Here is a 144179-nt window from a genome sequence, read left to right as displayed (position 1 = left end):
GGTAAGCATTATTTTGTGTTTGATACTTTTCGAATTTTGGTTTCTCATATTGATTTTAAAATGACCTTTTTCATGTTTGAAATGTACTATCTCGTTTTTTCCTTACAGCAGGTCAACGTGGGTGTGGTTGCAACATTATGGTCCGATTGAGTACATTTTTGGAGAGAGGGACATCAGTTGCACCACAGGGCGGGAGGAGGGTGCCTAGCACGATACATTTTCTTTATTCGGTAAGCATTTTTTTGTGTTTGTTACTTTTGGAATTTTGGTTTTTCATTTTGATTTTAAAATGACCTTTTTCATGTTTGGAATTTCCTAACTCGTTATTTCCTCACAGCAGGTCAACGTGTGTGTGGTTGCAACATTACGGTCCCATTGAGTACATTTTTGGAGAGAGGGACATCACTTGCACCACAGGGCGGGAGGAGGGTGCCTCGCACCATACATTTTCTTTATTCAGTAAGCATTGTTTTGTGTTTGACACTTTTGGAATTTTGGTTTTTCATTTTGATTTTAAAATGACCTTTTTCATGTTTGGAATGTACTAACTCGTTTTCATCCTCACTGCAGGTCAACATGTGTGTGGTTGCAACATTATGGTCACATTGAGTACATTTTTGGAGAGAGGGACATCAGTTGCACCAGAGGGCGGGAGGAGGGTGCCTAGCACGATACTTTTCCTTTCTTCGGTAAGCATTTATTTGTGTTTGATACTTTTGGAATTTTGGTTTTTCATGTTTATTTTAAAATGACCTTTTTCATGTTTGAAATGTACTAACTCGTTTTTTCCTCACAGCAGGTCAACGTGTGTGTGGTTGCAACATTACGGTCCCATTGAGTACATTTTTGGAGAGAGGGACATCACTCTCACCACAGTGCGGGAGGAGGGTGCCTAGCACGATACATTTTCTTTCTTCGGGAAGCATTATTTTGTGTTTGATACTTTTGGAATTTATTTTTTCATGTTGATTTTAAAATGACCCTTTTCATGTTTGAAATGTACTAACCCATTTTTTCCTGACAGCAGGTCAACGTCTGTGTGGTTGCAACATTATGATCACATGGAGTACATTTTTGGAGAGAGGGACATCACTTGCACCGCAGGGCGGGAGGAGGGTGCCTAGAACGATACATTTTCTTTCTTCGGTAAGCATTATTTTGTGTTTGATACTTTTCGAATTTTGGTTTTTCATATTGATTTTAAAATGACCTTTTTCATGTTTGAAATGTACTATCTCGTTTTTTCCTTACAGCAGGTCAACGTGGGTGTGGTTGCAACATTATGGTCCCATTGAGTACATTTTTGGAGAGAGGGACATCAGTTGCACCAGAGGGCGGGAGGAGGGTGCCTAGCACGATACTTTTCCTTTCTTCGGTAAGCATTTATTTGTGTTTGATACTTTTGGAATTTTGGTTTTTCATGTTTATTTTAAAATGACCTTTTTCATGTTTGAAATGTACTAACTCGTTTTTTCCTCACAGCAGGTCAACGTGTGTGTGGTTGCAACATTACGGTCCCATTGAGTACATTTTTGGAGAGAGGGACATCACTTGCGCCACAGGGCGGGAGGAGGGTGCCTCGCACCATACATTTTCTTTATTCAGTAAGCATTGTTTTGTGTTTGACACTTTTGGAATTTTGGTTTTTCATTTTGATTTTAAAATGTCCTTTTTCATGTTTGGAATGTACTAACTCGTTTTTATCCTCACTGCAGGTCAACATGTGTGTGGTTGCAACATTATGGTCACATTGAGTACATTTTTGGAGAGAGGGACATCAGTTGCACCAGAGGTCGGGAGGAGGGTGCCTAGCACGATACTTTTCCTTTCTTCGGTAAGCATTTTTTTGTGTTTGATACTTTTGGAATTTTGGTTTTTCATGTTGATTTTAAAATGACCTTTTTCATGTTTGGAATGTACTAACTCGTTATTTCCTCACAGCAGGTCAACGTGTGTGTGGTTGCAACATTATGGTCCCATTGAGTACATTTTTGGAGAGAGGGACATCAGTTGCACCACAGGGCAGGAGGAGGGTGCCTAGCACGATACATATCCTTTCTTCGGTAAGCATTTTTTTGTGTTTGATACTTTTGGAATTTTGGTTTTTCATGATGATTTTAAAATGACCTTTTTCGTGTTTGGAATGTACTAGCTCGTTTTTTCTTCACAGCAGGACAACGTGTGTGTGGTTGCACCATTATGGTCCCATTGAGTACATTTTTGGAGAGAGGGACATCAGTTGCACCACAGGGCGGGAGGAGGGTGCCTAGAACGATACATTTTCTTTCTTCGGTAAGCATTTTTTTGTGTTTGATACTTTTGAAATTTTGGTTTTTCATGTTGATTTTAAAATGACCTTTTTCATGTTTTTAATGTACTAACTCGTTTTTTCTTCACAGCAGGTCAACGTGTGTGTGGTTGCAACCCTATGGTCCCATTGAGTACATTTTTGGGGAGAGGGACATCAGTTGCACCACAGGGCGGTAGGAGGGTGACTAGCACGATACATTTTCTTTCTTCGGTAAGCATATTTTTGTGTTTGATTCTTTTGGAATTTTGGTTTATCAAGTTGACTTTAAAATGACCTTTTTCATGTTTGGAATTTCCTAACTCGTTTTTTCCTCACAGCAGGTCAACGTGTGTGTGGTTGCAACATTACGGTCCCATTGAGTACATTTTTGGAGAGAGGGACATCACTTGCACCACAGGGCGGGAGGAGGGTGCCTCGCACCATACATTATCTTTCTTCGGTAAGCATTGTTTTGTGTTTGCTACTTTTGTTATTTTGGTTTTTTATGTTGATTTTAAAATGACCTATTTCATGTTTGGAATGTACTAACTGGTTTTTTCCTCACAGCAGGTCAACGTGTGTGTGGTTGCAACATTATGGTCCCATTGAGTACATTTTTGGAGAGAGGGACATCAGTTGCACCACAGGGCGGGAGGAGGGTGCCTTGCACGATACATTGTTTTCTTCGGTAAGCATTTTTTTGTGTTTGATATTTTTGGAATTTTGGTTTTTCATGTTGATTTTAACATGACCTTTTTCAAGTTTGGAATGTACTAACTCGTTTTTTCCTCACAGCAGGTCAACGTGTGTGTGGTTGCAACATTATGGTCCCATTGAGTACATTTTTGGAGCGAGGGACATCAGTTGTACCAGAGGGCGGGAGGAGGGTGCCTAGCACGATACATTTCCTTTCTTCGGTAAGCATTATTTTGAGTTTGATACCTATGGAATTTTGGTTTTTCATGTTGATTTTAAAATGACCTATTTCATGTTTGGAATGTACTAACTCGTTTTTTTCTCACAGCAGGTCAACATGTGTGTGGTTGCAACATTATGGTCCCATTGAGTACATTTTTGGAGAGAGGGACATCAGTTGCACCACCGGGCGGTAGGTGGGTGCCTAGCACGATAGATTTTCTTTCTTCGGTAAGCATTATTTTGTGTTTGATACTTTTGGAATTTTGGTTTTTCATGTTGATTTTAAAATGACCTATTTCATGTTTGAAATGTACTAACTCGTTTTTTTCCTCACAGCAGGTCAACGTGTGTGTGGTTGCAACATTACGGTCCCATTGAGTACATTTTTGGAGAGAGGGACATCAGTTGCACCACAGGGCGGGAGGAGGGTGCCTATCACGATACATTTTCTTTCTTCGGTAAGCATTATTTTGTGTTTGATACTTTTGGAATTTATTTTTTCATGTTGATTTTAAAATGACCTTTTTTAATGTTTGAAATGTACTAACTCGTTATTTCCTCAAAGCAGGTCAACATGTGTGTGGTTGCAACATTATGGTCCCATTGAGTACATTTTTGGAGAGAGGGACATCCGTTGCACCACAGGGCAGGAGGAGGGTGCCTAGCACGATACATTTTCTTTCTTCGGTAAGTATTATTTTGAGTTTGATACTTTTGGAATTTTGGTTTTTCTTGTTGATTTTAAAATGACCTTTTTCATGTTTGAAATGTACTAACTCGTTTTTTTCCTCACAGCAGGTCAACGTGTGTGTGGTTGTAACATTACGGTCCCATTGAGTACATTTTTGGAGAGAGGGACATCAGTTGCACCACAGGGTGGGAGGGAGGTGCCTAGCATGATACATTTTCTTTCTTTGGTAAGCATTATTTTGTGTTTGATACTTTTGGAATTTTGGTTTTTCATGTTGATTTTAAAATGACCTTTTTCATGTTTGGAATGTACTAACTCGTTTTTTCCTCACAGCAGGTCAACGTGTGTGTGGTTGCAACATTATGGTCCCATTGAGTACATTTTTGGAGAGAGGGACATCAGTTGCACCACAGGGCGGGAGGAGGGTGCCTAGCACGATACATTTTCTTTCTTCGTTAAGCATTATTTTGTGTTTGATACTTTTGGAAATTTGGTTCTTCATATTGATTTTAAAATGACCTTTTTCATGTTTGAAATGTACTATCTCGTTTTTTCCTAACAGCAGGTCAACGTGGGTGTTGTTGCAACGTTATGGTCCCATTGAGTACATTTTTGGAGAGAGGGACATCAGTTGCACCACAGGGCGGGAGGAGGGCGCCTAGCATTATACATTTTCTTTCTTCGGTAAGCATTATTTTGTGTTTGATACTTTTGGAATTTTGGTTATTCATGTTGATTTTAAAATGTCCTTTTTCATGTTTGAAATGTACTATCTCGTTTTTTCCTCACAGCAGGTCAACGTGGGTGTGGTTGCAACATTATGGTCCCATTGAGTACATTTTTGGAGAGAGGGACATCAGTTGCACCACAGGGCGGGAAGAGGGTGCCTAGCACGATACATTTTCTTTCTTCGGTAAGCATTTTTTTGTGTTTGATACTTTTGGAATTTTGGTTTTTCACTTTGATTTTAAAATGACCTTTTTCATGTTTGAAATGTACTAACTCATTTTCTCCTCACAGCAGGTCAACGTGTGTGTGGTTGCAACATTATGGTCCCTTTGAGTACATTTTTGGAGAGAGGGACATCACTTGCACCACAGGGCGGGAGGAGGGTGCCTAGCACGATACATTTTCTTTCTTCGGTAAGCATTTTTTTGTGTTGGATACTTTTGGAATTTTGGTTTTTCATGTTGATTTTAAAATGACCTTTTTCATGTTTGAAATGTACTATCTCGTTTTTTCCTTACAGCAGGTCAACGTGGGTGTGGTTTCAACATTATGGTCCCATTGAGTACATTTTTCGAGAGAGGGACATCACTTGCACCACAGGGCGGGAGGAGGGTGCCTCGCATCATACATTTTCTTTATTCAGTAAGCATTGTTTTGTGTTTGACACTTTTGGAATTTTGGTTTTTCATGTTGATTTTAAAATGTCCTTTTTCATGTTTGGAATGTACTAACTCGTTTTTATCCTCACTGCAGGTCAACATGTGTGTGGTTGCAACATTATGGTCACATTGAGTACAATTTTGGAGAGAGGGACATCAGTTGCACCAGAGGGCGGGAGGAGGGTGCCTAGCACGATACTTTTCCTTTCTTCGGTAAGCATTTTTTTGTGTTTGATACTTTTGGAATTTTGGTTTTTCATGTTGATTTTAAAATGACCTTTTTCATGTTTGGAATGTACTAACTCGTTATTTCCTCACAGCTGGTCAACGTGTGTGTGGTTGCAACATTATGGTCCCATTGAGTACATTTTTGGAGAGAGGGACATCAGTTGCACCACAGGGCAGGAGGAGGGTGCCTAGCACGATACATATCCTTTCTTCGGTAAGCATTTTTTTGTGTTTGATACTTTTGGAATTTTGGTTTTTCATGATGATTTTAAAATGACCTTTTTCATGTTTGAAATGTACTAACTCGTTTTTTTCCTCACAGCAGGTCAACGTGTGTGTGGTTGCAACATTACGGTCCCATTGAGTACATTTTTGGAGAGAGGGACATCAGTTGCACCACAGGGTGGGAGGGAGGTGCCTAGCATGATACATTTTCTTTCTTTGGTAAGCATTATTTTGTGTTTGATACTTTTGGAATTTTGGTTTTTCATGTTGATTTTAAAATGACCTTTTTCATGTTTGGAATGTACTAACTCGTTTTTTCCTCACAGCAGGTCAACGTGTGTGTGGTTGCAACATTATGGTCCAATTGAGTACATTTTTGGAGAGAGGGGACATCAGTTGCACCACAGGGCGGGAGGAGGGTGCCTAGCACGATACATTTTCTTTCTTCGTTAAGCATTATTTTGTGTTTGATACTTTTGGAAATTTGGTTCTTCATATTGATTTTAAAATGACCTTTTTCATGTTTGAAATGTACTATCTCCTTTTTTCCTTACAGCAGGTCAACGTGGGTGTTGTTGCAACATTATGGTCCCATTGAGTACATTTTTGGAGAGAGGGACATCAGTTGCACCACAGGGCGGGAGGAGGGCGCCTAGCATTATACATTTTCTTTCTTCGGTAAGCATAATTTTGTGTTTGATACTTTTGGAATTTTGGTTATTCATGTTGATTTTAAAATGTCCTTTTTCATGTTTGAAATGTACTATCTCGTTTTTTCCTCACAGCAGGTCAACGTGGGTGTGGATGCAACATTATGGTCCCATTGAGTACATTTTTGGAGAGAGGGACATCAGTTGCACCACAGGGCGGGAAGAGGGTGCCTAGCACGATACATTTTCTTTCTTCGGTAAGCATTTTTTTGTGTTTGATACTTTTGGAATTTTGGTTTTTCATTTTGATTTTAAAATGACCTTTTTCATGTTTGAAATGTACTAACTCATTTTCTCCTCACAGCAGGTCAACGTGTGTGTGGTTGCAACATTATGGTCCCTTTGAGTACATTTTTGGAGAGAGGGACATCACTTGCACCACAGGGCGGGAGGAGGGTGCCTAGCACGATACATTTTCTTTCTTCGGTAAGCATTTTTTTGTGTTGGATACTTTTGGAATTTTGGTTTTTCATGTTGATTTTAAAATGACGTTTTTCATGTTTGAAATGTACTATCTCGTTTTTTCCTTACAGCAGGTCAACGTGGGTGTGGTTGCAACATTATGGTCCCATTGAGTACATTTTTGGAGAGAGGGAGATCACTTCCACCACAGGGCGGGAGGAGGGTGCCTCGCACCATACATTTTCTTTATTCAGTAAGCATTGTTTTGTGTTTGACACTTTTGGAATTTTGGTTTTTCATGTTGATTTTAAAATATCCTTTTTCATGTTTGGAATGTACTAACTCGTTTTTATCCTCACTGCAGGTCAACATGTGTGTGGTTGCAACATTATGGTCACATTGAGTACATTTTTGGAGAGAGGGACATCAGTTGCACCAGAGGGCAGGAGGAGGGTGCCTAGCACGATACTTTTCCTTTCTTCGGTAAGCATTTTTTTGTGTTTGATACTTTTGGAATTTTGGTTTTTCATGTTGATTTTAAAATGACCTTTTTCATGTTTGGAATGTACTAACTCGTTATTTCCTCACAGCAGGTAAATGTGTGTGTGGTTGCAACATTATGGTCCCATTGAGTACATTTTTGGAGAGAGGGACATCAGTTGCACCACAGGGCAGGAGGAGGGTGCCTAGCACGATACATATCCTTTCTTCGGTAAGCATTTTTTTGTGTTTGATACTTTTGGAATTTTGGTTTTTCATGATGATTTTAAAATGACCTTTTTCGTGTTTGGAATGTACTAGCTCGTTTTTTCTTCACAGCAGGTCAACGTGTGTGTGGTTGCACCATTATGGTCCCATTGAGTACATTTTTGGAGAGAGGGACATCAGTTGCACCACAGGGCGGGAGGATGGTGCCTAGAACGATACATTTTCTTTCTTCGGTAAGCATTTTTTTGTGTTTGATACTTTTGAAATTTTGGTTTTTCATGTTGATTTTAAAATGACCTTTTTCAAGTTTTTAATGTACTAACTCGTTTTTTCTTCACAGCAGGTCAACATGTGTGTGGTTGCAACATTATGGTCCCATTGAGTACATTTTTGGAGAGAGGGACATCAGTTGCACCACAGTGCGGGAGGAGGGTGACTAGCACGATACATTTTCTTTCTTCGGTAAGCATATTTTTGTGTTTGATTCTTTTGGAATTTTGGTTTTTCAAGATGACTTTAAAATGACCTTTTTCATGTTTGGAATTTCCTAACTCGTTTTTTCCTCACAGCAGGTCAACGTGTGTGTGGTTGCAACATTACGGTCCCATTGAGTACATTTTTGGAGAGAGGGACATCACTTGCACCACAGGGCGGGAGGAGGGTGCCTCGCACCATACATTTTCTTTCTTCGGTAAGCATTGTTTTGTGTTTGCTACTTTTGTTATTTTGGTTTTTTATGTTGATTTTAAAATGACCTATTTCATGTTTGGAATGTACTAACTCGTTTTTTCCTCACAGCAGGTCAACGTGTGTGTGGTTGCAACATTATGGTCCCATTGAGTACATTTTTGGAGAGAGGGACATCAGTTGCACCACAGGGCGGGAGGAGGGTGCCTTGCACGATACATTGTTTTCTTCGGTAAGCATTTTTTTGTGTTTGATATTTTTGGAATTTTGGTTTTTCATGTTGATTTTAAAATGACCTTTTTCATGTTTGGAATGTACTAACTCGTTTTTTCCTCACAGCAGGTTAACGTGTGTGTGGTTGCAACATTATGGTCCCATTAAGTACATTTTTGGAGCGAGGGACATCAGTTGCACCAGAGGGCGGGAGGAGGGTGCCTAGCACGATACATTTCCTTTCTTCGGTAAGCATTATTTTGAGTTTGATACCTATGGAATTTTGGTTTTTCATGTTGATTTTAAAATGACCTATTTCATGTTTGGAATGTACTAATTCGTTTTTTTTCTCACAGCAGGTCAACATGTGTGTGGTTGCAACATTATGGTCTCATTGAGTACATTTTTGGAGAGAGGGACATCAGTTGCACCACAGGGCGGTAGGTGGGTGCCTAGCACGATAGATTTTCTTTCTTTGGTAAGCATTATTTTGTGTTTGATACTTTTGGAATTTTGGTTTTTCATGTTGATTTTAAAATGACCTATTTCATGTTTGAAATGTACTAACTCGTTTTTTCCTCACAGCAGGTCAACGTGTGTGTGGTTGCAACATTACGGTCCCATTGAGTACATTTTTGGAGAGAGGGACATCAGTTGCACCACAGGGCGGGAGGAGGGTGCCTAGCACGATACATTTTCTTTCTTCAGTAAGCATTATTTTGTGTTTGATACTTTTGGAATTTATTTTTTCATGTTGATTTTAAAATGACCTTTTTCATGTATGAAATGTACTAACTGGTTTTTTCCTCAAAGCAGGTCAACGTGTGTGTGGTTGCAACATTATGGTCCCATTGAGTACATTTTTGAAGAGAGGGACATTAGTTGCACCACAGGGCGGGAGGAGGGTACCTAGCACGATACATTTTCTTTCTTCGGTAAGTATTATTTTGAGTTTGATACTTTTGGAATTTTGGTTTTTCTTGTTGATTTTAAAATGACCTTTTTCATGTTTGAAATGTACTAACTCGTTTTTTTCCTCACAGCAGGTCAACGTGTGTGTGGTTGCAACATTACGGTCCCATTGAGTACATTTTTGGAGAGAGGGACATCAGTTGCACCACAGGGTGGGAGGGAGGTGCCTAGCATGATACATTTTCTTTCTTTGGTAAGCATTATTTTGTGTTTGATACTTTTGGAATTTTGGTTTTTCATGTTGATTTTAAAATGACCTTTTTCATGTTTGGAATGTACTAACTCGTTTTTTCCTCACAGCAGGTCAACGTGTGTGTGGTTGCAACATTATGGTCCCATTGAGTACATTTTTGGAGAGAGGGACATCAGTTGCACCACAGGGCGGGAGGAGGGTGCCTAGCACGATACATTTTCTTTCTTCGTTAAGCATTATTTTGTGTTTGATACTTTTGGAAATTTGGTTCTTCATATTGATTTTAAAATGACCTTTTTCATGTTTGAAATGTACTATCTCGTTTTTTCCTTACAGCAGGTCAACGTGGGTGTTGTTGCAACATTATGGTCCCATTGAGTACATTTTTGGAGAGAGGGACATCAGTTGCACCACAGGGCGGGAGGAGCGCGCCTAGCATTATACATTTTCTTTCTTCGGTAAGCATTATTTTGTGTTTGATACTTTTGGAATTTTGGTTATTCATGTTGATTTTAAAAAGACCTTTTTCATGTTTGGAATGTACTAACTCGTTTTTTCTTCACAGCAGGTCAACGTGTGTGTGGTTGCAACATTATGGTCCCATTGAGTACATTTTTGGAGAGAGGGACATCCGTTGCACCACAGGGCGGGAGGAGGGTGCCTAGCACGAGACATTTTCTTTCTTTGGTAAGCATTATTTTGTGTTTGATATTTTTGGAATTTTGTTTTTTCATGTTGATTTTAAAATGTCCTTTTTCATGTTTGATATGTACTATCTCGTTTTTTCCTCACAGCAGGTCAACGTGGGTGTGGTTGCAACATTATGGTCCCATTGAGTACATTTTTGGAGAGAGGGACATCAGTTGCACCACAGGGCGGGAAGAGGGTGCCTAGCACGATACATTTTCTTTCTTCGGTAAGCATTTTTTTGTGTTTGATACTTTTGGAATTTTGGTTTTTCATTTTGATTTTAAAATGACCTTTTTCATGTTTGAAATGTACTAACTCATTTTCTCCTCACAGCAGGTCAACGTGTGTGTGGTTGCAACATTATGGTCCCTTTGAGTACATTTTTGGAGAGAGGGACATCACTTGCACCACAGGGCGGGAGGAGGGTGCCTAGCACGATACATTTTCTTTCTTCGGTAAGCATTTTTTTGTGTTTGATACTTTTGGAATTTTGGTTTTTCATTTTGATTTTAAAATGACCTTTTTCATGTTTGAAATGTACTAACTCATTTTCTCCTCACAGCAGGTCAACGTGTGTGTGGTTGCAACATTATGGTCCCTTTGAGTACATTTTTGGAGAGAGGGACATCACTTGCACCACAGGGCGGGAGGAGGGTGCCTAGCACGATACATTTTCTTTCTTCGGTAAGCATTTTTTTGTGTTGGATACTTTTGGAATTTTGGTTTTTCATGTTGATTTTAAAATGACCTTTTTCATGTTTGAAATGTACTATCTCGTTTTTTCCATACAGCAGGTCAACGTGGGTGTGGTTTCAACATTATGGTCCCATTGAGTACATTTTTGGAGAGAGGGACATCACTTGCACCACAGGGCGGGAGGAGGGTGCCTCGCACCATACATTTTCTTTATTCAGTAAGCATTGTTTTGTGTTTGACACTTTTGGAATTTTGGTTTTTCATGTTGATTTTAAAATGTCCTTTTTCATGTTTGGAATGTACTAACTCGTTTTTATCCTCACTGCAGGTCAACATGTGTGTGGTTGCAACATTATGGTCACATTGAGTACAATTTTGGAGAGAGGGACATCAGTTGCACCAGAGGGCGGGAGGAGGGTGCCTAGCACGATACTTTTCCTTTCTTCGGTAAGCATTTTTTTGTGTTTGATACTTTTGGAATTTTGGTTTTTCATGTTGATTTTAAAATGACCTTTTTCATGTTTGGAATGTACTAACTCGTTATTTCCTCACAGCAGGTCAACGTGTGTGTGGTTGCAACATTATGGTCCCATTGAGTACATTTTTGGAGAGAGGGACATCAGTTGCACCACAGGGCAGGAGGAGGGTGCCTAGCACGATACATATCCTTTCTTCGGTAAGCATTTTTTTGTGTTTGATACTTTTGGAATTTTGGTTTTTCATGTTGATTTTAAAATGACCTTTTTCATGTTTGAAATGTACTAACTCGTTTTTTTCCTCACAGCAGGTCAACGTGTGTGTGGTTACAACATTACGGTCCCATTGAGTACATTTTTGGAGAGAGGGACATCAGTTGCACCACAGGGTGGGAGGGAGGTGCCTAGCATGATACATTTTCTTTCTTTGGTAAGCATTATTTTGTGTTTGATACTTTTGGAATTTTGGTTTTTCATGTTGATTTTAAAATGACCTTTTTCATGTTTGGAATGTACTAACTCGTTTTTTCCTCACAGCAGGTCAACGTGTGTGTGGTTGCAACATTATGGTCCCATTGAGTACATTTTTGGAGAGAGGGGACATCAGTTGCACCACAGGGCGGGAGGAGGGTGCCTAGCACGATACATTTTCTTTCTTCGTTAAGCATTATTTTGTGTTTGATACTTTTGGAAATTTGGTTCTTCATATTGATTTTAAAATGACCTTTTTCATGTTTGAAATGTACTATCTCGTTTTTTCCTTACAGCAGGTCAACGTGGGTGTTGTTGCAACATTATGGTCCCATTGAGTACATTTTTGGAGAGAGGGACATCAGTTGCACCACAGGGCGGGAGGAGGGCGCCTAGCATTATACATTTTCTTTCTTCGGTAAGCATTATTTTGTGTTTGATACTTTTGGAATTTTGGTTATTCATTTTGATTTTAAAATGTCCTTTTTCATGTTTGAAATGTACTATCTCGTTTTTTCCTCACAGCAGGTCAACGTGGGTGTGGTTGCAACATTATGGTCCCATTGAGTACATTTTTGGAGAGAGGGACATCAGTTGCACCACAGGGCGGGAAGAGGGTGCCTAGCACGATACATTTTCTTTCTTCGGTAAGCATTTTTTTGTGTTTGATACTTTTGGAATTTTGGTTTTTCATTTTGATTTTAAAATGACCTTTTTCATGTTTGAAATGTACTAACTCATTTTCTCCTCACAGCAGGTCAACGTGTGTGTGGTTGCAACATTATGGTCCCTTTGAGTACATTTTTGGAGAGAGGGACATCACTTGCACCACAGGGCGGGAGGAGGGTGCCTAGAACGATACATTTTCTTTCTTCGGTAAGCATTTTTTTGTGTTGGATACTTTTGGAATTTTGGTTTTTCATGTTGATTTTAAAATGACGTTTTTCATGTTTGAAATGTACTATCTCGTTTTTTCCTTACAGCAGGTCAACGTGGGTGTGGTTGCAACATTATGGTCCCATTGAGTACATTTTTGGAGAGAGGGACATCACTTCCACCACAGGGCGGGAGGAGGGTGCCTCGCACCATACATTTTCTTTATTCAGTAAGCATTGTTTTGTGTTTGACACTTTTGGAATTTTGGTTTTTCATGTTGATTTTAAAATGTCCTTTTTCATGTTTGGAATGTACTAACTCGTTTTTATCCTCACTGCAGGTCAACATGTGTGTGGTTGCAACATTATGGTCACATTGAGTACATTTTTGGAGAGAGGGACATCAGTTGCACCAGAGGGCGGGAGGAGGGTGCCTAGCACGATACTTTTCCTTTCTTCGGTAAGCATTTTTTTGTGTTTGATACTTTTGGAATTTTGGTTTTTCATGTTGATTTTAAAATGTCCTTTTTCATGTTTGGAATGTACTAACTCGTTTTTATCCTCACTGCAGGTCAACATGTGTGTGGTTGCAACATTATGGTCCCATTGAGTACATTTTTGGAGAGAGGGACATCAGTTGCACCACAGGGCAGGAGGAGGGTGCCTAGCACGATACATATCCTTTCTTCGGTAAGCATTTTTTTGTGTTTGATACTTTTGGAATTTTGGTTTTTCATAATGATTTTAAAATGACCTTTTTCGTGTTTGGAATGTACTAGCTCGTTTTTTCTTCACAGCAGGTCAACGTGTGTGTGGTTGCACCATTATGGTCCCATTGAGTACGTTTTTGGAGAGAGGGACATCAGTTGCACCACAGGGCGGGAGGAGGGTGCCTAGAACGATACATTTTCTTTCTTCGGTAAGCATTTTTTTGTGTTTGATACTTTTGAAATTTTGGTTTTTCATGTTGATTTTAAAATGACCTTTTTCATGTTTTTAATGTACTAACTCGTTTTTTCTTCACAGCAGGTCAACGTGTGTGTGGTTGCAACATTATGGTTCCATTGAGTACATTTTTGGAGAGAGGGACATCAGTTGCACCACAGGGCGGGAGGAGGGTGACTAGCACGATACATTTTCTTTCTTCGGTAAGCATATTTTTGTGTTTGATTCTTTTGGAATTTTGGTTTTTCAAGATGACTTTAAAATGACCATTTTCATGTTTGGAATTTCCTAACTCGTTTTTTCCTCACAGCAGGTCAACGTGTGTATGGTTGCAACATTACGGTCCCATTGAGTACATTTTTGGAGAGAGGGACATCACTTGCACCACAGGGCGGGAGGAGGGTGCCTCGCACCATACATTTTCTTTCTTCGGTAAGCATTGTTTTGTGTTTGCTACTTTTGTTATTTTGGTTTTTTATGTTGATTTTAAAATGACCTATTTCATGTTAGGAATGTACTAACTCGTTTTTTCCTCACAGCAGGTCAACGTGTGTGTGGTTGCAACATTATGGTCCCATTGAGTACATTTTTGGAGAGAGGGACATCAGTTGCACCACAGGGCGGGAGGAGGGTGCCTTGCACGATACATTGTTTTCTTCGGTAAGCATTTTTTTGTGTTTGATATTTTTGGAATTTTGGTTTTTCATGTTGATTTTAAAATGACCTTTTTCATGTTTGGAATGTACTAACTCGTTTTTTCCTCACAGCAGGTCAATGTGTGTGTGGTTGCAACATTATGGTCCCATTGAGTACATTTTTGGAGCGAGGGACATCAGTTGCACCAGAGGGCGGGAGGAGGGTGCCTAGCACGATACATTTCCTTTCTTCGGTAAGCATTATTTTGAGTTTGATACCTATGGAATTTTGGTTTTTCATGTTGATTTTAAAATGACCTATTTCATGTTTGGAATGTACTAACTCGTTTTTTTCTCACAGCAGGTCAACATGTGTGTGGTTGCAACATTATGGTCCCATTGAGTACATTTTTGGAGAGAGGGACATCAGTTGCACCACAGAGCGGTAGGTGGGTGTCTAGCACGATAGATTTTCTTTCTTCGGTAAGCATTATTTTGTGTTTGATACTTTTGAAATTTTGGTTTTTCATGTTGATTTTAAAATGACCTATTTCATGTTTGAAATGTACTAACTCGTTTTTTCCTCACAGCAGGTCAACGTGTGTGTGGTTCCAACATTACGGTCCCATTGAGTACATTTTTGGAGAGAGGGACATCAGTTGCACCACAGGGCGGGAGGAGGGTGCCTAGCACGATACATTTTCTTTCTTCGGTAAGCATTATTTTGTGTTTGATACTTTTGGAATTTATTTTTTCATGTTGATTTTAAAATGACCTTTTTCATGTATGAAATGTACTAACTCGTTTTTCCCTCAAAGCAGGTCAACGTGTGTGTGGTTGCAACATTATGGTCCCTTTGAGTACATTTTTGAAGAGAGGGACATTAGTTGCACCACAGGGCGGGAGGAGGGTGCCTAGCACGATACATTTTCTTTCTTCGGTAAGTATTATTTTGAGTTTGATACTTTTGGAATTTTGGTTTTTCTTGTTGATTTTAAAATGACCTTTTTCATGTTTGAAATGTACTAACTCGTTTTTTTCCTCACAGCAGGTCAACGTGTGTGTGGTTGCAACATTACGGTCCCATTGAGTACATTTTTGGAGAGAGGGACATCAGTTGCACCACAGGGTGGGAGGTAGGTGCCTAGCATGATACATTTTCTTTCTTTGGTAAGCATTATTTTGTGTTTGATACTTTTGGAATTTTGGTTTTTCATGTTGATTTTAAAATGACCTTTTTCATGTTTGGAATGTACTAACTCGTTTTTTCCTCACAGCAGGTCAACGTGTGTGTGGTTGCAACATTATGGTCCCATTGAGTACATTTTTGGAGAGAGGGACATCAGTTGCACCACAGGGCGGGAGGAGGGTGCCTAGCACGATACATTTTCTTTCTTCGTTAAGCATTATTTTGTGTTTGATACTTTTGGAAATTTGGTTCTTCATATTGATTTTAAAATGACCTTTTTCATGTTTGAAATGTACTATCTCGTTTTTTCCTTACAGCAGGTCAACGTGGGTGCTGTTGCAACATTATGGTCCCATTGAGTACATTTTTGGAGAGAGGGACATCAGTTGCACCACAGGGCGGGAGGAGGGCGCCTAGCATTATACATTTTCTTTCTTCGGTAAGCATTATTTTGTGTTTGATACTTTTGGAATTTTGGTTATTCATGTTGATTTTAAAAAGACCTTTTTCATGTTTGGAATGTAGTAACTCGTTTTTTCTTCACAGCAGGTCAACGTGTGTGTGGTTGCAACATTATGGTCCCATTGAGTACATTTTTGGAGAGAGGGACATCCGTTGCACCACAGGGCGAGAGGAGGGTGCCTAGCACGAGACATTTTCTTTCTTTGGTAAGCATTATTTTGTGTTTGATACTTTTGGAATTTTGTTTTTTCATGTTGATTTTAAAATGTCCTTTTTCATGTTTGATATGTACTATCTCGTTTTTTCCTCACAGCAGGTCAACGTGGGTGTGGTTGCAACATTATGGTCCCATTGAGTACATTTTTGGAGAGAGGGACATCAGTTGCACCACAGGGCGGGAAGAGGGTGCCTAGCACGATACATTTTCTTTCTTCGGTAAGCATTTTTTTGTGTTTGATACTTTTGGAATTTTGGTTTTTCATTTTGATTTTAAAATGACCTTTTTCATGTTTGAAATGTACTAACTCATTTTCTCCTCACAGCAGGTCAACGTGTGTGTGGTTGCAACATTATGGTCCCTTTGAGTACATTTTTGGAGAGAGGGACATCACTTGCACCACAGGGCGGGAGGAGGGTGCCTAGCACGATACATTTTCTTTCTTCGGTAAGCATTTTTTTGTGTTGGATACTTTTGGAATTTTGGTTTTTCATGTTGATTTTAAAATGACCTTTTTCATGTTTGAAATGTACTAACTCGTTTTTTCTCACAGCATGTCAATGTGTGCGTTGTTGCAACATTATGGTCCCATTGAGTACATTTTTGGAGAGAGGGACATCAGTTGCACCACAGGGCGGGAGGAGGGTGCCTAGCACGATACATTTTCTTTCTTCGGTAAGCATTATTTTGTGTTTGATACTTTTGGAATTTTGGTTTTTCATGTTGATTTTAAAATGACCTTTTTCATGTTTGGAATGTACTAACTCGTTTTTTCCTCACAGCAGTTCAACGTGTGTGTGGTTGCAACATTATGGTCCCATTGAGTACATTTTTGGCGAGAGGGACATCAGTTGTATCACAGGACGGGAGGAGGGTGCCTAGCACGATACATTTTCTTTCTTCGGTAAGCATTATTTTGTGTTTGATACTTTTGGAATTTTGGTTTTTCATGTTGATTTTAAAATGTCCTTTTTCATGTTTGAAATGTACTATCTCGTTTTTTCCTCACAGGAGGTCAACGTGGGTGTGGTAGCAACATTATGGTCCCATTGAGTACATTTTTGGAGAGAGAGACATCAGTTGCACCACAGGGCGGGAAGAGGGTGCTTAGCACGATACACTTTCTTTCTTCGTTAGGCATTTTTTTGTGTTTGATACTTTTGGAATTTTGGTTTTTCATTTTGACTTTAAAATGACCTTTTTCATGTTTGAAATGTACTAACTCGTTTTTTCCTCACAGCATGTCAATGTGTGTGTGGTTGCATTATTATGGTCCCTTTGAGTACATTTTTGGAGAGAGGGACATCAGTTGAACCACACGGCAGGAAGAGGGTGCCTAGCATTATACATTTTCTTTCTTCGGTAAGCATTATTTTGTGTTTGATACTTTTGGAATCTTGGTTTTTCATGTTGATATTAAAATGACCTTCTCATGTTTGGAATGCACTCACTCGTTTTTTCCTCTTAGCAGGTCAACGTGTGTGTGGTTGCAACATTATGGTCAAATTGAGTACATTTTTGGAGAGAGGGACATCAGTTGCACCACAGGGTGGGAGGAGGGTGCCTAGCACGATACATTTCCTTTCTTCGGTAAGCTTTTTTTTGTGTTTGATACCTTTGAAATTTCGGATTTTCATTTTGATTTTAAAATGACCTTATCCATGTTTGAAATGTACTAACTCGTCTTTTCCTCACAGCATGTCAACGTGTGTGTGGTTGCAACATTATGGTCCCATTAAGTACATTTTTGGAGAGAGGGACATCAGTTGCACCACAGAGCGGGAGGAGGGTGCCTAGCACTGTACATTTTCTTTCTTCGGTAAGCATTATTTTGTGTTTGATACTTTTGGAATTTTGGTTCTTCATGTTGATTTTAAAATGACCTTTTTCTTGTTTGAAATGTACTAACTCGTTTTTTCCTCACAGAAAATCAACGTGTGTGTGGTTGCAACTTTACGGTCCCATTGAGTACATTTTTGGAGAGAGGGACATCAGTTGCACCACAGGGCGGGAGGAGGGTGCCTAGCACGATACATTTTCTTTCTTCGGTAAGGATTATTTTGTGTTTGATACTTTTGGAATTTATTTTTTCATGTTGATTTTAAAGTGTCCTTTTTCATGTTTGAAATGTACTATCTCGTTTTTTCCTCAAAGCAGGTCAACGTGTGTGTTTTTCTTCGTTAAGCATTATTTTGTGTTTGATACTTTTGGAAATTTGGTTCTTCATATTGATTTTAAAATGACCTTTTTCATGTTTGAAATGTACTATCTCGTTTTTTCCTTACAGCAGGTCAACGTGGGTGTGGTTGCAACACTATGGTCCCATTGAGTACATTTTTGGAGAGAGGGACATCAGTTGCACCACAGGGCGGGAGGAGGGCGCCTAGCATTATACATTTTCTTTCTTCGGTAAGCATTATTTTGTGTTTGATACTTTTGGAATTTTGGTTTTTCATGTTGATTTTAAAAAGACCTTTTTCATGTTTGGAATGTACTAACTCGTTTTTTCCTCACAGCAGGTCAACGTGTGTGTGGTTGCAACATTATGGTCCCATTGAGTACATTTTTGGAGAGAGGGACATCCGTTGGACCACAGGGCGGGAGGAGGGTGCCTAGCACGATACATTTTCTTTCTTCGGTAAGCATTTTTTTGTGTTGGATACTTTTGGAATTTTGGTTTTTCATGTTGATTTTAAAATGACCTTTTTCATGTTTGAAATGTACTAACTCGTTTTTTCTCACAGCAGGTCAACGTGTGTGTTGTTGCAACATTATGGTCCCATTGAGTACATTTTTGGAGAGAGGGACATCAGTTGCACCACAGGGCGGGAGGAGGGTGCCTAGCACGATACATTTTCTTTCTTCGGTAAGCATATTTTTGTGTTTGATACTTTTGGAATTTTGTTTTTTCATGTTGATTTTAAAATGTCCTTTTTCATGTTTGAAATGTACTATCTCGTTTTTTCCTCACAGCAGGTCAACGTGGGTGTGGTTGCAACATTATGGTCCCATTGAGTACATTTTTGGAGAGAGGGACATCAGTTGCACCACAGGGCTGGAAGAGGGTGCCTAGCACGATACATTTTCTTTCTTCGGTAAGCATTTTTTTGTGTTTGATACTTTTGGAATTTTGGTTTTTCATTTTGATTTTAAAATGACCTTTTTCATGTTTGAAATGTACTAACTCATTTTCTCCTCACAGCAGGTAAACGTGTGTGTGGTTGCAACATTATGGTCCCATTGAGTACATTTTTGGAGAGAGGGACATCACTTGCACCACAGGGCGGGAGGAGGGTGCCTAGCACGATACATTTTCTTTCTTCGGTAAGCATTTTTTTGTGTTGGATACTTTTGGAATTTTGGTTTTTCATGTTGATTTTAAAATGACCTTTTTCATGTTTGAAATGTACTAACTCGTTTTTTCTCACAGCAGGTCAACGTGTGTGTTGTTGCAACATTATGGTCCCATTGAGTACATTTTTGGAGAGAGGGACATCAGTTGCACCACAGGGCGGGAGGAGGGTGCCTAGCACGATACATTTTCTTTCTTCGGTAAGCATATTTTTGTGTTTGATACTTTTGGAGTTTTGGTTTTTCATGTTGATTTTAAAATGACCTTTTTCATGTTTGGAATGTACTATCTCGTTTTTTCCTCACAGCAGTTCAACGTGTGTGTGGTTGCAACATTATGGTCCCATTGAGTACATTTTTGGCGAGAGGGACATCAGTTGTACCACAGGACGGGAGGTGGGTGCCTAGCACGATACATTTTCTTTCTTCGGTAAGCATTATTTTGTGATTGATACTTTTGGAATTTTGGTTTTTCATGTTGATTTTAAAATGTCCTTTTTCATGTTTGAAATGTACTACCTCGTTTTTTCCTCACAGCAGGTCAACGTGGGTGTGGTAGCAACATTGTGGTCCCATTGAGTACATTTTTGGAGAGAGAGACATCAGTTGCACCACAGGGCGGGAAGAGGGTTCCTAGCACGATACACTTTCTTTCTTCGTTAGGCATTTTTTTGTGTTTGATACTTTTGGAATTTTGGTTTTTCAGTTTGACTTTAAAATGACCTTTTTCATGTTTGAAATGTACTAACTCGTTTTTTCCTCACAGCATGTCAACGTGTGTGTGGTTGCAACATTATGGTCCCTTTGAGTACATTTTTGGAGAGAGGGACATCAGTTGAACCACACGGCAGGAAGAAGGTGCCTAGCATTATACATTTTCTTTCTACGGTAAGCACTATTTTGTGTTTGATACTTTTGGAATCTTGGTTTTTCATGTTGATATTAAATTGACCTTTTTCATGTTTGGAATGCACTAACTCGTTTTTTCCTCATAGCAGGTCAACGTGTGTGTGGTTGCAACATTATGGTCCCATTGAGTACATTTTTGGAGAGAGGGACATCAGTTGCACCACAGGGTGGGAGGAGGGTGCCTAGCACGATACATTTCCTTTCTTCGGTAAGCATTTTTTTGTGTTTGAAACTTTTGAAATTTTGGATTTTCATTACGATTTTAAAATGACCTTATCCATGTTTGAAATGTACTAACTCGTCTTTTCCTCACAGCATGTCAACGTGTGTGTGGTTGCAACATTATGGTCCCATTGAGTACATTTTTGGAGAGAGGGACATCAGTCAAACCACAGGGCAGGAGGAGGGTGCCTAGCACGATACATTTTCTTTCTTTGGTAAGCATTATTTTGTGTTTGATACTTTTGGAATTTTGGTTTTTCATGTTGATTTTAAAATGTCCTTTTTCATGTTTGAAGTGTACTATATCGTTTTTTCCTCACAGCAATTCAACGTGGGTGTGGTTGCAACATTATGGTCCCATTGAGTACATTTTTGGAGAGAGGGACATCAGTTGCACCACAGGGCGGGCAGAGGGTGCCTAGCACGATGCATTTTATTTCTTCGGTAAGCATTTTTTTGTGTTTGATACATTTGGAATTTTGGTTTTTCATGTTGATTTTAAAATGTCCTTTTTCATGTTTGAAATGTACTATATCGTTTTTTCCTCACAGCAGGTCAACGTGGGTGTGGTTGCAACATTATGGTCCCATTGAGTACATTTTTGGAGAGAGGGACATCAGTTGCACCACAGGGCGGGAAGAGGGTGCCTAGCACTGTACATTTTCTTTCTTCGGTAAGCATTATTTTGTGTTTGATACTTTTGGAATTTTGGTTCTTCATGTTGATTTTAAAATGACCTTTTTCATGTTTGAAATGTACTAACTCGTTTTTTCCTCACAGCAGGTCAACGTGGGTGTGGTTGCAACATTATGGTCCCATTGAGTACATTTTTGGAGAGAGGGACATCAGTTGTACCACAGGACGGGAGGAGGGTGCCTAGCACGATAAATTTTCTTTCTTCGGTAAGCATTATTTTGTGTTTGATACTTTTGGAATTTTGGTTTTTCATGTTGATTTTAAAATGTCCTTTTTCCTGTTTGAAATGTACTATATCGTTTTTTCCTCACAGCAGGTCAACGTGGGTGTGGTTGCAACATTATGGTCCCATTGAGTACATTTTTGGAGAGAGGGACATCAGTTGTACCACAGGACGGGAGGAGGGTGCCTAGCACGATAAATTTTCTTTCTTCGGTAAGCATTATTTTGTGTTTGATACTTTTGGAATTTTGGTTTTTCATGTTGATTTTAAAATGTCCTTTATCATGTTTGAAATGTACTATATCGTTTTTTGCTCACAGCAGGTCAACGTGGGTGTGGTTGCAACATTATGGTCCGATGGAGTACATTTTTGGAGAGAGGGACATCAGTTGCACCACAGGGCGGGAAGAGGGTGCCTAGCACGATACATTTTCTTTCTTCGGTAAGCATTTTTTTGTGTTTGATACTTTTGGAATTTTGGTTTTTCATGTTGATTTTAAAATGACCTTTTTCATGTTTGAAATGTACTAAATCGTTTTTTCCTCACAGCAGGTCAACGTGGGTGTGGTTGCAACACTATGGTCCCATTGAGTACATTTTTGGAGAGAGGGACATCAGTTGTACCACAGGACGGGAGGAGGGTGCCTAGCACGATAAATTTTCTTTCTTCGGAAGCATTTTTTTGTGTTTGATACTTTTGGAATTTTGGTTTTTCATGTTGATTTTAAAATGTCCTTTTTCATGTTTGAAATGTACTATATCGTTTTTTCCTCACAGCAGGTCAACGTGGGTGTGGTAGCAACATTATGGTCCCATTGAGTACATTTTTGGAGAGAGGGACATCAGTTGCACCACAGGGCGGGAAGAGGGTGCCTAGCACTGTACATTTTCTTTCTTCGGTAAGCATTATTTTGTGTTTGATACTTTTGGAATTTTGGTTCTTCATGTTGATTTTAAAATGACTTTTTTCTTGTTTGAAATGTACTAACTCGTTTTTTCCTCACAGAAGATCAACGTGTGTGTGGTTGCAACATTACGGTCCCATTGAGTACATTTTTGGAGAGAGGGACATCAGTTGCACCACAGGGCGGGAGGAGGGTGCCTAGCACGATACATTTTATTTCTTCGGTAAGCATTATTTTGTGTTTGATACTTTTGGAATTTATTTTTTCATGTTGATTTTAAAATGACATTTTTCATGTTTGAAATGTACTCTCTGGTTTTTTTTCAAAGCAAGTCAACCTGTGTGTGGTTGCAACATTATGGTCCCATTGAGTACATTTTTGGATAGAGGGACATCAGTTGCACCACAGGGAGGGAAGAGGGTGCCTAGCAGATACATTTTCTTTCTTCGGTAAGCATTTTTTTGTGTTTGATACTTTTGGAATTTTGGTTTTTCATGTTGATTTTAAAATGACCTTTTTCATGTTTGAAATGTACTAACTCGTTTTTTCCTCACAGCAGGTCAACGTGGGTGTGGTTGCAACATTATGGTCCCATTGAGTACATTTTTGGAGAGTGGGACATCAGTTGTACCACAGGACGGGAGGAGGGTGCCTAGCACGATAAATTTTCTTTCTTCGGTAAGCATTATTTTGTGTTTGATACTTTTGGAATTTTGGTTTTTCATGTTCATTTTAAAATGTCCTTTTTCATGTTTGAAATGTACTATATCGTTTTTTCCTCACAGCAGGTCAACGTGTGTGTGGTTGCAACATTATGGTCCCATTGAGTACATTTTTGGAGAGAGGGACATCAGTTGCACCACAGGGCGGGAAGAGGGTGCCTAGCACTGTACATTTTCTTTCTTCGGTAAGCATTATTTTGTGTTTGACACTTTTGGAATTTTGGTTCTTCATGTTGATTTTAAAATGACCTTTTTCATGTTTGAAATGTACTAACTCGTTTTTTCCTCACAGCAGGTCAACGTGGGTGTGGTTGCAACATTATGGTCCCATTAAGTACATTTTTGGAGAGAGGGACATCAGTTGTACCACAGGACGGGAGGAGGGTGCCTAGCACGATAAATTTTCTTTCTTCGGTAAGCATTATTTTGTGTTTGATACTTTTGGAATTTTGGTTCTTCATGTTGATTTTAAAATGTCCTTTTTCCTGTTTGAAATGTACTATATCGTTTTTTCCTCACAGCAGGTCAACGTGGGTGTGGTTGCAACATTATGGTCCCATTGAGTACATTTTTGGAGAGAGGGACATCAGTTGTACCACAGGACGGGAGGAGGGTGCCTAGCACGATAAATTTTCTTTCTTCGGTAAGCATTATTTTGTGTTTGATACTTTTGGAATTTTGGTTTTTCATGTTGATTTTAAAATGTCCTTTTTCATGTTTGAAATGTACTATATCGTTTTTTCCTCACAGCAGGTCAACGTGGGTGTGGTTGCAACATTATGGTCCAATTGAGTACATTTTTGGAGAGAGGGACATCAGTTGCACCACAGGGCGGGAAGAGGGTGCCTAGCACGATACATTTTCTTTCTTCGGTAAGCATTTTTTTGTGTTTGATACTTTTGGAATTTTGGTTTTTCATGTTGATTTTAAAATGACCTTTTTCATGTTTGAAATGTACTAACTTGTTTTTTCCTCACAGCAGTTCAACGTGGGTGTGGTTGCAACATTATGGTCCCATTGAGTACATTTTTGGAGAGAGGGACATCAGTTGTACCACAGGACGGGAGGAGGGTGCCTAGCACGATAAATTTTCTTTCTTCGGAAGCATTTTTTTGTGTTTGATACTTTTGGAATTTTGGTTTTTCATGTTGATTTTAAAATGTCCTTTTTCATGTTTGAAATGCACTATATCGTTTTTTCCTCACAGCAGGTCAACGTGGGTGTGGTAGCAACATTATGGTCCCATTGAGTACATTTTTGGAGAGAGGGACATCAGTTGCACCACAGGGCGGGAAGAGGGTGCCTAGCACTGTACATTTTCTTTCTTCGGTAAGCATTATTTTGTGTTTGATACTTTTGGAATTTTGGTTCTTCATGTTGATTTTAAAATGACCTTTTTCTTGTTTGAAATGTACTAACTCGTTTTTTCCTCACAGAAGATCAACGTGTGTGTGGTTGCAACATTACGGTCCCATTGAGTACATTTTTGGAGAGAGGGACATCAGTTGCACCACAGGGCGGGAGGAGGGTGCCTAGCACGATACATCTTATTTCTTCGGTAAGCATTATTTTGTGTTTGATACTTTTGGAATTTATTTTTTCATGTTGATTTTAAAATGACATTTTTCATGTTTGAAATGTACTCTCTGGTTTTTTTTCAAAGCAAGTCAACCTGTGTGTGGTTGCAACATTATGGTCCCATTGAGTACATTTTTGGATAGAGGGACATCAGTTGCACCACAGGGAGGGAAGAGGGTGCCTAGCAGATACATTTTCTTTCTTCGGTAAGCATTTTTTTGTGTTTGATACTTTTGGAATTTTGGTTTTTCATGTTGATTTTAAAATGTCCTTTTTCATGTTTGAAATGTACTAACTCGTTTTTTCCTCACAGCAGGTCAACGTGGGTGTGGTTGCAACATTATGGTCCCATTGAGTACATTTTTGGAGAGTGGGACATCAGTTGTACCACAGGACGGGAGGAGGGTGCCTAGCACGATAAATTTTCTTTCTTCGGTAAGCATTATTTTGTGTTTGATACTTTTGGAATTTTGGTTTTTCATGTTCATTTTAAAATGTCCTTTTTCATGTTTGAAATGTACTATATCGTTTTTTCCTCACAGCAGGTCAACGTGTGTGTGGTTGCAACATTATGGTCCCATTGAGTACATTTTTGGAGAGAGGGACATCAGTTGCACCACAGGGCGGGAAGAGGGTGCCTAGCACTGTACATTTTCTTTCTTCGGTAAGCATTATTTTGTGTTTGACACTTTTGGAATTTTGGTTCTTCATGTTGATTTTAAAATGACCTTTTTCATGTTTGAAATGTACTAACTCGTTTTTTCCTCACAGCAGGTCAACGTGGGTGTGGTTGCAACATTATGGTCCCATTAAGTACATTTTTGGAGAGAGGGACATCAGTTGTACCACAGGACGGGAGGAGGGTGCCTAGCACGATAAATTTTCTTTCTTCGGTAAGCATTATTTTGTGTTTGATACTTTTGGAATTTTGGTTCTTCATGTTGATTTTAAAATGTCCTTTTTCCTGTTTGAAATGTACTATATCGTTTTTTCCTCACAGCAGGTCAACGTGGGTGTGGTTGCAACATTATGGTCCCATTGAGTACATTTTTGGAGAGAGGGACATCAGTTGTACCACAGGACGGGAGGAGGGTGCCTAGCACGATAAATTTTCTTTCTTCGGTAAGCATTATTTTGTGTTTGATACTTTTGGAATTTTGGTTTTTCATGTTGATTTTAAAATGTCCTTTTTCATGTTTGAAATGTACTATATCGTTTTTTCCTCACAGCAGGTCAACGTGGGTGTGGTTGCAACATTATGGTCCAATTGAGTACATTTTTGGAGAGAGGGACATCAGTTGCACCACAGGGCGGGAAGAGGGTGCCTAGCACGATACATTTTCTTTCTTCGGTAAGCATTTTTTTGTGTTTGATACTTTTGGAATTTTGGTTTTTCATGTTGATTTTAAAATGACCTTTTTCATGTTTGAAATGTACTAACTTGTTTTTTCCTCACAGCAGTTCAACGTGGGTGTGGTTGCAACATTATGGTCCCATTGAGTACATTTTTGGAGAGAGGGACATCAGTTGTACCACAGGACGGGAGGAGGGTGCCTAGCACGATAAATTTTCTTTCTTCGGAAGCATTTTTTTGTGTTTCATACTTTTGAAATTTTGGTTTTTCATGTTGATTTTAAAATGTCCTTTTTCATGTTTGAAATGCACTATATCGTTTTTTCCTCACAGCAGGTCAACGTGGGTGTGGTAGCAACATTATGGTCCCATTGAGTACATTTTTGGAGAGAGGGACATCAGTTGCACCACAGGGCGGGAAGAGGGTGCCTAGCACTGTACATTTTCTTTCTTCGGTAAGCATTATTTTGTGTTTGATACTTTTGGAATTTTGGTTCTTCATGTTGATTTTAAAATGACCTTTTTCTTGTTTGAAATGTACTAACTCGTTTTTTCCTCACAGAAGATCAACGTGTGTGTGGTTGCAACATTACGGTCCCATTGAGTACATTTTTGGAGAGAGGGACATCAGTTGCACCACAGGGCGGGAGGAGGGTGCCTAGCACGATACATCTTATTTCTTCGGTAAGCATTATTTTGTGTTTGATACTTTTGGAATTTATTTTTTCATGTTGATTTTAAAATGACATTTTTCATGTTTGAAATGTACTCTCTGGTTTTTTTTCAAAGCAAGTCAACCTGTGTGTGGTTGCAACATTATGGTCCCATTGAGTACATTTTTGGATAGAGGGACATCAGTTGCACCACAGGGAGGGAAGAGGGTGCCTAGCAGACACATTTTCTTTCTTCGGTAAGCATTTTTTTGTGTTTGATACTTTTGGAATTTTGGTTTTTCATGTTGATTTTAAAATGACCTTTTTCATGTTTGAAATGTACTAACTCGTTTTTTCCTCACAGCAGGTCAACGTGGGTGTGGTTGCAACATTATGGTCCCATTGAGTACATTTTTGGAGAGTGGGACATCAGTTGTACCACAGGACGGGAGGAGGGTGCCTAGCACGATAAATTTTCTTTCTTCGGTAAGCATTATTTTGTGTTTGATACTTTTGGAATTTTGGTTTTTCATGTTCATTTTAAAATGTCCTTTTTCATGTTTGAAATGTACTATCTCGTTTTTTCCTCACAGCAGGTCAACGTGTGTGTGGTTGCAACATTATGGTCCCATTGAGTACATTTTTGGAGAGAGGGACATCAGTTGCACCACAGGGCGGGAAGAGGGTGCCTAGCACTGTACATTTTCTTTCTTCGGTAAGCATTATTTTGTGTTTGATACTTTTGGAATTTTGGTTCTTCATGTTGATTTTAAAATGACCTTTTTCATGTTTGAAATGTACTAACTCGTTTTTTCCTCACAGCAGGTCAACGTGGGTGTGGTTGCAACATTATGGTCCCATTGAGTACATTTTTGGAGAGAGGGACATCAGTTGTACCACAGGACGGGAGGAGGGTGCCTAGCACGATAAATTTTCTTTCTTCGGTAAGCATTATTTTGTGTTTGATACTTTTGGAATTTTGGTTTTTCATGTTGATTTTAAAATGTCCTTTTTCCTGTTTGAAATGTACTATATCGTTTTTTCCTCACAGCAGGTCAACGTGGGTGTGGTTGCAACATTATGGTCCCATTGAGTACATTTTTGGAGAGAGGGACATCAGTTGTACCACAGGACGGGAGGAGGGTGCCTAGCACGATAAATTTTCTTTCTTCGGTAAGCATTATTTTGCGTTTGATACTTTTGGAATTTTGGTTTTTCATGTTGATTTTAAAATGTCCTTTTTCATGTTTGAAATGTACTATATCGTTTTTTCCTCACAGCAGGTCAACGTGGGTGTGGTTGCAACATTATGGTCCAATTGAGTACATTTTTGAAGAGAGGGACATCAGTTGCACCACAGGGCGGGAAGGGGGTGCCTAGCACGATACATTTTCTTTCTTCGGTAAGCATTTTTTTGTGTTTGATACTTTTGGAATTTTGGTTTTTCATGTTGATTTTAAAATGACCTTTTTCATGTTTGAAATGTACTAACTCGTTTTTTCCTCACAGCAGGTCAACGTGGGTGTGGTTGCAACATTATGGTCCCATTGAGTACATTTTTGGAGAGAGGGACATCAGTTGCATCACAGGGCGGGAACAGGGTGCCTAGCACGATACATTTTCTTTCTTCGGTAAGCATTATTTTGTGTTTGATACTTTTGGAATTTTGGTTTTTCATGTTGATTTTAAAATGTCCTTTTTCATGTTTGAAATGTACTAACTCGTTTTTTCCTCACAGCAGGTCAACGTGGGTGTGGTAGCAACATTATGGTCCCATTGAGTACATTTTTGGAGAGAGGGACATCAGTTGCACCACAGGGCGGGAAGAGGGTGTCTAGCACTGTACATTTTCTTTCTTCGGTAAGCATTATTTTGTGTTTGATACTTTTGGAATTTTGGTTCTTCATGTTGATTTTAAAATGACCTTTTTCTTGTTTGAAATATACTAACTCGTTTTTTCCTCACAGAAGATCAACGTGTGTGTGGTTGCAACATTACGGTCCCATTGAGTACATTTTTGGAGAGAGGGACATCAGTTGCACCACAGGGCGGGAGGAGGGTGCCTAGCACGATACATTTTATTTCTTCGGTAAGCATTATTTTGTGTTTGATAGTTTTGGAATTTATTTTTTCATGTTGATTTTAAAATGACATTTTTCATGTTTGAAATGTACTCTCTCGTTTTTTCCTCAAAGCAAGTCAACCTGTGTGTGGTTGGAACATTATGGTCCCATTGAGTACATTTTTGGATAGAGGGACATCAGTTGCACCACAGGGAGGGAAGAGGGTGCCTAGCAGATACATTTTCTTTCTTCGGTAAGCATTTTTTTGTGTTTGATACTTTTGGAATTTTGGTTTTTCATGTTGATTTTAAAATGACCTTTTTCATGTTTGAAATGTACTAACCCATTTTTTCCTCACGGCAGGTCAACGTGGGTGTGGTTGCAACATTATGGTCCCATTGAGTACATTTTTGGAGAGAGGGACATCAGTTGCAACACAGGGCGGGAGGTGGGTGCCTTGCACGATACATTTTCTTTCTTCGGTAAGCATTATTTTGTGTTTGATACTTTTGGAATTTTGGTTCTTCATGTTGATTTTAAAATGACCTTTTTCTTGTTTGAAATGTACTAACTCGTTTTTTCCTCACAGAAGATAAACGTGTGTGTGGTTGCAAAATTACGGTCCCATTGAGTACATTTTTGGAGAGAGGGACATCAGTTGCACCACAGGGCGGGAAGAGGGTGCCTAGCACGATACATTTTCTTTCTTCGGTAAGCATTATTTTGTGTTTGATACTTTTGGAATTTATTTTTTCATGTTGATTTTAAAATGACCTTTTTCATGTTTGAAATGTACTATCTCGTTTTTTCCTCAAAGCAGGTCAACCTGTGTGTGGTTGCAACATTATGGTCCCATTGAGTACATTTTTGGAGAGAGGGACATCAGTTGCACCACAGGGCAGGAGGAGGGTGCCTAGCACGAGACATTTTCTTTCTTCGGTAAGCATCATTTTGTGTTTGATACTTTTGGAATTTTGGTTTTTCATGTTGATTTTAAAATGACCTTTTTCATGTTTGGAATGTACTAACTCGTTTTTTCCTCACAGCAGTTCAACGTGTGTGTGGTTGCAACATTATGGTCCCATTGAGTACATTTTTGGAGAGAGGGACGTCAGTTGTACCACAGGACGGGAGGAGGGTGCCCAGCATGATACATTTTCTTTCTTCGGTAAGCATTATTTTGTGTTTGATACTTTTGGAATTTTGATTTTTCATGTTGATTTTAAAATGTCCTTTTTCATGTTTGAAATGTACTATCTCGTTTTTTCCTCACAGCAGGTCAACGTGGGTGTGGTTGCAACATTATGGTCCCATTGAGTACATTTTTGGAGAGAGGGACATCAGTTGCACCACAGGGCGGGAAGAGGGTGCCTAGAACGATACATTTTCTTTCTTCAGTAAGCTTTATTTTGTGTTTGATACTTTTGGAATTTATTTTTTCATGTTGATTTTAAAATGTCCTTTTTCATGTTTGAAATGTACTATCTCGTTTTTTCCTCACAGCAGGTCAACGTGGGTGTGGTAGCAACATTATGGTCCCATTGAGTACATTTCAGGAGAGAGGGACATCAGTTGCACCACAGGGCGGGAAGAGGGTGCATGTCACGATACATTTTCTTTCTTCGGTAAGCATTATTTTGTGTTTGATACTTTTGGAATTTTGGTTTTTCATGTTGATTTTAAAATGTCCTTTTTCATGTTTGAAATGTACTATCTCGTTTTTTCCTCACAGCAGGTCAACGTGGGTGTGGTTGCAACATTATGGTCCCATTGAGTACATTTTTGGAGAGAGGGACATCAGTTGCATCACAGGGCGGGAACAGGGTGCCTAGCACGATACATTTTCTTTCTTCGGTAAGCATTATTTTGTGTTTGATACTTTTGGAATTTTGGTTTTTCATGTTGATTTTAAAATGACCATTTTCATGTTTGGAATGTACTAACTCGTTTTTTCCTCACAGCAGTTCAACGTGTGTGTGGTTGCAACATTATGGTCCCATTGAGTACATTTTTGGAGAGAGGGACATCAGTTGTACCACAGGACGGGAGGAGGGTGCCTAGCATGATACATTTTCTTTCTTCGGTAAGCATTATTTTGTGTTTGATACTTTTGGAATTTTGGTTTTTCATGTTGATTTTAAAATGACCTTTTTCATGTTTGGGATGTACTAACTCGTTTTTTCCTCACAGCAGTTCAACGTGTGTGTGGTTGCAACATTATGGTCCCATTGAGTACATTTTTGGAGAGAGGGACATCAGTTGTACCACAGGACGGGAGGAGGGTGCCTAGCACGATACATTTTCTTTCTTCGGTAAGCATTATTTTGTGTTTGATACTTTTGGAATTTTGGTTTTTCATGTTGATTTTAAAATGTCCTTTTTCATGTTTGAAATGTACTATCTCGTTTTTTCCTCACAGCAGGTCAACGTGGGTGTGGTTGAAACATTATGGTCCCACTGAGTACATTTTTGGAGAGAGGGACATCAGTTGCACCACAGGGCGGTAAGAGGGTGCCTAGCACTGTACATTTTCTTTCTTCGGTAAGCATTATTTTGTGTTTGATACTTTTGGAATTTTGGTTCTTCATGTTGAATTTAAAATGACCTTTTTCTTGTTTGAAATGTTCTAACTCGTTTTTTCCTCACAGCAGGTCAACGTGGGTGTGGTTGCAACATTATGGTCCCATTGAGTACATTTTTGGAGAGAGGGACATCAGTTGTACCACAGGACGGGAAGAGGGTGCCTAGCACGATCCTTTTTCTTTCTTCGGTAAGCATTATTTTGTGTTTGATACTTTTGGAATTTTGGTTTTTCATGTTGATTTTAAAATGACCTTTTTCATGTTTGGAATGTACTAACTCGTTTTTTCCTCACAGCAGTTCAACGTGTGTGTGCTTGCAACATTATGGTCCCATTGAGTACATTTTTGGAGAGAGGGACGTCAGTTGTACCACAGGACGGGAGGAGGGTGCCTAGCATGATACATTTTCTTTCTTCGGTAAGCATTTTTTTGTGTTTGATACTTTTGGAATATTGGTTTTTCATGTTGATTTTAAAATGACCTTTTTCATGTTTGGGATGTACTAACTCGTTTCTTTCTCACAGCAGTTCAACGTTTGTGTGGTTGCAACATTATGGTCCCATTGAGTACATTTTTGGAGAGAGGGACATCAGTTGCACCACAAGGCGGTAAGAGGGTGCCTAGCACTGTACATTTTCTTTCTTCGGTAAGCATTATTTTGTGTTTGATACTTTTGGAATTTTGGTTCTTCATGTTGATTTTAAAATGACCTTTTTCTTGTTTGAAATGTTCTAACTAGTTTTTTCCTCACAGAAGATAAACGTGTGTGTGGTTGCAACATTAAGGTCCCATTGAGTACATTTTTGGAGAGAGGGACATCAGTTGCACCACAGGGCGGGAAGAGGGTGCCTAGCACGATACATTTTCTTTCTTCGGTAAGCATTATTTTGTGTTTGATACTTTTGGAATTTATTTTGTCATGTTGATTTTAAAATGACCTTTTTCATGTTTGGAATGTACTAACTCGTTTTTTCCTCACAGCAGTTCAACGTGTGTGTGGTTGCAACATTATGGTCCCATTGAGTACATTTTTGGAGAGAGGGACGTCAGTTGTACCACAGGACGGGAGGAGGGTGCCTAGCATGATACATTTTCTTTCTTCGGTAAGCATTATTTTGTGTTTGATACTTTTGGAATTTTGGTTTTTCATGTTGATTTTAAAATGTCCTTTTTCCTGTTTGAAATGTACTATATCGTTTTTTCCTCACAGCAGGTCAACGTGGGTGTGGTTGCAACATTATGGTCCCATTGAGTACATTTTTGGAGAGAGGGACATCAGTTGTACCACAGGACGGGAGGAGGGTGCCTAGCACGATAAATTTTCTTTCTTCGGTAAGCATTATTTTGCGTTTGATACTTTTGGAATTTTGGTTTTTCATGTTGATTTTAAAATGTCCTTTTTCATGTTTGAAATGTACTATATCGTTTTTTCCTCACAGCAGGTCAACGTGGGTGTGGTTGCAACATTATGGTCCAATTGAGTACATTTTTGAAGAGAGGGACATCAGTTGCACCACAGGGCGGGAAGGGGGTGCCTAGCACGATACATTTTCTTTCTTCGGTAAGCATTTTTTTGTGTTTGATACTTTTGGAATTTTGGTTTTTCATGTTGATTTTAAAATGACCTTTTTCATGTTTGAAATGTACTAACTCGAATTTTCCTCACAGCAGGTCAACGTGGGTGTGGTTGCAACATTATGGTCCCATTGAGTACATTTTTGGAGAGAGGGACATCAGTTGTACCACAGGACGGGAGGAGGGTGCCTAGCACGATACATTTTCTTTCTTCGGTAAGCATTATTTTGTGTTTGATACTTTTGGAATTTTGGTTTTTCATGTTGATTTTAAAATGTCCTTTTTCATGTTTGAAATGTACTAACTCGTTTTTTCCTCACAGCAGGTCAACGTGGGTGTGGTAGCAACATTATGGTCCCATTGAGTACATTTTTGGAGAGAGGGACATCAGTTGCACCACAGGGCGGGAAGAGGGTGTCTAGCACTGTACATTTTCTTTCTTCGGTAAGCATTATTTTGTGTTTGATACTTTTGGAATTTTGGTTCTTCATGTTGATTTTAAAATGACCTTTTTCTTGTTTGAAATATACTAACTCGTTTTTTCCTCACAGAAGATCAGCGTGTGTGTGGTTGCAACATTACGGTCCCATTGAGTACATTTTTGGAGAGAGGGACATCAGTTGCACCACAGGGCGGGAGGAGGGTGCCTAGCACGATACATTTTATTTCTTCGGTAAGCATTATTTTGTGTTTGATAGTTTTGGAATTTATTTTTTCATGTTGATTTTAAAATGACATTTTTCATGTTTGAAATGTACTCTCTCGTTTTTTCCTCAAAGCAAGTCAACCTGTGTGTGGTTGGAACATTATGGTCCCATTGAGTACATTTTTGGATAGAGGGACATCAGTTGCACCACAGGGAGGGAAGAGGGTGCCTAGCAGATACATTTTCTTTCTTCGGTAAGCATTTTTTTGTGTTTGATACTTTTGGAATTTTGGTTTTTCATGTTGATTTTAAAATGACCTTTTTCATGTTTGAAATGTACTAACCCATTTTTTCCTCACGGCAGGTCAACGTGGGTGTGGTTGCAACATTATGGTCCCATTGAGTACATTTTTGGAGAGAGGGACATCAGTTGCAACACAGGGCGGGAGGTGGGTGCCTTGCACGATACATTTTCTTTCTTCGGTAAATATTATTTTGTGTTTGATACTTTTGGAATTTTGGTTCTTCATGTTGATTTTAAAATGACCTTTTTCTTGTTTGAAATGTACTAACTCGTTTTTTCCTCACAGAAGATAAACGTGTGTGTGGTTGCAAAATTACGGTCCCATTGAGTACATTTTTGGAGAGAGGGACATCAGTTGCACCACAGGGCGGGAAGAGGGTGCCTAGCACGATACATTTTCTTTCTTCGGTAAGCATTATTTTGTGTTTGATACTTTTGGAATTTATTTTTTCATGTTGATTTTAAAATGACCTTTTTCATGTTTGAAATGTACTATCTCGTTTTTTCCTCAAAGCAGGTCAACCTGTGTGTGGTTGCAACATTATGGTCCCATTGAGTACATTTTTGGAGAGAGGGACATCAGTTGCACCACAGGACGGGAGGAGGGTGCCTAGCACTGTACATTTTCTTTCTTCGGTAAGCATTATTTTGTGTTTGATACTTTTGGAATTTTGGTTCTTCATGTTGATTTTAAAATGACCTTTTTCTTGTTTGAAATATACTAACTCGTTTTTTCCTCACAGAAGATCAACGTGTGTGTGGTTGCAACATTACGGTCCCATTGAGTACATTTTTGGAGAGAGGGACATCAGTTGCACCACAGGGCGGGAAGAGGGTGTCTAGCACTGTACATTTTCTTTCTTCGGTAAGCATTATTTTGTGTTTGATACTTTTGGAATTTTGGTTCTTCATGTTGATTTTAAAATGACCTTTTTCTTGTTTGAAATATACTAACTCGTTTTTTCCTCACAGAAGATCAACGTGTGTGTGGTTGCAACATTACGCTCCCATTGAGTACATTTTTGGAGAGAGGGACATCAGTTGCACCACAGGGCGGGAGGAGGGTGCCTAGCACGATACATTTTATTTCTTCGGTAAGCATTATTTTGTGTTTGATAGTTTTGGAATTTATTTTTTCATGTTGATTTTAAAATGACATTTTTCATGTTTGAAATGTACTCTCTCGTTTTTTCCTCAAAGCAAGTCAACCTGTGTGTGGTTGGAACATTATGGTCCCATTGAGTACATTTTTGGATAGAGGGACATCAGTTGCACCACAGGGAGGGAAGAGGGTGCCTAGCAGATACATTTTCTTTCTTCGGTAAGCATTTTTTTGTGTTTGATACTTTTGGAATTTTGGTTTTTCATGTTGATTTTAAAATGACCTTTTTCATGTTTGAAATGTACTAACCCATTTTTTCCTCACGGCAGGTCAATGTGGGTGTGGTTGCAACATTATGGTCCCATTGAGTACATTTTTGGAGAGAGGGACATCAGTTGCAACACAGGGCGGGAGGTGGGTGCCTTGCACGATACATTTTCTTTCTTCGGTAAGCATTATTTTGTGTTTGATACTTTTGGAATTTTGGTTCTTCATGTTGATTTTAAAATGACCTTTTTCTTGTTTGAAATGTACTAACTCGTTTTTTCCTCACAGAAGATAAACGTGTGTGTGGTTGCAAAATTACGGTCCCATTGAGTACATTTTTGGAGAGAGGGACATCAGTTGCACCACAGGGCGGGAAGAGGGTGCCTAGCACGATACATTTTCTTTCTTCGGTAAGCATTATTTTGTGTTTGATACTTTTGGAATTTATTTTTTCATGTTGATTTTAAAATGACCTTTTTCATGTTTGAAATGTACTATCTCGTTTTTTCCTCAAAGCAGGTCAACCTGTGTGTGGTTGCAACATTATGGTCCCATTGAGTACATTTTTGGAGAGAGGGACATCAGTTGCACCACAGGGCAGGAGGAGGGTGCCTAGCACGAGACATTTTCTTTCTTCGGTAAGCATTATTTTGTGTTTGATACTTTTGGAATTTTGGTTTTTCATGTTGATTTTAAAATGACCTTTTTCATGTTTGGAATGTACTAACTCGTTTTTTCCTCACAGCAGTTCAACGTGTGTGTGGTTGCAACATTATGGTCCCATTGAGTACATTTTTGGAGAGAGGGACGTCAGTTGTACCACAGGACGGGAGGAGGGTGCCCAGCATGATACATTTTCTTTCTTCGGTAAGCATTATTTTGTGTTTGATACTTTTGGAATTTTGATTTTTCATGTTGATTTTAAAATGTCCTTTTTCATGTTTGAAATGTACTATCTCGTTTTTTCCTCACAGCAGGTCAACGTGGGTGTGGTTGCAACATTATGGTCCCATTGAGTACATTTTTGGAGAGAGGGACATCAGTTGCGCCACAGGGCGGGAAGAGGGTGCCTAGAACGATACATTTTCTTTCTTCAGTAAGCTTTATTTTGTGTTTGATACTTTTGGAATTTATTTTTTCATGTTGATTTTAAAATGTCCTTTTTCATGTTTGAAATGTACTATCTCGTTTTTTCCTCACAGCAGGTCAACGTGGGTGTGGTAGCAACATTATGGTCCCATTGAGTACATTTCAGGAGAGAGGGACATCAGTTGCACCACAGGGCGGGAAGAGGGTGCATGTCACGATACATTTTCTTTCTTCGGTAAGCATTATTTTGTGTTTGATACTTTTGGAATTTTGGTTTTTCATGTTGATTTTAAAATGTCCTTTTTCATGTTTGAAATGTACTATCTCGTTTTTTCCTCACAGCAGGTCAACGTGGGTGTGGTTGCAACATTATGGTCCCATTGAGTACATTTTTGGAGAGAGGGACATCAGTTGCATCACAGGGCGGGAACAGGGTGCCTAGCACGATACATTTTCTTTCTTCGGTAAGCATTATTTTGTGTTTGATACTTTTGGAATTTTGGTTTTTCATGTTGATTTTAAAATGACCATTTTCATGTTTGGAATGTACTAACTCGTTTTTTCCTCACAGCAGTTCAACGTGTGTGTGGTTGCAACATTATGGTCCCATTGAGTACATTTTTGGAGAGAGGGACGTCAGTTGTACCACAGGACGGGAGGAGGGTGCCTAGCATGATACATTTTCTTTCTTCGGTAAGCATTATTTTGTGTTTGATACTTTTGGAATTTTGGTTTTTCATGTTGATTTTAAAATGACCTTTTTCATGTTTGGGATGTACTAACTCGTTTTTTCCTCACAGCAGTTCAACGTGTGTGTGGTTGCAACATTATGGTCCCATTGAGTACATTTTTGGAGAGAGGGACATCAGTTGTACCACAGGACGGGAGGAGGGTGCCTAGCACGATACATTTTCTTTCTTCGGTAAGCATTATTTTGTGTTTGATACTTTTGGAATTTTGGTTTTTCATGTTGATTTTAAAATGTCCTTTTTCATGTTTGAAATGTACTATCTCGTTTTTTCCTCACAGCAGGTCAACGTGGGTGTGGTTGAAACATTATGGTCCCACTGAGTACATTTTTGGAGAGAGGGACATCAGTTGCACCACAGGGCGGTAAGAGGGTGCCTAGCACTGTACATTTTCTTTCTTCGGTAAGCATTATTTTGTGTTTGATACTTTTGGAATTTTGGTTCTTCATGTTGATTTTAAAATGACCTTTTTCTTGTTTGAAATGTTCTAACTCGTTTTTTCCTCACAGCAGGTCAACGTGGGTGTGGTTGCAACATTATGGTCCCATTGAGTACATTTTTGGAGAGAGGGACATCAGTTGTACCACAGGACGGGAAGAGGGTGCCTAGCACGATCCTTTTTCTTTCTTCGGTAAGCATTATTTTGTGTTTGATACTTTTGGAATTTTGGTTTTTCATGTTGATTTTAAAATGACCTTTTTCATGTTTGGAATGTACTAACTCGTTTTTTCCTCACAGCAGTTCAACGTGTGTGTGCTTGCAACATTATGGTCCCATTGAGTACATTTTTGGAGAGAGGGACGTCAGTTGTACCACAGGACGGGAGGAGGGTGCCTAGCATGATACATTTTCTTTCTTCGGTAAGCATTTTTTTGTGTTTGATACTTTTGGAATATTGGTTTTTCATGTTGATTTTAAAATGACCTTTTTCATGTTTGGGATGTACTAACTCGTTTCTTTCTCACAGCAGTTCAACGTTTGTGTGGTTGCAACATTATGGTCCCATTGAGTACATTTTTGGAGAGAGGGACATCAGTTGCACCACAAGGCGGTAAGAGGGTGCCTAGCACTGTACATTTTCTTTCTTCGGTAAGCCTTATTTTGTGTTTGATACTTTTGGAATTTTGGTTCTTCATGTTGATTTTAAAATGACCTTTTTCTTGTTTGAAATGTTCTAACTAGTTTTTTCCTCACAGAAGATAAACGTGTGTGTGGTTGCAACATTAAGGTCCCATTGAGTACATTTTTGGAGAGAGGGACATCAGTTGCACCACAGGGCGGGAAGAGGGTGCCTAGCACGATACATTTTCTTTCTTCGGTAAGCATTATTTTGTGTTTGATACTTTTGGAATTTATTTTGTCATGTTGATTTTAAAATGACCTTTTTCATGTTTGGAATGTACTAACTCGTTTTTTCCTCACAGCAGTTCAACGTGTGTGTGGTTGCAACATTATGGTCCCATTGAGTACATTTTTGGAGAGAGGGACGTCAGTTGTACCACAGGACGGGAGGAGGGTGCCTAGCATGATACATTTTCTTTCTTCGGTAAGCATTATTTTGTGTTTGATACTTTTGGAATTTTGGTTTTTCATGTTGATTTTAAAATGTCCTTTTTCATGTTTGAAATGTACTATGTCGTTTTTTCCTCACAGCAGGTCAACGTGGGTGTGGTTGCAACATTATGGTCCCATTGAGTACATTTTTGGAGAGAGGGACATCAGTTGCACCACAGTGCGGGCGGAGGGTGCCTAGCACGATACATTTTCTTTCTTCGGTAATTATTATTTTGTGTTTGATACTTTCGGAGATTTTGTTTTTCATGTTGATTTTAAAATGACCTTTTTCATGTTTGAAATGTACTAACGCGTTTTTTCCTCACAGCAGGTCAACGTGTGTGTGGTTGCAACATTATGGTCCCATTGAGTACATTTTTGGAGAGAGGGACATCAGTTGCACCACAGTGAGGGAGGAGGGTGCCTAGCACGATACATTTCCTTTCTTCGGTAAGCATTATTTTGTGTTTGATACTTTTGGAATTTTGGTTTTTCATGTTGATTTTAAAATGTCCTTTTTCATGTTTGAAATTTACTATCTCGTTATTTCCTCACAGCGGGTCAACGTGGGTGTGGTTGCAACATTATGGTCCCATTGAGTACATCTTTGGAGAGAGGGACATCAGTTGCACCACAGGGCGGGAAGAGGGTGCCTAGCACGATACATTTTCTTTCTTCGGTAAGCATATTTTTGTGTTTGATACTTTTGGAATTTTGGTTTTTCATGTTGATTTTAAAATGACCTTTTTCATGTTTGAAATGTACTAACTCGTTTTTTCCTCACAGCAGGTCAACGTGTGTGTGGTTGCAACATTATGGTCCCATTGAGTACATTTTTGGAGAGAGGGACAGCAGTTGCACCACAGGGTGGGAGGAGGGTGCCTAGCACGATACATTTTCTTTCTTCTGTAAGCATTATTTTGTGTTTGATACTTTTGGAATTTTGGTTTTTCATGTTGTTTTTAAATTGTCCTTTTTCATGTTTGAAATGTACTATCTCGTTTTTTCCTCACAGCAGGTCAACGTGGGTGTGGTTGCAACATTATGGTCCCATTGAGTACATTTTTGGAGAGAGGGACATCAGTTGCACCACAGGGCGGTAAGAGGGTGCCTAGCACGATAAATTTTCTTTCTTCGGTAAGCATTTTTTTGTGTTTGATACTTTTGGAATTTTGGTTCTTCATGTTGATTTTAAAATGACCTTTTTCATGTTTGAAATGTACTAACTCGTTTTTTCCTCACAGCAGGTCAACGTGGGTGTGGTTGCAACATTATGGTCCCATTGAGTACATTTTTGAAGAGAGGGACAAAAGTTGCACCACAGGGTGGGAGGAGGGTGCCTAGAACGATACATTTTCTTTCTTCGGTAAGCATTATTTTGTGTTTGATAATTCTGGAATTTTGGTTTTTCATGTTGACTTTAAAATGACCTTTTTCTTGTTTGAAAAGTTCTAACTCGTTTTTTCCTCACAGCAGGTCAACGTGGGTGTGGTTGCAAAATTATGGTCCCATTGAGTACATTTTTGGAGAGAGGGACATCAGTTGTACCACAGGACGGGAAGAGGGTGCCTAGCACGATACATTTTCTTTCTTCGGTAAGCATTATTTTGTGTTTGATACTTTTGGAATTTTGGTTTTTCATGTTGATTTTAAAATGACCTTTTTCATGTTTGGAATGTACTAACTCGTTTTTTCATCACAGCAGTTCAACGTGTGTGTGGTTGCAACATTATGGTCCCATTGAGTACATTTTTGGAGAGAGGGACTTCAGTTGTACCACAGGACGGGAGGAGGGTGCCTAGCATGATACATTTTCTTTCTTCGGTAAGCATTATTTTGTGTTTGATACTTTTGGAATTTTGGTTTTTCATGTTGATTTTAAAATGACCTTTTTCATGTTTGGGATGTACTAACTCGTTTTTTCCTCACAGCAGTTCAACGTGTGTGTGGTTGCAACATTATGGTCCCATTGAGTACATTTTTGGAGAGAGGGACATCAGTTCTACCACAGGACGGGAGGAGGGTGCCTAGCACGATACATTTTCTTTCTTCGGTAAGCATTATTTTGTGTTTGATACTTTTGGAATTTTGGTTTTTCATGTTGATTTTAAAATGTCCTTTTTCATGTTTGAAATGTACTATCTCGTTTTTTCCTCACAGCAGGTCAACGTGGGTGTGGTTGCAACATTATGGTCCCATTGAGTACATTTTTGGAGAGAGGGACATCAGTTGCACTACAGGGCAGTAAGAGGGTGCCTAGCACTGTACATTTTCTTTCTTCGGTAAGCATTATTTTGTGTTTGATACTTTTGGAATTTTGGTTCTTCATGTTGATGTTAAAATGACCTTTTTCTTGTTTCAAATGTACTAACTCGTTTTTTCCTCACAGAAGATAAACGTGTGTGTGGTTGCAACATTACAGTCCCATTGAGTACATTTTTGGAGAGAGGGACATCAGTTGCACCACAGGGCGGGAAGAGGGTGCCTAGCACGATACATTTTCTTTCTTCGGTAAGCATTATTTTGTGTTTGATACTTTTGGAATTTATTTTTTCATGTTGATTTTAAAATGACCTTTTTCATGTTTGAAATGTACTATCTCGTTATTTCATCAAAGCAGGTCAACCTGTGTGTGGTTGCAACATTATGGTCCCATTAAGTACATTTTTGGAGAGAGGGACATCACTTGCACCACAGGGTGGGAGGAGGGTGCCTAGCACGATACATTTTCTTTCTTCGGTAAGCATTATTTTGTGTTTGATACTTTCGGAATTTTTGTTTTTCATGTTGAATTTAAAATGACATTTTTCATGTTTGAAATGTACTAACTCGTATTTTCCTCACAGCAGGTCAACGTGGGTGTGGTTGCAACATTATGGTCCCATTGAGTACATTTTTGGAGAGAGGGACATCAGTTGCACAACAGGGCGGGAGAAGGGTGCCTAGCACGATACATTTTCTTTCTTCGGTAAGCATTTTTTTGTGTTTGATACTTTTGGAATTTTTGTTTTTCATGTTGATTTTAAAATGACCTTTTTCTTGTTTGAAATGTACTAACTCGTTTTTTCCTCACAGCAGGTCAACGTGTGTGTGGTTGAAACATTATGGTCCCATTGAGTACATTTTTGGAGAAAGGGACATCAGTTGCACCACAGTGCGGGAGGAGGGTGCCTAGCACGATACATTTTCTTTCTTCGGTAAGCATTATTTTGTGTTTGATACTTTTGGAAATTTGGTTTTTCATGTTGTTTTTAAAATGTCCTTTTTCATGTTTGAAATGTACTATCTCGTTTTTTCCTCACAGCAGGTCAACGTGGGTGTGGTTGCAACATTATGGTCCCATTGAGTACATTTTTGGAGAGAGGGACATCAGTTGCACCACAGGGCGGTAAGAGGGTGCCTAGCACGATAAATTTTCTTTCTTCGGTAAGCATTTTTTTGTGTTTGATACTTTTGGAATTTTGGTTTTTCATGTTGATTTTAAAATGACCTTTTTCATGTTTGAAATGTACTAACTCGTTTTTTCCTCACAGCAGGTCAACGTGGGTGTGGTTGCAACATTATGGTCCCATTGAGTACATTTTTGGAGAGAGGGACAAAAGTTGCACCACAGGGTGGGAGGAGGGTGCCTAGCACGATACATTTTCTTTCTTCGGTAAGCATTATTTTGTGTTTGATAAACCTGGAATTTTGGTTTTTCATGTTGATTTTAAAATGACCTTTTTCATGTTTGGAATGTACTAACTCGTTTTTTCCTCACAGCAGTTCAACGTGTGTGTGGTTGCAACATTATGGTCCCATTGAGTACATTTTTGGAGAGAGGGACATCAGTTGTACCACAGGATGGGAGGAGGGTGCCTAGCACGATACATTTTCTTTCTTCGGTTAGCATTATTTTGTGTTTGATACTTTTGGAATTTTGGTTTTTCATGTTGATTTTAAAATGTCCTTTTTCATGTTTGAAATGTACTATCTCGTTTTTTCCTCACAGCAGGTCAACGTGGGTGTGGTTGCAACATTATGGTCCCATTGAGTACATTTTTGGAGAGAGGGACATCAGTTGCAACACACGGCGGGAAGAGGGTGCCTAGCAAGATACATTTTCTTTCTTCGGTAGGCATTTTTTTGTGTTTGATACTTTTGGAATTTTGGTTTTTCATGTTGATTTTAAAATGACCTTTTTCATGTTTGAAATGTACTAACTCGTTTTTTCCTCACAGCATGTCAACGTGTGTGTGGTTGCAACATTATGGTCCCATTGAGTACATTTTTGGAGAGAGGGACATCAGTTGCAACACACGGCGGGAAGAGGGTGCCTAGCATTATACATTTTCTTTCTTCAGTAAGCATTATTTTGTGTTTGATACTTTTGGAATTTTGGTTTTCATGTTGATATTAAAGTGACCTTTTTCATGTTTGGAATGCACTAACTCGTTTTTTCCTCACAGCAGGTCAACGTGTGTGTGGTTGCAACATTATGGTCCCATGAGTACATTTTTGGAGAGAGGGACATCAGTTGCACCACAGGGTGGGAGGAGGGTGCCTAGCACGATACATTTCCTTTCTTCGGTAAGCATTTTTTTGTGTTTGATACTTTTGGAATTTTGGTTTTTCATTTTGATTTTAAAATGAGCTTTTTCATGTTTGAAATGTACTAACTCGTTTTTTCCTCACAGCATGTCAACGTGTGTGTGGTTGCAACATTATGGTCCCATTGAGTACATTTTTGGAGAGAGGGACATCAGTTGCACCACAGTGCGGGAGGAGGTTGCCTAGCACAATACATTTTCTTTCTTCGGTAAGCATTAGTTTGTGTTTGATACTTTCGGAATTTTTGTTTTTCATGTTGATTTAAAAATGACCTATTTCATGTTTGAAATGTACTAACTCGTATTTTCCTCACAGCAGGTCAACGTGGGTGTGGTTGCAACATTATGGTCCCATTGAGTACATTTTTGGAGAGAGGAACATCAGTTGCACCACAGGGCGGGAGGAGGGTGCCTAGCACGATACATTTTCTTTCTTCGGTAAGCATTTTTTTGTGTTTGATACTTTTGGAATTTTGGTTTTTCATGTTGATTTTAAAATGTCCTTTTTTATGTATGAAATGTACTATCTCGTTTTTTCCTCACAGCAGGTCAACGTGGGTGTGGTTGCAACATTATGGTCCCATTGAGTACATTTTTGGAGAGAGGGACATCAGTTGCGCCACAGGGCGGGAAGAGGGTGCCTAGCACGATACATTTTCATTCTTCGGTAAGCATTTTTTTTTTTTGATACTTTTGGAATTTTGGTTTTTCATGTTGATTTTAAAATGTCCTTTTTCATGTTTGACAAGTACTAACTCGTTTTTTCCTCACAGCATGTCAACGTGTTGGTGGTTGCAACATTATGGTCCCATTGAGTACATTTTTGGAGAGAGGGACATCAGTTGCACCACAGTGCGGGAAGAGGGTGCCTAGCACGATACATTTTCTTTCTTCGGTAAGCATTATTTTGTGTTTGATACTTTTGTAATTTTGGTTTTTCATGTTGATTTTAAAATGACCTTTTTCATGTTTGAAATGTACTAACTCGTATTTTCCTCACAGCAGGTCAACGTGGGTGTGGTTGCAACATTATGGTCCCATTGAGTACAGTTTTGGAGAGAGGGACACCAGTTGCACAACAGTGCGGGAGGAGGGTGCCTAGCACGATACATTTTCTTTCTTCGGTAAGCATTTTTTTGTGTTTGATACTTTTGGAATTTTGGTTTTTCATTTTGATTTTAAAATGAGCTTTTTCATGTTTGAAATGTACTAACTCGTTTTTTCCTCACAGCATGTCAACGTGTGTGTGGTTGCAACATTATGGTCCCATTGAGTACATTTTTGGAGAGAGGGACATCAGTTGCACCACAGTGCGGGAGGAGGTTGCCTAGCACAATACATTTTCTTTCTTCGGTAAGCATTAGTTTGTGTTTGATACTTTCGGAATTTTTGTTTTTCATGTTGATTTAAAAATGACCTATTTCATGTTTGAAATGTACTAACTCGTATTTTCCTCACAGCAGGTCAACGTGGGTGTGGTTGCAACATTATGGTCCCATTGAGTACATTTTTGGAGAGATGAACATCAGTTGCACCACAGGGCGGGAGGAGGGTGCCTAGCACGATACATTTTCTTTCTTCGGTAAGCATTTTTTTGTGTTTGATACTTTTGGAATTTTGGTTTTTCATGTTGATTTTAAAATGTCCTTTTTTATGTTTGAAATGTACTATCTCGTTTTTTCCTCACAGCAGGTCAACGTGGGTGTGGTTGCAACATTATGGTCCCATTGAGTACATTTTTGGAGAGAGGGACATCAGTTGCGCCACAGGGCGGGAAGAGGGTGCCTAGCACGATACATTTTCATTCTTCGGTAAGCATTTTTTTTTTTTGATACTTTTGGAATTTTGGTTTTTCATGTTGATTTTAAAATGTCCTTTTTCATGTTTGAAATGTACTAACTCGTTTTTTCCTCACAGCATGTCAACGTGTTGGTGGTTGCAACATTATGGTCCCATTGAGTACATTTTTGGAGAGAGGGACATCAGTTGCACCACAGTGCGGGAGGAGGGTGCCTAGCACGATACATTTTCTTTCTTCGGTAAGCATTATTTTGTGTTTGATACTTTTGTAATTTTGGTTTTTCATGTTGATTTTAAAATGACCTTTTTCATGTTTGAAATGTACTAACTCGTATTTTCCTCACAGCAGGTCAACGTGGGTGTGGTTGCAACATTATGGTCCCATTGAGTACAGTTTTGGAGAGAGGGACACCAGTTGCACAACAGTGCGGGAGGAGGGTGCCTAGCACGATACATTTTCTTTCTTCGGTAAGCATTATTTTGTGTTTGATACTTTTGGAATTTTGGTTCTTCATGTTGATTTTAAAATGTCCTTTTTCATGTTTGAAATGTACTATCTCGTTTTTTCCTCACAGCAGGTCAACGTGGGTGTGGTTGCAACATTATGATCCCATTGAGTACATTTTTGGAGAGAGGGACATCAGTTGCACCACAGGGCGGGAAGAGGGTGCCTAGCACGATACATTTTCATTCTTCGGTAAGCATTTTTTTGTGTTTGATACTTTTGGAATTTTGGTTTTTCATGTTGATTTTAAAATGTCCTTTTTCATGTTTGAAATGTACTATCTCGTTTTTTCCTCACAGCAGGTCAACTTGTGTGTGGTTGCAACATTATTGACCCATTGAGTACATTTTTTGAGAGAGGGACATCAGTTGCACCACAGGGTGGGAGGAGGGTGCCTAGCACGATACATTTCCTTTCTTCGGTAAGCATTTTTTTGTGTTTGATACTTTTGGAATTTTGGTTTTTCATTTTGATTTTAAAATGACCTTTTTCATGTTTGAAATGTACTAACTCGTTTTTTCCTCACAGCATGTCAACGTGTGTGTGGTTGCAACATTATGGTCCCATTGAGTACATTTCTGGAGAGAGGGACATCAGTTGCACCACAGTGCGGGAGGAGGGTGCCTAGCACGATACATTTCCTTTCTTCGGTAAGCATTATTTTGTGTTTGATATATTCGGAATTTTTGTTTTTCATGTTGATATTAAAATGACATTTTTCATGTTTGAAATGTACTAACTCGTATTTTCCTCACAGCAGGTCAACGTGGGTGTGGTTGCAACATTATGATCCCATTGAGTACATTTTTGGAGAGAGGGACATCAGTTGCACCACAGGGCGGGAAGAGGGTGCCTAGCACGATACATTTTCATTCTTCGGTAAGCATTTTTTTGTGTTTGATACTTTTGGAATTTTGGTTTTTCATGTTGATTTTAAAATGTCCTTTTTCATGTTTGAAATGTACTATCTCGTTTTTTCCTCACAGCAGGTCAACGTGGGTGTGGTTGCAACATTATGGTCCCATTGAGTACATTTTTGGAGAGAGGGACATCAGTTGCACCACAGTGCGGGAGGAGGGTGCCTAACACGATACATTTTCTTTCTTCGGTAAGCATTATTTTGTGTTTGATTCTTTCGGAATTTTTGTTTTTCATGTTGATTTTAAAACGACCTTTTTCATGTTTGAAATGTACTAACTCGTATTTTCCTCACAGCAGGTCAACGTGGGTGTGGTTGCAACGTTATGGTCCCACTGAGTACATTTTTGGAGAGAGGGACTTCAGGTGCACCACAGGGCGGGAGGAGGGTGCTTAGCACGATACATTTTCTTTCTTCGGTAAGCATTTTTTTGTGTTTGATACTTTTGGAATTTTGGTTTTTCATGTTGATTTTAAAATGAATTTTTTCATGTTTGGAATGTACTAACTCATTTTTTCCTCACAGCAAGTCAACGTGTGTGTGGTTGCAACATTATGGTCTCATTGAGTACATTTTTGGAGAGAGGGACATCAGTTGTACCACAGGGCGGGAGGAGGGTGCCTAGCACCATACATTTTCTTTCTTCGGTAAGCATTATTTTGTGTTTGATACTTTCAGAATTTTGGTTTTTCATGTTGATTTTAAAATGACCTTTTTCATGTTTGAAATGTACTAACTTGTTTTTTCCTCACAGCAGGTCAACGTGTGTTTGGTTGCAACATTATGGTCCCATTGAGTACATTTTTGGAGAAAGGGACATCACTTGCACCACATTGCGGGAGTAGGGTGCCTAGCATGATACATTTTCTTTCTTCGGTAAGCATTTTTTTGTGTTTGATACTTTTGGAATTTTGGTTTTTCATGTTGGTTTTAAAATGACCTTTTTCATGTTTGAAATGTACTAACTCGTTTTTTCCTCACAGCAGGTCAACGTGTGTGTGGTAGCAACGTTATGGTTCCATTGAGTACATTTTTGGAGAGAGGGACAGCAGTTGCACCACAGGGCTGGAAGAGGGTGCCTAGCACGATACATTTTCTTTCTTCGGTAAGCATTATTTTGTGTTTGATACTATCGGAATTTTGGTTTTTCAGGTAGATTATAAAAAAACCATTTTCATGTTTGAAATGTACTAACTCGTTTTTTCCTCACAGCAGGTCAACGTGTGTGTGGTAGCAACGTTATGGTCCCATTGAGTACATTTTTGGAGAGAGGGACATCAGTTGCACCACAGGGCGGGAGGAGGGTGCCTAGCACGATACATTTTCTTTCTTCGGTAAGCATTATTTTGTGTTTGATACTTTCGGAATTTTGGTTTTTCATGTTGATTTTAAAATGACCTTTTTCATGTTTGAAATGTACTAACTCGTTTTTTCCTCACAGCAGGTCAACGTGTGTGTGGTTGCAACATTATGGTCCCATTGAGTACATTTTTGGAGAAAGGGACATCACTTGCACCACAGGGCAGGAGGAGGGTGCCTAGCACGATACATTTTCTTTCTTCGGTAAGCATTTTTTTGTGTTTGATACTTTTGGAATTTTTTGTTTTTCATGTTGATTTTAAAGTGACCTTTTTCATGTTTTGAACGTACTAACTAGTTCTTTCCTCACAGCAGGTCAACGTGTGTGTGGTTGCAACATTATGGTCCCAAGGAGTACATTTTTGGAGAGAGGGACATCAGTTGCACCACAGGGTGGGAGGAGGGTGCCTAGCACGATACATTTTCTTTCTTCGGTAAGCATTATTTTGTGTTTGATACTTTTGGAATTTTGGTTTTTCATGTTGGTTTTAAAATGTCCTTTTTCATGTTTGGAATGTACTAACTCGTTTTTTCCTCACAGCAGTTCAACGTGTGTGTGGTTGCAACATTATGGTCCCATTGAGTACATTTTTGGAGAGAGGGACATCAGTTGTACCACAGGACGGGAGGAGGGTGCCTAGCACGATACATTTTCTTTCTTCGGTAAGCATTATTTTGTGTTTGATACTTTTGGAATTTTGGTTTTTCATGTTGATTTTAAAATGTCCTTTTTCATGTTTGAAATGTACTATCTCGTTTTTTCCTCACAGCAGGTCAACGTGGGTGTGGTTGCAACATTATGGTCCCATTGAGTACATTTTTGGAGAGAGGGACATCAGTTGCACCACAGGGCGGGAAGAGGGTGCCTAGCAAGATACATTTTCTTTCTTCAGTAGGCATTTTTTTGTGTTTGATACTTTTGGAATTTTGGTTTTTCATTTTGATTTTAAAATGACCTTTTTCATGTTTGAAATGTACTAACTCGTTTTTTCCTCACAGCATGTCAACGTGTGTGGTTGCAACATTATGGTCCCATTGAGTACATTTTTGGAGAGAGGGACATCAGTTGCACCACAGTGCGGGAGGAGGGTGCCTAGCACGATACATTTTCTTTCTTCGGTAAGCTTTATTTTGTGTTTGATACTTTCGGAATTTTTGTTTTTCATGTTGATTTTAAAATGACCTTTTTCTTGTTTGAAATGTACTAACTCGTATTTTCCTCACAGCAGGTCAACGTGGGTGTGGTTGCAACATTATGGCCCATTGAGTACATTTTTGGAGAGAAGGACATCAGTTGCACAACAGGGCGGGAGGAGGGTGCCTAGCACGATACATTTTCTTTCTTCGGTAAGCATTTTTTTGTGTTTGATACTTTTGGAATTTTGGTTCTTCATGTTGATTTTAAAATGACCTTTTTCTTGTTTGAAATGTACTAACTCGTTTTTTCCTCACAGCAGGTCAACGTGTAAGTGGTTGCAACATTATGGTCCCTTTGAGTACATTTTTTGAGAGAGGGACATCAGTTGCACCACAGTGTGGGAGGAGGGTGCCTAGCACGATACATTTTCTTTCTTCGGTATGCATTATTTTGTATTTGATACTTTCGGAATTTTGGTTTATCATGTTGATTTTAAAATGACCTTTTTCATGTTTGAAATGTACTAACTCGTTTTTTCCTCACAGCAGGTCAACGTGGCTGTGGTTGCAACATTATGGTCCCATTGAGTACATTTTTGGAGAGAGGGACATCAGTTGCACCACAGTGCGGGAGGAGGGTGCCCAGCACGATACATTTTCTTTCTTCGGTAAGCATTATTTTGTGTTTTATACTTTTGGAATTTTGGTTCTTCATGTTGATTTTAAAATGACCTTTTTCTTGTTTGAAAAGTACTAACTCGTTTTTTCCTCACAGCAGGTCAACGTGGGTGTGGTTGCAACATTATGGTCCCATTGAGTACAAATTTGGAGAGAGGGACATCAGTTGCACCACAGTGCGGGAGGAGGGTGCCTAGCATGATACATTTTCTTTCTTCGGTAAGCATTTTTTTGTGTTTGATACTGTTGGAATTTTGGTTTTTCATGTTGATTTTAAAATGACCTTTTTCATGTTTGAAATGTACTAACTCATTTTTCCTCACAGCATGTCAACGTGTGTGTGGTTGCAACATTATGGTCCCATTGAGTACATTTTTGGAGAGAGGGACATCAGTTGCACCACAGTGCGGGAGGAGGGTGCCTAGCACGATACATTTTCTTTCTTCGGTAAGCATTATTTTGTGTTTGATATATTTCGGAATTTGGTTTTTCATGTTGATTTTAAAATGACCTTTTTCATGTTTGAAATGTACTAACTCGTCTTTTCCTCACAGCAGGTCAACGTGGGTGTGGTTGCAACATTATGGTCCCATTGAGTACAATTTTGGAGAGAGGGACATCAGTTGCACCACTGGGCGGGAGGAGGGTGTCTGGCACTGTACATTTTCTTTCTTCAGTAAGCATTATTTTGTGTTTGATACTTTCGGAATTTTGGTTTTTCATGTTGATTTTAAAATGACCTTTTTCATGTTTGAAATGTACAAACTCGTTTTTTCCTCACAGCAGGTCAACGTGAGTGTGGTAGCAACGTTATGGTCCCATTGAGTACATTTTTGGAGAGAGGGACAGCAGTTGCACCACAGGGCGGGAGGTGGGTGCCTAGCACGATATATTTTCTTTCTTCGGTAATCATTATTTTGTGTTTGATACTTTCGGAATTTTGGTTTTTCATGTTGATTTTAAAATGACCTTTTTCATGTTTGAAATGTACTAACTCGTTTTTTCCTCGCAGCAGTTCAATGTGTGTGTGGTTGCAACATTATGGTTCCATTGAGTACATTTTTGGAGAGAGGGACATCAGTTGTACCACAGGGCGGGAGGAGGGTGCCTAGCACGATACATTTTCTTTCTTCGGTAAGCATTTATTTGTGTTTGATACTTTTGGAATTTTGGTTTTTCATGTTGATTTTAAAATGACCTTTTTCATGTTTGAAATGTACTAACTCGTTTTTTCCTCACAGCAGTTCAACGTGTGTGTGGTTGCAACGTTATGGTCCCACTGAGTACATTTTTGGAGAGAGGGACTTCAGGTGCACCACAGGGCGGGAGGAGGGTGCTTAGCACGATACATTTTCTTTCTTCGGTAAGCATTTTTTTGTGTTTGATACTTTTGGAATTTTGGTTTTTCATGTTGATTTTAAAATGACCTTTTTCATGTTTGGAATGTACTAACTCATTTTTTCCTCACAGCAAGTCAATGTGTGTGTGGTTGCAACATTATGGTCTCATTGAGTACATTTTTGGAGAGAGGGACATCAGTTGTACCACAGGGCGGGAGGAGGGTGCCTAGCACCATACATTTTCTTTCTTCGTTAAGCATTATTTTGTGTTTGATACTTTCGGAATTTTGGTTTTTCATGTTGATTTTAAAATGACCTTTTTCATGTTTGAAATGTACTAACTCGTTTTTTCCTCACAGCAGGTCAACGTGTGTTTGGTTGCAACATTATGGTCCCATTGAGTACATTTTTGGAGAAAGGGACATCACTTGCACCACATTGCGGGAGTGGGGTGCCTAGCATGATACATTTTCTTTCTTCGGTAAGCATTTTTTTGTGTTTGATACTTTTGGAATTTTGGTTTTTCATGTTGATTTTAAAATGACCTTTTTCATGTTTGAAATGTACTAACTCGTTTTTTCCTCACAGCAGGTCAACGTGTGTGTGGTAGCAACGTTATGGTCCCATTGAGTACATTTTTGGAGAGAGGGACAGCAGTTGCACCACAGGGCTGGAGGAGGGTGCCTAGCACGATACATTTTCTTTCTTCGGTAAGCATTATTTTGTGTTTGATACTTTCGGAATTTTGGTTTTTTAGGTAGATTATAAAAAAACCATTTTCATGTTTGAAATGTACTAACTCGTCTTTTCCTCACAGCAGGTCAACGTGTGTGTGGTAGCAACGTTATGGTCCCATTGAGTACATTTTTGGAGAGAGGGACATCAGTTGCACCACAGGGCGGGAGGAGGGTGCCTAGCACGATACATTTGCTTTCTTCGGTAAGCATTATTTTGTGTTTGATACTTTCGGAATTTTGGTTTTTCGTGTTGATTTTAAAATGACCTTTTTCATGTTTGAAATGTACTAACTCGTTTTTTCCTCACAGCAGGTCAACGTGTGTGTGGTTGCAACATTATGGTCCCATTGAGTACATTTTTGGAGAAAGGGACATCACTTGCACCACAGGGCGGGGGGAGGGTGCCTAGCACGATACATTTTCTTTCTTCGGTAAGCATTTTTTTGTGTTTGATACTTTTGGAATTTTTTGTTTTTCATGTTGATTTTAAAGTGACCTTTTTCATGTTTTGAACGTACTAACTAGTTCTTTCCTCACAGCAGGTCAACGTGTGTGTGGTTGCAACATTATGGTCCCAAGGAGTACATTTTTGGAGAGAGGGACATCAGTTGTACCACAGGGCGGGAGGAGGGTGCCTAGCACGATATATTTTCTTTCTTCGGTAAGCATTTTTTTGTTTTTGATACTTTTGGAATTTTGGTTTTTCATGTTGATTTTAAAATGACCTTTTTCATGTTTGGAATGTACCAACTCATTTTTTCCTCACAGCAAGTCAACGTGTGTGCGGTTGCAACATAATGGTCCCATTGAGTACATTTTTGGAGAGAGGGACATCAGTTGTACCACAGGGCGGGAGGAGGGTGCCTAGCACGATACATTTTCTTTCTTCGGTAAGCATTTTTTTGTGTTTGATACTTTTGGAATTTTGGTTTTTCATGTTGATTTTAAAATGACCTTTTTCATGTTTGAAATGTACTAACTCGTTTTTTCCTCACAGCATGTCAACGTGTGTGTGGTTGCAATGTTATGGTCCCACTGAGTACATTTTTGGAGAGAGGGACATCAGTTGCACCACAGGGCAAGAGGAGGGTGCCTAGCACAATAGATTTTCTTTCTTCGGTAAGCATTATTTTGTGTTTGATACCTTTGGAACTTTGGTTTTTCATGTTGATTTTAAAATGACCTTTTTCATGTTTGAAATGTACTAACTAATTTTTTCCTCACCGCAGGTCAACGTGTGTGTGGTTGCAACATTATGGTCCCATTGAGTACATTTTTGGAGAAAGGGACATCACTTGCACCACAGGGCGGGAGGAGGGTGCCTAGCTCGATACATTTTCTTTCTTCGTTAAGCATTTTTTTGTGTTTGATACTTTTGGAATTTTTTGTTTTTCATGTTGGTTTTGAAGTGACCTTTTTCATGTTTTGAATGTACTAACTCGTTTTTTCCTCACAGCAGGTCAACGTGTGTGTGGTTGCAACATTATTGTCTTAAGGAGTACATTTTTGGAGAGAGGGACATCAGTTGTACAACAGGGCGGGAGGAGGGTGCCTAGCACTATACATTTCCTTTCTTCGGTAAGCATTATTTTGTGTTTGATACTTTTGGAATTTTGGTTTTTCATGTTGATTTTAAAATGACCTTTTTCATGTTTGGAATGTACTAACTCATTTTTTCCTCACAGCAAGTCAACGTGTGTGTGGTTGCACAATTATGGTCCCATTGAGTACATTTTTGGAGAAAGGGACATCACTTGCACCACAGGGCGGGTGGAGGGTGTCTAGCACGATACATTTTCTTTCTTCGGTAAGCATTTTTTTGTGTTTGATACTTTTGGAATTTTGGTTTTTCATGTTGATTATAAAGTGACCTTTTTCATGTTTTGAATGTACTAACTCGTTTTTTCCTCACAGCAGGTCAACGTGTGTGTGGTTGCAACATTATGGTCCCATTGAGTACATTTTTGGAGAGAGGGACATCAGTTGCGCCACAGGTCGGGAGGAGGGTGCCTCGCACGTTACATTTCCTTTCTTCGGTAAGCATTATTTTGTGTTTTATAGTTTCGGAATTTTGGTTTTTCATGTTGATTTTAAAATGTTTTTTTTCATGTTTGAAATGTACTAACTCGTTTTTTCCTCACAGCAGGTCAACATGTGTGTGATTGCAACATTATGGTCCCATTGAGTACATTTTTGGAGAGAAGGACATCAGTTGCACCACAGGGCGGGAGGAGGGTGCCTAGCACGATACATTTTCTTTCTTCGGTAAGCATTTTTTTGTGTTTGATACTGTTGGAATTTTGGTTTTTCATGTTGATTATAAAATGACCTTTTTCATGTTTGGAATGTACTAACTCGTTTTATTCGTCACAGCAGGTCAACGTGTGTGTGGTTGCAACATTACGGTCCGATTGAGTACATTTTTGGAGAGAGGGACATCAGTTGCACCACAGGGCGGGAGGAGGGTGCCTAGCACGATACATTTCCTTTCTTCGATGAGCATTTTTTTGTGTTTGATACCTTTGGAATTTTGGTTTTTCATGTTGATTTTAAGGTGACCTTTTTCATGTTTGAAATGTACTAACTCGTTTTTTCCTCACAGCAGGTCAACGTGTGTGTGGTTGCTACGTTATGGTTCCACTGAGTACATTTTTGGAGAGAGGGACATCAGTTGCACCACAGGGCGGGAGGAGGGTGCCTAGCACGATACATTTTCTTTCTTCGGTAAGCATTATTTTGTGTTTTATAGTTTTGGAATTTTGGTTTTTCATGTTGATTTTAAAATGACCTTTTTCATGTTTGGAATGTAATTACTCATTTTTACCTCACAGCAGGTCAACGTGTGTGTGGTTGCAACATAATGGTCCCATTGAGTACATTTTTGGAGAGAGGGACATCAGTTGCACCACAGGGCGGGAGGAGGGTGCCTAGCATGATACATTTTCTTTCTTCGGTAAGCATTTTTTTGTGTTTGATACTTTTGGAATTTTGGTTTTTCATGTTGATTTTAAAATGACCTTTTTCATGTTTGGAATGTACTAACTCGTTTTTTCCTCACAGCAGGTCAACGTGTGTGTGGTTGCAACATTATGGTCCCATTGAGTACATTTTTGTAGAGAAGGACGTGAGTTGCACCACAGGGCGGGAGGAGGGTGCCTAGCACGATACATTTTCTTTCTTCGGTAAGCATTTTTCTGTGTTTGATACCTTTGGAATTTTGGTTTTTCATGTTGTTATTAAAATGACCTTTTTCATGTTTGAAATGTACTAACTCGTTTTTTCCTCACAGCAGGTCAACTTGTGTGTAGTTGCAACATTACGGTCCCATTGAGTACATTTTTGGAGAGACGGACATCAGTTGCACCACGGGGCTGGAGGAGGGTGCCTAGCATGATACATTTCCTTTCTTCGATGAGCATTTATTTGTGTTTGATACCTTCCGAATTTTGGTTTTTCATGTTGATTTTAAAATGACCTTTTTCATGTTTGAAATGTACTAACTCGTTTTTTCCTCACAGCAGGTCAACTTGTGTGTGGTTGCAACATTACGGTCCCATTGAGTACATTTTTGGAGAGAGGGACATCAGTTGCACCACAGGGCGGGAGGAGGGTGCCTAGCACGATACATTTTCTTTCTTCGGTAAGCATTTTTTTGTGTTTGATACTTTTGTAGTATTGGTTTTTCATGTTGCTTTTAAAATGGCCTTTTACATGTTTGAAACGCACTAACTCGTTTTTTCCTCACAGCAGGTCAACTTGTGTGTGGTTGGAACATTACGGTACAATTGAGTACATTTTTGGAGAGAGGGACATCAGTTGCACCACAGGGCGGGAGTAGGTTGCCTAGCATGATAGATTTTCTTTCTTCCGCAAGCATTTTTCTGTGTTTGATACCTTTTGAATTTTGGTTTTTCATGTTGATTTTAAAATGACGTTTTTCATGTTTGAAATGTACTAACTGGTTTTTTCCTCGCAGCAGGTCAACTTGTGTGTGGTTGCAACATTACGGTCCCATTGAGTACATTTTTGGAGAAAGGGACATGAGTTGCACCACAGGGCAGGAGGAAGGTGCCTAGCACGATACATTTTTTTTCTTCGGTAAGCATTTTTTTTGTTTGATACCTTTGGAATTTTGGTTTTTCATGTTGATTTTAAAATGACCTTTTTCATGTTTGAAATGTACTAACTCGTTTTTTCCTCACAGCAAATCCACTTGGGTGTGGTTACAACATTACGGTCCCATTGAGTACATTTTTGGAGAGAGGCAGGTCAACCTGTGTGTGGTTGCAACATTACGGTCCCATTGAGTACATTTTTGGAGATAGGGACATCTGTTGCACCACAGGGCATGGAGGATGGTGCGGACCACGATGCAGTTTCTTTCTTTGGGAAGCATTTTTTGAGCTTGATACTTTTGGAGTTTTTGTTAATCATGTTGATTTTAAAATGACCCTTTTCATGTTTGTAATGTACTAACTCGTTTTTTCCTCACAGCAGGTCAACTTGTGTGTGGTTGTACCATTACGGTCCCATTGAGTACATTTTTGGAGAGAGGGACATGAGTTGCACCACAGGGCGGGAGGATGGTTCCTAGCACGATACAATTTCTTTCTTCCGTAAGCATTTTTTGTGTTCGATACTTTTGGAATTTTGGTTTATCATGTTGATTTTAAAATGACCTTTTTCATGTTTGTAATGTACTAACTCTTATTTTCCTCACAGCAGGTCAACTTGTGTGTGATTGCAACATTACGGTCCCATTGAGTACATTTTTGGAGAGAGGGACATGAGTTGCACCATAGGGCGGGAGGAGGGTGCCAAGCACGATACATTTTCTTTCTTCGGTAAGCATTTTTTGTGTTTGATACTTTTGGAGTTTTGGTTTTTCATGTTGATTTTAAAATGGCCTTTTTCATGTTTGTAATGTATTAACTCGTTTTTTCCTCACAGCAGGTCAACTTGTGTGTGATTGCAACATTACGGTCCCATTGAGTACATTTTTGGAGAGAGGGACATGAGTTGCACCACAGGGCCGGAGGAGGGTGCGAAGCACGATACATTTTCTAACTTCGGTAAGCATTTTTTGTGTTTGATACTTTTGGAATTTTGGTTTTTCATGTTAATTTTAAATTCACCTTTTTCATGTTTGTAATGTATTAACTCGTTTTTTCCTCACAGCAGGTCAACTTGTGTGTGGTTGCAACATTATGGTCCCATTGAGTACATTTTTGGAGAGAGGGACATCAGTTGCACCACAGGGCGGGAGGATGGTTCCTAGCACGATACAATTTCTTTCTTCGGTAAGCATTTTTTTGTGTTTGACACTTTTCGAATTTTGGTTTTTCATGTTGATTTTAAAATGACCTTTTTCATGTTTGAAATGTACCAACTCATTTTTTCCTCACAGCAAGTCAACGTGTGTGCGGTTGCAACATTATGGTCCCATTGAGTACATTTTTGGAGAGAGGGGCATCAGTTGTACCACAGGGCGGGAGGAGGGTGCCTAGCACGATACATTTTCTTTCTTCGGTAAGCATTTTTTTGTGTTTGATACTTTAGGAATTTTGGTTTTTCATGTTGATTTTAAAGTGACCTTTTTCATGTTTTGAATGTACTAACTCGTTTTTTCCTCACAGCAGGTCAACGTGTGTGTGGTTGCAACATTATGGTCCCATTGAGTACATTTTTGGAGAGAGGGACATCAGTTATACCACAGGGCGGGAGGAGGGTGCCTAGCACGATACATTTTCATTCTTCGGTAAGCATTTTTTTGTGTTTGATACTTTTGGAATTTTGGTTTTTCATGTTGATTTTAAAATGACCTTTTTCATGTTTGAAATGTACTAACTAATTTTTTCCTCACAGCAGGTCAACGTGTGTGTGGTTGCAACATTATGGTCCCATTGAGTACATTTTTGGAGAAAGGGACATCACTTGCACCACAGGGCGGGAGGAGGGTGCCTAGCTCGATACATTTTCTTTCTTCGTTAAGCATTTTTTTGTGTTTGATACTTTTGGAATTTTTTGTTTTTCATGTTGGTTTTGAAGTGACCTTTTTCATGTTTTGAATGTACTAAGTCGTTTTTTGTACACAGCAGGTCAACGTGTGTATGGTTGCAACATTATGGTCCCAAGGAGTACATTTTTGGAGAGAGGGACATCAGTTGTACAACAGGGCGGGAGGAGGGTGCCTAGCACTATACATTTCCTTTCTTCGGTAAGCATTATTTTGTGTTTGATACTTTTGGAATTTTGGTTTTTCATGTTGATTTTAAAATGACGTTTTTCATGTTTGAAATGTACCAACTCATTTTTTCCTCACAGCAAGTCAACGTGTGTGCGGTTGCAACATTATGGTCCCATTGAGTACATTTTTGGAGAGAGGGGCATCAGTTGTACCACAGGGCGGGAGGAGGGTGCCTAGCACGATACATTTTCTTTCTTCGGTAAGCATTTTTTTGTGTTTGATACTTTAGGAATTTTGTTTTTTCATGTTGATTTTAAAGTGACCTTTTTCATGTTTTGAATGTACTAACTCGTTTTTTCCTCACAGCAGGTCAACGAGTGTGTGGTTGCAACATTATGGTCCCATTGAGTACATTTTTGGAGAGAGGGACATCAGTTGTACCACAGGGCGGGAGGAGGGTGCCAAGCACGATACATTTTCATTCTTCGGTAAGCATTTTTTTGTGTTTGATACTTTTGGAATTTTGGTTTTTCATGTTGATTTTAAAATGACCTTTTTCATGTTTGGAATGTACTAACTCATTTTTTCCTCACAGCAAGTCAACGTGTGTGTGGTTGCACAATTATGGTCCCATTGAGTACATTTTTGGAGAAAGGGACATCACTTGCACCACAGGGCGGGTGGAGGGTGTCTAGCACGATACATTTTCTTTCTTCGGTAAGCATTTTTTTGTGTTTGATACTTTTGGAATTTTGGTTTTTCATGTTGATTATAAAGTGACCTTTTTCATGTTTTGAATGTACTAACTCGTTTTTTCCTCACAGCAGGTCAACGTGTGTGTGGTTGCAACATTATGGTCCCATTGAGTACATTTTTGGAGAGAGGGACATCAGTTGCGCCACAGGTCGGGAGGAGGGTGCCTCGCACAATACATTTCCTTTCTTCGGTAAGCATTATTTTGTGTTTTATAGTTTTGGAATTTTGGTTTTTCATGTTGATTTTAAAATGTTTTTTTTCATGTTTGAAATGTACTAACTCGTTTTTTCCTCACAGCAGGTCAACATGTGTGTGGTTGCATCGTTATGGTCCCACTGAGTAAATTTTTGGAGAGAGAGACATCACTTGCACCACAGGGCTGGAGGAGGGTGCCTAGCACGATACATTTCCTTTCTTCGGTAAGCATTATTTTGTGTTTTATAGTTTTGGAATTTTGGTTTTTCATGTTGATTTTAAAATGACCTTTTTCATGGTTGGAATGTAATTACTCGTTTTTTCCTCACAGCAGGTCAACGTGTGTGTGGTTGCAACATTATGGTCCCATTGAGTACATTTTTGGAGAGAGGGACATCAGTTGCACCACAGGGCGGGAGGAGGGTGCCTAGCTCGATACATTTTCTTTCTTCGGTAAGCATTTTTTTGTGTTTGATACTGTTGGAATTTTGGTTTTTCATGTTGATTATAAAATGACCTTTTTCATGTTTGGAATGTACTAACTCGTTTTTTCCTCACAGCAGGTCAACGTGTGTGTGGTTGCAACATTACGGTCCCATTGAGTACATTTTTGGAGAGAGGGACATCAGTTGCACCACAGGGCGGGAGGAGGGTGCCTAGCACGATACATTTCCTTTCTTCGATGAGCATTTTTTTGTGTTTGATACCTTTGGAATTTTGGTTTTTCATGTTGATTTAAAGTGACCTTTTTCATGTTTGAAATGTACTAACTCGTTTTTTCCTCACAGCAGGTCAACGTGTGTGTGGTTGCAACATTATGGTCCCATTGAGTACATTTTTGTAGAGAAGGACGTGAGTTGCACCACAGGGCGGGAGGAGGGTGCCTAGCACGATACATTTTCTTTCTTCGGTAAGCATTTTTCTGTGTTTGATACCTTTTGAATTTTGGGTTTCATGTTGATTTTAAAATGATGTTTTTCATGTTTGAAATGTACTAACTCGTTTTTTCCTCACAGCAGGTCAACTTGTGTGTAGTTGCAACATTACGGTCCCATTGAGTACATTTTTGGAGAGACGGACATCAGTTGCACCACGGGGCTGGAGGAGGGTGCCTAGCATGATACATTTTCTTTCTTCGATGAGCATTTATTTGTGTATGATACCTTTCGCATTTTGGTTTTTCATGTTGATTTTAAAATGACCTTTTTCATGTTTGAAATGTACTAACTCGTTTTTTCCTCACAGCAGGTCAACTTGTGTGTGGTTGCAACATTACGGTGCCATTGAGTACATTTTTGGAGAGAGGGACATCAGTTGCACCACAGGGCGGGAGGAGGGTGCCTAGCACGATACATTCTCTTTCTTCGGTAAGCATTTTTTTGTGTTTGATACTTTTGTAGTATTGGTTTTTCATGTTGCTTTTAAAATGGCCTTTTACATGTTTGAAACGCACTAACTCGTTTTTTCCTCACAGCAGGTCAACTTGTGTGTGGTTGGAACATTACGGTACAATTGAGTACATTTTCGGAGAAAGGGACATCAGTTGCACCACAGGGCGGGAGTAGGTTGCCTAGCACGATAGATTTTCTTTCTTCCGCAAGCATTTTTCTGTGTTTGATACCTTTTGAATTTTGGTTTTTCATGTTGATTTTAAAATGACGTTTTTCATGTTTGAAATGTACTAACTGGTTTTTTCCTCGCAGCAGGTCAACTTGTGTGTGGTTGCAACATTACGGTCCCATTGAGTACATTTTTGGAGAAAGGGACATGAGTTGCACCACAGGGTGGGAGGAGGGAGCCAAGCATGATACAATTTCTTTTTTCGGTAAGCATTTTTTTGTGTCTGATACTTTTGGAATTTTGGTTTTTCATGTTGATTTTAAAATGACCTTTTTCATGTTTGAAATGTACTAACTCGTTTTTTCCTCACAGCAAATCAATTTGTGTGTGGTTACAACATTACGGTCCCATTGAGTACATTTTTGGAGAGAGGCGGGTCAACCTGTGTGTGGTTGGAAAATTACGGTCCCATTGAGTACATTTTTGGAGAAAGGGACATGAGTTGCACCACAGGGCAGGAGGAAGGTGCCTAGCACGATACATTTTTTTTATTCGGTAAGCATTTTTTTTGTTTGATACCTTTGGAATTTTGGTTTTTCATGTTGATTTTAAAATGACCTTTTTCATGTTTGAAATGTACTAACTCGTTTTTTCCTCACAGCAAATCAACTTGTGTGTGGTTACAACATTACGGTCCCATTGAGTACATTTTTGGAGAGAGGCAGGTCAACCTGTGTGTGGTTGCAACATTACGGTCCCATTGAGTACATTTTTGGAGATAGGGACATTTGTTGCACCACAGGGCATGGAGGATGGTGCGGACCATGATGCAGTTTCTTTCTTTGGGAAGCATTTTTTGAGCTTGATACTTTTGGAGTTTTCGTTAATCATGTTGATTTTAAAATGACCCTTTTCATGTTTGTAATGTACTAACTCGTTTTTTCCTCACAGCAGGTCAACTTGTGTGTGGTTGTACCATTACGGTCCCATTGAGTACATTTTTGGAGAGAGGGACATGAGTTGCACCACAGGGCGGGAGGATGGTTCCTAGCACGATACAATTTCTTTCTTCCGTAAGCATTTTTTGTGTTTGATACTTTTGGAATTTTGGTTTTTCATGTTGATTTTAAATTGACCTTTTTCATGTTTGTAATGTACTAACTCTTATTTTCCTCACAGCAGGTCAACTTGTGTGTGATTGCAACATTACGGTCCCATTGAGTACATTTTTGGAGAGAGGGACATGAGATACACCATAGGGCGGGAGGAGGGTGCCCAGCACGATACATTTTCTTTCTTCGGTAAGCATTTTTTGTGTTTGATACTTTTGGAATTTTGGTTTTTCATGTTGATTTTAAAATGGCCTTTTTCATGTTTGTAATGTATTAACTCGTTTTTTCCTCACAGCAGGTCAACTTGTGTGTGATTGCAACATTACGGTCCCATTGAGTACAATTTTGGAGAGAGGGACATGAGTTGCACCACAGGGCGGGAGGAGGGTGCGAAGCACGATACATTTTCTAACTTCGGTAAGCATTTTTTGTGTTTGATACTTTTGGAATTTTGGTTTTTCATGTTAATTTTAAATTCACCTTTTTCATGTTTGTAATGTATTAACTCGTTTTTTCCTCACAGCATGTCAACTTGTGTGTGGTTGCAACATTATGGTCCCATTGAGTACATTTTTGGAGAGAGGGGCATCAGTTGTACCACAGGGCGGGAGGAGGGTGCCTAGCACGATACATTTTCTTTCTTCGGTAAGCATTTTTTTGTGTTTGACACTTTTGGAATTTTGGTTTTTCATGTTGATTTTAAAATGACCTTTTTCATGTTTGAAATGTACCAACTCATTTTTTCCTCACAGCAAGTCAACGTGTGTGCGGTTGCAGCATTATGGTCCCATTGAGTACATTTTTGGAGAGAGGGGCATCAGTTGTACCACAGGGCGGGAGGAGGGTGCCTAGCACGATACATTTTCTTTCTTCGGTAAGCATTTTTTTGTGTTTGATACTTTAGGAATTTTGGTTTTTCATGTTGATTTTAAAGTGACCTTTTTCATGTTTTGAATGTACTAACTCGTTTTTTCCTCACAGCAGGTCAATGTGTGTGTGGTTGCAACATTATGGTCCCATTGAGTACATTTTTGGAGAGACGGACATCAGTTATACCACAGGGCGGGAGGAGGGTGCCTAGCACGATACATTTTCATTCTTCGGTAAGCATTTTTTTGTGTTTGATACTTTTGGAATTTTGGTTGTTCATGTTGATTTTAAAATGACCTTTTTCATGTTTGGAATGTACTAACTCATTTTTTCCTCACAGCAAGTCAACGTGTGTGTGGTTGCACAATTATGGTCCCATTGAGTACATTTTTGGAGAAAGGGACATCACTTGCACCACAGGGCGGGTCGAGGGTGTCTAGCACGATACATTTTCTTTCTTCGGTAAGCATTTTTTTGTGTTTGATACTTTTGGAATTTTGGTTTTTCGTGTTGATTATAAAGTGACCTTTTTCATGTTTTGAATGTACTAACTCGTTTTTCCTCACAGCAGGTCAACGTGTGTGTGGTTGCAACATTATGGTCCCATTGAGTATATTTTTGGAGAGAGGGACATCAGTTGTACCACAGGGCGGGAGGAGGGTGATTAGCACGATACATTTCCTTTCTTCGGTAAGCATTTTTTTGTGTTTGATACTTTCGGAATTTTGGTTTTTCATGTTCATTTTAAAATGACCTTTTTAATGTTTTGAATGTACTAACTCGTTTTTTCCTCACAGCAGGTCAACGAGTGTGTGGTTGCAACATTATGGACCCATTGAGTACATTTTTGGAGAGAGGGACATCACTTGCACCACAGGGCGGGAGGAGGGTGCCTAGCATGATACATTTTCTTTCTTCGGTAAGCATTTTTTTGTGTTTGATACTTATGGAATTTTGGATTATCATGTTGATTTTAAAATGACCTTTTTCACGTTTGGAATGTACTAACTCATTTTTTCCTCACAGCAAGTCAACGTGTGTGTGGTTGCAACATTATGGTCCCATTGAGTACATTTTTGGAGAGAGGGACATCAGTTGCGCCACAGGGCGGGAGGAGGGTGCCTCGAACGATACATTTTCTTTCTTCGGTAAACATTATTTTGTGTTTGATACTTTCGGAATTTTGGTTTTATCATTTTGATTTTAAAGTGACCTTTTTCATGTTTGGAATGTACTAACTCGTTTTTTCCTCACAGCAGGTCAACGTGTGTGTGGTTGCAACATTATGGTCCCACTGAGTACATTTTTGGAGAGAGAGATATCACTTGCACCACAGGGCTGGAGGAGGGTGCCTAGCACGATACATTTCCTTTCTTCGGTAAGCATTATATTGTGTTTTATAGTTTTGGAATTTTGGTTTTTCATGTTGATTTTAAAATGACCTTTTTCATGGTTGGAATGTAATTACTCGTTTTTTCCTCACAGCAGGTCAACGTGTGTGTGGTTGCAACATTACGGTCCCATTGAGTACATTTTTGGAGAGAGGGACATCAGTTGCACCACAGGGCGGGAGGAGGGTGCCTAGCACGATACATTTCCTTTCTTCGATGAGCATTTTTTTGTGTTTGATACCTTTGGAATTTTGGTTTTTCATGTTGATTTTAAAGTGACCTTTTTCATGTTTGAAATGTACTAACTCGTTTTTTCCTCACAGCAGGTCAACGTGTGTGTCGTTGCTACGTTATGGTTCCACTGAGTACATTTTTGGAGAGAGGGACATCAGTTGCACCACAGGGCGGGAGGAGGGTGCCTAGCACTATACATTTTCTTTCTTCGGTAAGCATTATTTTGTGTTTTATAGTTTTGGAATTTTGGTTTATCATGTTGATTTTAAAATGACCTTTTTCATGTTTGGAATGTAATTACTCATTTTTTCCTCACAGCAGGTCAACGTGTGTGTGGTTGCAACATAATGGTCCCATTGAGTACATTTTTGGAGAGAGGGACATCAGTTGCACCACAGGGCGGAAGGAGGGTGCCTAGCATGATACATTTTCTTTCTTCGGTAAGCATTTTTTTGTGTTTGATACTTTTGGAATTTTGGTTTTTCATGTTGATTTTAAAATGACCTTTTTCATGTTTGGAATGTTCTAACTCGTTTTTTCCTCACAGCAGGTCAACGTGTGTGTGGTTGCAACATTATGGTCCCATTGAGTACATTTTTGTAGAGAAGGACGTGAGTTGCACCACAGGGCGGGAGGAGGGTGCCTAACACGATACATTTTCTTTCTTCGGTAAGCATTTTTCTGTGTTTGATACCTTTGGAATTTTGGTTTTTCATGTTGTTATTAAAATGTCCTTTTTCATGTTTGAAATGTACTAACTCGTTTTTTCCTCACAGCAGGTCAACTTGTGTGTGGTTGCAACATTACGGTCCCATTGAGTACATTTTTGGAGAGAGGGACATCAGTTGCACCACAGGGCGGGAGGAGGGTGCCTAGCACGATACATTTTCTTTCTTCGGTAAGCATTTTTTGTGTTTGATACTTTTGTAGTATTGGTTTTTCATGTTGCTTTTAAAATGGCCTTTTACATGTTTGAAACACACTAACTCGTTTTTTCCTCACAGCAGGTCAACTTGTGTGTGGTTGGAACATTACGGTACAATTGAGTACATTTTCGGAGAAGGGGACATCAGTTGCACCACAGGGCGGGAGTAGGTTGCCTAGCACGATACATTTTCTTTCTTCCACAAGCATTTTTCTGTGTTTGATACCTTTTGAAATTTGGTTTTTCATGTTGATTTTAAAATGACGTTTTTCATGTTTGAAATGTACTAACTGGTTTTTTCCTCGCAGCAGGTCAACTTGTGTGTGGTTGCAACATTACGGTCCCATTGAGTACATTTTTGGAGAGAGGCAGGTCAACCTGTGTGTGGTTGCAACATTACGGTCCCATTGAGTACATTTTTGGAGAGAGGGACATGAGTTGCACCACAGGGCAGGAGGAAGGTGCCTAGCACGATACATTTTTTTTCTTCGGTAAGCATTTTTTTTGTCTGATACCTTTGGAATTTTGGTTTTTCATGTTGATTTTAAAATGACCTTTTTCATGTTTGAAATGTACTAACTCGTTTTTTCCTCACAGCAAATCAACTTGTGTGTGGTTACAACATTACGGTCCCATTGAGTACATTTTTGGAGAGAGGCAGGTCAACCTGTGTGTGGTTGCAACATTACGGTCCCATTGAGTACATTTTTGGAGATAGGGACATCTGTTGCACCACAGGGCTTGGAGGATGGTGCGGACCACGATGCAGTTTCTTTCTTTGGGAAGCATTTTTTGAGCTTGATACTTTTGGAGTTTTTTTTAATCATGTTGATTTTAAAATGACCCTTTTCATGTTTGTAATGTACTAACTCGTTTTTTCCTCACAGCAGGTCAACTTATGTGTGGTTGTAACATTACGGTCCCATTGAGTACATTTTTGGAGAGAGGGACATGAGTTGCACCACAGGGCGGGAGGATGGTTCCTAGCACGATACAATTTCTTTCTTCCGTAAGCATTTTTTGTGTTTGATACTTTTGGAATTTTGGTTTTTCATGTTGATTTTAAAATGACCTTTTTCATGTTTGTAATGTACTAACTCTTATTTTCCTCACAGCAGGTCAACTTGTGTGTGATTGCAACATTACGGTCCCATTGAGTACATTTTTGGAGAGAGGGACATGAGTTGCACCATAGGGCGGGAGGAGGGTGCCAAGCACGATACATTTTCTTTCTTCGGTAAGCATTTTTTGTGTTTGATACTTTTGGAATTTTGGTTTTTCATGTTGATTTTAAAATGGCCTTTTTCATGTTTGTAATGTATTAACTCGTTTTTTCCTCACAGCAGGTCAACTTGTGTGTGATTGCAACATTACGGTCCCATTGAGTACATTTTTGGAGAGAGGGACATGAGTTGCACCACAGGGCGGGAGGAGGGTGCGAAGCACGATACATTTTCTAACTTCGGTAAGCATTTTTTGTGTTTGATACTTTTGGAATTTTGGTTTTTCATGTTAATTTTAAATTTACCTTTTTCATGTTTGTAATGTATTAACTCGTTTTTTCCTCACAGCAGGTCAACTTGTGTGTGGTTGCAACATTATGGTCCCATTGAGTACATTTTTGGAGAGACGGACATCAGTTGCACCACGGGGCGGTAGGAGGGTGCCTAGCACGATACATTTTCTTTCTTCGATGAGCATTTTTTTGTGTTTGATACCTTTGGAATTTTGGTTTTTCATGTTGATTTTAAAATGACCTTTTTCATGTTTGAAATGTACTAACTCGTTTTTTCCTCACAGCAGGTCAACTTGTGTGTGGTTGCAACATTACGGTCACATTGAGTACATTTTTGGAGAGAGGGACATCAGTTGCACCACAGGGCGGGAGGAGGGTGCCTAGCACGATACATTTTCTTTCTTCGGTAAGCATTTTTTTGTGTTTGATACTTTTGTAGTATTGGTTTTTCATATTGCTTTTAAAATGACCTTTTACATGTTTGAAACGCACTAACTCGTTTTTTCCTCACAGCAGGTCAACTTGTGTGTGGTTGGAACATTACGGTACCATTGAGTACATTTTCGGAGAAAGGGACATCAGTTGCACCACAGGGCGGGAGTAGGTTGCCTAGCACGATACATTTTCTTTCTTCCGCAAGCATTTTTCTGTGTTTGATACTGTTGGAATTTTGGTTTTTCATGTTGATTATAAAACGACCTTTTTCATGTTTGGAATGTACTAACTCGTTTTATTCGTCACAGCAGGTCAACGTGTGTGTGGTTGCAACATTACGGTCCCATTGAGTACATTTTTGGAGAGAGGGACATCAGTTGCACCACAGGGCGAGAGGAGGGTGCCTAGCACGATACATTTCCTTTCTTCGATGAGCATTTTTTTGTGTTTGATACCTTTGGAATTTTGGTTTTTCATGTTGATTTTAAAGTGACCTTTTTCATGTTTGAAATGTACTAACTCGTTTTTTCCTCACAGCAGGTCAACGTGTGTGTGGTTGCTACGTTATGGTTCCACTGAGTACATTTTTGGAGAGAGGGACATCAGTTGCACCACAGGGCGGGAGGAGGGTGCCTAGCACGATACATTTTCTTTCTTCGGTAAGCATTATTTTGTGTTTTATATTTTGGAATTTTGGTTTTTCATGTTGATTTTAAAATGACCTTTTTCATGTTTGGAATGTAATTACTCATTTTTTCCTCACAGCAGGTCAACGTGTGTGTGGTTGCAACATAATGGTCCCATTGAGTACATTTTTGGAGAGAGGGACATCAGTTGCACCACAGGGCGGGAGGAGGGTGCCTAGCATGATACATTTTCTTTCTTCGGTAAGCATTTTTTTGTGTTTGATACTTTTGGAATTTTGGTTTTTCATGTTGATTTTAAAATGACCTTTTTCATGTTTTGAATGTACTAACTCGTTTTTTCCTCACAGCAGGTCAACGTGTGTGTGGTTGCAACATTATGGTCCCATTGAGTACATTTTTGTAGAGAAGGACGTGAGTTGCACCACAGGGCGGGAGGAGGGTGCCTAGCACGATACATTTTCTTTCTTCGGTATGCATTTTTCTGTGTTTGATACCTTTGGAATTTTGGTTTTTCATGTTGTTATTAAAATGACCTTTTTCATGTTTGAAATGTACTAACTCGTTTTTTCCTCACAGCAGGTCAACTTGTGTGTGGTTGCAACATTACGGTCCCATTGAGTACATTTTTGGAGAGACGGACATCAGTTGCACCACGGGGCTGGAGGAGGGTGCCTAGCACGATACATTTTCTTTCTTCGATGAGCATTTTTTTGTGTTTGATACCTTTGGAATTTTGGTTTTTCATGTTGATTTTAGAATGACCTTTTTCATGTTTGAAATGTACTAACTCGTTTTTTCCTCACAGCAGGTCAACTTGTGTGTGGTTGCAACATTACGGTCCCATAGAGTACATTTTTGGAGAGAGGGACATCAGTTGCACCACAGGGCGGGAGGAGGGTGCCTAGCACGATACATTTTCTTTCTTCGGTAAGCATTTTTTTGTGTTTGATACTTTTGTAGTATTGGTTTTTCATGTTGCTTTTAAAATGGCCTTTTACATATTTGAAACGCACTAACTCGTTTTTTCCTCACAGCAGGTCAACTTGTGTGTGGTTGCAACATTACGGTCCCATTGAGTACATTTTTGGAAAAAGGGACATGAGTTGCACCACAGGGCAGGAGGAAGGTGCCTAGCACGATACATTTTTTTTCTTCGGTAAGCATTTTTTTTGTTTGATACCTTTGGAATTTTGGTTTTTCATGTTGATTTTAAAATGACCTTTTTCATGTTTGAAATGTACTAACTCGTTTTTTCCTCACAGCAAATCAACTTGTGTGTGGTTACAACATTACGGTCCCATTGAGTACATTTTTGGAGAGAGGCAGGTCAACCTGTGTGTGGTTGCAACATTACGGTCCCATTGAGCACATTTTTGGAGATAGGGACATCTGTTGCACCACAGGGCATGGAGGATGGTGCGGACCACGATGCAGTTTCTTTCTGTGGGAAGCATTTTTTGAGCTTGATACTTTTGGAGTTTTTGTTAATCATGTTGATTTTAAAATGACCCTTTTCATGTTTGTAATGTACTAACTCGTTTTTTCCTCACAGCAGGTCAACTTGTGTGTGGTTGTAACATTACGGTCCCATTGAGTACATTTTTGGAGAGAGGGACATGAGTTGCACCACAGGGCGGGAGGATGGTTCCTAGCACGATACAATTTCTTTCTTCCGTAAGCATTTTTTGTGTTTGATACTTTTGGAATTTTGGTTTTTCATGTTGATTTTAAAATGACCTTTTTCATGTTTGTAATGTACTAACTCTTATTTTCCTCACAGCAGGTCAACTTGTGTGTGATTGCAACATTACGGTCCCATTGAGTACATTTATGGAGAGAGGGACATGAGTTGCACCATAGGGCGGGAGGAGGGTGCCAAGCACGATACATTTTCTTTCTTCGGTAAGCATTTTTTGTGTTTGATACTTTTGGAATTTTGGTTTTTCATGTTGATTTTAAAATGGCCTTTTTCATGTTTGTAATGTATTAACTCATTTTTTCCTCACAGCAGGTCAACTTGTGTGTGATTGCAACATTACGGTCCCATTGAGTACATTTTTGGAGAGAGGGACATGAGTTGCACCACAGGGCGGGAGGAGGGTGCGAAGCACGATACATTTTCTAACTTCGGTAAGCATTTTTTGTGTTTGATACTTTTGGAATTTTGGTTTTTCATGTTAATTTTAAATTCACCTTTTTCATGTTTGTAATGTATTAACTCATTTTTTCCTCACAGCAGGTCAACTTGTGTGTGGTTGCAACATTATGGTCCCATTGAGTACATTTTTGGAGAGAGGGACATCAGTTGCACCACAGGGCGGGAGGATGGTTCCTAGCACGATACAATTTCTTTCTTCGGTAAGCATTTTTTTGTGTTTGACACTTTTGGAATTTTGGTTTTTCATGTTGATTTTAAAATGACCTTTTTCATGTTTGTAATGTACTAACTCGTTTTTTCCTCACAGCAGCTCAACTTGTGTGTGGTTACAACATTACGGTCCCATTGAGTACATTTTTGGAGAGAGGCAGGTCAACCTGTGTGTGGTTGCAACATTACGGTCCCATTGAGTACATTTTTGGAGATAGGGACATCTGTTGCACCACAGGGCATGGAGGATGGTGCGGACCACGATGCAGTTTCTTTCTTTGGGAAGCATTTTTTGAGCTTGATACTTTTGGAGTTTTTTTTAATCATGTTGATTTTAAAATGACCCTTTTCATGTTTGTAATGTACTAACTCGTTTTTTCCTCACAGCAGGTCAACTTATGTGTGGTTGTAACATTACGGTCCCATTGAGTACATTTTTGGAGAGAGGGACATGAGTTGCACCACAGGGCGGGAGGATGGTTCCTAGCACGATACAATTTCTTTCTTCCGTAAGCATTTTTTGTGTTTGATACTTTTGGAATTTTGGTTTTTCATGTTGATTTTAAAATGACCTTTTTCATGTTTGTAATGTACTAACTCTTATTTTCCTCACAGCAGGTCAACTTGTGTGTGATTGCAACATTACGGTCCCATTGAGTACATTTTTGGAGAGAGGGACATGAGTTGCACCACAGGGCGGGAGGAGGGTGCGAAGCACGATACATTTTCTAACTTCGGTAAGCATTTTTTGTGTTTGATACTTTTGGAATTTTGGTTTTTCATGTTAATTTTAAATTTACCTTTTTCATGTTTGTAATGTATTAACTCGTTTTTTCCTCACAGCAGGTCAACTTGTGTGTGGTTGGAACATTACGGTACCATTGAGTACATTTTCGGAGAAAGGGACATCAGTTGCACCACAGGGCGGGAGTAGGTTGCCTAGCACGATACATTTTCTTTCTTCCGCAAGCATTTTTCTGTGTTTGATACTGTTGGAATTTTGGTTTTTCATGTTGATTATAAAACGACCTTTTTCATGTTTGGATGTACTAACTCGTTTTATTCGTCACAGCAGGTCAACGTGTGTGTGGTTGCAACATTACGGTCCCATTGAGTACATTTTTGGAGAGAGGGACATCAGTTGCACCACAGGGCGAGAGGAGGGTGCCTAGCACGATACATTTCCTTTCTTCGATGAGCATTTTTTTGTGTTTGATACCTTTGGAATTTTGGTTTTTCATGTTGATTTTAAAGTGACCTTTTTCATGTTTGAAATGTACTAACTCGTTTTTTCCTCACAGCAGGTCAACGTGTGTGTGGTTGCTAAGTTATGGTTCCACTGAGTACATTTTTGGAGAGAGGGACATCAGTTGCACCACAGGGCGGGAGGAGGGTGCCTAGCACGATACATTTTCTTTCTTCGGTAAGCATTATTTTGTGTTTTATATTTTGGAATTTTGGTTTTTCATGTTGATTTTAAAATGACCTTTTTCATGTTTGGAATGTAATTACTCATTTTTTCCTCACAGCAGGTCAACGTGTGTGTGGTTGCAACATAATGGTCCCATTGAGTACATTTTTGGAGAGAGGGACGTCAGTTGCACCACAGGGCGGGAGGAGGGTGCCTAGCATGATACATTTTCTTTCTTCGGTAAGCATTTTTTTGTGTTTGATACTTTTGGAATTTTGGTTTTTCATGTTGATTTTAAAATGACCTTTTTAATGTTTTGAATGTACTAACTCGTTTTTTCCTCACAGCAGGTCAACGTGTGTGTGGTTGCAACATTATGGTCCCATTGAGTACATTTTTGTAGAGAAGGACGTGAGTTGCACCACAGGGCGGGAGGAGGGTGCCTAGCACGATACATTTTCTTTCTTCGGTATGCATTTTTCTGTGTTTGATACCTTTGGAATTTTGGTTTTTCATGTTGTTATTAAAATGACCTTTTTCATGTTTGAAATGTACTAACTCGTTTTTTCCTCACAGCAGGTCAACTTGTGTGTGGTTGCAACATTACGGTCCCATTGAGTACATTTTTGGAGAGACGGACACCAGTTGCACCACGGGGCTGGAGGAGGGTGCCTAGCACGATACATTTTCTTTCTTCGATGAGCATTTTTTTGTGTTTGATACCTTTGGAATTTTGGTTTTTCATGTTGATTTTAGAATGACCTTTTTCATGTTTGAAATGTACTAACTCGTTTTTTCCTCACAGCAGGTCAACTTGTGTGTGGTTGCAACATTACGGTCCCATAGAGTACATTTTTGGAGAGAGGGACATCAGTTGCACCACAGGGCGGGAGGAGGGTGCCTAGCACGATACATTTTCTTTCTTCGGTAAGCATTTTTTTGTGTTTGATACTTTTGTAGTATTGGTTTTTCATGTTGCTTTTAAAATGGCCTTTTACATGTTTGAAACGCACTAACTCGTTTTTTCCTCACAGCAGGTCAACTTGTGTGTGGTTGGAACATTACGGTACAATTGAGTACATTTTCGGAGAAAGGGACATCAGTTGCACCACAGGGCGGGAGTAGGTTGCCTAGCACGATACATTTTCTTTCTTCCGCAAGCATTTTTCTGTGTTTGATACCTTTTGAATTTTGGTTTTTCATGTTGATTTTAAAATGACGTTTTTCATGTTTGAAATGTACTAACTGGTTTTTTCCTCGCAGCAGGTCAACTTGTGTGTGGTTGCAACATTACGGTCCCATTGAGTACATTTTTGGAGAAAGGGACATGAGTTGCACCACAGGGCAGGAGGAAGGTGCCTAGCACGATACATTTTTTTTCTTCGGTAAGCATTTTTTTTGTTTGATACCTTTGGAATTTTGGTTTTTCATGTTGATTTTAAAATGACCTTTTTCATGTTTGAAATGTACTAACTCGTTTTTTCCTCACAGCAAATCAACTTGTGTGTGGTTACAACATTACGGTCCCATTGAGTACATTTTTGGAGAGAGGCAGGTCAACCTGTGTGTGGTTGCAACATTACGGTCCCATTGAGCACATTTTTGGAGATAGGGACATCTGTTGCACCACAGGGCATGGAGGATGGTGCGGACCACGATGCAGTTTCTTTCTGTGGGAAGCACTTTTTGAGCTTGATACTTTTGGAGTTTTTGTTAATCATGTTGATTTTAAAATGACCCTTTTCATGTTTGTAATGTACTAACTCGTTTTTTCCTCACAGCAGGTCAACTTGTGTGTGGTTGTAACATTACGGTCCCATTGAGTACATTTTTGGAGAGAGGGACATGAGTTGCACCACAGGGCGGGAGGATGGTTCCTAGCACGATACAATTTCTTTCTTCCGTAAGCATTTTTTGTGTTTGATACTTTTGGAATTTTGGTTTTTCATGTTGATTTTAAAATGACCTTTTTCATGTTTGTAATGTACTAACTCTTATTTTCCTCACAGCAGGTCAACTTGTGTGTGATTGCAACATTACGGTCCCATTGAGTACATTTTTGGAGAGAGGGACATGAGTTGCACCATAGGGCGGGAGGAGGGTGCCAAGCACGATACATTTTCTTTCTTCGGTAAGCATTTTTTGTGTTTGATACTTTTGGAATTTTGGTTTTTCATGTTGATTTTAAAATGGCCTTTTTCATGTTTGTAATGTATTAACTCGTTTTTTCCTCACAGCAGGTCAACTTGTGTGTGATTGCAACATTACGGTCCCATTGAGTACATTTTTGGAGAGAGGGACATGAGTTGCACCACAGGGCGGGAGGAGGGTGCGAAGCACGATACATTTTCTAACTTCGGTAAGCATTTTTTGTGTTTGATACTTTTGGAATTTTGGTTTTTCATGTTAATTTTAAATTCACCTTTTTCATGTTTGTAATGTATTAACTCATTTTTTCCTCACAGCAGGTCAACTTGTGTGTGGTTGCAACATTATGGTCCCATTGAGTACATTTTTGGAGAGAGGGACATCAGTTGCACCACAGGGCGGGAGGATGGTTCCTAGCACGATACAATTTCTTTCTTCGGTAAGCATTTTTTTGTGTTTGACACTTTTGGAATTTTGGTTTTTCATGTTGATTTTAAAATGACCTTTTTCATGTTTGTAATGTACTAACTCGTTTTTTCCTCACAGCAGCTCAACTTGTGTGTGGTTGCAATATTACGGTCCCATTGAGTACATTTTTGGAGAGAGGGACATGAGTTGCACCACAGGGCGGGATGAGGGTGCCTAGCACGATACATTTTCTTTCTTCGGTAAGCATTTTTCTGTGTTTGATACCTTTGGAATTTTGGTTTTTCATGTTGATATTAAAATGACCTTTTTCATGTTTGAAATGTACTAACTCGTTTTTTCCTCACAGCAGGTGAACTTGTGTGTGGTTGCAACATTACGGTCCCATTGAGTACATTTTTGGAGAGACGGACATCAGTTGCACCACGGGGCGGTAGGAGGGTGCCTAGCACGATACATTTTCTTTCTTCGATGAGCATTTTTTTGTGTTTGATACCTTTGGAATTTTGGTTTTTCATGTTGATTTTAAAATGACGTTTTTCTGTTTGAAATGTACTAACTGGTTTTTTCCTCGCATCAGGTCAACTTGTGTGTGGTTGCAACATTACGATCCCATTGAGTACATTTTTGGAGAAAGGGACATGAGTTGCACCACAGGGTGGGAGGAGGGAGCCAAGAATGATACAATTTCTTTTTTCGGTAAGCATTTTTTTGTGTCTGATACTTTTGGAATTTTGGTTTTCATGTTGATTTTAAAATGACCTTTTTCATGTTTGAAATGTACTAACTCGTTTTTTCCTCACAGCAAATCAACTTGGGTGTGGTTACAACATTACGGTCCCATTGAGTACATTTTTGGAGAGAGGCAGGTCAACCTGTGTGTGGTTGCAACATTACGGTCCCATTGAGTACATTTTTGGAGAAAGGGACATGAGTTGCACCACAGGGCAGGAGGAAGGTGCCTAGCACGATACATTTTTTTTCTTCGGTAAGCATTTTTTTTGTTTGATACCTTTGGAATTTTGGTTTTTCATGTTGATTTTAAAATGACCCTTTTCATGTTTGTAATGTACTAACTCGTTTTTTCCTCACAGCAGGTCAACTTGTGTGAGGTTGCAACATTACGGTCCCATTGAGTACATTTTTGGAGAGAGGGACATGAGTTGCACCACAGGGCGGGAGGATAGTTCCTAGCACGATACAATTTCTTTCTTCCGTAAGCATTTTTTGTGTTTGATACTTTTGGAATTTTGGTTTTTCATGTTGATTTTAAAATGACCCTTTTCATGTTTGTAATGTACTAACTCTTATTTTCCTCACAGCAGGTCAACTTGTGTGTGATTGCAACATTACGGTCCCATTGAGTACATTTTTGGAGAGAGGGACATGAGTTGCACCATAGGGCGGGTGGAGGGTGTCAAGCACGATACATTTTCTTTCTTCGGTAAGCATTTTTTGTGTTTGATACTTTTGGAATTTTGGTTTTTCATGTTGATTTTAAAATGGCCTTTTTCATGTTTGTAATGTATTAACTCGTTTTTTCCTCACAGCAGGTCAACTTGTGTGTGATTGCAACATTATGGTCCCATTGAGTACATTTTTGGAGAGAGGGACATGAGTTGCACCACAGGGCGGGAGGATGGTTCCTAATACGATACAATTTCTTTCTTCGGTAAGCATTTTTTGTGTTTGATACTTTTGGAATTTTGGTTTTTCATGTTGATTTCAAAATGACCTTTTTCATGTTTGTAATGTACTAACTCGTTGTTTCCTCACAGCAGGTCAACTTGTGTGTGGTTGCAACATTACGGTCCCATTGAGTACATTTTTGGAGAGAGGGACATGAGTTGCACCACAGGGCGGGAGGCGGGTGCCAATCATGATACATTTTCTTTCTTCGGTAAGCATTTTTTTGTGTTTGATACTTTTGGAATTTTGGTTTTTCATGTTGATTTTAAAATGACCTTTTTCATGTTTGTAATGTACTAACTCGTTTTTTCCTCACAGCTGGTCAACTTGTGTGTGGTTGCAACATTACGGTCCCATTGAGTACATATTTGGAGAAAGGGACATCAGTTGCACCACAGGGCGGGAGGAGGGTGCCTAGCACGATACATTTTCTGTCTTCGGTAAGCATTCTTTGTATTTGATACTTTTGGAATTTTGGTTTTTCATGTTGATTTTAAAGTGACCTTTTTCATGTTTGTAATGTACTAACTCGTTTTCTCATCACAGCAGGTCAACTAGTGTGTGGTTGCAACATTACGGTCCCATTGAGTACATTTTTGGAGAGAGGGGCTTCAGTTGCACCACAGGGCGGGAGGAGGGTGCCTAGAACGATACATTATCTTTCTTCGGTAAGCATTTTTTTGTGTTTGATACCTTTGGAATTTTGGTTTTTCATGTTGATTTTAAAATGACCTTTTTCATGTTTGAAATGTACTAACTCGTTTTTAACTCACAGCAGGTCAACTTGTGTGTTGTTGCAACATTACAGTCCCATTGAGTACATTTTTGGAGAGAGGGACAACAGTTGCACCACAGGGCAGGAGGAGGGTGCCTAGCACGATACATTTTCTTTCTTCGGTAAGAATTTTTTTGTGTTTGATACTTTTGGAATTTTGGATTTATCATGTTGATTTTAAAATGACCTTTTTCATGTTTGAAATGCACTAACTTGTTTTTTCCTCACAGCAGGTCAACTTGTGTGTGGTTGCAACATTACGGTCCCATTGAGTACATTTTTGGAGAAAGGGACCTCAGTTGCACCACAGGGCGGGAGGAGGGTGCCAAGCACTATACATTTTCTTTCTTCGGTACGCATTTTTTTGTGTTTGATAGTTTTGGATTTTTGGTTTTTCATGTTGATTTTAAAATGACCTATTTCATATTTGAAATGTACTAACTAGTTTTTTCCTGACACCAAGCCAACTTGTGTGTGGTTGCAACATTACGGTCCCATTGAGTACATTTTCGGAGAGAGGGACATCAGTTGCACCACAGGGCGGGAGGAGGGTGCCTAGCACAACACATTTTCTTTCTTCAGGAATCATATCTTGTGTCTGATAAATTTGAAATTTTGTTTTTTCATGTTAACTTTACAATGACCTTTTTCATGTTTGAAATGTACTAACTCGTTTTTTCGTCACAGCAGCTCAACTTGTGTGTGGTTGCAATATTACACTCCCATTGAGTACATTTTTGGAGAGAGGGACATGAGTTGCACCACAGGGCGGGACGATGGTTCCTAGCACGATACAATTTCTTTCTTCGGTAAGCATTTTTTGTGTTTTATAGTTTTGGAATTTTGGTTTTTCATGTTGATTTTAAAATGACCTTTTTCATGTTTGTAATGTACTACCTTGGTTTTTCCTCACAGCAGGTCAACTTGTGTGTGGTTGCAACATTACAGTCCCATTGAGTACATTTTTGGAGAGAGGGACATTAGTAGCACCACAGGGTGGGAGGACGGTGCCTAGCACGATACATTTTCTTTCTTCGGTGAGCATTGTTTTGTGTTTGATACTTTTGCAATTTTGGTTTTTCATGTTGATTTTAAAATGACCTTTTTGATGTTTGAAATATATTAACTCGTTTTTTCCTCACAGCAGGTCAACTTGTGTGTGGTTGCAACATTACGGTCCCATTGAGTACATTTTGGGAGTGAGGGACATCAGTTGCACCACAGGGCGGGAGGAGGGTGGCTAGCAAGATACATTTTCTTTCTTCGGTAAGCTTTTCCTTGTGTTTGATACTTTTGGAATTTTGGTTTTTCATGTTGATTTTAAAATGACATTTTTCATGTTTGAACTGTACTAACTCGTTTTTTCCTCACAGCAGGTCAACTTGTGTGTGGTTGCAACATTACGGTCCCATTGAGTACATTTTTGGAGAGAGGGACATGAGTTGCGCCACAGGGCGGGAGGATGGTTCCTAGCACGATACAATTTCTTTCTTCGGTAATAATTTTTTGGGTTTGGTACTTTTGGATTTTTGGTTTTTCATGTTGATATTAAAATGACCTTTTTCATGTTTGTAATGTTTTAACTCGTTTTTTTCTCACAGCATGTCTACTTGTGTGTGGTTGCAACATTACGGTCCCATTGAGTACATTTTTGGAGAAGGGGACATCAGTTGCACCACAGGGCGGGAGGAGGGTTCCGAGCACGATACATTTTCTTTCTTCGGTAAGCAGTTTTTTGTGTTTGATGCTTTTGGAATTTTGGTTTTTCATGTTGATTTTAAATTTACTTTTTTCATGTTTGAAATGTACTAACTCGTTTTTTCCTCACAGCAGGTCAACTTGTGTGTGGTTGCAACATTACGGTCCCATTGAGTACATTTTTGGAGAGAGGGACATGAGTTGCACCACAGGGCGGGAGGATGGTTCCTAGCACGATACAATTTCTTTCTTCCGTAAGCATTTTTTGTGTTTGATACTTTTGGAATTTTGGTTTTTCATGTTGATTTTAAAATGACCCTTTTCAAGTTTGTAATGTACTAACTCTTATTTTCCTCACAGCAGGTCAACTTGTGTGTGATTGCAACATTACGGTCCCATTGAGTACATTTTTGGAGAGAGGGACATGAGTTGCACCATAGGGCGGGTGGACGGTGCCAAGCACGATACATTTTCTTTCTTCGGTAAGCATTTTTTGTGTTTGATACTTTTGGAATTTTGGTTTTTCATGTTGATTTTAAAATGGCCTTTTTCATGTTTGTAATGTATTAACTCGTTTTTTCCTCACAGCAGGTCAACTTGTGTGTGATTGCAACATTATGGTCCCATTGAGTACATTTTTGGAGAGAGGGACATGAGTTGCACCACAGGGCGGGAGGATGGTTCCTAATACGATACAATTTCTTTCTTCGGTAAGCATTTTTTGTGTTTGATACTTTTGGAATTTTGGTTTTTCATGTTGATTTCAAAATGACCTTTTTCATGTTTGTAATGTACTAACTCGTTGTTTCCTCACAGCAGGTCAACTTGTGTGTGGTTGCAACATTACGGTCCCATTGAGTACATTTTTGGAGAGAGGGACATGAGTTGCACCACAGGGCGGGAGGCGGGTGCCAAGCATGATACATTTTCTTTCTTCGGTAAGCATTTTTTTGTGTTTGATACTTTTGGAATTTTGGTTTTTCATGTTGATTTTAAAATGACCTTTTTCATGTTTGTAATGTACTAACTCGTTTTTTCCTCACAGCTGGTCAACTTGTGTGTGGTTGCAACATTACGGTCCCATTGAGTACATATTTGGAGAAAGGGACATCAGTTGCACCACAGGGCGGGAGGAGGGTGCCTAGCACCATACATTTTCTGTCTTCGGTAAGCATTCTTTGTATTTGATACTTTTGGAATTTTGGTTTTTCATGTTGATTTTAAAGTGACCTTTTCATGTTTGTAATGTACTAACTCGTTTTCTCATCACAGCAGGTCAACTAGTGTGTGGTTGCAACATTACGGTCCCATTGAGTACATTTTTGGAGAGAGGGACTTCAGTTGCATCACAGGGCGGGAGGAGGGTGCCTAGAACGATACATTTTCTTTCTTCGGTAAGCATTTTTTTGTGTTTGATACCTTTGGAATTTTGGTTTTTCATGTTGATTTTAAAATGACCTTTTTCATGTTTGAAATGTACTAACTCGTTTTTAACTCACAGCAGGTCAACTTGTGTGTTGTTGCAACATTACAGTCCCATTGAGTACATTTTTGGAGAGAGGGACAACAGTTGCACCACAGGGCAGGAGGAGGGTGCCTAGCACGATACATTTTCTTTCTTCGGTAAGAATTTTTTTGTGTTTGATACTTTTGGAATTTTGGATTTTCATGTTGATTTTAAAATGACCTTTTTCATGTTTGAAATGTACTAACTCGTTTTTTCCTCACAGCAGGTCAACTTGTGTGTGGTTGCAACATTACGGTCCCATTGAGTACATTTTTGGAGAAAGGGACATCAGTTGCACCACAGGGCGGAAAGAGGGTGCCAAGCACTATACATTTTCTTACTTCGGTACGCATTTTTTTGTGTTTGATAGTTTTGGATTTTTGGTTTTTCATGTTGATTTTAAAATGACCTATTTCATATTTGAAATGTACTAACTAGTTTTTTCCTCACACCAAGCCAACTTGTGTGTGGTTGCAACATTACGGTCCCATTGAGTACATTTTCGGAGAGAGGGACATCAGTTGCACCACAGGGCGGTAGGAGGGTGCCTAGCACAACACATTTTCTTTCTTCGGGAAGCATTTCTTGTGTTTGATAAATTTGAAATTTTGTTTTTTCATGTTAACTTTACAATGACCTTTTTCATGTTTGAAATGTACTAACTCGTTTTTTCGTCACAGCAGCTCAACTTGTGTGTGGTTGCAATATTACACTCCCATTGAGTACATTTTTGGAGAGAGGGACATGAGTTGCACCACAGGGCGGCACGATGGTTCCTAGCACGATACAATTTCTTTCTTCGGTAAGCATTTTTTGTGTTTTATAGTTTTGGAATTTTGGTTTTTCATGTTGATTTTAAAATGACCTTTTTCATGTTTGTAATGTACTAACTCGGTTTTTCCTCACAGCAGGTCAACTTGTGTGTGGTTGCAACATTACAGTCCCATTGAGTACATTTTTGGAGAGAGGGACATTAGTAGCACCACAGCGTGGGAGGACAGTGCCTAGCACGATACATTTTCTTTCTTCGGTGAGCATTGTTTTGTGTTTGATACTTTTGCAATTTTGGTTTTTCATGTTGATTTTAAAATGACCTTTTTGATGTTTGAAATATATTAACTCGTTTTTTCCTCACAGCAGGTCAACTTGTGTGTGGTTGCAACATTACGGTCCCATTGAGTACATTTTTGGAGTGAGGGACATCAGTTGCACCACAGGGCGGGAGGAGGGTGCCTAGCAAGATACATTTTCTTTCTTCGGTAAGCTTTTCCTTGTGTTTGATACTTTTGGAATTTTGGTTTTTCATGTTGATTTTAAAATGACATTTTTCATGTTTGAACTGTACTAACTCGTTTTTTCCTCACAGCAGGTCAACTTGTGTGTGGTTGCAACATTACGGTCCCATTGAGTACATTTTTGGAGAGAGGGACATGAGTTGCGCCACAGGGCGGGAGGATGGTTCCTAGCACGATACAATTTCTTTCTTCGGTAATAATTTTTTGGGTTTGGTACTTTTGGATTTTTGGTTTTTCATGTTGATATTAAAATGACCTTTTGCATGTTTGTAATGTTTTAACTCGTTTTTTTCTCACAGCATGTCTACTTGTGTGTGGTTGCAACATTACGGTCCCATTGAGTACATTTTTGGAGAAGGGGACATCAGTTGCACCACAGGGCGGGAGGAGGGTTCCGAGCACGATACATTTTCTTTCATCGGTAAGCAGTTTTTTGTGTTTGATGCTTTTGGAACTTTGGTTTTTCATGTTGATTTTAAATTTACTTTTTTCATGTTTGAAATGTACTAACTCGTTTTTTCCTCACAGCAGGTCAACTTGTGTGTGGTTGCAACATTACGGTCCCATTGAGTACATTTTTGGAGAGAGGGACATGAGTTGCACCACAGGGCGGGAGGATGGTTACTAGCACGATACAATTTCTTTCTTTGGTAAGCATTTTTTGTGTTTGATACGTTTGGAATTTTGGTTTTTCATGTTGATTTTAAAATGACATTTTTCATGTTTGAATTGTACTAATTCGTTTTTTCCTCACAGCAGGTCAACTCGTGTGGTTGCAACATTACACTCCCATTGAGTACATTTTTGAAGATAGGGACATCTGTTGCACCATAGGGCGGGAGGAGGGTGCCTAGCACGATACAGTTTCTTTCTTCGGTAAGCATTTTTTTGTGTCTGATACTTTTGGAATTTTGGTTTTTCATGTTGATTATAAAATGACCTTTATCATGTTTGTAATGTACTAACTCGTTTTTTCCCCACAGCAGGTCAACTTGTGTGTGGTTGCAACATTATGGTCCCATTGAGTACATTTTTGGAGAGAGGGACATGAGTTGCACCACAGGGCGGGAGGATGGTTCCTAGCACGATACAATTTCTTTCTTCGGTAATAATTTTTTGGGTTTGATACTATTCTAATTTTGGTTTTTCATGTTGATTTTAAAATGACCTTTTTCATGTTTGTAATGTACTAACTCTTATTTTCCTCACAGCAGTTCAACTTGTGTGTGATTGCAACATTACGGTCCCATTGAGTACATTTTTGGAGAGAGGGACATGAGTTGCACCACAGGGCGGGAGGAGGGTGCCAAGCACGATACATTTTCTTTCTTCGGTAAGCATTTTTTGTGTTTCATGCTTTTGGAATTTTGGTTTTTCATGTTGATCTTAAATTGACCTTTTTCATGTTTGTAATGTATTAACTCGTTTTTTCCTCACAGCAGGTCAACTTGTGTGTGGTTGCAACATTACGGTCCCATTGAGTACATTTTTGGAGGGAGGGACATGAGTTGCACCACAGGGCGGGAGGATGGTTCCCAGCACGATACCATTTCTTTCTTCGGTAAGCATTTTCTGTGTTTGATACTTTTGGAATTTTGGTTTTTCATGTTGATTTTAAAATGTCCTTTTTCATGTTTGTAATGTACTAACTCGTTTTTTCCTCACAGCTGTTCAATTTGTGTGTGGTTGCAACATTACGGTCCCATTGAGTACATTTTTGGAGAAAGGGACATCAGTTGCACCACAGGGCCTGAGGAGGGTGCCTAGCACCATACATTTTCTTTATTCGGTAAGAATTTTTTTGTATTTGATACTTTTGGAATTTTGGTTTTTCATGTTGATTTTAAAATGACCTTTTTCATGTTTGTAATGTACTAACTCGTTTTTTCCTCACAGCAGGTCAACTTGTGTGTGGTTGCAACATTACGGTCCCATTGAGTACATTTTTGGAGAGAGGGACATGAGTTGCGCCACAGGGCGGGACGATGGTTCCTAGCACGATACAATTTCTTTCTTCGGTAAGCATTTTTTGTGTTTTATAGTTTTGGAATTTTGGTTTTTCATGTTGATTTTAAAATGACCTTTTTCATGTTTGTAATGTACTACCTCGGTTTTTTCTCACAGCAGGTCAACTTGTGTGTGGTTGCAACATTACAGTCCCATTGAGTACATTTTTGGAGAGAGGGACATTAGTAGCACCACAGGGTGGGAGGACGGTGCCTAGCACGATACATTTTCTTTCTTCGGTGAGCATTGTTTTGTGTTTGATACTTTTGCAATTTTGGTTTTTCATGTTGATTTTAAAATGACCTTTTTGATGTTTGAAATATATTAACTCGTTTTTTCCTCACAGCAGGTCAACTTGTGTGTGGTTGCAACATTACGGTCCCATTGAGTACATTTATGGAGTGAGGGACATCAGTTGCACCACAGGGCGGGAGGAGGGTGCCTAGCAAGATACATTTTCTTTCTTCGGTAAGCTTTTCCTTGTGTTTGATACTTTTGGAATTTTGGTTTTTCATGTTGATTTTAAAATGACATTTTTCATGTTTGAACTGTACTAACTCGTTTTTTCCTCACAGCAGGTCAACTTGTGTGTGGTTGCAACATTACGGTCCCATTGAGTACATTTTTGGAGAGAGGGACATGAGTTGCGCCACAGGGCGAGAGGATGGTTCCTAGCACGATACAATTTCTTTCTTCGGTAATAATTTTTTGGGTTTGGTACTTTTGGATTTTTGGTTTTTCATGTTGCTATTAAAATGACCTTTTTCATGTTTGTAATGTTTTAACTCGTTTTTTTCTCACAGCATGTCTACTTGTGTGTGGTTGCAACATTACGGTCCCATTAAGTACATTTTTGGAGTAGGGGACATCAGTTGCACCACAGGGTGGGAGGAGGGTTCCGAGCACGATACATTTTCTTTCTTCGGTAAGCAGTTTTTTGTGTTTGATGCTTTTGGAATTTTGGTTTTTCATGTTGATTTTAAATTTACTTTTTTCATGTTTGAAATGTACTAACTCGTTTTTTCCTCACAGCAGGTAAACTTGTGTGTGGTTGCAACATTACGGTCCCATTGAGTACATTTTTGGAGAGAGGGACATGAGTTGCACCACAGGGCGGGAGGATGGTTCCTAGCACGATACAATTTCTTTCTTCCGTAAGCATTTTTTGTGTTTGATACTTTTGGAATTTTGGTTTTTCATGTTGATTTTAAAATGACCCTTTTCATGTTTGTAATGTACTAACTCTTATTTTCCTCACAGCAGGTCAACTTGTGTGTGATTGCAACATTACGGTCCCATTGAGTACATTTTTGGAGAGAGGGACATGAGTTGCACTATAGGGCGGGTGGAGGGTGCCAAGCACGATACATTTTCTTTCTTCGGTAAGCATTTTTTGTGTTTGATACTTTTGGAATTTTGGTTTTTCATGTTGATTTTAAAATGGCCTTTTTCATGTTTGTAATGTATTAACTCGTTTTTTCCTCACAGCAGGTCAACTTGTGTGTGATTGCAACATTATGGTCCCATTGAGTACATTTTTGGAGAGAGGGACATGAGTTGCACCACAGGGCGGGAGGATGGTTCCTAATACGATACAATTTCTTTCTTCGGTAAGCATTTTTTGTGTTTGATACTTTTGGAATTTTGGTTTTTCATGTTGATTTCAAAATGACCTTTTTCATGTTTGTAATGTACTAACTCGTTGTTTCCTCACAGCAGGTCAACTTGTGTGTGGTTGCAACATTACGGTCCCATTGAGTACATATTTGGAGAGAGGGACATGAGTTGCACCACAGGGCGGGAGGCGGGTGCCAAGCATGATACATTTTCTTTCTTCGGTAAGCATTTTTTTGTGTTTGATACTTTTGGAATTTTGGTTTTTCATGTTGATTTTAAAATGACCTTTTTCATGTTTGTAATGTACTAACTCGTTTTTTCCTCACAGCTGGTCAACTTGTGTGTGGTTGCAACATTACGGTCCCATTGAGTACATATTTGGAGAAAGGGACATCAGTTGCACCACAGGGCGGGAGGAGGGTGCCTAGCACCATGCATTTTCTGTCTTCGGTAAGCATTCTTTGTATTTGATACTTTTGGAATTTTGGTTTTTCATGTTGATTTTAAAGTGACCTTTTTCATGTTTGTAATGTACTAACTCGTTTTCTCATCACAGCAGGTCAACTAGTGTGTGGTTGCAACATTACGGTCCCATTGAGTACATTTTTGGAGAGAGGGACTTCAGTTGCATCACAGGGCGGGAGGAGGGTGCCTAGAACGATACATTTTCTTTCTTCGGTAAGCATTTTTTTGTGTTTGATACCTTTGGAATTTTGGTTTTTCATGTTGATTTTAAAATGACCTTTTTCATGTTTGAAATGTACTAAATCGTTTTTAACTCACAGCAGGTCAACTTGTGTGTTGTTGCAACATTACAGTCCCATTGAGTACATTTTTGGAGAGAGGGACAACAGTTGCACCACAGGGCAGGAGGAGGGTGCCTAGCACGATACATTTTCTTTCTTCGGTAAGAATTTTTTTGTGTTTGATACTTTTGGAATTTTGGATTTTCATGTTGATTTTAAAATGACCTTTTTCATGTTTGAAATGTACTAACTCGTTTTTTCCTCACAGCAGGTCAACTTGTGTGTGGTTGCAACATTACGGTCCCATTGAGTACATTTTTGGAGAAAGGGACATCAGTTGCACCACAGGGCGGAAGGAGGGTGCCAAGCACTATACATTTTCTTACTTCGGTACGCATTTTTTTGTGTTTGATAGTTTTGGATTTTTGGTTTTTCATGTTGATTTTAAAATGACCTATTTCATATTTGAAATGTACTAACTAGTTTTTTCCTCACACCAAGCCAACTTGTGTGTGGTTGCAACATTACGGTCCCATTGAGTACATTTTCGGAGAGAGGGACATCAGTTGCACCACAGGACGGGAGGAGGGTGCCTAGCACAACACATTTTCTTTCTTCGGGAAGCATTTCTTGTGTTTGATAAATTTGAAATTTTGTTTTTTCATGTTAACTTTACAATGACCTTTTTCATGTTTGAAATGTACTAACTCGTTTTTTCGTCACAGCAGCTCAACTTGTGTGTGGTTGCAATATTACACTCCCATTGAGTACATTTTTGGAGAGAGGGACATGAGTTGCACCACAGGGCGGGACGATGGTTCCTAGCACGATACAATTTCTTTCTTCGGTAAGCATTTTTTGTGTTTTATAGTTTTGGAATTTTGGTTTTTCATGTTGATTTTAAAATGACCTTTTTCATGTTTGTAATGTACTAACTCGGTTTTTCCTCACAGCAGGTCAACTTGTGTGTGGTTGCAACATTACAGTCCCATTGAGTACATTTTTGGAGAGAGGGACATTAGTAGCACCACAGCGTGGGAGGACAGTGCCTAGCACGATACATTTTCTTTCTTCGGTGAGCATTGTTTTGTGTTTGATACTTTTGCAATTTTGGTTTTTCATGTTGATTTTAAAATGACCTTTTTGATGTTTGAAATATATTAACTCATTTTTTCCTCACAGCAGGTCAACTTGTGTGTGGTTGCAACATTACGGTCCCATTGAGTACATTTTTGGAGTGAGGGACATCAGTTGCACCACAGGGCGGGAGGAGGGTGCCTAGCAAGATACATTTTCTTTCTTCGGTAAGCTTTTCCTTGTGTTTGATACTTTTGGAATTTTGGTTTTTCATGTTGATTTTAAAATGACATTTTTCATGTTGGAACTGTACTAACTCGTTTTTTCCTCACAGCAGGTCAACTTGTGTGTGGTTGCAACATTACGGTCCCATTGAGTACATTTTTGGAGAGAGAGACATGAGTTGCGCCACAGGGCGGGAGGATGGTTCCTAGCACGATACAATTTCTTTTTTCGGTAATAATTTTTTGGGTTTGGTACTTTTGGATTTTTGGTTTTTCATGTTGATATTAAAATGACCTTTTTCATGTTTGTAATGTTTTAACTCGTTTTTTTCTCACAGCAAGTCTACTTGTGTGTGGTTGCAACATTACGGTCCCATTGAGTACATTTTTGGAGAAGGGGACATCAGTTGCACCACAGGGCGGGAGGAGGGTTCCGAGCACGATACATTTTCTTTCATCGGTAAGCAGTTTTTTGTGTTTGATGCTTTTGGAACTTTGGTTTTTCATGTTGATTTTAAATTTACTTTTTTCATGTTTGAAATGTACTAACTCGTTTTTTCCTCACAGCAGGTCAACTTGTGTGTAATTGCAACATTACGGTCCCATTGAGTACATTTTTGGAGAGAGGGACATGAGTTGCACCACAGGGCGGGAGGATGGTTACTAGCACGATACAATTTCTTTCTTTGGTAAGCATTTTTTGTGTTTGATACGTTTGGAATTTTGGTTTTTCATGTTGATTTTAAAATGACATTTTTCATGTTTGAATTGTACTAATTCGTTTTTTCCTCACAGCAGGTCAACTCGTGTGGTTGCAACATTACACTCCCATTGAGTACATTTTTGAAGATAGGGACATCTGTTGCACCATAGGGCGGGAGGAGGGTGCCTAGCACGATACAGTTTCTTTCTTCGGTAAGCATTTTTTTGTGTCTGATACTTTTGGAATTTTGGTTTTTCATGTTGATTTTAAAACGACCTTTATCATGTTTGTAATGTACTAACTCGTTTTTTCCCCACAGCAGGTCAACTTGTGTGTGGTTGCAACATTATGGTCCCATTGAGTACATTTTTGGAGAGAGGGACATGAGTTGCACCACAGGGCGGGAGGATGGTTCCTAGCACGATACAATTTCTTTCTTCGGTAATAATTTTTTGGGTTTGATACTATTCTAATTTTGGTTTTTCATGTTGATTTTAAAATGACCTTTTTCATGTTTGTAATGTACTAACTCTTATTTTCCTCACAGCAGTTCAACTTGTGTGTGATTGCAACATTACGGTCCCATTGAGTACATTTTTGGAGAGAGGGACATGAGTTGCACCACAGGGCGGGAGGAGGGTGCCAAGCACGATACATTTTCTTTCTTCGGTAAGCATTTTTTGTGTTTCATGCTTTTGGAATTTTGGTTTTTCATGTTGATTTTAAATTGACCTTTTTCATGTTTGTAATGTATTAACTCGTTTTTTCCTCACAGCAGGTCAACTTGTGTGTGGTTGCAACATTACGGTCCCATTGAGTACATTTTTGGAGGGAGGGACATGAGTTGCACCACAGGGCGGGAGGATGGTTCCCAGCACGATACCATTTCTTTCTTCGGTAAGCATTTTCTGTGTTTGATACTTTTGGAATTTTGGTTTTTCATGTTGATTTTAAAATGTCCTTTTTCATGTTTGTAATGTACTAACTCGTTTTTTCCTCACAGCTGTTCAATTTGTGTGTGGTTGCAACATTACGGTCCCATTGAGTACATTTTTGGAGAAAGGGACATCAGTTGCACCACAGGGCCTGAGGAGGGTGCCTAGCACCATACATTTTCTTTATTCGGTAAGAATTTTTTTGTATTTGATACTTTTGGAATTTTGGTTTTTCATGTTGATTTTAAAATGACCTTTTTCATGTTTGTAATGTACTAACTCGTTTTCTCATCACAGCAGGTCTACTTGTGTGTGGTTGCAACATTACGGTCCCATTGAGTACATTTTTGTAGAGAGGGACTTCAGTTGCACCACAGGGCGGGAGGAGGGTGCCTAGCACGATACATTTTCTTTCTTTAGTAAGCATTTTTTTGTGTTTGATACCTTTGAAATTTTGGTATTTCATGTTGATTTTAAAATGACCTTTTTCATGTTTTAAATGTACTAACTCGTTTTTAACTCACAGCAGGTCAACTTGTGTGTTGTTGCAACATTACAGTCCCATTGAGTACATTTTTGGAGAGAGGGACATCAGTTGCACCACAGGGCAGGAGGAGGGTGCCTAGCACGATACATTTTCTTTCTTCGGTAAGCATTTTTTGTGTTTGATACTTTTGGAATTTTGGATTTTCATGTTGATTTTAAAATGACCTTTTTCATGTTTGAAATGTACTAACTCGTTTTTTCCTCACAGCAGGTCAACTTGTGTGTGGTCGCAACATTACGGTCCCATTGAGTACATTTTTGGAGAAAGGGACATCAGTTGCACCACAGGGCGGGAGGAGGGTGCCAAGCACTATACATTTTCTTTCTTCGATACGCATTTTTTTGTGTTTGATACTTTTGGATTTTTGGTTTTTCATGTTGATTTTAAAATAACCTATTTCATAATTGAAATGTACTAAGTAGTTTTTTCCTGACACCAACTCAACTTGTGTGTGGTTGCAACATTACGGTCCCATTGAGTACATTTTCGGAGAGAGGGACATCAGTTGCACCACAGGGCGGGAGGAGGGTGCCTAGCACAATACATTTTCTTTCTTCGGGAAGCATTTTTTTGTGTTTGATAAATTTGAAATTTTGTTTTTTCATGTTAACTTGAAAATGACCTTTGTCATGTTTGAAATGTACTAACTCGTTTTTTCGTCACAGCAGGTCAACTTGTGTGTGGTTGCAACATTACACTCCCATTGAGTACATTTTTGGAGAGAGGGACATGAGTTGCACCACAGGGCGGGACGATGGTTCCTAGCTCGATACAATTTCTTTCTTCGGTAAGCATTTTTTGTGTTTTATAGTTTTGGAATTTTGGTTTTTCATGTTGATTTTAAAATGACCTTTTTCATGTTTGTAAAGTACTAACTCGTTTTTTCCTCACAGCAGGTCAACTTATGTGTGGTTGCAACATTACGGTCCCATTGAGTACATTTTTGGAGAGAGGGACATCAGTTGCACCATAGGGCGGGAGGAGGGTGCCTAGCAAGATACGTTTTCTTTCTTCGGTAAGCTTTTTCTTGTGTTTGATACTTTTGGAATTTTGGTTTTTCATGTTGATTTTAAAAATGACCCTTTTCATGTTTGAAATGTACTAACTCGTTTTTTCCTCACAGTAGGTCAACTTGTGTGTGATTGCAACATTACGGTCCCATTGAGTACATTTTTGGAGAGAGGGACATCAGTTGCACCACAGGGTGGGGGAGGGTGCCTAGCACGATACATTTTCTTTCTTCGGTAAGCATTGTTTTGTGTTTGATACTTTTGCAATTTTGGTTTTTCATGTTGATTTTAAAATGACCTTTTTCATGTTTGTAATGTACTAACTCGTTATTTCCTCACAGCAGGTCAACTTGTGTGTGGTTGCAACATTACGGTCCCATTGAGTACATTTTTGGAGAGAGGGACATCAGTTGCACCATAGGGCGGCAGGAGGGTGCCTAGCACGATACATTTTCTTTGTTCGGTAAGCATTTTCTTGTGTTTGATACTTTTGGAATTTTGGTTTTTCATGTTGATTTTAAAATGACCTTTTGCATGTTTGAACTGTACTACCTCGTTTCTTCCTAACAGCAGGTCAACTTGTGTGTGGTTGCAACATTACGGTCCCATTGAGTACATTTTTGGAGAGAGGGACATGAGTTGCGCCACATGGCGGGAGGATGGTTCCTAGCACGATACAATTTCTTTCTTAGGTAATAATTTTATGGGTTTGATACTTTTGGAATTTTGGTTTTTCATGTTGATTTTAAAATGACCTTTTTCATGTTTGAACTGTACTAACTCGTTTTTTCCTCACAGTAGGTCATCTTGTGTGTGATTGGAACATTACGGTCCCATTGAGTACATTTTTGGAGAGAGGGACATCAGTTGCACCACAGGGTGGGAAGACGGTGCCTAGCACGATACATTTTCTTTCTTCGGTGAGCATTGTTTTGTGTTTGATACTTTTGCAATTTTGGTTTTTCATGTTGATTTTAAAATGACCTTTTTGATGTTTGAAATGTATTAACTCGTTTTTTCCTCACAGCAGGTCAACTTGTGTGTGGTTGCAACATTACGGTCCCATTGAGTACATTTTTGGAGAGAGGGACATCAGTTGCACCATAGGGCGGGAGGAGGGGGCCTAGCAAGATACGTTTTCTTTCTTCGGTAAGCAGTTTTTTGTGTTTGATGCTTTTGGAATTTTGGTTTTTCATGTTGATTTTAAATTGACTTTTTTCATGTTTGAAATGTAATAACTCGTTTTTTCCTCACAGCAGGTCAACTTGTGTGTGGTTGCAACATTACGGTCCCATTGAGTACATTTTTGGAGAGAGGGACATGAGTTGCACCACAGGGCGGGAGGATGGTTCCTAGCACGATACAATTTCTTTCTTCGGTAAGCATTTTTTGTGTTTGATACTTTTGGAATTTTGGTTTTTCATGATGATTTTAAAATGACATTTTTCATGTTTGAATTGTACTAATTCGTTTTTTCCTCACAGCAGGTCAACTCGTGTGGTTGCAACATTACACTCCCATTGAGTACATTTTTGGAGATAGGGACATCTGTTGCACCATAGGGCGGGAGGAGGGTGCCTAGCACGATACAATTTCTTTCTTCGGTAAGCATTTTTTTGTGTTTGATACTTTTGGAATATTGGTTTTACATGTTGATTTTAAAATGACCTTTTTCATGTTTGTAATGTACTAACTCTTTTTTTCCTCACAGCAGGTCAACTTGTGTGTGGTTGCAACATTACGGTCCCATTGAGTACATTTTTGGAGAGAGGGACATGAGTTGCACCACAGGGCCGGAGGAGGGTGCCAAGCACGATACATTTTCTTTCTTCGGTTAGCATTTTTTGTGTTGAATACTTTTGGAATTTTGGTTTTTCAAGTTGATTTTAAATTGACCTTTTTCATGTTTGTAATGTATTAACTCGTTTTTTCCTCACAGCAGGTCAACTTGTGTGTGGTTGCATCATTACGGTCCCATTGAGTACATTTTTGGAGAGAGGGACATGAGTTGCACCACAGGGCGGGAGGATGGTTCCTAGCACGATACAATTACTTTCTTCGGTAAGCATTTTTTTGTGTTTGACACTTTGGAATTTTGGTTTTTCATGTTGATTTTAAAATGACCTTTTTCATGATTGTAATGTACTAACTCGTTTTTTCCTCACAGCAGGTCAACTTGTGTGTGGTTGCAATATTACGGTCCCATTGAGTACATTTTTGGAGAGAGGGACATGAGTTGTACCACAGGGCGGGAGGAGGGTGCCAAGCACGATACATTTTCTTTCTTCGGTAAGCATTTTTTGTGTTTGATACTTTTGGAATTTTGGTTTTTCATATTGAGTTTATAATGACCATTTTCATGTTTGTAATGTACTAACTCGTCTTTTCCTCACAGCTGGTCAACTTGTGTGTGATTGCAACATTACGGTCCCACTGAGTACATTTTTGGAGAGAGGGACATGAGTTACACCACAGGGCGGGAGGATGGTTCCTAGCACGATACAATTTCTTTCTTCGGTAAGCATTTTCTGTGTTTGATACTTTTGGAATTTTGGTTTTTCATGTTGATTTTAAAATGACCTTTTTCATGTTTGTAATGTACTAACTCGTTTTTTCCTCACAGCAGGTCAACTTGTGTGTGGTTGCAACATTACGGTCCCATTGAGTACATTTTTGGAGAGAGGGACATGAGTTGCACCACAGGGCGGGAGGTGGGTGCCAAGCACGATACATTTTCTTTCTTCGGTAAGCATTTTTTTGTGTTTGATACTTTTGGAATTTTGTTTTTTCATGTTGATTTTAAAATGACCTTTTTGATGTTTGAAATTTATTAACACGTTTTCTCCTCACAGCAGGCAACTTGTGTGTGGTTGCAACATTACGGTCCCATTGAGTACATTTTTGGAGAGAGGGGCATCAGTTGCACCATAGAACGGGAGGAGGTTGCCTAACACGATACATTTTCTTTTTTCGGTAAGCATTTTCTTGTGTTTGATACTTTTGGAATTTAGGTTTTTCATGTTGATTTTAATATGACCTTTTTCATGTTTGAAACGCACTAACTCGTTTTTTCCTCACAGCAGGTCAACTTGTGTGTGATTGCAACATTACGGTCCCATTGAGTACATTTTTGGAGAGAGGGACATCATTTGCACCACAGGGCGGGAGGAGGGTGCCTAGCACGATACATTTTCTTTCTTCGGAAAGCATTTTTTTGTGTTTGATACTTTTGCAATTTTGGTTTTTCATGTTGATTTTAAAATGACCTTTTTATGTATGAAATGTATTAACTCGTTTTTTCCTCACAGCAGGTCAACTTGTGTGTGGTTGCAACATTACGGTCCTATTGAGTACATTTTTGGAGAGAGGGACAAGAGTTGCACCACAGGGCGGGAGGATGGTTTCTAGCAAGATACATTTTCTTTTTTCGGTAAGCATTTTATTGTGTTTTATACTTTTGGAATTTTAATTTTTCATGTTGACTTTTAAATGACCTTTTTCATATTTGAAATGAACTAACTCGTTTTTCCCTCACAGCCGGTCAACTTGTGTGTGTTTGCAACATTACGGTCCCATTGAGTACATTTTTGGAGAGAGGGACATGAGTTGCACCACGGGGCGGGAGGAGGGTTCCTAGCACGATACATTTTCTTTCTTCGGAAAGTATATTTTTGTGTTTGTTACTTTTGGAGTATTGGTTTTTCATGTTGCTTTTAAATGACCTTTTTCATGTATGAAACGCACTAACTCGTTTTTTCCTCACAGCAGGTCAACTTGTGTGTGGTTGCAACATTACGGTCTCATTGAGTACATTTTTGGAGAGAGGGACTTCAGTTGCACCACAGGGCGGGAGGATGGTGCCTAGCACGATACATTTTCTTGCTTCGGTAAGCATTTCTTGTGTTTGATACTTTTGGAATTTTGGTATTTCATGTTGATTTTAAAATGACCTTTTTCATGTTTGTAATGTACTAACTCGTTTTTTCCTCACAGCAGGTCAACTTGTGTGTGGTTGCAACAGTACGGTCCCATTGAGTACATTTTTGGAGAGAGGGACATCAGTTGCACCACAGGGCGGGAGGAGAGTGCCTAGCACGAAACATTTTCTTTCTTCAGTATGCATTTTTTTGTGTTTGTTACTTTTGGAATATTGGTTTTTCATGTTGACTTTAAAATGACCTTTTTCATGTTTGAAATGTACTAACTCGTTTTTTCCTCACAGCAGGTCAACTTGTGTGTGGTTGCAACATTACGGTCCCATTGAGTACATTTTTGGAGAGAGGGACATCAGTTGCACCACAGGGCGGGAGGAGGGTTCCTAGCACGATACATTTTCTTTCTTCGGTAAGCATTTTTTTGTGTTTGATACTTTTGGAATTTTGGTTTTTCATGTTGATTTTAAAATGACCTTTTTCATGTTTGAAACGCACTAACTCGTTTTTTCCGCACAGCAGGTCAACTTGTGTGTGGTTGCAACATTACGGTCCAATTGAGTACATTTTTGGAGAAAGGGACATCAGTTGCACCACAGGGCAGGGGTAGGGTGCCTAGCGCGATACATTTTCGTTCTTCGGTAAGCATTTCTTGTGTTTGATACTTTTGGAATTTTGGTTTTTCATGTTGATTTTAAAATGACCTTTTTCATGTTTGTAATGTACTAACTCGTTTTTTCCTCACAGCAGGTCAACTTGTGTGTGGTTGCAACATTACGGTCCCATTGAGTACATTTTTGGAGAGAGGGACATCATTTGCACCACAGGGCGGGAGGAGGGTGCCTAGCACGATACATTTTCTTTGTTCAGTAAGCATTTTTTTGTGTTTGTTACTTTTGGAACATTGGTTTTTCATGTTGATTTTAAAATGACCTATTTCATGTTTGAAATGTACTAACTCGTTTTTTCCTCACGGCAGGTCAACTTGTGTGTGGATGCTACATTACGGTCCCATTGAGTACATTCTTGGAGAGAGGGACATCAGTTGCACCACAGGGCGGGAGGAGGGTGCCAAGCACGATACATTTTCTTTCTTCGGTAAGCATTTTTTGTGTTTGATACTTTTGGAATTTGGTTTTTCATATTGAGTTTTAAATGACCATTTTCATGTTTGTAATGTACTAACTCGTCTTTTCCTCACAGCAGGTCAACTTGTGTGTGGTTGCAACATTACGGTCCCATTGAGTACATTTTTGGAGAGAGGGACATCATTTGCACCACAGGGCGGGAGGAGGGTGCCTAGCACGATACATTTTCTTTGTTCAGTAAGCATTTTTTTGTGTTTGTTACTTTTGGAACATTGGTTTTTCATGTTGATTTTAAAATGACCTATTTCATGTTTGAAATGTACTAACTCGTTTTTTCCGCACAGCAGGTCAACTTGTGTGTGATTGCAACATTACGGTCCAACTGAGTACATTTTTGGAGAGAGGGACATGAGTTACACCACAGGGCGGGAGGATGGTTCCTAGCACGATACAATTTCTTTCTTCGGTAAGCATTTTCTGTGTTTGATACTTTTGGAATTTTGGTTTTTCATGTTGATTTTAAAATGACCTTTTTCATGTTTGTAATGTACTAACTCGTTTTTTCCTCACAGCAGGTCAACTTGTGTGTGGTTGCAACATTACGGTCCCATTGAGTACATTTTTGGAGAGAGGGACATGAGTTGCACCACAGGGCGGGAGGAGGGTGCCAAGCACGATACATTTTCTTTCTTCGGTAAGCATGTTTTTGTGTTTGATACTTTTGGAATTTTGGTTTTTCATGTTGATTTTAAAATGACCTTTTTGATGTTTGAAATTTATTAACACGTTTTCTCCTCACAGCAGGTCAACTTGTGTGTGGTTGCAACATTACGGTCCCATTGAGTACATTTTTGGAGAGAGGGGCATCAGTTGCACCATAGAACGGGAGGAGGTTGCCTAACACGATACATTTTCTTTCTTCGGTAATCATTTTCTTGTGTTTGATACTTTTGGAATTTAGGTTTTTCATGTTGACTTTAAAATGAACTTTTTCATGTTTTTAATTTATTGACTCGTTTTTTCCTCACAGCAGGTCAACTTGTGTGTGGTTGCAATATTACGGTCCCATTGAGTACATTTTTGGAGAGAGGGACATGAGTTGGACCACAGGGCATTCGGAGATGCCTAGCACGATAAATTTTTTTGTTCGGTAAGCACTTTTTGTGTTTGATACTTTTGGAATTTTGGTTTTTCATGTTGATTTTAAAATGACCTTTTTCATGTTTGAAATGTACTAACAAGTACTTTCCTCACAGCAGGTCAACTTGTGTGTGATTGCAACATTACGGTCCCATTGAGTACATTTTTGGAGAGAGGGACATGAGTTGCACCACAGGGCGGGAGGAGGGTGCCTAGCACGATACATTTACTTTCTTCGGAAAGCATTTTTTTGTGTTTGATACTTTTGCAATTTTGGTTATTCATGTTGATTTTAAAATGACCTTTTTGATGTATGAAATGTATTAACTCGTTTTTTCCTCACAGCAGGTCAACTTGTGTGTGGTTGCAACATTACGGTCCCATTGAGTACATTTTTATAGAGAGGGACATGAGTTGCACCACAGGGCGGGAGGATGGTTTCTAGCAAGATACATTTTCTTTTTTCGGTAAGCATTTTATTTTGTTTTATACTTTTGGAATTTTAATTTTTCATGTTGACTTTAAAATGATCTTTTTCATGTTTGAAATGTACTAACTCGTTTTTCCCTCACAGCAGGTCAACTTGTGTGTGGTTGCAACATTACGGTCCAATTGAGTATATTTTTGGAGAAAGGGACATCAGTTGCACCACAGGGCGGGGGTAGGGTGCCTAGCACGATACATTTTCGTTCTTTGGTAAGCATTTCTTGTGTTTGATACTTTTGGAATATTGGTTTTTCATGTTGCTTTTAAATGACCTTTTTCATGTATGAAACGCACTAACTCGTTTTTTCCTCACAGCAGGTCAACTTGTGTGTGGTTGCAACATTACGGTCCCATTGAGTACATTTTTGGAGAGAGGGACATCAGTTGCACCACAGGGCGGGAGGATGGTGCCTAGCACGATACATTTTCTTTCTTCGGTAAGCATTTCTTGTGTTTGATACTTTTGGAATTTTGGTATTTCATGTTGATTTTAAAATGACCTTTTTCATGTTTGTAATGTACTAACTCGTTTTTTCCTCACAGCAGGTCAACTTGTGTGTGGTTGCAACATTACGGTCCCATTGAGTACATTTTTGGAGTAAGGGACATCAGTTGCACCACAGTGCGGGAGGAGGGTGCCTAGCACGAAACATTTTCTTTCTTCAGTATGCATTTTTTTGTGTTTGTTACTTTTGGAATATTGGTTTTTCATGTTGACTTTAAAATGACCTTTTTCATGTTTGAAATGTACTAACTCGTTTTTTCCTCACAGCAGGTCAACTTGTGTGTGGTTGCAACATTACGGTCCCATTGAGTACATTTTTGGAGAGAGCGACATCAGTTGCACCAACGGGCGGGAGGAGGGTTCCTAGCACGATACATTTTCTTTCTTCGGTAAGCATTTTTTTGTGTTTGATACTTTTGGAATTTTGGTTTTTCATGTTGATTTTAAAATGACCTTTTTCATGTTTGAAACGCACAAACTCGTTTTTTCCTCACAGCAGGTAAACTTGTGTGTGGTTGCAACATTACGGTCCAATTGAGTACATTTTTGGAGAAAGGGACATCAGTTGCACCACAGGGCGGGGGTAGGGTGCCTAGCGCGATACATTTTCGTTCTTCGGTAAGCATTTCTTGTGTTTGATACTTTTGGAATTTTGGTTTTTCATGTTGATTTTAAAATGACCTTTTTCATGTTTGTAATGTACTAACTCGTTTTTCCCTCACAGCAGGTCAACTTGTGTGTGGTTGCAACATTACGGTCCAATTGAGTACATTTTTGGAGAGAGGGACATCAGTTGTACCACAGGGCGGGGGTAGGGTGCCTAGCACGATACATTTTCGTTCTTCGGTAAGCATTTCTTGTGTTTGATACTTTTGGAATATTGGTTTTTCATGTTGATATTAAAATGACAATTTTCATGTTTGTAAGGTACTAACTCGTTTTTTGCTCACAGCAGGTGAACTTGTGTGTGGTTGCAACATTACGGTCCCATTGAGTACATTTTTGGAGAGAGGGACATGAGTTGCACCACAGGGCGGGAGGATCGTTCCTAGCAGGATACATTTTCTTTTTTCGGTAAGCATTTTATTGTGTTTTATACTTTTGGAATTTTAGTTTTTCATGTTGACTTTAAAATGATCTTTTTCATGTTTGAAATGTACTAACTCGTTTTTCCTTCACAGCAGGTCAACTTGTGTGTGGTTGCAACATTACGGTCCAATTGAGTATATTTTTGGAGAAAGGGACATCAGTTGCACCACAGGGCGGGGGTAGGGTGCCTAGCACGATACATTTTCGTTCTTCGGTAGGCATTTCTTGTGTTTGATACTTTTGGAATATTGGTTTTTCATGTTGATTTTAAAATGACAATTTTCATGTTTGTAAGGTACTAACTCGTTTTTTGCTCACAGCAGGTGAACTTGTGTGTGGTTGCAACATTACGGTCCCATTGAGTAAATTTTTGGAGAGAGGGACATCATTTGCACCACAGGGCGGGATCAGGGTGCCTAGCACGATACATTTTCTTTCTTCAGTAAGCATTTTTTTGTGATTGTTACTTTTGGAACATTGGTTTTTCATGTTGATTTTAAAATGACCTTTTTCATGTTTGAAATGTACTAACTCTTTTTTTCCTCACAGCAGGTCAACTTGTGTGTGGATGCAACATTATGGTCCCATTGAGTACATTCTTGGAGAGAGGGACATCAGTTGCACCACAGGGTGGGGGAGAGTTCCTAGCACGATACATTTTCTTTCTTCGGTAAGCAAATCTTGTGTTTGATACTTTTGGAATTTTGGTTATTCATTTTGATTTTAAAATGACCTTTTTCATGTGTGTAATGTACTAACTCGTTTTTTCCTCACAGCAGGTCAACTTGTGTGTGGTTGCAACATTACGGTCCCATTGAGTACATTTTTGGAGAGAGGGGCATCAGTTACACCACAGGGCGGGAGAAGGGTGCCTAGCAAGATACATTTTCTTTCTTTGGTAAGCATTTATTTGTGTTTGATACTTTTGGAATTTTGGTTTTTCATGTCGATTTTAAAATGACCTTTTTCATGTTTGAAATGTACTAACTCGTTTTTTCCTCACAGCAGGTCAACTTCTGTGTGGTTGCAACATTACGGTCCCATTGAGTACATTTTTGGAGAGATGGACATCAGTTGCACCACAGGGCGGGGGAGATTTCCTAGTACGATACATTTTCTTTCTTCGGTAAGCATTTTTTTTGTTTGATACTTTTGGAATTTTGGTTTTTCATGTTGATTTTAAACAGACCTTTTTCATGTTTGTAATGTACTAACACGTTTTTTCCTCACAGCAGGTCAACTTGTGTGTGGTTGCAACATTATGGTCCCATTGAGTATATTTTTGGAGAGACGGACATGTGTTGCACCACAGGGCGGGAGGAGGGTGCCTAGCACAATACATTTTCTTTCTTCGGTAAGCTTTTTTTTTGTGTTTGATACTTTTGGAATTTTGGTTTTTCATGTTGATTTTAAAATGACCTTTTTCATGTTTGAAATGTACTAACTCGTTTTTTCCTAACAGCAGGTCAACTTGTGTGTGATGGCAACATTACGGTCCCATTGTGTACATTTTTGGAGAGAGGGACATGAGTTGCACCACAGGGCAGGAGGAGGGTGCCTAGAACGATACATTTTCTTTCTCCGGTATGCATTTTTTGTGTTTGATACTGTTGGAATTTTGGTTTTTCATGTTGATTTTAAAATGACCTTTTTCATGATTGAAATGTACTAACACGTTTTTCCCTCACAGCAGGTCAACTTGTGTGTTGTTGCAACATTACGGTCCCATTGAGTACGTTTTTGGAGAGAGGGACATCAGTTGCACCACAGGGCGGGTGGAGGGTGCCTACCACGATACATTTTCTTTTTTCAGTAAGCAGTTTTTTGTGTTTGATACTTTTGGAATTTTGGTTTTTCATGTTGCTTTTAAAATGACCTTTTTCATGTTTGAAATGTACTAACTCGTTTTTTCCTCACAGCAGGTCAACTTGTGTGTGGTTGCAACATTACGGTCCCATTGAGTACATTTTTGGAGAGAGGGACATGAGTTGCACCACAGGGCGGCAGGAGGGTGCCTTGCACGATACATTTTCTTTCTTCGGGGAGCATTTTTTTGTGTTTGATACTTTTGGAATTTTGGTTTTTCATGTTGATTTTAAAATGACCTTTTTCATGTTTGAAATGTCCTAACTCGTTTTTTCCTCACAGCAGGTCAACTTGTGTGTGACTGCAACATTACGGTCCCATTGAGTACAATTTTGGAGAGAGGGACATGAGTTGCACCACAGGGTGGGAGGAGGGTGCCTAGCACGATACATTTTCTTTCTTCGGTAAGCATTATTTTGTGTTTGATACTTTTGGAATTTTGGTTTTTCATGTTGATTTTAAAATGACCCTTTTGATGTGTGAAATGTATTAACTCGTTTTTTCCGCACAGCAGGTCAACTTGTGTGTGGGTGCAACATTATGGTCCCATTGAGTACATTTTTGGAGAGAGGGACATCAGTTGCACCACATGGCGGGAGGAGGGTGCCTAGCACGATACATTTTCTTTCTTCGGTAAGCATTTATTTGTGTTTGATACTTTTGGAATATTGGTTTTTCATGTTGCTTTTAAAATGACCTTTTTCATGTTTGAAACACACTAACTCGTTTTTTCCTCACAGCAGGTCAACTTGTGTGTGGTTGCAACATTACGATCCCATTGATTTCATTTTTGGAGAGAGGGACGTGAGTTGCACCACAGGGCGGGAGGATGGTTCCTAGCACGATACATTTTCTTCCTTCGGTAACCTTTTTTTGTGTTTGATACTTTTAGAATTTTGGTTTTTCATGTTGATTTTAAAATGACCTTTTTCATGTTTGTAATGTACTAACTCATTTTTTCCTCACAGCAGGTCAACTTGTGTGTGGTTGCAACATTATGGTCCCATTGAGTACATTTTTGGTGAGAGGGACATGAGTTTTACAACAGGGTGGGAGGATGGTTCCTAGTACGATACATTTTCTTTCTTCGGTAAGCAATTTTTGCGTTTGATACTTTTGGAATTTTGGTTTTTCATGTTGATTTTAAAATGACCTTTTTCATTTTTGAAATGTACTAACTCTTTTTTCCTCACAGCAGGTCAACTTGTGTGTAATTGCAACATTACGGTCCCATTGAATATATTTTTGGAGAGAGGGACATCAGTTGCACCACAGTGCGGGAGGAGGGTGCCTAGCACGATACATTTTCTTTCTTCGGTAAGCATTTTTTTGTGTTTGATACTTTTGGAATTTTGGTTTTTCATGTTGATTTTAAAATGACCTTTTTCATATTTGAAATGTACTAACTCGTTTTTTCCTCACAGCAGGTCAACGTGTGTGTGGCTGCAACATTATGGTCCCATTGAGTACATTTTTGGAGAGAGGGACATCAGTTGCACCACAGTGCCGGAGGAGGGTGCCTAGCACGATACTATTTCTTTCTTCGGTAAGCATTTTTTTGTGTTTGATACTTTTGGAATTTTGGTTTTTCATGTTGATTTTAAAATGACCTTTTTCATGTTTGAAATGTGCTAACTCGTTTTTTCCTCACAGCAGGTCAACTTGTGTGTGGTTGCAACATTATGGTCCCATTGAGTACATTTTTGGAGAGAGGGACATCACTTGCACCACAGGGTGGGAGGAGGGTGCCTAGCATGATGCATTTCCTTTCTTCGGTAAGCATTTATTTGTGGTTGATACTTTTGGAATTTTGGTTTTTCATGTTGATTTTAAAATGACCTTTTTCATGTTTGATATGTGCTAACTCGTTTTTCCCTCACAGCAGGTCAACTTGTGTGTGGTTGCAACATTATGGTCCCAATGAGTACATTTTTGGAGAGAGGGACATCAGTTGCACCACAGGGCGGGAGGAGGGTGCCTAGCACGATACATTTTCTTTCTTCGGTAAGCATTTTTTTGTGTTTGATACTTTTGGAATTTTGGTTTTTCATGTTTATTTTAAAATGACCTTTTTCATGTTTGGAATGTACTAACTCGTTTTTTCCTCACACCAGGTCAACTTGTGTGTGATTGCAACATTACGGTCCCATTGAGTACATTTTTGGAGAGAGGGACATCAGTTGCACCACAGTGCGGGAGGATGGTGCCTAGCACGATTCATTTTCTTTCTTCGGTAAGCATTTATTTGTATTTGATACTTTTGGAATTTTGGTTTTTCATGTTGATTTCAAAATGACTTTTTTCATGTTTGAAATGTGCTAACTCGTTTTTTCCTCACAGCATGTCAACTTGTGTGTGGTTGCAACATTACGGTCCCATTGAGTACATTTTTGGAGAGAGGGACATCAGTTGCACCACAGGGCGGGAGGAGGGTGCCTAGCACGATACATTTTCTTTCTTCGGTAAGCATTTATTTGTGTTTGATACTTTTGGAATTTTGGTTTTTCATGTTGATTTTAAAATGACCTTTTTCATGTTTGAAATGTGCTAACTCGTTTTTTCCTCACAGCAGGTCAACTTGTGTGTGGTTGCAAAATTATGGTCCCATTGAGTATATTTTTGGAGAGAGGGACATCAGTTGCACCACAGTGCGGGAGGAGGGTGCCTAGCACGATACATATTCTTTCTTCGGTAAGCATTTTTTTGTGTCTGATACTTTTGGAATTTTGGATTTTTCATGTTAATTTTAAAATGACCTTTTTCATGTTTGAAATGTACTAACTCGTTTTTTCCTCACAGCAGGTCAACGTGTGTGTGGCTGCAACATTATGGTCCCATTGAGTACATTTTTGGAGAGAGGGGCATCAGTTACACCACAGGGCGGGAGAAGGGTGCCTAGCACGAAAAATTTTCGTTCTTCGGTAAGCATTTTTTTGTGTTTGTTACTTTTGGAATGTTGGTTTGTCATGTTGCTTTTAAAATGACCTTTTTCATGTTTGAAATGCACTAACTCGTTTTTTCCTCACAGCAGGTCAACTTGTGTGTGGTTGCAACATTACGGTCCCATTGAGTACATTTTTGGAGAGAGGGACATGAGTTGCACCACAGGGCAGGAGGAGGGTGCCTAGAACGATACATTTTCTTTCTCCGGTATGCATTTTTTGTGTTTGATACTGTTGGAATTTTGGTTTTTCATGTTGATTTTAAAATGACCTTTTTCATGATTGAAATGTACTAACACGTTTTTCCCTCACAGCAGGTCAACTTGTGTGTTGTTGCAACATTACGGTCCCATTGAGTACATATTTGGAGAGAGGGACGGCAGTTGCACCACAGGGCGGGTGGAGGGTGCCTACCACGATACATTTTCTTTCTTCGGTAGGCTTTTTTTTGTGTTTGTTACTTTTGGAATATTGGTCTTTCATGTTGCTTTTGAAATGACCTTTTTCATGTTTGAAACGCACTAACTCGTTTTTTCTTCACAGCAGGTCAACTTGTGTGTGGTTGCAACATTTTAGTCCCATTGAGTACATTTTTGGAGAGAGGGACATGAGTTGCACCACAGGGAGGGAGGATGGTTCCTAGCACGATACATTTTCTTTCTTCGGTAAGCATTTTTTGTGTTTGATACTTTTGGAATTTTGGTTTTTCATGTTGATTTTAAAATGACCTTTTTCATGTTTGTAATGTACTAACCCGTTTTTTCCTCACAGCAGGTCTACATGTGTGTGGTTGCAACATTACGGTCCCATTGAGTACATTTTTGGAGAGAGGGACATGAGTTGCAGCACAGGGCGGCAGGAGGGTGCCTTGCACGATACATTTTCTTTCTTCGGGGAGCATTTTTTTGTGTTTGATTTTTGGAATTTTGGTTTTTCATGTTGATTTTAAAATGACGTTTTTCATGTTTGAAATGTCCTAACCCGTTTTTTCCTCACAGCAGGTCAACTTGTGTGTGACTGCAACATTACGGTCCCATTGAGTACAATTTTGGAGAGAGGGACATGAGTTGCACCACAGGGCGGGAGGAGGGTGCCTAGCACGATACATTTTCTTTTTTCGGTAAGCATTATTTTGTGTTTGATACTTTTGGAATTTTGGTTTTTCATGTTGATTTTAAAATGACCCTTTTCATGTGTGAAATATATTAACTCGTTTTTTCCGCACAGCAGGTCAACTTGTGTGTGGTTGCAACATTATGGTCCCATTGAGTATATTTTTGGAGAGAGGGACATCAGTTGCACCACAGGGCGGGAGGAGGGTGCCTAGCACGATACATTTTCTTTCTTCGGTAAGCATTTTTTGTGTTTGATATTTTTGGAATATTGGTTTTTCATGTTGCTTTTAAAATGACCTTTTTCATGTTTGAAACGCACTAACTCGTTTTTTCCTCACAGCAGGTCAACTTGTGTGTGGTTGCAACATTACGGTCCCATTGAGTACATTTTTGGAGAGAGGGACGTGAGTTGCACCACAGGGCGGGAGGATGGTTCCTAGCACGATACATTTTCTTCCTTCGGTAACCTTTTTTTGTGTTTGATACTTTTAGAATTTTGGTTTTTCATGTTGATTTTAAAATGACCTTTTTCATGTTTGTAATGTACTAACTCATTTTTTCCTCACAGCAGGTCAACTTGTGTGTGGTTGCAACATTACGGTCCCATTGAGTACATTTTTGGAGAGAGGGACATGAGTTTTACCACAGGGTGGGAGGATGGTTCCTAGTACGATACATTTTCTTTCTTCGGTAAGCAATTTTTGCGTTTGATACTTTTGGAATTTTGGTTTTTCATGTTGATTTTAAAATGACCTTTTTCATTTTTGAAATGTACTAACTCTTTTTTCCTCACAGCAGGTCACCTTGTGTGTGGATGCAACATTACGGTCCCATTGAATATATTTTTGGAGAGAGGTACATCAGTTGCACCACAGGGCGGGAGGAGGGTGCCTAGCACGATACATTTTCTTTCTTCGGTAAGCATTTTTTTGTGTTTGATACTTTTGGAATTTTGGTTTTTCATGTTGATTTTAAAATGACCTTTTTCATATTTGAAATGTACTAACTCGTTTTTTCCTCACAGCAGGTCAACGTGTGTGTGGCTGCAACATTATGGTCCCATTGAGTACATTTTTGGAGAGAGGGACATCAGTTGCACCACAGTGCCGGAGGAGGGTGCCTAGCACGATACTTTTTCTTTCTTCGGTAAGCATTTTTTTGTGTTTGATACTTTTGGAATTTTGGTTTTTCATGTTGATTTTAAAATGACCTTTTTCATGTTTGAAATGTGCTAACTCGTTTTTTCCTCACAGCAGGTCAACTTGTGTGTGGTTGCAACATTATGGTCCCATTGAGTACATTTTTGGAGAGAGGGACATCACTTGCACCACAGGGTGGGAGGAGGGTGCCTAACACGATGCATTTCCTATCTTCGGTAAGCATTTATTTGTGGTTGATACTTTTGGAATTTTGGTTTTTCATGTTGATTTTAAAATGACCTTTTTCATGTTTGATATGTGCTAACTCGTTTTTCCCTCACAGCAGGTCAACTTGTGTGTGGTTGCAACATTATGGTCCCATTGAGAATATTTTTGGAGAGAGGGACATCAGTTGCACCACAGTGCGGGAGGAGGGTGCCTAGCACGATACATTTTCTTTCTTCGGTAAGCATTTTTTTGTGTCTGATACTTTTGGAATTTTGGATTTTTCATGTTAATTTTAAAATGACCTTTTTCATGTTTGAAATGTACTAACTCGTTTTTTCCTCACAGCAGGTCAACGTGTGTGTGGCTGCAACATTATGGTCCCATTGAGTACATTTTTGGAGAGACGGACATGAGTTGCACCACAGGGAGGGAGGATGGTTCCTAGCACGATACATTTTCTTTCTTCGGTAAGCATTTATTGTGTTTGATACTTTTGGAATTTTGGTTTTTCATGTTGATTTTAAAATGACCTTTTTCATGTTTGTAATGTACTAACTCATTTTTCCTCACAGCAGGTCTTCATGTGTGTGGTTGCAACATTACGGTCCCATTGAGTACATTTTTGGAGAGAGGGACTTCAGTTGCACCACAGGGTGGGAGGATGGTTCCTAGTACTATACATTTTCTTTCTTCGGTAAGCAATTTTTGCGTTTGATACTTTTGGAATTTTGGTTTTTCATGTTGATTTTAAAATGACCTTTTTCATTTTTGTAATGTACTAACTCTTTTTTCCTCACAGCAGGTCAACTTGTGTGTGGTTGCAACATTACGGTCCCATTGAATATATTTTTGGAGAGAGGGACATCAGTTGCACCACAGGGCGGGAGGAGGGTGACTAGCACGATACATTTTCTTTCTTCGGTAAGCATTTTTTTGTGTTTGATACTTTTGGAATTTTGGTTTTTCATGTTGATTTTAAAATGACCTTTTTCATATTTGAAATGTACTAACTCGTTTTTTCCTCACAGCAGGTCAACGTGTGTGTGGCTGCAACATTATGGTCCCATTGAGTACATTTTTGGAGAGAGGGACATCAGTTGCACCACAGTGCCGGAGGAGGGTGCCTAGCACGATACTTTATCTTTCTTCGGTAAGCATTTTTTTGTGTTTGATACTTTTGGAATTTTGGTTTTTCATGTTGATTTTAAAATGACCTTTTTCATGTTTGAAATGTGCTAACTCGTTTTTTCCTCACAGCAGGTCAACTTGTGTGTGGTTGCAACATTATGGTCCCATTGAGTACATTTTTGGAGAGAGGGACATCACTTGCACCACAGGGTGGGAGGAGGGTGCCTAGCACGATGCATTTCCTTTCTTCGGTAAGCATTTATTTGTGGTTGATACTTTTGGAATTTTGGTTTTTCATGTTGATTTTAAAATGACCTTTTTCATGTTTGATATGTGCTAACTCGTTTTTCCCTCACAGCAGGTCAACTTGTGTGTGGTTGCAACATTATGGTCCCAATGAGTACATTTTTGGAGAGAGGGACATCAGTTGCACCACAGGGCGGGAGGAGGGTGCCTAGCACGATACATTTTCTTTCTTCGGTAAGCATTTTTTTGTGTTTGATACTTTTGGAATTTTGGTTTTTCATGTTTATTTTAAAATGACCTTTTTCATGTTTGGAATGTACTAACTCGTTTTTTCCTCACAGCAGGTCAACTTGTGTGTGATTGCAACATTACGGTCCCATTGAGTACATTTTTGGAGAGAGGGACATGAGTTGCACCACAGGGCGGGAGGAGGCTGCCTTGCACGATACATTTTCTTTCTTCGGGGAGCATTTTTTTGTGTTTGATACTTTTGGAATTTTGGTTTTTCATGTTGATTTTAAAGTGACCTTTTTCATATTTGGAATGTACTAACTCGTTCTTTCCTCACAGCAGGTAAACATGTGTGTGGCTGTAACATTATGGTCCCATTGAGTATATTTTTGGAGAGAGGGACATCAGTTGCACCACAGTGCGGGAGGAGGGTGCCTAGCACGATACATTTTCTTTCTTCGGTAAGCATTTTTTTGTGTTTGATACTTTTTTAATTTTGGTTTTTCATGTTGATTTTAAAATGACCTTTTTCATGTTTGAAATGTGCTAACTCGTTTTTTCCTCACAGCAGGTCAACTTGTGTGTGGTTGCAAAATTATGGTCCCATTGAGAATATTTTTGGAGAGAGGGACATCAGTTGCACCACAGTGCGGGAGGAGGGTGCCTAGCACGATACATTTTCTTTCTTCGGTAAGCATTTTTTTGTGTCTGATACTTTTGGAATTTTGGATTTTTCATGTTAATTTTAAAATGACCTTTTTCATGTTTGAAATGTACTAACTCGTTTTTTCCTCACAGCAGGTCAACGTGTGTGTGGCTGCAACATTATGGTCCCATTGAGTACATTTTTGGAGAGAGGGACATGAGTTGCACCACAGGGCGGGAGGAGGGTGCCTAGCACTATACACTTTCTTTCTTCGGTAAGCATTTTTTTGTGTTTGATAGTTTTGGAATTTTGGTTTTTCATGTTGATTTTAAAACGACCTTTTTCATATTTGAAATGTGCTAACTCGTTTTTTCCTCACAGCAGGTCAACTTGTGTGATGTTGCAACAATACGGTCCCATTGAGTACATTTTTGGAGAGAGGGACATCAGTTGCACCACAGGGCGGGAGCAGGGTGCCTAGCACGATACATTTTCTTTCTTCGGTAGGCATTTTTTTGTGTTTGTTACTTTTGGAATATTGGTTTTTCATGTTGCTTTTAAAATGACCTTTTTCATGTTTGAAATGCACTAACTCGTTTTTTCCTCACATCAGGTCAACTTGTGTGTGGTTGCAACAATTTAGTCACATTGACTACATTTTTGGAGAGACGGACATGAGTTGCACCACAGGGAGGGAGGATGGTTCCTAGCACGATACATTTTCTTTCTTCGGTAAGCATTTTTTGTGTTTGATACTTTTGGAATTTTGGTTTTTCATGTTGATTTTAAAATGACCTTTTTCATGTTTGTAATGTACTAACTCATTTTTCCTCACAGCAGGTCTATATGTGTGTGGTTGCAACATTACGGTCCCATTGAGTACATTTTTGGAGAGAGGGACATGAGTTGCACCACAGGGTGGGAGGAGGCTGCCTTGCACGATACATTTTCTTTCTTCGGGGAGCATTTTTTTGTGTTTGATTCTTTTGGAATTTTTGGTTTTTTATGTTGATTTTAAAATGACCTTTTTCATGTTTGAAATGTACTAACTCGTTTTTTCCTCACAGCAGGTCAACTTGTGTGTGATTGCAACATTACGGTCCCATTGAGTACATTTTTGGAGAGAGGGACATCAGTTGCACCACAGGGCGGGAGGAGGGTGACTAGCACGATACATTTTCTTTCTTCGGTAAGCATATTTTTGTGTTTGATACTTTTTTAATTTTGGTTTTTCATGTTGATTTTAAAATGACCTATTTCATGTTTGAAATGTGTTAACTCGTTTTTTCCTCACAGCAGGTCAACTTGTGTGTGGTTGCAACATTATGGTCCCATTGAGTACATTTTTGGAGAGAGGGACATCACTTGCACCACAGGGTGGGAGGAGGGTGCCTAACACGATGCATTTCCTATCTTCGGTAAGCATTTATTTGTGGTTGATACTTTTGGAATTTTGGTTTTTCATGTTGATTTTAAAATGACCTTTTTCATGTTTGATATGTGCTAACTCGTTTTTCCCTCACAGCAGGTCAACTTGTGTGTGGTTGCAACATTATGGTCCCAATGAGTACATTTTTGGAGAGAGGGACATCAGTTGCACCACAGGGCGGGAGGAGGGTGCCTAGCACGATACATTTTCTTTCTTCGGTAAGCATTTTTTTGTGTTTGATACTTTTGGAATTTTGGTTTTTCATGTTTATTTTAAAATGACCTTTTTCATGTTTGGAATGTACTAACTCGTTTTTTCCTCACACCAGGTCAACTTGTGTGTGATTGCAACATTACGGTCCCATTGAGTACATTTTTGGAGAGAGGGACATCAGTTGCACCACAGTGCGGGAGGATGGTGCCTAGCACGATACATTTTCTTTCTTCGGTAAGCATTTTTTTGTATTTGATACTTTTGGAATTTTGGTTTTTCATGTTGATTTCAAAATGACTTTTTTCATGTTTGAAATGTGCTAACTCGTTTTTTCCTCACAGCATGTCAACTTGTGTGTGGTTGCAACATTACGGTCCCATTGAGTACATTTTTGGAGAGATGGACATCAGTTGCACCACAGGGCGGGAGGAGGGTGCCTAGCACGATACATTTTCTTTCTTCGGTAAGCATTTATATGTGTTTGATACTTTTGGAATTTTGGTTTTTCATGTTGATTTTAAAATGACCTTTTTCATGTTTGAAATGTGCTAACTCGTTTTTTCCTCACAGCAGGTCAACTTGTGTGTGGTTGCAAAATTATGGTCCCATTGAGAATATTTTTGGAGAGAGGGACATCAGTTGCACCACAGTGCGGGAGGAGGGTGCCTAGCACGATACATTTTCTTTCTTCGGTAAGCATTTTTTTGTGTCTGATACTTTTGGAATTTTGGATTTTTCATGTTAATTTTAAAATGACCTTTTTCATGTTTGAAATGTACTAACTCGTTTTTTCCTCACAGCAGGTCAACGTGTGTGTGGCTGCAACATTATGGTCCCATTGAGTACATTTTTGGAGAGAGGGACATGAGTTGCACCACAGGGCGGGAGGAGGGTGCCTAGCACTATACACTTTCTTTCTTCGGTAAGCATTTTTTTGTGTTTGATAGTTTTGGAATTTTGGTTTTTCATGTTGATTTTAAAACGACCTTTTTCATATTTGAAATGTGCTAACTCGTTTTTTCCTCACAGCAGGTCAACTTGTGTGATGTTGCAACATTACGGTCCCATTGAGTACATTTTTGGAGAGAGGGACATCAGTTGCACCACAGGGCGGGAGCAGGGTGCCTAGCACGATACATTTTCTTTCTTCGGTAGGCATTTTTTTGTGTTTGTTACTTTTGGAATATTGGTTTTTCATGTTGCTTTTAAAATGACCTTTTTCATGTTTGAAACGCACTAACTCGTTTTTTCCTCACATCAGGTCAACTTGTGTGTGGTTGCAACAATTTAGTCACATTGACTACATTTTTGGAGAGACGGACATGAGTTGCACCACAGGGAGGGAGGATGGTTCCTAGCACGATACATTTTCTTTCTTCGGTAAGCATTTTTTGTGTTTGATACTTTTGGAATTTTGGTTTTTCATGTTGATTTTAAAATGACCTTTTTCATGTTTGTAATGTACTAACTCATTTTTCCTCACAGCAGGTCTATATGTGTGTGGTTGCAACATTACGGTCCCATTGAGTACATTTTTGGAGAGAGGGACATGAGTTGCACCACAGGGTGGGAGGAGGCTGCCTTGCACGATACATTTTCTTTCTTCGGGGAGCATTTTTTTGTGTTTGATACTTTTGGAATTTTTGGTTTTTTATGTTGATTTTAAAATGACCTTTTTCATGTTTGAAATGTACTAACTCGTTTTTTCCTCACAGCAGGTCAACTTGTGTGTGATTGCAACATTACGGTCCCATTGAGTACATTTTTGGAGAGAGGGACATCAGTTGCACCACAGGGCGGGAGGAGGGTGACTAGCACGATACATTTTCTTTCTTCGGTAAGCATATTTTTGTGTTTGATACTTTTTTAATTTTGGTTTTTCATGTTGATTTTAAAATGACCTTTTTCATGTTTGAAATGTGTTAACTCGTTTTTTCCTCACAGCAGGTCAACTTGTGTGTGGTTGCAACATTATGGTCCCATTGAGTACATTTTTGGAGAGAGGGACATCACTTGCTTCACAGGGTGGGAGGAGGGTGCCTAGCACGATGCATTTCCTTTCTTCGGTAAGCATTTATTTGTGGTTGATACTTTTGGAATTTTGGTTTTTCATGTTGATTTTAAAATGACCTTTTACATGTTTGAAATGTGCTAACTCGTTTTTTCCTCACAGCAGGTCTACTTGTGTGTGGTTGCAACATTATGGTCCCAATGAGTACATTTTTGGAGAGACGGACATGAGTTGCACCACAGGGAGGGAGGATGGTTCCTAGCACGATACATTTTCTTTCTTCGGTAAGCATTTATTGTGTTTGATACTTTTGGAATTTTGGTTTTTCATGTTGATTTTAAAATGACCTTTTTCATGTTTGTAATGTACTAACTCATTTTTCCTCACAGCAGGTCTTCATGTGTGTGGTTGCAACATTACGGTCCCATTGAGTACATTTTTGGAGAGAGGGACTTGAGTTGCACCACAGGGTGGGAGGATGGTTCCTAGTACGATACATTTTCTTTCTTCGGTAAGCAATTTTTGCGTTTGATACTTTTGGAATTTTGGTTTTTCATGTTGATTTTAAAATGACCTTTTTCATTTTTGTAATGTACTAACTCTTTTTTCCTCACAGCAGGTCAACTTGTGTGTGGTTGCAACATTACGGTCCCATTGAATATATTTTTGGAGAGAGGGACATCAGTTGCACCACAGGGCGGGAGGAGGGTGCCTAGCACGATACATTTTCTTTCTTCGGTAAGCATTTTTTTGTGTTTGATACTTTTGGAATTTTGGTTTTTCATGTTGATTTTAAAATGACCTTTTTCATATTTGAAATGTACTAACTCGTTTTTTCCTCACAGCAGGTCAACGTGTGTGTGGCTGCAACATTATGGTCCCATTGAGTACATTTTTGGAGAGAGGGACATCAGTTGCACCACAGTGCCGGAGGAGGGTGCCTAGCACGATACTTTTTCTTTCTTCGGTAAGCATTTTTTTGTGTTTGATACTTTTGGAATTTTGGTTTTTCATGTTGATTTTAAAATGACCTTTTTCATGTTTGAAATGTGCTAACTCGTTTTTTCCTCACAGCAGGTCAACTTGTGTGTGGTTGCAACATTATGGTCCCATTGAGTACATTTTTGGAGAGAGGGACATCACTTGCACCACAGGGTGGGAGGAGGGTGCCTAGCACGATGCATTTCCTTTCTTCGGTAAGCATTTATTTGTGGTTGATACTTTTGGAATTTTGGTTTTTCATGTTGATTTTAAAATGACCTTTTTCATGTTTGATATGTGCTAACTCGTTTTTCCCTCACAGCAGGTCAACTTGTGTGTGGTTGCAACATTATGGTCCCAATGAGTACATTTTTGGAGAGAGGGACATCAGTTGCACCACAGGGCGGGAGGAGGGTGCCTAGCACGATACATTTTCTTTCTTCGGTAAGCATTTTTTTGTGTTTGATACTTTTGGAATTTTGGTTTTTCATGTTTATTTTAAAATGACCTTTTTCATGTTTGGAATGTACTAACTCGTTTTTTCCTCACAGCAGGTCAACTTGTGTGTGATTGCAACATTACGGTCCCATTGAGTACATTTTTGGAGAGAGGGACATGAGTTGCACCACAGGGCGGGAGGAGGCTGCCTTGCACGATACATTTTCTTTCTTCGGGGAGCATTTTTTTGTGTTTGATACTTTTGGAATTTTGGTTTTTCATGTTGATTTTAAAGTGACCTTTTTCATATTTGATATGTACTAACTCGTTCTTTCCTCACAGCAGGTAAACATGTGTGTGGCTGTAACATTATGGTCCCATTGAGTATATTTTTGGAGAGAGGGACATCAGTTGCACCACAGTGCGGGAGGAGGGTGCCTAGCACGATACATTTTCTTTCTTCGGTAAGCATTTTTTTGTGTTTGATACTTTTTTAATTTTGGTTTTTCATGTTGATTTTAAAATGACCTTTTTCATGTTTGAAATGTGTTAACTCGTTTTTTCCTCACAGCAGGTCAACTTGTGTGTGGTTGCAACATTATGGTCCCATTGAGTACATTTTTGGAGAGAGGGACATCACTTGCACCACAGGGTGGGAGGAGGGTGCCTAGCACGATGCATTTCCTTTCTTCGGTAAGCATTTATTTGTGGTTGATACTTTTGGAATTTTGGTTTTTCATGTTGATTTTAAAATGACCTTTTTCATGTTTGAAATGTGCTAATTCGTTTTTTCCTCACAGCAGGTCTACTTGTGTGTGATTGCAACATTATGGTCCCAATGAGTACATTTTTGGAGAGACGGACATGAGTTGCACCACAGGGAGGGAGGATGGTTCCTAGCACGATACATTTTCTTTCTTCGGTAAGCATTTTTTGTGTTTGATACTTTTGGAATTTTGGTTTTTCATGTTGATTTTATAATGACCTTTTTCATGTTTGTAATGTACTAACTCATTTTTCCTCACAGCAGGTCTACATGTGTGTGGTTGCAACATTATGGTCCCATTGAGTACATTGTTGGAGAGAGGGACTTGAGTTGCACCACAGGGCGGGAGGAGGCTGCCTTGCACAATACATTTTCTTTCTTTGGGGAGCAATTTTTTGTGTTTGATACTTTTGGAATTTTGGTTTTTCATGTTGATTTTAAAATGACCTTTTTCATGTTTGAAATGTACTAACTCGTTTTTTCCTCACAGCAGGTCAACTTGTGTGTGACTGCAACATTACGGTCCCATTGAGTACATTTTTGGAGAGAGGGACATCAGTTGCACCACAGGGTGGGAGGAGGGTGCCTAGCACGATACATTTTCTTTCTTCGGTAAGCTTTTTTTTGTGTTTGATACTTTTGGAATTTTGGTTTTTCATGTTGATTTTAAAATGACCTTTTTCATGTGTGAAATGTATTAACTCGTTTTTTCCTCACAGCAGGTCAACTTGTGTGTGGTTGCAACATTACGGTCCCATTGAGTACATTTTGGGAGAGAGGGACGTGAGTTGCACCACAGGGCGTTAGGATGGTTCCTAGCACGATACATTTTCTTCCTTCAATAACCTTTTTTTGTGTTTGATACTTATAGAATTTTGGTTTTTCATGTTGATTTTAAAATGACCTTTTTCATGTTTGTAATGTACTAACTCGTTTTTTCCTCACAGCAGGTCAACTTGTGTGTGGTTGCAACATTACGGTCCCATTGAGTTCATTTTTGGAGAGAGGGACATGAGTTTTACCACAGGGTGGGAGGATGGTTCCTAGTACGATACATTTTCTTTCTTCGGTAAGCAATTTTTGCGTTTGATACTTTTGGAATTTTGGTTTTTCATGTTGATTTTATAATGACCTTTTTCATGTTTGAAATGTACTAACTCGTTTTTTCCTCACAGCAGGTCAACTTGTGTGTGGTTGCAACATTATGGTCCCATTGAGTACATTTTTGGAGAGAGGGACATCACTTGCACCACAGGGTGGGAGGAGGGTGCCTAGCACGATGCATTTCCTTTCTTCGGTAAGCATTTATTTGTGGTTGATACTTTTGGAATTTTGGTTTTTCATGTTGATTTTAAAATGACCTTTTACATGTTTGAAATGTGCTAACTCGTTTTTTCCTCACAGCAGGTCTACTTGTGTGTGGTTGCAACATTATGGTCCTAATGAGTACATTTTTGGAGAGACGGACATGAGTTGCACCACAGGGAGGGGGGATGGTTCCTAGCACGATACATTTTCTTTCTTCGGTAAGCATTTATTGTGTTTGATACTTTTGGAATTTTGGTTTTTCATGTTGATTTTAAAATGACCTTTTTCATGTTTGTAATGTACTAACTCATTTTTCCTCACAGCAGGTCTTCATGTGTGTGGTTGCAACATTACGGTCCCATTGAGTACATTTTTGGAGAGAGGGACTTGAGTTGCACCACAGGGTGGGAGGATGGTTCCTAGTACGATACATTTTCTTTCTTCGGTAAGCAATTTTTGCGTTTGATACTTTTGGAATTTTGGTTTTTCATGTTGATTTTAAAATGACCTTTTTCATTTTTGTAATGTACTAACTCTTTTTTCCTCACAGCAGGTCAACTTGTGTGTGGTTGCAACATTACGGTCCCATTGAATATATTTTTGGAGAGAGGGACATCAGTTGCACCACAGGGCGGGAGGAGGGTGCCTAGCACGATACATTTTCTTTCTTCGGTAAGCATTTTTTTGTGTTTGATACTTTTGGAATTTTGGTTTTTCATGTTGATTTTAAAATGACCTTTTTCATATTTGAAATGTACTAACTCGTTTTTTCCTCACAGCAGGTCAACGTGTGTGTGGCTGCAACATTATGGTCCCATTGAGTACATTTTTGGAGAGAGGGACATCAGTTGCACCACAGTGCCGGAGGAGGGTGCCTAGCACGATACTTTTTCTTTCTTCGGTAAGCATTTTTTTGTGTTTGATACTTTTGGAATTTTGGTTTTTCATGTTGATTTTAAAATGACCTTTTTCATGTTTGAAATGTGCTAACTCGTTTTTTCCTCACAGCAGGTCAACTTGTGTGTGGTTGCAACATTATGGTCCCATTGAGTACATTTTTGGAGAGAGGGACATCACTTGCACCACAGTGCCGGAGGAGGGTGCCTAGCACGATACTTTTTCTTTCTTCGGTAAGCATTTTTTTGTGTTTGATACTTTTGGAATTTTGGTTTTTCATGTTGATTTTAAAATGACCTTTTTCATGTGTGAAATGTATTAACTCGTTTTTTCCTCACAGCAGGTCAACTTGTGTGTGGTTGCAACATTACGGTCCCATTGAGTACATTTTGGGAGAGAGGGACGTGAGTTGCACCACAGGGCGTTAGGATGGTTCCTAGCACGATACATTTTCTTCCTTCAATAACCTTTTTTTGTGTTTGATACTTATAGAATTTTGGTTTTTCATGTTGATTTTAAAATGACCTTTTTCATGTTTGTAATGTACTAACTCGTTTTTTCCTCACAGCAGGTCAACTTGTGTGTGGTTGCAACATTACGGTCCCATTGAGTTCATTTTTGGAGAGAGGGACATGAGTTTTACCACAGGGTGGGAGGATGGTTCCTAGTACGATACATTTTCTTTCTTCGGTAAGCAATTTTTGCGTTTGATACTTTTGGAATTTTGGTTTTTCATGTTGATTTTATAATGACCTTTTTCATGTTTGAAATGTACTAACTCGTTTTTTCCTCACAGCAGGTCAACTTGTGTGTTGTTGCAACATTACGGTCCCATTGAATATATTTTTGGAGAGAGGGACATCAGTTGCACCACAGGGCGGGAGGAGGGTGCCTAGGACGATACATTTTCTTTCTTCGGTAAGCATTTTTTTGTGTTTGTTACTTATGGAATATTTGTCTATCATGTTGCTTTTCAAACGACCTTTTTCATGTTTGAAACGCACTAACTCGTTTTTTCCTCACAGCAGGTCAACTTGTGTGTGGTTGCAACATTACGGTCCCATTGAGTACATTTTTGGATTGAGGGACATGAGTTGCACCACAGGGCGGGAGGAGGGTGCCTAGCACGATACATTTTCTTTCTTCGGTAAGCATTTATTTGTGTTTGATACTTTAGGAATTTTGGTTTTTCATGTTGATTTTAAAATGACCTTTTTCATGTTTGAAATGTGTTAACTCGTTTTTTCCTCACAGCAGGTCAACTTGTGTGTGGTTGCAACATTATGGTCCCATTGAGTACATTTTTGGAGAGAGGGACATCACTTGCACCACAGGGTGGGAGGAGGGTGCCTAGCACGATGCATCTCCTTTCTTCGGTAAGCATTTATTTGTGGTTGATACTTTTGGAATTTTGGTTTTTCATGTTGATTTTAAAATGACCTTTTTCATGTTTGAAATGTGCTAACTCGTGTTTTCCTCACAGCAGGTCTACTTGTGTGTGGTTGCAACATTATGGTCCCAATGAGTACATTTTTGGAGAGAGGGACATCAGTTGCACCACAGGGCGGGAGGAGGGTGCCTAGCACGATACATTTTCATTCTTCGGTAAGCATTTTTTTGTGTTTGATACTTTTGGAATTTTGGTTTTTCATGTTTATTTTAAAATGACCTTTTTCATGTTTGGAATGTACTAACTCGTTTTTTCCTCACAGCAGGTCAACTTGTGTGTGGTTGCAGCATTACGGTCCCATTGAGTACATTTTTGGAGAGAGGGACATCAGTTGCACCACAGGGCGGGAGGAGGGTGCCTAGCACGATACATTTTCTTTCTTCGGTAAGCATTTATTTGTGTTTGATACTTTTGGAATTTTGGTTTTTCATGTTGATTTTAAAATGACCTTTTTCATGTTTGAAATGTACTAACTCGTTTTTTCCTCACAGCAGGTCAACGTGTGTGTGGCTGCAACATTATGGTCCCATTGAGTACATTTTTGGAGAGAGGGACATGAGTTGCACCACAGGGCGGGAGGAGGGTGCCTAGCACTATACACTTTCTTTCTTCGGTAAGCATTTTTTTGTTTTTGATAGTTTTGGAATTTTGGTTTTTCATGTTGATTTTAAAATGACCTTTTTCATATTTGAAATGTGCTAACTCGTTTTTTCCTCACAGCAGGTCAACTTGTGTGTTGTTGCAACATTACGGTCCCATTGAGTACATTTTTGGAGAGAGGGACATGAGTTTTACCACACGGCGGGAGGATGGTTCCTAGTACGATACATTTTCTTTCTTCGGTAAGCATTTTTTTGTGTTTGATACTTTTGGAATTTTGGTTTTTCTTGTTGATTTTAAAATGACCTTTATCATGTTTGAAATGTACTAACTCGTTTTTTCCTCACAGCAGGTCAACATTTGTGTGGTTACAACATTACGGTCCCATTGAGTTCTTTTTTGGAGAGAGGGACATCAGTTGCACCACAGGGCGGGAGGAGGGTGCCTAACACGATACATTTTATTTCTTCGGTAAGCATTTTTTTGTGTTTGATACTTTTGGAACTTTGGTTTTTCATGTTGATTTTAAAATGACTTTTTTCATGTTTGAAATGTACTAACTCGTTTTTTCCTCACAGCAGGTCAACTTGTGTGTGATTGCAACATTACGGTCCCATTGAGTACATTTTTGGAGAGAGGGACATCAGTTGCACCGCAGTGCGGGAGGAGGGTGCCTAACACGCTTCATTTTCTTTATTCGGTAAGCATTTTTTTGTGTTTAATACTTTTGGAATTTAGGTTTTTCATGTTGATTTTAAAATGACCTTTTTCTTGTTTGAAATGTGCTAACTCGTTTTTTCCTCACAGCAGGTCAAGTTGTGTGTGGTTGCAACATTACGGTCCCATTGAGTTCATTTTTGGAGAGAGGGACATCAGTTGCACCACAGGGCGGGAGGAGGGTGCCTAGCACGATACATTTTCTTTCTTCGGCAAGCATTTTTTTGTGTTTGTTACTTTTGTAACATTGGTTCTTCATGTTGATTTTAAAATGACCTTTTTCATGTTTGAAATGTACTAACTCGTTTTTACCACACAGCAGGTCAACTTGTGTGTGGTTGCAACATTACGGTCCTATTGAGTACATTTTTGGAGAGAGGGACATCAGTTGCACAACAGTGCGGGAAGAGGGTGCCTAACACGATACATTTTCTTTCTTCGGTAAGCATTTTTTTGTGTTTGATACTTTTGGAATTTTGGTTTTTCATGTTGATTTTAAAATGACCTTTTTCATGTTTGAAATGTACTAACTCGTTTTTTCCTCACAGCAGGTCAACTTGTGTGTGATTGCAACATTACGGTCCCATTGAGTACATTTTTGGAGAGAGGGACATGAGTTGCACCACAGGGCGGGAGGATGGTTCCTAGCACGATACATTTTCTTTCTTCGGTAAGCATTTTTTTGTGCTTGATACTTTTGGAATTTTGGTTTTTCATGTTGATTTTAAAATGACCTTTTTCATGTTTGAAATGTGCTAACTCGTTTTTTCCTCACAGCAGGTCAACTTGTGTGTGGTTGCAACATTACGGTCCCATTGAGTACATTTTTGGAGAGAGGGACATGAGTTGCACCACAGGGCGGGAGGATGGTTCCTAGCACGATACATTTTCTTTCTTCGGTAAGCATTTTTTGTGTTTGATACTTTTGGAATTTTGGTTTTTCATGTTGATTTTAAAATGACCTTTTTCATGTTTGTAATGTACTAACTCATTTTTTCCTCACAGCAGGTCTACATGTGTGTGGTTGCAACATTACGGTCCCATTGAGTACATTTTTGGAGAGAGGGATATGAGTTGCACCACAGGGCGGCAGGAGGGTGCCTTGCGCGATACATTTTCTTTCTTCGGGGAGCATTTTTTTGTGTTTGATCCTTTTGGAATTTTGGTTTTTCATGTTGATTTTAAAATGACCTTTTTCATGTTTGAAATGTACTAACTCGTTTTTTCCTCACAGCAGGTCAACTTGTGTGTGACTGCAACATTACGGTCCCATTGAGTACATTTTTGGAGAGAGTGACATGAGTTGCACCACAGGGCGGGAGGAGGGTGCCTAGCACGATACATTTTCTTTCCTCGGTAAGCATTTTTTTGTGTTTGATACTTCTAGAATTTTCGTTTTTCATGTTGATTTTAAAATGACCTTTTTCATGTTTGGAATGTGCTAACTCGTTTTTTCCTCACAGAAGGTCAACTTGTGTGTGGTTGCAACATTACGGTCCCATTGAGTACATTTTTGGAGAGAGGGACATGAGTTGCACCACAGGGCGGGAGGATGGTACCTATCACGATACATTTTCTTTCTTCGGTAAGCATTTTTTGCGTTTGATACTTTTGGAATTTTGGTTTTTCATGTTGATTTTAAAATTATCTTTTTCATGTTTGTAATGTACTAACTCGTTTTTTCCTCACAGCAGGTCAACTTGTGTGTGGTTGCAACAATTTAGTCCCATTGTGTACATTTTTGGAGAGAGGGACATGAGTTGCACCACAGGGAGTGAGAATGGTTCCTAGCACGATACATTTTCTTTCTTCGGTAAGCGTTTTTGTGTTTGATACTTTTGGAATTTGGGTATTTCATGTTGATTTTAAAATGACCTTTTTCATGTTTGAAATGTACTAACTCGTTTTTTCCTCACAGCAGGTCAACTTGTGTGTGACTGCAACATTACGGTCCCATTGAGTACATTTTTGGAGAGAGGGACATGAGTTGCACCACAGGGCGGGAGGAGGGTGCCTAGCACGATGCATTTTCTTTCTTCGGTAAGCATTATTTTGTGTTTGATACTTTTGGAATTTTGGTTTTTCATGTTGATTTTAAAATGACCTTTTTCATGTGTGAAATGTATTAACTCGTTTTTTTCGCACAGCAGGTCAACTTGTGTGTGGTTGCAACATTATGGTCGCATTGAGTACATTTTTGGAGAGAGGGACATCAGTTGCACCACAGGGTGGGAGGAGGGTGCCTAGCACGATACATTTTCTATCTTCGGTAAGCATTTTTTTGTGTTTGATACTTTTGGAATATTGGTTTTTCATGTTGATTTTAAAATGACCTTTTTCATGTTTGAAAAGCACTAACTCGTTTTTTCCTCACAGCAGGTCAACTTGTGTGTGGTTGCAACATTATGGTCCCATTGAGTACATTTTTGGAGAGAGGGACATGAGTTGCACCACAGGGCGGGAGGAGGGTGCCTAGCACGATACATTTTCTTTCTTCGGTAAGCATTTATTTGTGTTTGATACTTTTGGAATTTTGGTTTTTCATGTTGATTTTAGAATGACCTTTTTCATGTTTGAAATGTACTAACTCGTTTTTTCCTCACAGCAGGTCAACTTGTGTGTGATTGCAACATTACGGTCCCATTGAGTACATTTTTGGAGAGAGGGACATCAGTTGCACCACAGGGCGGGAGGAGGGTGCCTAGCACGATACATTTTTTTTCTTCGGTAAGCATTTTTTTGTGTTTGATACTTTTGGAATTTTGGTTTTTCATGTTGATTTTAAAATGACCTTTTTCATGTTTGAAATGTGCTAACTCGTTTTTTCCACACAGCAGGTCAACTTGTGTGTGATTGCAACATTACGGTCCCATAGAGTACATTTTTGGAGAGAGGGACATCAGTTGCACCACAGGGCGGGAGGAGGGTGCCTAGCACGATACATTTTCTTTCTTCGGTATGCATTTTTTTGTGTTTGATACTTTTGGAATTTTGGTTTTTCATGTTGATTTTAAAATGACCTTTTTCATGTTTGGAATGTGCTAACTCGTTTTTTCCTCACAGCAGGTCAACTTGTGTGTGGTTGCAACATTACGGTCCCATTGAGTATATTTTTGGAGAGAGGGACATGAGTTGCACCACAGGGCGGGAGGATGGTTCCTAGCACGATATATTTTCTTTCTTCGGTAAGCATTTTTTGCGTTTGATACTTTTGGAATTTTGGTTTTTCATGTTGATTTTAAAATTATCTTTTTCATGTTTGTAATGTACTTACTCGTTTTTTCCTCATAGCAGGTCAACTTGTGTGTGGTTGCAACAATTTAGTCCCATTGTGTACATTTTTGGAGAGAGGGACATGAGTTGCACCACAGGGAGGGAGGATGGTTCCTAGCACGATACATTTTCTTTCTTCGGTAAGCATTTTTTGTGTTTGATACTTTTGGAATTAGGGTATTTCATGTTGATTTTAAAATGACCTTTTTCATGTTTGTAATGTACTAACTCGTTTTTTCCTCACAGCAGGTCTACATGTGTGTGGTTGCAACATTACGGTCCCATTGAGTACATTTTTGGAGAGACGGACATGAGTTGCACCACAGGGCGGCAGGAGGGTGCCGTGCGCGATACATTTTCTTTCTTCGGGGAGCATTTTTTTGTGTTTGATACTTTTGGAATTTTGGTTTTTCATGTTGATTTTAAAATGACCTTTTTCATGTTTGAAATGTACTAACTAGTTTTTTCCTCACAGCAGGTCAACTTGTGCGTGACTGCTACATTACGGTCCCATTGAGTACATTTTTGGAGAGAGGGACATGAGTTGCACCACATGGCGGGAGGAGGGTGCCTAGCACGATACATTTTCTTCCTTCGGTAACCTTTTTTTGCTTTTGATACTTTTAGAATTTTGTTTTTCATGTTGATTTTAAATTGACCTTTTTGATGTTTGTAATGTACTAACTCGTTTTTTCCTCACAGCAGGTCAACTTGTGTGTGGTTGCAACATTACGGTCCCATTGAGTACATTTTTGGTGAGAGGGACATGAGTTTTACCACAGGGTGGGAGGATGGTTCCTAGTACGATACATTTTCTTTCTTCGGTAAGCAATTTTTGCGTTTGATACTTTTGGAATTTTGGTTTTTCATGTTGAATTTAAAATGACCTTTTTCATTTTTGAAATGTACTAACTCGTTTTTTCCTCACAGCAGGTCAACTTGTGTGTGGTTGCAACATTTTAGCCCCATTGTGTACATTTTTGGAGAGAGGGACATGAGTTGCACCACAGGGCGGGAGGAGGGTGCCTAGCACGATACATTTTCTTTCTTCGGTAAGCATTTATTTGTGTTTGATACTTTTGGAATTTTGGTTTTTCATGTTGATTTTAAAATGACCTTTTTCATGTTTGAAATGTACTAACTCGTTTTTTCCTCACAGCAGGTCAACTTGTGTGTGATTGCAACATTACAGTCCCATTGAGCACATTTTTGGAGAGAGGGACATCAGTTGCACCACAGGGTGGGAGGAGGGTGCCTAGCACTATACATTTTCTTTCTTCGGTAAGCATTTTTTGGTGTTTGATACTTTTGGAATTATGGTTTTTCATGTTGATTTTAAAATGACCTTTTTCATGTTTGAAATGTGCTAACTCGTTTTTTCCTCACAGCAGGTCAACGTGTGTGTGGCTGCAACATTATGGTCCCATTGAGTACATTTTTGGAGAGAGGGACATCAGTTGCACCACAGTGCGGGAGGAGGGTGCCTAGCACGATACATTTTCTTTCTTCGGTAAGCATTTTTTTGTGTTTGATACTTTTTGAATTTTGGTTTTTCATGTTGATTTTAAAATGACCTTTTTCATGTTTGAAATGTTCTAACTCGTTTTTTCCTCACAACAGGTCAACTTGTGTGTGGTTGCAACATTATGGTCCCATTGAGTACATTTTTGGAGAGAGGGACATCACTTGCACCACAGGGTGGGAGGAGGGTGCCTAGCACGATGCATTTCCTTTCTTCGGTAAGCATTTATTTGTGGTTGATACTTTTGGAATTTTGGTTTTTCATGTTGATTTTAAAATGATCTTTTTCATGTTTGAAATGTGCTAACTCGTTTTTTCCTCACAGCAGGTCAACTTGTGTGTGGTTGCAACATTATGGTCCCAATGAGTACATTTTTGGAGAGAGGGACATCAGTTGCACCACAGGGCGGGAGGAGGGTGCCTAGCACGATAAATTTTCTTTCTTCGGTAAGCATTTTTTTTGTTTGATACTTTTGGAATTTTGGTTTTTCATTTGTATTTTAAAATGACCTTTTTCATATTTGGAATGTACTAACTCGTTTTTTCCTCACAGCAGGTCAACTTGTGTGTGATTGCAACATTACGGCCCCATTGAGTACATTTTTGGAGAGAGGGACATCAGTTGCACCACAGTGCGGGAGGAGGGTGCCTAGCACGATACATTTTCTTTCTTCGGTAAGCATTTTTTTGTATTTGATGCTTTTGGAATTTTGGTTTTTCATGTTGATTTTAAAATGACCTTTTTCATGTTTGAAATGTGCTAACTCGTTTTTTCCTCTCAGCAGGTCAACTTGTGTGAGGTTGCAACATTATGTTCCCATTGAGTACATTTTTGGAGAGAGGGACATCAGTTGCACCACAGGGCGGGAGGAAGGTGCCTAGCACGATACATTTTCTTTCTTCGGTAAGCATTTTTTTGTGTTTGATACTTTTGGAATTTTGGTTTTTCATGTTTATTTTAAAATGACCTTTTTCATGTTTGGAATGTACTAACTCGTTTTCTCCTCACAGCAGGTCGACTTGTGTGTGATTGCAACATTACGGTCCCATTGAGTACATTTTTGGAGAGAGGGACATCAGTTGCACCGCAGTGCGGGAGGAGGGTGCCTAACACGATTAATTTTCTTTATTCGGTAAGCATTTCTTTGTGTTTAATACTTTTGGAATTTTGGTTTTTCATGTTGATTTTAAAATGACCTTTTTCATGTTTGAAATGTGCTAACTCGTTTTTTACTCACAGCAGGTCAAGTTGTGTGTGGTTGCAACATTACGGTCCCATTGAGTACATTTTTGGAGAGAGGGACATGAGTTTTACCATAGGGCAGGAGGATGGTTCCTAGTACGATACATTTTCTTTCTTCGGTAAGCATTTTTTTGTGTTTGATACTTTTGGAATTTTGGTTTTTCATGTTGATTTTAAAATGACCTTTTTCATGTTTGAAATGTGCTAACTCGTTTTTTCCTCACAGCAGGTCAACTTGTGTGTGGTTGCAACATTACGGTCCCATTGAGTACATTTTTGGAGAGAGGGACATGAGTTGCACCACAGGGCGGGAGGATGGTTCCTAGCACGATACATTTTCTTTCTTCGGTAAGCATTTTTTGCGTTTGATACTTTTGGAATTTTGGTTTTTCATGTTGATTTTAAAATTATCTTTTTCATGTTTGTAATGTACTAACTCGTTTTTTCCTCACAGCAGGTCAACTTTTGTGTGGTTGCAACATTAGGGTCCCATTGAGCTCATTTTTGGAGAGAGGAACATCAGTTGCACCACAGGGCGGGAGGAGGGTGCCTAGCACGATACATTTTCTTTCTTCGGTAAGCATTTTTTTGTGTTTGTTACTTTTGTAACTTTGGTTCTTCATGTTGATTTTAAAATGACCTTTTTCATGTTTGAAATGTACTAACTCGTTTTTTCCTCACAGCAGGTCAACTTGTGTGTGGTTGCAACATTACGGTCCTATTGAGTACATTTTTGGAGAGAGGGACATCAGTTGCACCACAGGGCGGGAGGAGGGTGCCTAGTACGATACATTTTCTTTCTTCGGTAAGCATTTATTTGTATTTGATACTTTTGGAATTTTGGTTTTTCTTGTTGATTTTAAAATGAACTTTTTCATGTTTGAAATGTGCTAACTCGTTTTTTCCTCACAGCAGGACAACTTGTGTGTGGTTGCAACATTATGGTCCCATTGAGTACATTTTTGGAGAGAGGGACATCAGTTGCACCACAGTGCGGGAGGAGGGTGCCTAGCACGATACATTTTCTTTCTTCGTTAAGCATTTTTTTGTGTCTGATACTTTTGGAGTTTTGGTTTTTCATGTTAATTTTAAAATGACCTTTTTCATGTTTGAAATGTACTAACTCGTTTTTTCCTCACAGCAGGTCAACGTGTGTGTGGCTGCAACATTATGGTCCCATTGAGTACATTTTTGGAGAGAGGGACATGAGTTGCACCACAGGGCGGGAGGAGGGTGCCTAGCACTATACACTTTCTTTCTTCGGTAAGCATTTTTTTGTGTTTAATAGTTTTGGAATTTTGGTTTTACATGTTGATTTTAAAATGACCTTTTTCATATTTGAAATGTGCTAACTCGTTCTTTCCTCACAGCAGGTCAACTTGTGTGTTGTTGCAACATTACGGTCCCATTGAGTACATTTTTGGAGAGAGGGACATGAGTTTTACCACACGGCGGGAGGATGGTTCCTAGTACGATACATTTTCTTTCTTCGGTAAGCATTTTTTTGTGTTTGATACTTTTGGAATTTTGGTTTTTCTTGCGGATTTTAAAATGACCTTTTTCATGTTTGAAATGTACTAACTCGTTTTTTCCTCACAGCAGGTCAACATTTGTGTGGTTACAACATTACGGTCCCATTGAGTTCTTTTTTGGAGAGAGGGACATCAGTTGCACCACAGGGCGGGAGGAGGCTGCCTAGCATGATACATTTTCTTTCTTCGGTAAGCATTTTTTTGTGTTTGATACTTTTGGAATTTTGGTTTTTCATGTTGATTTTAAAATGACCTTTTTCATGTTTGAAATGTACTAACTCGTTTTTTCCTCACAGCAGGTCAACGTGTGTGTGGCTGCAACATTATGGTCCCATTGAGTACATTTTTGGAGAGAGGGACATCAGTTGCACCACAGGGCAGGAGGAGGGTGCCTAACACGATACATTTTCTTTCTTTGGTAAGGATTTTTTTGTGTTTGATACTTTTGGAATTTTGGTTTTTCATGTTGATTTTAAAATGACCTTTTTCATGTTTGAAATGTACTAACTCGTTTTTTCCTCACAGCAGGTCAACATGTGTGTGATTGCAACATTACGGTCCCATTGAGTACATTTTTGGAGAGAGGGACATCAGTTGCACCACGTTGCGGTAGGAGGGTGCCTAACACGATTAATTTTCTTTATTCGGTAAGCATTTTTTTGTGTTTAATACTTTTGGAATTTTGGTTTTTCATGTTGATTTTAAAATGACGTTTTTCTTGTTTGAAATGTGCTAATTCGTTTTTTCCTCACAGTAGGTCAAGTTGTGTGTGGTTGCAACATTACGGTCCCATTGAGTACATTTTTAAAGAGAGGGACATGAGTTTTACCACAGGGCAGGAGGATGGTTCCTAGTACGATACATTTTCTTTCTTCGGTAAGCATTTTTTTGTGTTTGATACTTTTGGAATTTTGCTTTTTCTTGTTGATTTTAAAATGACCTTTCTCATGTTTGAAATGTACTAACTCGTTTTTTCCTCATAGCAGGTCAACATTTGTGTGGTCGCAACATTACGGTCCCATTGAGTTCATTTTTGGAGAGAGGGACATCAGTTGCACCACAGGGGGGGAGGAGGGTGCCTAGCACGATACATTTTCTTTCTTCGGCAAGCATTTTTTTGTGTTTGTTACTTTTGTAACATTGGTTCTTCATGTTGATTTTAAAATGACCTTTTTCATGTTTGAAATGTACTAACTCGTTTTTTTCTCACAGCAAGTCAACTTGTGTGTGGTTGCAACATTATGGTCCCATTGAGTACATTTTTGGAGAGAGGGACATCAGTTGCACCACAGGGCGGGAGGAGGGTGCCTAGCACGATACATTTTCTTTCTTCGGTAAGCATTTTTTTGTGTTTGATACTTTTAGAATTTTGGTTTTTCATGTTGATTTAAAATGACCTTTTTCATGTTTGAAATGTACTAACTCGTTTTTTCCTCACAGCAGGTCAACTTGTGTGTGATTGCAACATTATGGTTCCATTGAGTACATTTTTGGAGAGAGGGACATCAGTTGCACCACAGGGCGGGAGGAGGGTGCCTAGCACGATACATTTTCTTTCTTCGGTAAGCATTTTTTTGTGTTTGATACTTTTGGAATTTTGGTTTTCATGTTGATTTTAAAATGACCTTTTTCATGTTTGAAATGTGCTAACTCGTTTTTTCCTCATAGCAGGTCAACTTGTGTGTGGTTGCAACATTACGGTCCCATTGAGTACATTTTTGGAGAGAGGGACATGAGTTGCACCACAGGGCGGGAGGATGGTTCCTAGCACGATACGTTTTCCTTCTTCGGTAAGCATTTTTTGCGTTTGATACTTTTGGAATTTTGGTTTTTCATGTTGATTTTAAAATTATCTTTTTCATGTTTGTAATGTACTAACTCGTTTTTTCCTCACAGCAGGTCAACTTTTGTGTGGTTGCAACATTAGTGTCCCATTGAGCTCATTTTTGGAGAGAGGGACATCAGTTGCACCACAGGGCGGGAGGAGGGTGCCTAGCACGATACATTTTCTTTCTTCGGTAAGCATTTTTTTGTGTTTGTTACTTTGGTAAATTTGGTTCTTCATGTTGATTTTAAAATGACCATTTTCATGTTTGAAATGTACTAACTCGTTTTTTCCTCGCAGCAGGTCAACTTGTGTGTGGTTGCAACATTACGGTCCTATTGAGTACATTTTTGGAGAGAGGGTCATCAGTTGCACCACAGGGCGGGGGAGGGTTCCTAGCATGATACATTTTCTTTCTTCGGTAAGCATTTTTTTGTGTTTGATACTTTTGGAATTTTGGTTTTTCATGTTGATTTTAAAATGACCTTTTTCATTTTTGAAATGTACTAACTCGTTTTTTCCTCGCAGCAGGTCAACTTGTGTGTGGTTGTAACATTACGGTCCCATTGAGTACATTTTTGGAGAGAGGGACATGAGTTGCACCACAGGGCGGGAGGATGGTTCCTAGCACGATACATTTTCTTTCTTCGGTAAGCATGTTTTGTTTTTGATACTTTTGGAATTTTGGTTTTTCATGTTGATTTTAAAATGACCTTTTTCATGTTTGTAATGTACTAACTCGTTTTTTCCTCACAGCAGGTCAACTTGTGTGTGGTTGCAACATTACGGTCCCATTGAATATATTTTTGGAGAGAGGGACATCAGTTGCACCACAGGGCGGGAGGAGGGTGCCTAGCACGGTACATTTTCTTTCTTCGGTAAGCATTTTTTTGTGTTTGTTACTTTTGGTATATTGGTTTATCATGTTGCTTTTAAAATGACCTTTTTCATGTTTGAAACGCACTAACTCGTTTTTTCCTCACAGCAGGTCAACTTGTGTGTGGTTTCAACATTACGGTCCCATTGAGTACATTTTTGGAGAGAGGGACATCAGTTGCACCACAGCTCGGGAGGAGGGTGCCTAGCACGATACATTTTCTTTCTTCGGTAAGCATTTATTTGTGTTTGATACTTTTGGAATTTTGGTTTTTCATGTTGATTTTAAAATGACCTTTTTCTTGTTTGAAATGTACTAACTCGTTTTTTCCTCACAGCAGGTCAACTTGTGTGTGGTTTCAACATTACGGTCCCATTGAGTACATTTTTGGAGAGAGGGACATCAGTTGCACCACAGTGCGGGAGGAGGGCGCCCAGCACGATACATTTTCTTTCTTCGGTAAGCATTTTTTTGTGTTTGATACTTTTGGAATTTTATTTTTTTCATGTTGATTTTAAAATGACCTTTTTCATGTTTGAAATGTGCTAACTCGTTTTTTCCTCACAGCAGGTCAACTTGTGTGTTGTTGCAACATTATGGTCCCAATTAGTACATTTTTGGAGAGAGGGACATCAGTTGCACCACAGGGCGGGAGGAGGGTGCCTAGCACGATACATTTCCTTTCTTCGGTAAGCATTTATTTGTGTTTGATACTTTTGGAATTTTGGTTTTCATGTTGATTTTAAAATGACCTTTTTCATGTTTGAAATGTGCTAACTCGTTTTTTCCTCACAGCAATTCAACTTGTGTGTGGTTGCAACATTATGGTCCCATTGAGTACATTTTTGGAGAGAGGGACATCAGTTGCACCACAGTGCGGGAGGAGGGTGCCTAGCACGATAAATTTTCTTTCTTCGGTAAGCATTTTTTTTGTTTGATACTTTTGGAATTTTGGTTTTTCATTTGTATTTTAAAATGACCTTTTTCATATTTGGAATGTACTAACTCGTTTTTTCCTCACAGCAGGTCAACTTGTGTGTGATTGCAACATTACGGCCCCATTGAGTACATTTTTGGAGAGAGGGACATCAGTTGCACCACAGTGCGGGAGGAGGGTGCCTAGCACGATACATTTTCTTTCTTCGGTAAGCATTTTTTTGTATTTGATGCTTTTGGAATTTTGGTTTTTCATGTTGATTTTAAAATGACCTTTTTCATGTTTGAAATGTGCTAACTCGTTTTTTCCTCTCAGCAGGTCAACTTGTGTGAGGTTGCAACATTATGTTCCCATTGAGTACATTTTTGGAGAGAGGGACATCAGTTGCACCACAGGGCGGGAGGAAGGTGCCTAGCACGATACATTTTCTTTCTTCGGTAAGCATTTTTTTGTGTTTGATACTTTTGGAATTTTGGTTTTTCATGTTTATTTTAAAATGACCTTTTTCATGTTTGGAATGTACTAACTCGTTTTCTCCTCACAGCAGGTCGACTTGTGTGTGATTGCAACATTACAGTCCCATTGAGTACATTTTTGGAGAGAGGGACATCAGTTGCACCACAGGGCGGGAGGAGGGTGCCTAGCATGATACATTTTCTTTCTTCGGTATGCATTTATTTGTGTTAGATACTTTTGGAATTTTGGTTTTTCATGCTGATTTTAAAATGACCTTTTCCATGTTTGAAATGTGCTAACTCGTTTTTTCCTCACAGCAGGACAACTTGTGTGTGGTTGCAACATTATGGTCCCATTGAGTACATTTTTGGAGAGAGGGACATCAGTTGCACCACAGTGCGGGAGGAGGGTGCCTAGCACGATACATTTTCTTTCTTCGGTAAGCATTTTTTTGTGTCTGATACTTTTGGAATTTTGGTTTTTCATGTTGATTTTAAAATGACCTTTTTCATGTTTGAAATGTACTAACTCATTTTTTCCTCACAGCAGGTCAACGTGTGTGTGGCTGCAACATTATGGTCCCATTGAGTACATTTTTGGAAAGAGGGACATGAGTTGCACCACAGGGCGGGAGGCGGGTGCCTAGCACTATACACTTTCTTTCTTCGGTAAGCATTTTTTTGTGTTTGATAGTTTTGGAATTTTGGTTTTTCATGTTGATTTTAAAATGACCTTTTTCATATTTGAAATGTGCTAACTCAATTTTTCCTCACAGCAGGTCAACTTGTGTGTTGTTGCAACATTACAGTCCCATTGAGTACATTTTTGGAGAGAGGGACATCAGTTGCACCACAGGGTGGGAGGAGGGTGCCTAGCATGATACATTTTCTTTCTTCGGTAAGCATTTTTATGTGTTTGTTACTTTTGGTATATTGCTTTATCATGTTGATTTAAAAATGACCTTTTTCATGTTTGAAACGCACTAACTCGTTTTTTCCTCACAGCAGGTCAACTTGTGTGTGGTTGCAACATTACGGTCCCATTGAGTACGTTTTTGGAGAGAGGGACATGAGTTGCACCACAGGGCGGGAGGATGGTTCCTAGCACGATACATTTTCTTTCTTCGGTAAGCATGTTCTGTGTTTGATACTTTTGGATTTTTGGTTTTTCATGTTGATTTTAAAATGACCTTTTTCATGTTTGAAATGTACTAACTCGTTTTTTCCTCACAGCAGGTCAACTTGTGTGTGGTTGCAACATTACGGTCCCATTGAATATATTTTTGGAGAGAGGGACATCAGTTGCACCACAGGGCGGGAGGAGGGTGCCTAGCACGGTACATTTTCTTTCTTCGGTAAGCATTTTTTTGTGTTTGTTACTTTTGGAATATTGGTTTATCATGTTGCTTTTAAAACGACCTTTTTCATGTTTGAAACGCACTAACTCGTTTTTTCCTCACAGCAGGTCAACTTGTGTGTGGTTTCAACATTACGGTCCCATTGAGTACATTTTTGGAGAGAGGGACATCACTTGCACCACAGCTCGGGAGGAGGGTGCCTAGCACGATACATTTCCTTTCTTCGGTAAGCATTTATTTGTGTTTGATACTTTTGGAATTTTGGTTTTTCATGTTGATTTTAAAATGACCTTTTTCTTGTTTGAAATGTACTAACTCGTTTTTTCCTCACAGCAGGTCAACGTGTGTGTGGCTGCAACATTACGGTCCCATTGAGTACATTTTTGGAAAGAGGGACATGAGTTGCACCACAGGGCGGGAGGCGGGTGCCTAGCACTATACACTTTCTTTCTTCGGTAAGCATTTTTTTGTGTTTGATAGTTTTGGAATTTTGGTTTTTCATGTTGATTTTAAAATGACCTTTTTCATATTTGAAATGTGCTAACTCAATTTTTCCTCACAGCAGGTCAACTTGTGTGTTGTTGCAACATTACAGTCCCATTGAGTACATTTTTGGAGAGAGGGACATCAGTTGCACCACAGGGTGGGAGGAGGGTGCCTAGCATGATACATTTTCTTTCTTCGGTAAGCATTTTTATGTGTTTGTTACTTTTGGTATATTGCTTTATCATGTTGATTTAAAAATGACCTTTTTCATGTTTGAAACGCACTAACTCGTTTTTTCCTCACAGCAGGTCAACTTGTGTGTGGTTGCAACATTACGGTCCCATTGAGTACGTTTTTGGAGAGAGGGACATGAGTTGCACCACAGGGCGGGAGGATGGTTCCTAGCACGATACATTTTCTTTCTTCGGTAAGCATGTTCTGTGTTTGATACTTTTGGATTTTTGGTTTTTCATGTTGATTTTAAAATGACCTTTTTCATGTTTGAAATGTACTAACTCGTTTTTTCCTCACAGCAGGTCAACTTGTGTGTGGTTGCAACATTACGATCCCATTGAATATATTTTTGGAGAGAGGGACATCAGTTGCACCACAGGGCGGGAGGAGGGTGCCTAGCACGGTACATTTTCTTTCTTCGGTAAGCATTTTTTTGTGTTTGTTACTTTTGGAATATTGGTTTATCATGTTGCTTTTAAAACGACCTTTTTCATGTTTGAAACGCACTAACTCGTTTTTTCCTCACAGCAGGTCAACTTGTGTGTGGTTTCAACATTATGGTCCCATTGAGTACATTTTTGGAGAGAGGGACATCACTTGCACCACAGTGCGGGAGGAGGGTGCCTAGCACGATACATTTTCTTTCTTCGGTAAGCATTTTTTTGTGTTTGTTACTTTTGGAATATTGGTTTATCATGTTGCTTTTAAAACGACCTTTTTCATGTTTGAAACGCACTAACTCGTTTTTTCCTCACAGCAGGTCAACTTGTGTGTGGTTTCAACATTACGGTCCCATTGAGTACATTTTTGGAGAGAGGGACATCACTTGCACCACAGCTCGGGAGGAGGGTGCCTAGCACGATACATTTCCTTTCTTCGGTAAGCATTTATTTGTGTTTGATACTTTTGGAATTTTGGTTTTTCATGTTGATTTTAAAATGACCTTTTTCTTGTTTGAAATGTACTAACTCGTTTTTTCCTCACAGCAGGTCAACGTGTGTGTGGCTGCAACATTACGGTCCCATTGAGTACATTTTTGGAAAGAGGGACATGAGTTGCACCACAGGGCGGGAGGCGGGTGCCTAGCACTATACACTTTCTTTCTTCGGTAAGCATTTTTTTGTGTTTGATAGTTTTGGAATTTTGGTTTTTCATGTTGATTTTAAAATGACCTTTTTCATATTTGAAATGTGCTAACTCGTTTTTTCCTCACAGCAGGTCAACTTGTGTGTTGTTGCAACATTATGGTCCCATTGAGTACATTTTTGGAGAGAGGGACATCAGTTGCACCACAGTGCGGGAGGAGGGTGCCTAGCACGATAAATTTTCTTTCTTCGGTAAGCATTTTTTTTGTTTGATACTTTTGGAATTTTGGTTTTTCATTTGTATTTTAAAATGACCTTTTTCATATTTGGAATGTACTAACTCGTTTTTTCCTCACAGCAGGTCAACTTGTGTGTGATTGCAACATTACGGCCCCATTGAGTACATTTTTGGAGAGAGGGACATCAGTTGCACCACAGTGCGGGAGGAGGGTGCCTAGCACGATACATTTTCTTTCTTCGGTAAGCATTTTTTTGTATTTGATGCTTTTGGAATTTTGGTTTTTCATGTTGTTTTAAAATGACCTTTTTCATGTTTGAAATGTACTAACTCGTTTTTTCCTCACAGCAGGTCAACTTGTGTGTGGTTGCAACATTACGGTCCCATTGAATATATTTTTGGAGAGAGGGACATCAGTTGCACCACAGGGCGGGAGGAGGGTGCCTAGCACGGTACATTTTCTTTCTTCGGTAAGCATTTTTTTGTGTTTGTTACTTTTGGAATATTGGTTTATCATGTTGCTTTTAAAACGACCTTTTTCATGTTTGAAACGCACTAACTCGTTTTTTCCTCACAGCAGGTCAACTTGTGTGTGGTTTCAACATTACGGTCCCATTGAGTACATTTTTGTAGAGAGGGACATCACTTGCACCACAGCTCGGGAGGAGGGTGCCTAGCACGATACATTTCATTTCTTCGGTAAGCATTTATTTGTGTTTGATACTTTTGGAATTTTGGTTTTTCATGTTGATTTTAAAATGACCTTTTTCTTGTTTGAAATGTACTAACTCGTTTTTTCCTCACAGCAGGACAACTTGTGTGTGGTTGCAACATTATGGTCCCATTGAGTACATTTTTGGAGAGAGGGACATCAGTTGCACCACAGTGCGGGAGGAGGGTGCCTAGCACGATACATTTTCTTTCTTCGGTAAGCATTTTTTTGTGTCTGATACTTTTGGAATTTTGGTTTTTCATGTTGATTTTAAAATGACCTTTTTCATGTTTGAAATGTACTAACTCATTTTTTCCTCACAGCAGGTCAACGTGTGTGTGGCTGCAACATTATGGTCCCATTGAGTACATTTTTGGAAAGAGGGACATGAGTTGCACCACAGGGCGGGAGGCGGGTGCCTAGCACTATACACTTTCTTTCTTCGGTAAGCATTTTTTTGTGTTTGATAGTTTTGGAATTTTGGTTTTTCATGTTGATTTTAAAATGACCTTTTTCATATTTGAAATGTGCTAACTCAATTTTTCCTCACAGCAGGTCAACTTGTGTGTTGTTGCAACATTACAGTCCCATTGAGTACATTTTTGGAGAGAGGGACATCAGTTGCACCACAGGGTGGGAGGAGGGTGCCTAGCATGATACATTTTCTTTCTTCGGTAAGCATTTTTATGTGTTTGTTACTTTTGGTATATTGCTTTATCATGTTGATTTAAAAATGACCTTTTTCATGTTTGAAACGCACTAACTCGTTTTTTCCTCACAGCAGGTCAACTTGTGTGTGGTTGCAACATTACGGTCCCATTGAGTACGTTTTTGGAGAGAGGGACATGAGTTGCACCACAGGGCGGGAGGATGGTTCCTAGCACGATACATTTTCTTTCTTCGGTAAGCATGTTCTGTGTTTGATACTTTTGGATTTTTGGTTTTTCATGTTGATTTTAAAATGACCTTTTTCATGTTTGAAATGTACTAACTCGTTTTTTCCTCACAGCAGGTCAACTTGTGTGTGGTTGCAACATTACGGTCCCATTGAATATATTTTTGGAGAGAGGGACATCAGTTGCACCACAGGGCGGGAGGAGGGTGCCTAGCACGGTACATTTTCTTTCTTCGGTAAGCATTTTTTTGTGTTTGTTACTTTTGGAATATTGGTTTATCATGTTGCTTTTAAAACGACCTTTTTCATGTTTGAAACGCACTAACTCGTTTTTTCCTCACAGCAGGTCAACTTGTGTGTGGTTTCAACATTACGGTCCCATTGAGTACATTTTTGGAGAGAGGGACATCACTTGCACCACAGCTCGGGAGGAGGGTGCCTAGCACGATACATTTCCTTTCTTCGGTAAGCATTTATTTGTGTTTGATACTTTTGGAATTTTGGTTTTTCATGTTGATTTTAAAATGACCTTTTTCATGTTTGAAATGTACTAACTCATTTTTTCCTCACAGCAGGTCAACGTGTGTGTGGCTGCAACATTATGGTCCCATTGAGTACATTTTTGGAAAGAGGGACATGAGTTGCACCACAGGGCGGGAGGCGGGTGCCTAGCACTATACACTTTCTTTCTTCGGTAAGCATTTTTTTGTGTTTGATAGTTTTGGAATTTTGGTTTTTCATGTTGATTTTAAAATGACCTTTTTCATATTTGAAATGTGCTAACTCAATTTTTCCTCACAGCAGGTCAACTTGTGTGTTGTTGCAACATTACAGTCCCATTGAGTACATTTTTGGAGAGAGGGACATCAGTTGCACCACAGGGTGGGAGGAGGGTGCCTAGCATGATACATTTTCTTTCTTCGGTAAGCATTTTTATGTGTTTGTTACTTTTGGTATATTGCTTTATCATGTTGATTTAAAAATGACCTTTTTCATGTTTGAAACACACTAACTCGTTTTTTCCTCACAGCAGGTCAACTTGTGTGTGGTTGCAACATTACGGTCCCATTGAGTACGTTTTTGGAGAGAGGGACATGAGTTGCACCACAGGGCGGGAGGATGGTTCCTAGCACGATACATTTTCTTTCTTCGGTAAGCATGTTCTGTGTTTGATACTTTTGGATTTTTGGTTTTTCATGTTGATTTTAAAATGACCTTTTTCATGTTTGAAATGTACTAACTCGTTTTTTCCTCACAGCAGGTCAACTTGTGTGTGGTTGCAACATTACGGTACCATTGAATATATTTTTGGAGAGAGGGACATCAGTTGCACCACAGTGCGGGAGGAGGGCGCCCAGCACGATACATTTTCTTTCTTCGGTAAGCATTTTTTTGTGTTTGATACTTTTGGAATTTTATTTTTTTCATGTTGATTTTAAAATGACCTTTTTCATGTTTGAAATGTGCTAACTCGTTTTTTCCTCACAGCAGGTCAACTTGTGTGTTGTTGCAACATTATGGTCCCAATTAGTACATTTTTGGAGAGAGGGACATCAGTTGCACCACAGGGCGGGAGGAGGGTGCCTAGCACGATACATTTCCTTTCATCGGTAAGCATTTATTTGTGTTTGATACTTTTGGAATTTTGGTTTTCATGTTGATTTTAAAATGACCTTTTTCATGTTTGAAATGTGCTAACTCGTTTTTTCCTCACAGCAATTCAACTTGTGTGTGGTTGCAACATTATGGTCCCATTGAGTACATTTTTGGAGAGAGGGACATCAGTTGCACCACAGTGCGGGAGGAGGGTGCCTAGCACGATAAATTTTCTTTCTTCGGTAAGCATTTTTTTTGTTTGATACTTTTGGAATTTTGGTTTTTCATTTGTATTTTAAAATGACCTTTTTCATATTTGGAATGTACTAACTCGTTTTTTCCTCACAGCAGGTCAACTTGTGTGTGATTGCAACATTACGGCCCCATTGAGTACATTTTTGGAGAGAGGGACATCAGTTGCACCACAGTGCGGGAGGAGGGTGCCTAGCACGATACATTTTCTTTCTTCGGTAAGCATTTTTTTGTATTTGATGCTTTTGGAATTTTGGTTTTTCATGTTGTTTTAAAATGACCTTTTTCATGTTTGAAATGTACTAACTCGTTTTTTCCTCACAGCAGGTCAACTTGTGTGTGGTTGCAACATTACGGTCCCATTAAATATATTTTTGGAGAGAGGGACATCAGTTGCACCACAGGGCGGGAGGAGGGTGCCTAGCACGGTACATTTTCTTTCTTCGGTAAGCATTTTTTTGTGTTTGTTACTTTTGGAATATTGGTTTATCATGTTGCTTTTAAAACGACCTTTTTCATGTTTGAAACGCACTAACTCGTTTTTTCCTCACAGCAGGTCAACTTGTGTGTGGTTTCAACATTACGGTCCCATTGAGTACATTTTTGTAGAGAGGGACATCACTTGCACCACAGCTCGGGAGGAGGGTGCCTAGCACGATACATTTCATTTCTTCGGTAAGCATTTATTTGTGTTTGATACTTTTGGAATTTTGGTTTTTCATGTTGATTTTAAAATGACCTTTTTCTTGTTTGAAATGTACTAACTCGTTTTTTCCTCACAGCAGGTCAACGTGTGTGTGGCTGCAACATAATGGTCCCATTGAGTACATTTTTGGAGAGAGGGACATCAGTTGCACCACAGTGCGGGAGGAGGGCGCCCAGCACGATACATTTTCTTTCTTCGGTAAGCATTTTTTTGTGTTTGATACTTTTGGAATTTTATTTTTTTCATGTTGATTTTAAAATGACCTTTTTCATGTTTGAAATGTGCTAACTCGTTTTTTCCTCACAGCAGGTCAACTTGTGTGTTGTTGCAACATTATGGTCCCAATTAGTACATTTTTGGAGAGAGGGACATCAGTTGCACCACAGGGCGGGAGGAGGGTGCCTAGCACGATACATTTCCTTTCTTCGGTAAGCATTTATTTGTGTTGGATACTTTTGGAATTTTGGTTTTCATGTTGATTTTAAAATGACCTTTTTCATGTTTGAAATGTGCTAACTCGTTTTTTCCTCACAGCAATTCAACTTGTGTGTGGTTGCAACATTATGGTCCCATTGAGTACATTTTTGGAGATAGGGACATCAGTTGCACCACAGTGCGGGAGGAGGGTGCCTAGCACGATAAATTTTCTTTCTTCGGTAAGCATTTTTTTTGTTTGATACTTTTGGAATTTTGGTTTTTCATTTGTATTTTAAAATGACCTTTTTCATATTTGGAATGTACTAACTCGTTTTTTCCTCACAGCAGGTCAACTTGTGTGTGATTGCAACATTACGGCCCCATTGAGTACATTTTTGGAGAGAGGGACATCAGTTGCACCACAGTGCGGGAGGAGGGTGCCTAGCACGATACATTTTCTTTCTTCGGTAAGCATTTTTTTGTATTTGATGCTTTTGGAATTTTGGTTTTTCATGTTGTTTTAAAATGACCTTTTTCATGTTTGAAATGTGCTAACTCGTTTTTTTCTTCTCAGCATGTCAACTTGTGTGAGGTTGCAACATTATGGTCCCATTGAGTACATTTTTGGAGAGAGGGACATCAGTTGCACCACAGGGCGGGAGGAAGGTGCCTAGCACGATACATTTTCTTTCTTCGGTAAGCATTTTTTTGTGTTTGATACTTTTGGAATTTTGGTTTTTCATGTTTATTTTAAAATGACCTTTTTCATGTTTGGAATGTACTAACTCGTTTTTTCCTCACAGCAGGTCGACTAGTGTGTGATTGCAACATTACGGTCCCATTGAGTACATTTTTGGAGAGAGGGACATCAGTTGCACCACAGGGCGGGAGGAGGGTGCCTAGCACGATACATTTTCTTTCTTCGGTAAGCATTTTTTTGTGTCTGATACTTTTGGAATTTTGGTTTTTCATGTTGATTTTAAAATGACCTTTTTCATGTTTGAAATGTACTAACTCATTTTTTCCTCACAGCAGGTCAACGTGTGTGTGGCTGCAACATTATGGTCCCATTTAGTCATTTTTGGAAAGAGGGACATGAGTTGCACCACAGGGCGGGAGGCGGGTGCCTAGCACTATACACTTTCTTTCTTCGGTAAGCATTTTTTTGTGTTTGATAGTTTTGGAATTTTGGTTTTTCATGTTGATTTTAAAATGACCTTTTTCATATTTGAAATGTGCTAACTCAATTTTTCCTCACAGCAGGTCAACTTGTGTGTTGTTGCAACATTACGGTCCCATTGAGTACATTTTTGGAGAGGGGGACATCAGTTGCACCACAGGGTGGGAGGAGGGTGCCTAGCATGATACATTTTCTTTCTTCGGTAAGCATTTTTATGTGTTTGTTACTTTTGGTATATTGCTTTATCATGTTGATTTAAAAATGACCTTTTTCATGTTTGAAACGCACTAACTCGTTTTTTCCTCACAGCAGGTCAACTTGTGTGTGGTTGCAACATTACGGTCCCATTGAGTACATTTTTGGAGAGAGGGACATGAGTTGCACCACAGGGCGGGAGGATGGTTCCTAGCACGATACATTTTCTTTCTTCGGTAAGCATGTTCTGTGTTTGATACTTTTGGATTTTTGGTTTTTCATGTTGATTTTAAAATGACCTTTTTCATGTTTGAAATGTACTAACTCGTTTTTTCCTCACAGCAGGTCAACTTGTGTGTGGTTGCAACATTACGGTCCCATTGAATATATTTTTGGAGAGAGGGACATCAGTTGCACCACAGGGCGGGAGGAGGGTGCCTAGCACGATACATTTTCTTTCTTCGGTAAGCATTTTTTTGTGTTTGTTACTTTTGGAATATTGGTTTATCATGTTGCTTTTAAAACGACCTTTTTCATGTTTGAAACGCACTAACTCGTTTTTTCCTCACAGCAGGTCAACTTGTGTGTGGTTGCAACATTACGGTCCCATTGAGTACATTTTTGGAGAGAGGGACATCACTTGCACCACAGGGCGGGAGGAAGGTGCCTAGCACGATACATTTTCTTTCTTCGATAAGCATTTATTTGTGTTTGATACTTTTGGAATTTTGGTTTTTCATGTTGATTTTAAAATGACCTTTTTCATGTTTGAAATGTACTAACTCGTTTTTTCCTCACAGCAGGTTAACGTGTGTGTGGCTGCAACATTATGGTCCCATTGAGTACATTTTTGGAGAGAGGGACATCAGTTGCACCACAGTGCGGGAGGAGGGTGCCTAGCACGATACATTTTCTTTCTTCGGTAAGCATTTTTTTGTGTTTGATACTTTTGGAATTTTATTTTTTTCATGTTGATTTTAAAATGACCTTTTTCATGTTTGAAATGTGCTAACTCGTTTTTTCCTCACAGCAGGTCAACTTGTGTGTGGTTGCAACATTATGGTCCCATTGAGTACATTTTTGGAGAGAGGGACATCAGTTGCACCACAGGGCGGGAGGAGGGTGCCTAGCACGATACATTTCCTTTCTTCGGTAAGCATTTATTTGTGTTTGATACTTTTGGAATTTTGGATTTTCATGTTGATTTTAAAATGACCTTTTTCATGTTTGAAATGTGGTAACTCGTTTTTTCCTCACAGCAGGTCAACTTGTGTGTGGTTGCTACATTATGGTCCCATTGAGTACATTTTTGGAGAGAGGGACATCAGTTGCACCACAGGGTGGGAGGAGGGTGCCTAGCACGATAAATTTTCTTTCTTCGGTAAGCATTTTTTTGTGTTTGATACTTTTGGAATTTTGGTTTTTCATGTTTATTTTAAAATGACCTTTTTCATGTTTGTAATGTACTAACTCGTTTTTTCCTCACAGCAGGTCAACTTGTGTGTGATTGCAACATTACGGCCCCATTGAGTACATTTTTGGAGAGAGGGACATCAGTTGCACCACAGTGCAGGAGGAGGGTGCCTAGCACGATACATTTTCTTTCTTCGGTAAGCATTTTTTTGTATTTGATGCTTTTGGAATTTTGGTTTTTCATGTTGATTTTAAAATGACCTTTTTCATGTTTGAAATGTGCTAACTCGTTTTTTCCTCACAGCAGGTCAACTTGTGTGTGGTTGCAACATTATGGTCCCATTGAGTACATTTTTGGAGAGAGGGGCATCAGTTGCACCACAGGGCGGGAGGAGGGTTCCTAGCACGATACATTTTCTTTCTTCGGTAAGCATTTTTTTGTGTTTGATACTTTTGGAATTTTGGTTTTTCATGTTTATTTTAAAATGACCTTTTTCATGTTTGGAATGTACTAACTCGTTTTTTCCTCACAGCAGGTCAACTTGTGTGTGATTGCAACATTACGGTCCCATTGAGTACATTTTTGGAGAGAGGGACATCAGTTGCACCACAGGGCGGGAGGAGGGTGCCTAGCATGATACATTTTCTTACTACGGTATGCATTTATTTGTGTTTGATACTTTTGGAATTTTGGTTTTTCATGTTGATTTTAAAATGACCTTTTTCATGTTTGAAATGTGCTAACTCGTTTTTTCCTCACAGCAGGACAACTTGTGTGTGGTTGCAACATTATGGTCCCATTGAGTACATTTTTGGAGAGAGGGACATCAGTTGCACCACAGTGCGGGAGGAGGGTGCCTAGCACGATACATTTTCTTTCTTCGGTAAGCTTTTTTTTGTGTCTTATACTTTTGGAATTTTGGTTTTTCATGTTGATTTTAAAATGACCTTTTTCATGTTTAAATGTACTAACTCGTTTTTTCATCACAGCAGGTCAACGTGTGTGTGGCTGCAACATTATGGTCCCATTGAGTAAATTTTTGGAAAGAGGGACATGAGTTGCACCACAGGGCGGGAGGAGGGTGCCTAGCACTATACACTTTCTTTCTTCGGTAAGCATTTTTTTGTGTTTGATAGTTTTGGAATTTTGGTTTTTCATGTTGATTTTAAAATGACCTTTTTCATATTTGAAATATGCTAACTCGTTTTTTCCTCACAGCAGGTCAACTTGTGTGTTGTTGCAACATTACGGTCCCATTGAGTACATTTTTGGAGAGAGGGACATGAGTTTTACCACAGGGCGGGAGGATGGTTCCTAGTACGATACATTTTCTTTCTTCGGTAAGCATTTTTTTGTGTTTGATACTTTTGGAATTTTGGTTTTTCTTGTTGATTTTAAAATGACCTTTTTCATGTTTGAAATGTACTAACTCGTTTTTGCCTCACAGCAGGTCAACATTTGTGTGCTTACAACGTTACGGTCCCATTGAGTTCAATTTTGGAGAGAGGGACATCAGTTGCACCACAGGGCGGGAGGAGGGTGCCTAGCACGATACATTTCCTTTCTTCGGTAAGCATTTTTTTGTGTTTGATACTTTTGGAATTTTGGTTTTTCATGTTGATTTTAAAATGACCTTTTTCATGTTTGAAATGTACTAACTCGTTTTTTCCTCACAGCAGGTCAACGTGTGTGTGGCTGCAACATTATGGTCCCATTGAGTACATTTTTGGAGAGAGGGACATCAGTTGCACCACAGGGCGGGAGGAGGGTGCCTAACACGATACATTTTCTTTCTTCGGTAAGCATTTTCTTGTGTTTGATACTTTTGGAATTTTGGTTTTTCATGTTGATTTTAAAATGACCTTTTTCATGTTTGAAATGTACTAACTCGTTTTTTCCTCACAGCAGGTCAACTTCGGTGTGGTTGCAACATTACGGTCCCATTGAGTACATTTTTGGAGAGAGGGACATCAGTTGCACCACAGGGCGGGAGGAGGGTGCCTAGCACGATACATTTTCTTTCTTCGGTAAGCATTTTTTTGTGTTTGATACTTTTGGAATTTTGGTTTTTCTTGTTGATTTTAAAATGACCTTTTTCATGTTTGAAATGTACTAACTCATTTTTTCCTCACAGCAGGTCAACTTGTGTGTGGTTGCAACATTACGGCCCAATTGAGTACATTTTGGGAGAGACGGACATGAGTTGCACCACAGGGCTGGACGATGGTTCCTAGCACGATACAACTTCTTTCTTCGGTAAGCATTTTTTTGTGTTCGATACTTTTAGAATTTTGGTTTTTTATGTTGATTTTAAAATGACCTTTCTCATGTTTGTAATGTAAAAACTCGTTTTTTCCTCACAGCAGGTCAACTTGTGTGTGGTTGCAACATTACGGTCCCATTGAGTACATTTTTGGAGAGAGGGAGATCAGTTGCACCACAGGGCGGGAGGAGGGTGCCTAGCATGATACATTTTCTTTCTTCGGTAAGCATTTTTTCGTGTTTGATACTTTTGGAATTTTGGTTTTTCATGCTGATTTTAAAATGGCCTTTTTTATGTCTGAATTGTACTAGCTCCATTTTTCCTCACAGCAGGTCAACTTGTGTGTGGTTGCAACATTACGGTCCCATTGAGTACATTTTTGGAGAGAGGGACATCAGTTGCACCACACGGCGGGAGGAGGGTTCCTAGCACGATACATTTTCTTTCTTCGGTAAGCATTTTTTTGTGTTTGATACTTTTGGAATTTTGGTTTTTAATGTTGACTTTAAAATGACGTTTTTGATGTTTGAAATGTATTAACTCGTTTTTTCCTCACAGCCGGCCAACTTGTGTGTGGTTGCAACATTACGGTCCCATTGAGTACATTTTTGGAGAGAGGGACATGAGTTGCACCACAGGGCGGGAGGAGGGTGCCTAGCACGATACATTTTCTTTCTTCGGTAAGCATTTTTTTGTGTTTGATACTTTTGAAATTATGGTTTTTCTTGTTGATTTTAAAATGACCTTTTTCATGTTTGAAATGTACTAACTCGTTTTTTCCTCACAGCAGGTCAACTTGTGTGTGGTTGCAACATTACGGTCCCATTGAGTACATTTTTGGAGAGAGGGACATCAGTTGCACCATAGGGCGGGAGGAGGGTGCCTAGCACGATACATTTTCTTTCTTCGGTAAGCATTTTTTTGTGTTTGATACTTTTGGAATTTTGGTTTTTCATGTTGATTTTAAAATGACCGTTTTAATGTTTGAAAAGTACT

The sequence above is a fragment of the Schistocerca cancellata genome, chromosome 3 (assembly GCF_023864275.1).
Source record: "Schistocerca cancellata isolate TAMUIC-IGC-003103 chromosome 3, iqSchCanc2.1, whole genome shotgun sequence".
NCBI classification, from domain to species: Eukaryota; Metazoa; Arthropoda; class Insecta; order Orthoptera; family Acrididae; genus Schistocerca; species Schistocerca cancellata.
Note: the sequence above shows the minus strand (reverse complement) of the source record.